Below are 129,852 nucleotides of genomic sequence, written 5' to 3'. Positions count from 1 at the left end.
AACTAGGTTACAATGTTTATGGTCATAATATCATGGCCAAGATCAGTAACCTGTTGGATTGTCCTTGAGGCTCCGAATTTATGGCCCTTAAATTACTGTGGGTTACATAACTGTTAATGATTAAAGCTAAGACATAGTGTAGTGGATAAAAACCAAACACACAGCCACTTTGCAGTTTACTCATATTCTTACTTTTCTTCATAGAAATTTCTTAACACAGTACCTTGGTCAAGACATGTTCCTTTAAAAAGCCTTTTACCATATGTTGGTTGGTTACCATTCACATATCTTTGCCTGTTCAAAAGATGACATACGCTGATGCAGCCCCCCCCCCCCCCCCCCCCTCCAAACTCAAGACAAACACAAAATCTACACACACACACACACACACACACACCGTCATAAATGAAGTGTCAATTTCTGTACTGCATAGAACTCGAGAGATCACTTTTTAGTGCAATTATTCAAAGAATAGTCTGAGCTATTGTTCTCACCCTGGCATCTAACTAATGCAGATATTGCTTTGAAACTTTACATGTTCTTCAGGGTTATAATACTAGGTGAAAGCATCAAGTCCCATAACTCTTGACATTTATTTTGGTCAAATTATGCTCCTTTTTGGACGTAAAAAATCCTGGTTAAAGTTTTGCATGCAAGTTACTATCTAAAGAACTATTTAAATGTAGAAATTGAATTGAAACTTCACAATTTCTTCTGGTTTATAAAACTAGGTCATAGCATCAAGTCCTGTAACTCTGACATGTATTTTGCAAAATTATGTCCCCTTTTAAACTTAAAAGCTTCTGGTTAGTTTTGCATGCAAGTTACTACATTTGTATCTCCAAAACTAATGCAGGTATGGGATTGAAACCTATAGGTACTTTAACATTTAGGATTATATTCTTGCTTCTGGGACAACAATTTGAATAGTTAAGCATTAGCTGTCTTATGGACAGTTCTTGTTTTAATTATTATTTGCAATAACGAAGAAATTAACATTTACAGATCTGAATGTATGCCCCTTTAATACAACAGGTACTTAGCAATGCCAGAGGTGACCAATGCCAGAGGTGACAAGTTACCTACAGCAAAGTAGGAACAGATTTTGTAAATAATGGTGTAGTAACAGTCTTTCAATACTAATGTAAATGATTTGTTATAAATATGAAATAAATCTACTATTTATCAACATATTTGATAATGCAAAATACTGAACTCTTTTTTTAGCTTACCAGAGCACAAAGTGCTCAGGGTGAGCTATTGTGAACGCTCACCGTCCGGCGTCCGTCCGTCCACACTTTCCTTTAAACAACATCTCCTCCTAAACCAACAGGCCAATTTTGATGAAACTTCACAGGGATGTTCCTTGGATGGTCTTCTTTAAAAATTATTCAAAGAATTGAATTCCATGCAGAACTCTGGTTGCCATGGCAACAGAAAGGAAAAACTTTAAAAATCTTCTTCTCAAAAACCAGAAGCACTAGAGCTTAGATATTTGGTGTGAAGCATTGCCTAGTGGACCTCTACCAATTTTGTTCAGATCATGACCCCGGGGTCAGAATTGACCCCGCCCTAGGGGTCACTTGATTTTATATAGGAAAATCTTAAAAATCTTCTTCTCAAAAACCAGAAGCCCTAGAGCTTAGATATTTGACATGTAGCATTGCCTAGAGGACCTCTACTAAAGTTGTTCAAATCATGACCCCGGGGTCAAAATTGACCCCGCCCCAGGTGTCACTTGATTTTACATAGGAAAATCTTCAAAAAATTTCTAAAAATAAACCAGAAGGCCTAGATCTTAGATATCTAACGTGTAGCATTGCCTAGTAGACTTCTACAAAATTTGTTCAAATTATGACCTCCGGGATCAATTTGACCCTGCCCAATAGGGTTACTTGATTGTACATAGAAAAATCTTCAAAGTTTTCTAAAAATAAACCAGAAGGCCTGCAGCTTAGATATTGGACATGTAGCATTGCCTAATGGACCTCTACAAAATCTGTTCAAATCATGACCCCCAGGGTCAAAATTGACCCCGTCCCAGGGGTCACTTGATTTTACATAGGAAAATCTTCAAAAATTTTCTAAAAATAAACCAAAAGGCCTAGATCTTAGATATTTGACGTGTAGCATTGCCTAGTAGACTTCTACAAAAAATTTTCAAATCATGATCCCCAGGGTCAAATTGACCCAGCCCCATGGGGTCACTTGATTTTACAAATCTTCAAATTTTTCTAAAAATAAACCAGAAGGCCTGCAGCTTAGATATTTGACATGTAGCATTGCCTAATGGACCTCTACAAAATCTGTTCAAATCATGACCCCCGGGGTCAAAATTGACCCCGGCCCAGGGGTCACTTGATTTTACATAGGAAAATCTTCAAAATTTTTCTAAAAATAAACCAGAAGGCCTACAGCTTAGATATTTCACGTGTAGCATTGCCTAGTGGACCTCTACAAAATCTGTTCAAATCATGACCCCCAGGGTCAAAATTGACCCCGTCCCAGGGGTCACTTGATTTTACATAGGAAAATCTTCAAAAATTTTCTAAAAATAAACCAAAAGGCCTAGATCTTAGATATTTGACGTGTAGCATTGCCTAGTAGACTTCTACAAAAAATTTTCAAATCATTATCCCCAGGGTCAAATTGACCCAGCCCCATGGGGTCACTTGATTTTACATAGGAAAATCTTCAAAAATTTTCTAAAAATAAACCAGAAGGCCTAGATCTTAGATATTTGACGTGTAGCATTGCCTAGTAGACTTCTACAAAAAAATCAAATCTGGACCCCCCAGGGTCAAATTTACCCAGCCCCAGGGGTTACTTGATTGTATATAGGGAAATCTTCATAAATTTGCTAAAAATAAACCAGAAGGCCTAGATCTTAGATATTTGATATGTTACATTGCCTAGTAGACTTCTACAAACTTTGTTCCATTCATGACCCCCGTGGTAAACTTGGCCCCGCCCCAGGGGTTACTTGATTGTACATCAGAAAATCTTCCAAAAAAATTCTAAAAATCATCAGTTTGACATTTGAAACATGTAGCTCATATTACTCTGGTGAGCGATCCAGGGTCATCATGACCCTCTTATTTAACTCACCCTATGTGCTTGAGCAGATATCGATAGTTCATTCATCCTGACTACAATAAGTACATTATAGGCACAATACAGACTGGTTTTTGAAACCAAACTTGTGACGAATATTCATGTATATAAGTTTGTTGTTATAGACTTTTAGATGCTATAATGTCCCTTCTTTCAAGCACTGTCACAAGATAGTGGGTATGAAATACATGCAGTTTCAATGCTGAATTTATCAAAGGAGTTGAACAAAATTAAATGTACGAGTGTAATATTCTTTTATTCAAGAAGTTCTAAAAGTACACATATTTAATATTCTATTCATAACATACTCGATAAAAACAACAGGAAAAAGATCTTACCTTTACATCAATACTGTAAACAAGAAAGACATTAAGAGTAGTGTAACAGCTTAATAAGTTCCATTATCAATGTAATGAATAATAGATAATAATTATTATTATAAATTAGTTTTCTGTTTTGCTGTCAAGTTTAAATTTTGAATAACTGATGGGCCACGACTCTGATATTATTTGAGTAATCTTGTCAGTTATCAAAATCATTCTGTTCCAGATCTTGTGGCCATATGTATTTTGAATTGTAACATAAAATGCTAAGAAAATGTGGCCTCTAATAAGGTAATGATGTCAAATTCACTAAATTCAGTAGCCATTAATCTGGTGGGTTTTTTTTTAGCAGTTAAGCCAGCTATTGTACTTGTGTAAGATCCTGTAGATGATTGTAACAGACATGTGATCTCTGATATGTTGCTTCAAGGGCAACAAGTCAGTAGGTTACTGAAAAAAATTTGCCCATTATGAAAGTGTTGTAATCTGTATGTGCTCAGTAATAGCGACATCTTATGTTTGTACAAGTTGAAAAATAACAAGTGTTGACAATTTCAAGGGCAAGGTGTTGTTTTAAAAAAAATTCCAGTTATCAAATTGTGCAGAAAGGATTATTCAAGAAATAAGGCCTCTAAGTTAATGCTGACATTTTTAGCCCACCATCATCAGATGGTGGGCTATTCAAATCACTCTGCGTCCGTGGTCCGTCGTCCTTCCGTCCGTCCTTCCGTCCGTTAACAATTTCTCGTTATCGCATCTCCTCAGAAACTACCAGGGGGATTTTGACCAAACTTTGTCAGAATGATGAATTGGTACCCTAGTTGTGTCCCCCTGAAAATCAGACTGGTTCAACAATTTTTTAGTAAGTTATGGCCCTTTGTTTATTTCTATAATTTACATAGATTTATATAGGGAAAAACTTTGAAAATCTTCTTGTCCAAAACCACAGAGCCTAGGGTTTTGATATTTGGTATGAAGCATCATCTAGTGGTCCTCTACCAAGACGATTCAAATTATTTCCCTGGGGTCTAATATGGCCCCACCCTGGGGGTCACATGGTTTATATAGACTTATATAGGGAAAAACTTTGAAAAACCTCTTGTCCAAAACCACAGGGCCTAGGGCTTTGATATTTTGTATGTGACATGATCTAGTGGTCTTCAACTAAGATTGTTCAAATTTTCCCCCTAGGGTCAAATATGGCTCCGCCCTGGGGGTCACATGGTTCATATAGACTTATATAGGAAAAAACTTCTTGTCAATAACCTACAACATTCAAATTTGGACCACATGTATGGTTTTGAGTGGCAAGATGAACCTTGACATGAGTTGACCTTGATTTTGACCTAGTGACCTACTTTCACATTTCTGTAGCTACAACCTTCAAATTTGGACCACATGCATAGTTTTGTGCACTGAAAAAAACTTTGACCTTGACATTGACCTAGTGACCTACTTTCACATTTTTGAAGGTACAGGCTTCAAATTTGGACCACATGCATAGTTTCTTGTTACGAAATGAACTTTGACCTTCATTTTGACCCAGTGACCTACTTTCTCATTTCTCAAGCTACAGCCTTCAAATTTGGACCACATGCATGGTTTTATGTACCGAAACAAACTTTGACCTTTACATTGACCTAGTGACCTACTTTCACATTTTTGAAGGTACAGGCTTCAGATTTTGATCACATGCATAGTTCTGTATTCCGTAATAAAATTTTACTTTGATTTTGACCTAGTGACCTACTTTCACATTTCTCAAGCTACAGCCTTCAAATTTGGACCACTTGCATAGTTTTGTGTACCGAAATAAACTTTGACCTTAAGATTGACCTAGTGACCTACTTTTAAATTTCTCAAACTACAGCCTTCAAACTTGATGCACATGCATAGTTTTGTGTACAAAGAACTTTGTCCTTGAAATTGATCTAGTGACCTACTTTCACATTTCTCAAGCTACAGCTTTTGAATTTGGACCACATGCACAATGTTGTGTGCAGAAATTAAATTTGACCATGAGCTAGTCAATAAGTCTTGAAATTTGGAACACTCAAAAATGGCACATTGGTGGGCGCCAAGATCACTCTGTGATCTCTTGTCAGCAATATATGCATATTTTCACCAGAGCAAAAGATACTCAAAAATGATCTAGTGTGATCATTCACTGTCCTTGTCTGCCTGTCAGTTTGTTGTCCAGTATCATGTCTGTAAGGCATGGATGTTCTTAAGGTAGTCCTCTTCTAAATTTGTTCAAATTTACATAGGAGCTGCCAGAGCTAAAAATAGAAAAAAATCCAAGCACAACTCCCAAACATCTGGTTTGAAATAATTTCACCCAAATCCTTTTTGGGTGGCCCTCTACCAAGATTGTGTAAATTATTCAGATCAGCGGGCATGGACACTGTTTTCTATGTGAAAACAATGCAAATTTTGAGTCTTTTCACCAAAAACCACTGGCCCAGTTTCAAAAGTTCCTAAGGTGACCCTCTACCAAAATTGTTCAAGTTGTCTTGATCTGTAACAAGAAGGCCATGATGGTCCAAAGTTGTTCATCTTTCCTTGCCAGTTTCACACTGAATGTATGTTAAGACACATCAAGAAAGGTAACAATTGTTTGTTTTTAGCTCACCTGAGCAAACAGTGCTTAGGGTAAGATATTTGTGATTGCTCACTCTCCGGCTGTCCACACTTATCTTCAAATGGCATCTTTTCTGAAACCATGTGGTGAAGTTGATCAAACTTGGTCTGGATACTCCTTGGGTAGTCTTCTTCCAAAATTATTCAAACTGTTTCACTTGGTTGCACATAGGGGCTGCCAGAGTTAAAAATAGAAAAATATTTAAACAACATCTCCTAAACAGCTAGTCCAATTTTGAAATCATTTCACACAATTGGTCCTTATGTAACCCTCTACCAAGATTTTTGAAATTATTTCGATTCAGTTAAAGACATGACTGCCAGGGGGCATGGTCACTTTTCCCTATATATATATGTGTGTGTGTGGGATGCGCACACTTGTTTGTACTGCTAGACGCCTTGTTGTAATTGGTCTGGTATATTGTGGTGGTGATTACTAGTAGTTCATATAAATTCTCTCTACTTATTTAATAATTTTGATGCAAACTTGTATCCTTGCAGATCTCACATACGGGAAAGTAAACTGTTCTAAATTTAATTATATCGCTTAATGCAAATTATCTCTTACTAATATATTCAGTGTATTCTCAAGATCCAGTTAACTTTCAGAAAGAGAAAATATAGCTTCTCTGGTCCCAATCAATTAGCTCAATAAGTACGCAGATTGCATTTTTGCGTTTGTTTCAACTCTCGAGTACCGCATGTTGTATTTATGCGTCAAAAGATAAAATGTCACAGCATGATAACAGAGATTTGAGTGTATGCCAGTACAAATGTGTAGTACAATTCGGGTGTGAATATAAAGCAGTATCTCCTGACTTTAAAACAATTTTACAGAAATGTTTCTTGGATTACCCTTTATGAAGAGTGTACAAATTTATTCTGTTTTTGTCAAAAAGCATGGCCTCCAGTGGGTGTGGTCACTTTTCTCTTTATATGTGAGGTAGCCATCCAGCTGGCTTACGGAAGGTCGGTGGTTCTACCCAGGTGCCCTCTCGTGATGAAATAATGCACGGAGGGGCACCTGGGGTCTTCCTCCACCATTAAAGCTGGAAAGTCGCCATATGACCTATCATGTGTCCGTGCGACGTTAAATAAAAAAAAAAAATAATAAAAAATAAAAAAAAATATTCTTGTCAGAAAAACACTTTCACTTTTTATTTGAAATAATTTCACAGACATTTTCCTTGCATAACCATCTACCAAAACTGTTCAAGCAAGTAGGGTAACTCAGGTGAGCAATCTAGGACCATCATGGCCTTATTGTAATAAATATGAAAAACATTATATAATATGATCCAAACATGTGAGTGGTTCGTTCTTGACCTTGAAGATAACCCTGTGACAAATGTGTCCAGGCGCACTGTAATAGGTAGTCTGGCTACCAACTAGATAATGTTTTTTAGCCCACCATCATCAGATGGTGGGCTATTAAAATCACTCTGCGTCCGTGGTCCGTCCGTCCGTCATTCCGTCCGTCCGTCCGTCCATTAACAATTTCTCGTTATCGCATCTCCTAAGAAACTACCAGGGGGATTTTGACCAAACTTTGTCAGAATGATGTATTGGTACCCTAGTTGTGTCCCCCTGAAAATCAGACTGGTTCAACAATTTATGAGTGAGTTATGGCTCTTTGTTTATTTCTATAATTTATATAGATTTATATAGGGAAAAACTTTGAAAACCTTCTTGTCCAAAACCACAGAGCCTAGGGCTTTGATATTTGGTATGAAGCATCATCTAGTGGACCTCTACCAAGATGATTCAAATTCTTTCTCTGGGGTCAAATATGGCCCCGCCCTGGGGGTCACATGGTTTATATAGACTTATATAGGGAAAAACTTTGAATAACCTCTTGTCCAAAACCACAGGGCCTAGGGCTTTGATATTTTGTATGTGACATCATCTAGTGGTCTTCAACTAAGTTTGTTCAAATTATACCTCTAGGGTCAAATATGGCCCCGCCCTGGGGGTCATATGGTTTACATAGACTTATATAAGGAAAAACTTTGAAAATCTTCTTGTCCAAACCACAAAGCCTAGGGCTTTGATACTTGTAATGTAGCATCATCTAGTGGTTCTCTACCAATTTTGTTCAAATTATCCTCCTAGGGTTAAATATGGCCCCGCCCCGGGGGTCACATGGTTCATATAGACTTATATAGGGAAAAGCTTTTAAAATGTTCTTGTCAGTAACTACAACATTCAAACTTGGACCACATGTATATTTTTGAGTGGCAAGATGAACCTTGACATGAGTTGACCTTGATTTTGACCTAGTGACCTACTTTCACATTTCTGTAGCTACAGCCTTAAAATTTGGACCACATGCATAATTTTATGCACTGGAAAAAACTTTGACCTTTATTTTGACCTACTTTCACATTTTTTAAGGTACAGGCATCAAATTTGGACCATATGTGTAGTTTCGTGTTTCAAAATGAAATTTGACATTGATTTTGACCTAATGACCTACTTTCACATTTCTCAAGCTACAGCCTTCAAATTTGGACTACATGCATAGTTTTGTGTACCGAAAAAAACTTTGACCTTGACATTGACCTAGTGACCTACTTTCACATTTTTGAAGGTACAGGCTTCAAATTTGGACCACATGCATAGTTTTGTATTCTGAAATAAAATTTGACCTTGATTTTGACCTAGTGACCTACTTTTACATTTCTCAAGCTACAGCCTTCAAATTTGGACCACTTGCATAGTTTTGTGTACTGAAATGACCTTTGACCTTTACATTGACCTAGTGACCTACTTTCACATTTTTAAGGTACAGGCTTCAAATTTGGACCACATGCATAGTTTTGTATTCCGAAATAAAATTTGACCTTGATTTTGACCTAGTGACCTACTTTTACATTTCTCAAGCTACAGCCTTCAAATTTGGACCACATGCATAGTTTTATGTACCGAAATAAACTTTGACCTTTACATTGACCAAGTGACCTACTTTCACATTTTTGAAGGTACAGGCTTCAAATTTGAACCACATGCATAGTTTTGTATTCTGAAGTAAAATTTGACCTGGATTTTGACCTAGTGACCTACTTTTACATTTCTCAAGCTACAGCCTTCAAATTTGGACCACTTGCATAGTTTTGTGTACCGAAATGAACTTTGACCTTAAGATTGACCTAGTGACCTACTTTCACATTTCTGTAGCTACAGGCTTCAAATTTAGGACCACATGCATAGTTTTATGTACCGAAATAAACTTTGACCTTGACATTGACCTAGTGACCTCCTTTCACATTTTTGAAGGTACAGGCTTCAAATTTGGACCACATGCATAGATTTGTGTTGTGTACGGAAATGAAATTTGACCTTGAGCTAGTCATTAAGTCTTGAAATTTGGAACACTCAAAAATGGCACATTGGTGGGCGCCAAGATCACTCTGTGATCTCTTGTTTTTAGAAAAAATAATTCTTTTATATATTTTGACTTCATCAGTCTTGGCTCTGATTATCTAGTCTGGTAAACTCTGGTCAGAGCTTGTGACGGATATCTCATGATAAACTGATATCTCATGATAAACCGTTAGCTGACCGATCACACAGTATGGCACACTGCAATAAATTTCTCCTATGGATAGAGATCTTAATCAGCATTTAGTTAACAGGTGGTGAGCACATGAGCTGAGGTTTAATTTTGTCTTTCATTTTATAATCTGGCTAGTTTTGATTATACACCAAAAAATTAAAAAGGTCAGAATTGCCCTTTGTCTTCAATCATAATTATGTAAAAACAATAATTCCTAAATGAAATCATATTAATTATTATAATAGTCTTCTTATTGGTTAGATTAAATAAATATGTATAAACTATTTATACTATTGATACCAGTAAGTCTTATCTAATAGCACAGTGCATAATAAGAAAAGAAGTCATAGGCAGAATGAATATTTCAACAATGGATTCAGCTATAGAGAAGGGATTAGAAGTTTTACAACGTAATTAATGATGTTTGTTTTTCTTGATTTTTTAAGTTGAAAAAGTATGTGCAATATACTATATATGCATTTTATGATGTGTTTTTGAATATTGTATTAAAATTTTCTAGTTAGTAAACTTCTTAACCTCCCAGATTTGGTTAGTTTTTAGGGGCAAAAAACACAGTAAAAACATGTTTTTGATTGTTATATCTGTCTTGTAGTATATATAAAAAGGTTTTATGGATAAAAAGCATTGAGTGCATGGTATAAAGGTTTATGGTACATTCAACTTCATTTGCACAAACTCAGCCTGCTATACTCTTGACCTATGGTCCTTATAAAACCTCTATCTTCGTACGGTATACAATTAATGTGATTTTTTTGAATAAGCATAAAACTGTAATTCATAGCATCTCCATACTTTCTTTAGTCAATTGCTAAGTAAGATATGTAGTACATCTCTAGAAAGCTTACCTAATTATATTTGAAATTCAGTTGGTTCGAACTACCTATAGCTCGAATAAATTTGAGGATTTCTTTGTTTTTTGAGCAGTGAGTTTTGAGTTAAAAAAGTGAATTTCGAGTGACTTTTGAGTTAGAAAAGTGAGTTTCGAGTTTAAACTCATCCCTGTGGGTTGAAAACCTTGCTTGTGGTGCAGAACTCTCGAGTTAGGAAGCCATCTAGTTGGATGGTTGTGCTTGAAACAATGCATGGAGGGGTACCTGGGATCTTCCTTTAGAACCATGTATGGAGGGGCACCTGGGGTCTTCCTTTAGTAACCATGCATGTTGGGGCACCTGGAGTCTTCCTTTAGTACCATGCATGGAGGGGAACCTGGGCTTCTTTTAATACCATGCCTGGTGAGGCACCTGGGGTCTTCCTCTGGTACCATGCATGGAGGGGCACCTGGGGTCATCCTCCAGTATCACGCCCCCCTCCCAATAATTTGACCAATTAAGTTAATTCTCTTAGCAATCTTTTGACAATGAGTCAATTTTAGCTGCGCCCTGCAGTTTTGTAGTTGTTTTTGATGTTTTAACAACCCAAAAAATTTTTTTAAAAACGTTTGACATTTCATGGAACTGGGTTTGTTATAGGTCGGCTGACTTTCAAAAATGTGTGCCGCCCTCCCGCCCCAACCCTAAAAATGCTTCCTACGTGCCTGACGGGCGTCTGGATTCTTCCTCTAGTACCAGAAAGGCTGGAAAATCATCAAATGACACATTTTCCTGTCAATGTTATGTTAAACAAAAACACACACAATATGTAACTGTCCGGCAATGAAAGCCTTAATGCATGAATATTTGATCACCACTCGAAAGAAAATGCACCTACCTTCCAATCAGAATTTAACAGTGACTTAATGTTAATGAATATTTAATGGAGACCAAATGCAAGTGGTATTAGAAAACTTATTTTCCCTTGAAAAGATCAAATACCCAAAAATTTTATGCAGCTTCTTTAAGCCACGTCCTTTAACAAGTGCACTTACTTCACATCTGCCAAATAAGTAGTGTATCTATTGTGAAATTGGCGAATTCACCTAGATTTTCCCCTTTTCAATAAAAACATATGAAAATGTACTCAGAATGTGAAACCCCTTATCCAATGCACTGTTTTATAAGAAGACTTATAATATTTTCTACATGTTCACAAGCACATACAGTAATTGTGGTTTAAACTGAAGTAAAACTCTTAAAAAGAAACTTTGAAAAATTAAACAAATTCCTTGAAAAACAGTACAAACTATTATCTGATGAATTGTTCTTCCATCGCTATAAACCATTTATCTACCTGGTACTAACAACATACCGGTAATTATTGGTTTTTAACCGATATTTGCGCTAAGTTCAGTGATTTGAAATTTACTTTCTTTTCTTAAAAACAATGCAAAAAAGCACTTACATATCTTAAAGATGATTATCTCTAAGTGAACTGAAAAAATAAGGCAATTAATTTGGATGGCAAGATATGGGAACCACAAACTGTGGTTTGAAATGAAATGGAACGGCCTGAAATACATAGTTTGATGTGATATGCGTTCTAAGTCCAGTTAGACTTCAGATTTTTCTGTTATTTCTCTTTTTATGCCCCCGAAGGGAGGCATATAGTTTTTGAACTGTCTGTCTGTCTGTCGGTCTGTCAGTCTGTCGGTCTGTCCACAATTTTCGTGTCCGGTCCATATCTTTGTCATCGATGGATGGATTTTCAAATAACTTTGCATGAATGTGTACCACAGTAAGACGACATGCAGTGCACAAGACCCAGGTCAGTAGATCAAAGGTCAAGGTCACACTTAGACGTTAAAGGATAGTGCATTGATGGGCGTGTCCGGTCCATATCTTGTCATCGATGGATGGATTTTCAAATAACTTGGCAAAAATGTGTACCACAGTAAGACGACGTGCAGTGCGCAAGACCCAGGTCCGTAGCTCAGAGGTCAAGGTCACACTTAGACGTTAAAGGATAGTGCATTGATGGGCGTGTCCGGTCCATATCTTTGTCATCGATGGATGGATTTTCAAATAACTTGGCATGAATGTGTACCACAGTAAGACGACGTGCAGTGCGCAAGACCCAGGTCCATAGCTCAAAGGTCAAAGTCACACTTAGACGTTAAAGGATAGTGCATTGATGGGCGTGTCCGGTCCATATCTTTGTCATCGATGGATGGATTTTCAAATAACTTGGCATGAATGTGTACCACAGTAAGACGACGTGTCACACGCAAGACCCAGGTCCGTAGCTCAAAGGTCAAGGTCACACTTAGACATTAAAGATCATTTTTCATGATAGTGCATTGATGGGCATGTCCGGTCCATATCTTTGTCATTCATGCATGGATTTTAAAATAACTATGCATGAATGTGTGACACAGTAAGACGATGTGTCGTGCGCAAGACCCAGCTCCGTAGGTCAAAGGTCCTAAACTCTAACATCGGCCATAACTATTCATTCAAAGTGCCATCGGGGGCATGTGTCATCCTACGGAGACAGCTCTTGTTTTTTATGTTCTGTTAGATTTGTGTATTTTTGGATATTTTGTTTGTTGGTTAGAACACGACGAATACGCCATGTTCATTTATATTACGTTTTAGCAATGATTTATAAAAGATAATAGGTAAGGGTAGATTTCTTGGAAGCACAGCACCACAAACACAGCCTCAAAGCCATGCATTTGCAAAGTAAGTCCACAACAATATATATAAAAAATAATTTTTTAAAACGAATATCATTTAGTGCTGGTTTGTGACGCATTTACACTTTTGATACAGCAGTATATACTGTCATATTTTATGCGGATGCCAAGCATGTTCAAGCTAATAGAACTGTTTTGAAGCACTAATAAGACATTGTATCATAGCTCGGTGTTTTTTCTTAACAAATTTGGTGCAGGTAATTCGTATACACCTGGAACAACTGATACAGGGACTGGAAACCGGCATTTATCTTATCTTATGCTGTCGTCCAATCGAAGCGTATGCCGTAGGTTATTCTGCTATTACTCAAACACTTACGCCTTACAGTTTAACTCTTCCTTTCAGTGAAAATCTGGGAAAGCATTTGTTGAATTTTTTGTTGAAAACAAAAGTTCTGCCATGAAATTATTGCCTGCATCTGTTTTTAAATGGAAAATATCTACATTAATGTTACTTTTCGCCCTGTGAAAATGGCTAAATCTAGACTTGTCTTACCCAGGGAGAAAGATGTCGTTTTTTACATGATATTTGCCTTGTTGATTCAGAGTATTTAGAACAAAAAAATTAGGACATATTTTAATGAAAATAGCAAGTCAAAACTGTAAACTGTTGCCTGAAAATATTTGTTTATGATATTGCTCTGTTCTTCACAATTTAAATGCGTGTTAAACCTAGATGATTTTCTGCAGTTTTATCTAAAAGTTCGGAATACTAAATGTAACTTCGTTGTCGGCATTTTTAAAAAAAATATTGTTATTTTAATTTAAATACATTGTATTTTTGACACATCAGTTTTAAGATTAAATTTATTAAACTAATTTTTGGAGTTTAAACAACAATTTCGTTTTAAACATTCCCTACGTTCAAGAAGAATGTTTGTTTCTGTATGTAGAAATCTGACATCATAAACAATAATTATAATTATGGCTCTACAAGATTAAGAAAAGTGTCGGCTTTCTGTTATTTTCCATTTTTTTTTATTCAAATCCAACAAAAATCGGCCCTTTGATAAAGGTTTGAAGTTACGTGGTAAAATATTTCTTCAGGGAAGTGAGCTCGAGTTAATTCATAATAATTAAGCATATCACCACATGCAGTCGCATGCTGTTTTTGCTTCAGAATCCCTTTAGATCAATCTCTGATCATCTAATTATCGTCACTTAACATGTGACTGGTAAACCCTTTGAACAATAAGTGTTATAGCTCCATGATTAACATTAGGTAATATGCTAATTACACGCTAATCGATAGTGGCGAAAACAAAATATCGATCGCTAAGGACTGGTCGATATTTACAGGTATGGACGACAGCATAATACAGATAAATGTATTGATTTATACGGAGTTTCTACTCCCCGTATTAGACCTTCCTGTATACACTGAGTACAGGGTGCGGTAACTAAAAGTGTGCAGGTATTTAATACCCGCACGCTAGTTTAACCGCACTGTTGGATAGGAAAGTATGCCAGCTGTCTGGAACAGTAGACAGCGAAGTGTATTTTATTGATTTTCTGCTCTACCATTGGTTTATTTTACCTGAGCTTTACACATTTGTAAAGCAAAGATTTTAAGTCCTCACTGAACTGCTGTATATGGCAATGTGGAACGCCTACTGAACTACCATATATGGATGGCTATGATACAAAACAGAAAGAACATTAAAAATCGTTTACCCTCGAGTTTCAATGCTCTTTCTATTACTTATTACATCATCTATCAAAGCAAATCTTTTAACCCTTACACTGCTAAATTTCTATAATGAACTTGTCCATCTTTCAATTAGAACAGTACCATTAACTGTTAAAAGGGATGTTTACCAAAACATAATACAGTATTATTAGTACATAATAAGTTAATGAAAACCAAGAAAGAGAAATTCAAAGCAAACTATTTACAGATCACACTTATTTATTTCAAAATAAAGAAATTTATTTTAGAATAATGAATTGAAACAGATCAGTGATAGGCAGATATATTTTTCAGTTGTTTCATAAAACACCTAAATCATTGTTTTGGTTGCCAACTGTTGTCAGTTTGTTTCTGTCCCTTGGGAGCAGTTTCACTTCTTCCCACATTATACATGATTTCTGTTTTGTAGGAAGGTGTTAGTTTTGTTCTTAAAACTCCTATTGCCGGGTATTCTTATACATTGTACATTACAATCAGCATTTCCTTATTTTAGCAATTATACATGAATTATTATATAGAAGCATTTTCATCTGTGCAACATCTTTTTTAAATAAATCATTCAGATTTAAACACAGAATACATAATCTATAAAAAGTTAAACAACAGCATTAATCCACTATATATCAATTATTCATTAGGTATTCTTTCTAGTTCAATAATTTTTACCAAAGTGCTCCCTGTAATCTACAGGTCAAGGGGTTGTTTATAAACATGTGTGAATGGCAATAAATATCCCAGAACCACCAGGTCATGTAACATGATCATTTTCAGCTGTAATAGCTTGACCTGAGATAAAGGGATCTCCAGGATTCAGGAGATGCTCAAACCAGATTTGCACAGACAGTATGTTTTGGGCATACACTTATTTGTGGAATGGAATGAGATATAATATCATTCCATTCCAGTATCTCATTCCATTCCATTCCAAACTTCCATTCATTTTGGAATGGAATGGAATGGAATGGAAACAAAGAAGAGGACACCAGGTCAGAAAACAGAGGGAGTTCTTTTTACCCTAGAGACCACAATTTAATCAAATCTGATGCCAATCTGATTGGGTCAAAAAAATTGCCTCATGTTCAGATATTTGGGAAACCATGTCTGTGCAACTTGATCATGTGGGACCAAAAACGAAGTTAGCAGATCAAATAGCAGAAAATATATCTGTCAATCTTGAAACCACATAAATATCAAATCGTTAACTAATTTGGTATATATATATAGTTGTCTTGTAAATAATAAGCATTGAGCCAGCCTTATGGCGAGGTAAAGTGTTTGCCTTGTGTATGTGGATTCAAATTCCTGTCCTGGCGTTATACGTTTCTTTGTGGATTTTTCACATCTGCTACATTGGTGCCATGGCGTATGTAAAAAAACAACATGAGTTCTTTCTAGCAAAGCAAAGGCTCTGCTATATAAAAGCTGCTGGAGATTTCTTGCCAGTGCTCAGTAAAAAAGGAAAGGCTCCTGGGCCACAAAATGTCAATCATTGCATATTCAAAGAAACAAACAAATTTCGCCTGCAAAATTTTGCTCCAATGAGATATTTTCCTGTACCTTTAATTAACATTTTTGAAATAGATTAGAACTTAGGCATAAAAATTGTTTGTTTCCGGTATCCCGACCTACCATAAATTTTTGGCCGGACTTTAAATGTTTTTATGGCCTTGGAGAATATCTTTTATGTTAGACAACTTACTGATGCTCTAAAGGCATTACCCCCTTATTTGTATTCATGTTTTGACACAAAAATAATTTCTGAAAAGTATCCCTTAATAAAAAAATATCCAAAAAGAAAAAATATGTCCGACCTACAAACCCTAATTTTTTTACCATGTTACCAGTGCCTGTTTGAAATTCAACTGTTAAGAGTACAACACAATTCACTTATGTATCTTCCATTTTTCTTCACTCAACTAATCCTAGCAGTAAATTATAAATACTTCCTCTGACCATATGTACATGTATAGTTGATCAGCAACAGGGATCAAATACTCTACTAATATCTTTTATCAGGGTCAGTCAGCTGATTCACCTGGATGGAACAAACTAACCAGTTCTTGACCTCACTCACATTCACATATTTAGGAAGCTCCTCATTCAGTTTAGGTGTGGGGCCTACACCAGACTGGCCTTTAATTTTTTCTAATTATGTATCCAGTAATTCTGGAAATTAACTTGGGTTCAAATTAAATTACCACTACTGTACTGAAATGAAACAGGTTATAAATTGACCTTGGAAATGACTGCCAATTGTTTTGAATGAAAATATCTGCTAAAATCTGGCAGCTATTAAAATGGATTAGTTTGGTGATAACTTCATGAGTTATTAGTGGCCAGGGGATACCTTGGAGACTGCTATGATCTCATTTTCGACATACATGTATATACATTTAAAACTTTGCCTTTATTTTGCTTTTGTATTTTGTTTTCTTTTAAAATAAATTTATACAAAATTTATATGTTCAGAAAATGCACCTTTATGTTGATTTCTAAAAACATTCTATAACCCGCATCCCCCCATATGCAGTGATTACGTGGAACGCAAATATAAGAGCATGGTATGACTTTACTAACTAAACCAATAACGTAGTTTCATCTTATATGACGTATTTGGAGTGTGATAGTACGAAAGTAATGCAAACATTGGCAGGATGTAGTAGGAACTTTGTAATGGCATTTTTGTTGAAAAAAGTGCAGATTTCTACACATTTTCTCTGTGTTCATCAATATTCTTAGGATGCAGTAAGCTCTTGACAGATGTGACGGGGCCTTTATTTGTTAGATCAACTTCCATACTAGATGGGTGCCTTCTCTAAAAAAAAAGCTGGATGTTATCATTTTTTCTAAATACTACTTTATTAGGTTATTTAACATTGTTCTGTACAATACGGAGATATAAAAGGTAAAGGTAAAGGTCTTGTTTATTATAGTGTCACCCCTATTGAAAGGGCCAGCCAATTTGGCTTATGAGACACCTTTATTGTGCGTACCAATTACCTCCCAACTCCTACCACTATGCCAGGCGCCAGGCGGATAGGAGTCGGTAACCATTCATTTAACTAGCTCGCGGCTCACGAACCGGCCATTTTGGAACGAGTCCCATGACAAACATCCCCCGGACGAACGATCCCCATGGGGCTCGAACCTTCGACCTCCCGATCCCGAGGTGGACGCCATGGTGGCCGGCTATATATACCCAGCTGAGAAAACCATATTGGACGAGCCGCTAGGCGAGCTCAGTATGGTTTTCTCAGGTGGGTACGAGTCCAGATATATCTCGTATTGTACAGTACAATGTTAAATAACCTTTTTATTCTATTTCTAGGTACCTGTGTGGTTCAGACCATGTTCACTTCAGACAGGAAGTTAAAGTCAGTGCCAGTGATATTTGTAACACTGCCAAGAGTTACACGCGCTGGAGCTTAACAACAATTGTCCCAATATCTCACTTTACTCAGTCCGCATTTTGGGTGTGGTATGTTGTGAAAAGTTTTGAGTTTGAAGTGTTTACACTTTTCCCCCCTATTAATAAAACATACCATTATACTGGTATAACTTTAAAAAATGTATCAAAATCTGTTATATCATTTTTATACTTCTCCTTTGAAAATGTTGACAAAGATTAGAGTATTGAATATGTACTAATGATTTCCGACCTATTTGCAGGTCTTAATCACAAGTGCCCATATCAGAATAAATAACCTGTCCATATGTTTCAAAGCAAGTCAAGACAACTAATTCATTCTGATGTCAGTGCCTACCCCCCACCCCCATCCCACCCGCTCTCTTCCACCTTAATTAAATAAAATAAGACTCTAAAGGAATCTAATTGTTATTCCTGGCAAAACAACTAAAACATAGCCATTTGAATAATTTCAAATATAGCAATAACATTTAACTGCCAGATTTTCTGCAAGTCATATCCCTGGAGACTGTCTAGCTAACAGTCTACCTGGAGTTGAACTTTGGCAATGAGGGCAACGAGGTATGACCTTAAGATGTAAACAAATCAGTAAGTTTTGGAATGGAATGGAATGGAATGAGATATTGGAATGGAATGGAATGGAATAAGTATCTCATTCCATTCCACAAATAAGTGTATGCCTATGTTTTGACAGGAAGGTCTAATACGGGGAGTAGAAACTCCGTATAAATCAATACATTTATCTGTATTATGCTGTCGTCCATACCTGTAAATATTGACCAGTCGTTAGCGATTGATATTTTGTTTTTGCCACTATCGATTAGCGTGTAATTAGCATATTACCTCATGTTAATCATGGAGCTATAACACTTATTGTTTAAAGGGTTTACCAGTCACATGTTAAGTGGCGTAATTAGATGATCAGAGATTGATCTAAAGGGATTCTGAAGCAAAAACAGCATGCGACTGCATGTTGTGATATGCTTAATTATTATGACTTAACTCGAACTCACTTCCCTGAAGAAATATTTTACCACGTAACTTCAAACCTTTATCAAAGGGCCAATTTTTGTTGGATTTGAATAAAAAAAATGGAAAATAACAGAAAGCTGACACTTTTCTTAATCTTGTAGAGCCATAATTATAATTATTGTTTATAATGTCAGATTTCTACAAACAGAAACAAACATTCTTCTTGAACGTAGGGAATGTTTCAAACAAAATTGTTGTTCAAACTCCAAAAATTAGTTTAATAAATTTAATCTTAAAACTGATGTGTGAAAAATACAATGTATTTAAATTAAAATAACCATTTTTTTTTTTTTTAAAGGCCAACAATGAAGTTACATTTAGTATTCCGAACTTTTAGATAAAACTGCAGAAAATCATCTAGGTTTAACACGCATTTAAATGGTGAAGAACAGAGCAATATCATAAACAAATATTTTCAGGCAACAGTTTACAGTTTTGACTTGCTATTTTCATTAAAATATGTCCTAATTTTTTTGTTCTAAATACTCTGAATCAACAAGGCAAATATCATGTAAAAAACGACATCTTTCTCTCTGGGTAAGACAAGTCTAGATTTAGCCATTTTCACAGGGCGAAAAGTAACATTAATGTAGATATTTTCCATTTAAAAACAGATGCAGGCAATAATTTCATGGCAGAACTTTTGTTTTCAACAAAAAATTCAACAAATGCTTTCCCAGATTTTCACTGAAAGGACGAGTTAAACTGTAAGGCGTAAGTGTTTGAGTAATAGCAGAATAACCTACGGCATAACGCTTCGATTGGACGACAGCATAAGATAAGATAAATGCCAGTTTCCAGTCCCCGTATCAGTTGTTCCAGGTTTTGAGAATAAAAGGGACATAATGATACAAAATTTGTATTGCCTCAGGAGTTATCTGCTGTGAACAAAACATAGGGTCTGAACACAGACTATGTAATAGGGTGTGAGAGCCTTACATGAAGTGGTACTATAGATGATTTTGAATATTACAAATTCTAGTGAGATTTTAGAATATAACTGTCAGTATGAAACAAATACATTATTTACAAATGTACACATAAACAGTTGTCATTAAAAGACGGTGCTCTCCTTACTCCTATGCCTATACTGTATAGGCTATTAAAAGGTTTATTTTAATTGGATTAAAATATTTAATTCAAGCACTCCCTACTTTAGCCAGGCTGGTTCTCCATTTCCTGGTTTGTAGTTGGTAACCATCATTTACCTCTTGCGTTTTCATTGGTGTTCATTTTGGTATGTTTCAGGTTATTTGATTGGGTATACTTTTCAAATTAAAATAGGAACCGCTAATTTTAGTGACACTGTAGTTCTTTGTTATTGAATGTGTCACACTGACATTTTAAATAGAAGTTTGAATATAAAACTATATCACTAGAAGCGGATATTTTATTTGGAACGTGAAGAACTCCAAACTACAAGGAGTGACTTTTAAATTAAATATTGAAATTTAGTATGCCCTTTTGGGTCTATTGAAAAAGTGACCTTTGAGTTCAAAAACAAGAGGACCATGATGGTCCTGAATCGCTCACCTCTTCCCACATGACCCAGTTTTGAGTATGACATCGTTTTTTCTATTATTTGACATAGTGACCTAGTTTTTGAGCTCATGTGACCCAGTTTTGAACCTGACCTAGATATTATCAAGATAAAAATTCTGACCAATTTTCATGAAGATCCATTGAAAAATATGGTCTCTAGAGAGGTCACAAGGTTTTTCTATTATGTGACCTACTGACCTAGTTTTCAAAGATACGTGACCCTGTTTTGAACTTTATCTAGATATCATCAAGGTGAACACTCTCACTAATTTTCATGAAGATCTCATGAAAAATATGGCCTCTAGAGAGGTCACAAGGTTTTTCTATTTTTATACCTACTGGCCTAGTTTTTGACCGCACCTGACCCAGTTTCGAAACTGACCTAGATATCATCAAGGTGAACATTCAGATCAATTTTCATGAAGATCCATTGAAAAATATGGCCTCTAGAGAGGTCAAAAGATTTTAATAATTTTAGACATACTGACCTAGTTTTTGACTGCAGTTGACCCAGTTTCAAACTTGACCTAGATATCATCAAGATGAACATTCAGACCAACTTTCAAACAGATCCCATGAAAAGTATGGCCTCTAGAGAGGTCACGAGGTTTTTTTATTATTTGACCTACTGACCTAGTTTTTTAAGGCACGTGACCCAGTTTCAAACTTGACCTAGATATCATCAAGATGAACATTCTGACCAATTTTTATGGAGATCCATTCATAAGTCTGGCCTCTAGAGAGGTCACAAGGTTTTTCTATTTTTAGACCTACTGACCTAGTTTTTGACCGCACATGACCCTGTTTCGAACTTGACCTAGATATCATCAGGATGAACATTCAGACCAATTTTCATACAGATCCCATGAAAAATATGGCCTTTAGAGAGGTCACAAAGTTTTTCTATTATTTGACCTACTGACCTAGTTTTTGAAGGCACGTGACCCACTTTCGAACTTGACCTAGATATCATCAAGATGAACATTCAGACCAACTTTCATACAGATCCCATGAAAAATATGGCCTTTAGAGAGGTCACAAGGTTTTTCTATTATTTGACCTACTGACCTAGTTTTTGAAGGCACGTGACCCACTTTCGAACTTGACCTAGATATAATCAAGGTGAACATGCTGACCAATTTTCATGAAGATCTTATGAAATATATGGCCTCTAGAGAAGTCACAAGGTTTTTCTATTTTTAGACATACTGACCTAATTTTTGACCGCACTTGACCCAGTTTTGAACTTGACCTAGATATCAACAAGATGAACATTCAGACCAACTTTCATACAGATCCCATGAAAAATATGGCCTTTAGAGAGGTCACAAGGTTTTTCTATTATTGACCTACTGACCTAGTTTTTGACGGCACGTGACCGAGTTTCGAACTTGACCTAGATATCATCAAGGTGAACGTTCTGACCAACTTTCATAAAGATCCCACGAAAAATGTGACCTCTAGAGTGGTCACAAGCAAAAGTTTACGGACGCACGCACGCACGGACGAACGGACGACGGACGCTGCGTGATCACAAAAGCTCACCTTGTCACTATGTGACAGGTGAGCTAATAATATAAAAAGCAGTAACTTTTGTGTACAACAAGAGCTGCCACAGGAGACAGTGTGCTCAACTGTTTCGATGTGGCATATATGAGGAAGCTGTCACTGTCACTGGAGTGTTTAATTATTCCAATGTGGATGGAGATATTGGACAATAGTATCTGAAGATCTTGTTAAATATACGGCCTCTAGAGAGGTCACAAGGTTTTTCTATTTTTAGACCTACTGATCTAGTTTTTGAAGGCACGTGACCCAGTTTCGAACTTGACCTAGATATCATCAAGGTGAACATTCTGACCAACTTTCATAAAGATCCCACGAAAAATGTGACCTCTAGAGTGGTCACCAGCAAAAGTTTACGGACGGACGCACGCACGGACGAACGGACGACGGACGCTGCGTGATCACAAAAGCTCACCTTGTCACTATGTGACAGGTGAGCTAATAATATAAAAAGCAGTAACTTTTGTGTACAACAAGAGCTGCCACAGGAGACAGTGTGCTCAACTGTTTCGATGTGGCATATATGAGGAAGCTGGAGCTGTCACTGGAGTGTTTAATTATTCCAATGTGGATGGAGATATTGGACAATAGCATCAAAACATTAAATAAGTATAAAAGTGACATAATTCGTGGAAAATTTCTGCAAAAGTACCGTAAATACCCATGTATAATGCGCACCCGTGTATAATGCGCACCCCCGATCTTAGTCCAAAATCCTGGGGGGAAAAAAAAAATTTGGTCAATTTTTGAGGTGGATGGAAAACGAAAGTAGAGTTTACATCGACACCGGTAATAAATTTTATCTCCGCGGCGGAGAGCAGCATCAGTCTCACGGTACTATCGATTTTTGTTTTCTCGAAAATAAAACCAGTAAATTATTGTTATATTTGTTGTTTTACCTTTTTTAATTCACTATTTTGAATAAATAAATAGCAGCTGATTCAATATTTCGGAATGGTATCTTTCAAAATGACATGAGCTTCTCAATTCAAACTGATAACAAAAGGTGTGATAGTCTTTTTGTCACGATCATAAAGCCAGTAATTACCGGCAATTAACGTGTCACCTCGTGTCAATTATGTTGTTCACAGTTTGATCTCGGTTAAAGATAATTCTCGATCTTTAATTAGTATTATAATTTCTGTGATTTATAAACATTTCTTTCGTCAAAATACTTTTAAATTTATATGAAATTAATTTTGTTTCAAAGAAAAATAAACAATTCGATCTTTTACGGAACGTAACAGCAATCTTAGATTTTAGCGGAGACAGTAAGCGCGGGGAGTAGTTTCCCTTTACCAAAATGGCGAACATCGGTAACAAACTTGTTTTGAAGTAGGAAAATTGTCTATACCTGTATATTATGCGCACCCACGATTCGGGGTGGTCCCAGGGGTAAAAAAAACTGCGCATTATACATGGGTATCTATGAGTGCATCACAACTTAAACCTGAAATTCTAGTAAAAAGGGGGCATAACTCAAGCATTTTGGTGCCAGCATCATGAACATTGTGTCATATGATGTGGGTGACCATGTGGAACAACCATTTTAAGTTGCCAGAGTTATGACCCTTGTGTCATATGATGTGGGACAGTGGGTGATGATGTTGAACAACTGTTTTAAATTTGAATCAAATCTTTTCTATAGTAACAGATATAGTGAAAATGCATCAAAATTAATCTAAAATTCAAAGTAAAAAGGGGCATAATTCGTGAAAAATTGGTGCCAGAGCTATGGACCTTATGACATATGATGTGGGTGATGATGTGGAACAACTATTTTAAATTTGAATCAAATCCATTTAGTAACAACACTGAGATAGAGTGAAACTGCACCAAAACTTTAACCTGAAATTCTAAGTAAAAAGGGTGCATAATTAATGAAATATGGGAGACAATCAAAATCCCCTTGATCAAAATCCCCTTCACTAAAAAATGACAGGCTGTTACAAAATCCCCTTCATACTTTTGCAGGGGGTATCATAATCCCCTCTGTGATTTTTACTTATTTCATCTAGTTCAAATACAACTATATACAACTTAAAAGTCTATTGCATAAAGCACGTAAATACAATGCCTTTAGCAAACATAATATAATTTGGAGCACTGATATCTATATATCTATAACGTTAATCACAGAGGGGATTATGATACCCCCTGCAAATGTGTGAAGGGGATTTTGTAACACCCAGTCATTTTTCAGTGGTGGGGATTTTGATCAAGGGGATTTTGATATACACTCTGAAATATTGGTGTCAGAGTTACTGTGAAATCATTTTTATTCGCGAAGGACGAATTTTCGCGTATTTCGCGCTAGAACCGATGCGTGAATTTAAGACCGCGCTAATATTATTTTTTCATTTATAAATTGAAAATGCGCGAATTAAAGCCCGCGCGAAACAGTCCTTTTTCACGTTAGCGCGAAATTTCATGCCAGCGAATTTAAATGATTTCACAGTATGACCCTTGTTTCATCTGATGTGGCTGATGATGTCCTATAACTTTTAATTTGAATCAAATCTGTTTGGTAATAACAGATGTAGAGTGAAAGTGCCTGAAATTTTACATAAAAAGGGGGCATAACTCATGAAACATTGGTGTCAGAGTTATGACCCTTGTGTCATATGATGTTGGTGATGATGTCAAACAATTGTTTTAAGTTTGAATCAAATTCCTTCTGTAGTAACAAAGATAAAGTGAAAATGCATCAAAATTAACCTAATATTCTAAGTAAAAAAGGAGAAATAATCTTTATGAAACTTGGTCAGAATATTTGTCTTGATGATCTCTAGGTCAAGTTTGAAAATGGGTCATTGTGGGGTCAAAAACTAGGTCAGTAGGCCAGATTAAAGGAAAATCTTGTAAACAGCTTAAGTTTGAAACTCATGAGAATTGCTCAGAATGTTTGCCTTGATGACCTCTAGGTCAAGTTCGAATCTGGGTCATGTGGGCTGAAAAACTAGGTCACCTGGTCAAATCAAAGGAAAAGCTTGTAAACACTCTAGAGGCCACAGTTGTGACCCATCTTTATAAAATTTGATCTCTAGGCCAAATTAGAAACTGGATCATGTGGGGTCAAAAACTAGGTCAGTAGGCCAGATCAAAGGAAAATCTTGTTAACACTCTAGAGTCCACAGTTTAAGTTTGAAACTCATGAGAATTGGTCAGAATGTTTGTTTTGATGACCTCTAGGTCAAGTTCAAATCTGTGCCATGTGGGGTCGAAAACTAGGTCACCCGGTCAAATCAAAGGAAAAGCTTGTTAACACGCTAGAGGCCACATTTATGACCCTATTTTCATGAAACTTGGTCAGAATGTTTATTTTGATGATCTTTAGGCTAAGTTCAAAAATGTGTCATGTGGGGTCTAAAACTAGGTCATTAGGCCAGATCAAAGGAAAATCTTTTTAACACTAGAGACCACATTTTAAGCTTGAAACTCATGAGAATTTGTCAGAATGTAGCCCAAGTTCGAATCTGGGTCATATGGGGCAATAGGGCTGCATTTTTCACTGGGTATTTGTTGAATTTGATCAGATTGTTTGTCTTGATCAAATCTAGGTCAAGTTTTAATAAAGGTCATCTGGGGTCAAAAACTAGGTCACTGTCAAATCAAAGAAAAACTGTGTTTGCAATAGGGGCTGCATTTTTCATCTGATGTGCATGAAACTTAGTCAGAATGTTTGTCTCTATAAAATCTCAGATGACTTATTATCTGGGTGATGTGGGGTCAAAAACTAGGTCACGAGGTCAAATTAAAGAAAAAGCTTGTTTACACTCTAGGGGCCACATTTTGGATTCAATGTTCATAAAGCTTGGTCAGAATATTTGTTATCACGAAATCTTGGATGATTTCGAATCTGAGTCACATGGGGTCAAAAACTAGGTCACTCTGTCAAATCAAAGGAAAAGCTTGTTTACACTCAAGAGGCCACTTTTTTACTCCAATCTTCACGAAACTTTGTCAGAATAATTCTTGGAAGAGTTCTAATCTGGGTCATGTGGGGTCAAAAACTAGATTACTATGTCAAATCAAAGAAAATGCTTGTTTACACTCAAGCGGCCACATTTTTGGTCCAATCTTAATGAAAATTGGTCAGAATATTTGTCTCCATGAAATCCCAGATGGGTTAAAAATTGGGTCAGGTTGGGTCAAAAACTAGGTCACTAGGCCAAATCGAAGAAAAACCTTATTAACACTCTAGAGGCCACATTTTTTGCTCCAGTCTTCATGAAACTTGGTCAGAATGTTTATCTCCTTAAAAACTCGGACAAGTTTGAAACTGGGTCATGTGGTGTCACAAACAAGGTCACTAGGTCAAACATGTTTACACTGTTATGGTGTGTTACTCAGGTGAGCGACCTAGGGCTATCTTGGCCCATGAGAATTATTTTAACAAATGTGGTCAAGTTCTTTGAAATTTTCAGTTTGTCTTAATATGGACACCCTCCTATTTAACTGACACCTTTAAGATAGTGTAAATTAAGTTTTTACTAGATTCTAGTAAGTTTATTGTTTAGATCTAGATCTGGCTGCATTAGTTTTTTATAAATGTCTTGCAGCTATTACTAAAGGTTGTAAACAGCAAAGTAATAAATATAAACCAGACCATACTATTAAGTAGTTTTCCTAAATGACCATTACTAAAACAAATATACTTGTTTTTTGTTTTTAGATACATAAATAAGGCACAATGTGTACACTTTATTGTCAAAACTTTTATATTACATTGATTTCGCTATAATCAACTCACACAAAGCACTATATACAACCCAGCTACATTTGTAACCACCCCAGTATATTTCATTACCTGATAATCTAAGATGGAAAGAATCAGATTTTCCTCTAACAGTATTACTGAGCTGAATGTCTATGTATTAAAGCCCTGGTACCATGAGAAAGGAGTATACATCGACTATATAGAAGAATCTAGTAGATATGTTTTGTTATTGTTCCTTCTCTTGAGAAGGAATATTGTTCCTTCTTTTCTGTTGAGAAAGAACACTTAGAATTGGTAAGTCACACTTGACTGAGCAACTGACCTCGAAAGCTGTTGTCATTACAAGCTGGCCAATCAAACTCTGTGACCTTAGAAATAACCTCTGACGTTAAAATTATTCTTTTTTAACTGAGGCGACACTCTGGCTGAACGCACTCCGTGGATTACATATTACTAAACCCGAGGATGGAAAAGTGGCTTTGTTGAAACATCCTAATAGGTAACAAGGTACAGTTACCTGCCCTTCGTTACCCAACTAAAGGAAGTGTATCCGAGAGAAAAGAGGTCCCTCATTTCATGATGGATTTGATTGTAAATAGATATTCTGAGCTTCTGAAAGAAGCCAAATTTTATAGATCTGATGTAAATGAAGAGAAAGGGGTAAAAAAAATCTGGAAAATCATGGTTTCTGTCTTCTGGCCTGTTTCGTCAGGCCCTTAAGGGTGTTTCTCTTGTTGCTCTGTCTTCTGAAAAGGCATTGAGTACATACGTTTTTGGTTCTAAAGGTTTGCTTTTTATATATTTATACACGAGCATTTTTGTGTTTTACATGCCATGCCTTTTTGTTTCCATTACGTGTGTTAGAGATTCACCTGGAGGGGATTACTTTTATTTACACTGTCCCGTGTCTTTGGAACATGAATACTGTATTGCATTTTTACAAAGTATAAAGCGGTCCAGCCTACTTTTTGTACAAATCCGCAGACAGTCATTTGCACAAGAAAAAAACAAAGACAAATATCAAACAGGGAATGCCACGTACCAAAAACGCAGCCTCCCCAAAACGAAACCCACAGCACGCAGACGTGCACACCAAAAGACACACATACACATACACATACACGTGCAAACACACAAAGCCAACACATGAGGACAAAACGAACAAACAAAGGAACACAGTGGGGCACCGCCTTGGAACGGTCAGTGGCAAAAACACCACTGGGGAGCTTAAACCAGTTTATGGTGCGCACCCAACCTCACTCTTACCCCCACCATGTTCCATCATCATCCAAAGATAAATTCCCTTGGATCAAGGTTAACCTAAAACGACTCTACAGAAGACGGGATAAAGCCTTTAGGAAATATAAGACATACAAAATTCCCAAGGAAACTTATCTTAGTCTCAAACATCAATGTAGGAAAGAAACCAAATTAGCATATGAAGAGTACCTTGAAGACATCCTTAATGTGAACGTCGAAACTGATCAAATGCAAGCACAACATAACAGACCAAACACCAAGAAATTATACAGCCTTCTCAAGCACTCAAAACAAGATTCCACTGGTATTGACACACTCAAACATGACAACAGACTTCACACACATGTAGGACCCTGACAAAGCCACAGTACTCAATAAGCAATTTCAGTCAGTTTTTACTTCAAAATCTCCTCTCTCTCTGAAATCTTTGGCTGATATGAAGGTCCAGGATATCGCAGATACAGGTAAAGAGATCCCAGGAAAAGAAACATACAGCCCACACAAACCTATGCCTGATAATGAAATTTCAACACAAGGTATCGAAAAACTTCTTAGCAACCTTAATCCCCATAAAGCTGCAGGGCCCGACCAAATAAGACCGGTCGTACTTAAGAATATTAGCCAAGTGATCTCCCCTATCCTTACAAAACTCTTCCAAAAATCCCTGCAGTCCAGTTCTCTGCCAGATATATGGAAAATGGCGAATGTCGCTCCCATCTTTAAGAAAGGCTCTAGGTCAGACCCAGCCAACTATCGCCCAATATCTCTTACCTGTATCTTGTGTAAAACCCTGGAACACATTGTATCCTCTAGCATAACAAAACACTTCACAAAGAACAATATGTTCTATGAATTGCAGCATGGTTTCCAAGAAAAGAGGTCTTGTCAAACACAGTTACTAATGTTAGTAGAAGATATCCTTCAATTCTTGAACCTGAAAAGTCAAGTTGACCTCATACTCCTTGACTTTTCAAAGGCGTTCGATATGGTCAACCATGAAAAACTACTCTACAAGCTGCATTTCTATGGTGTGAGGGGTCATACTCTTAAATGGATTAAAGCTTTCCTTGATAACAGGTCACAGTCAGTGGTAGTTAACAGGTCCACATCAGGCACCATACCAGTCTCCTCAGGTGTTCCCCAGGGTTCGGTCCTCGGGTCTTTCTTATTTCTTGGGGCCTCCGTGGCCGAGTGGTTAGAGTCGTTGACTTCAAACCATTTGCCCCTCATCGATGTGGGTTCGAAACCTCATTTGGGGCGTAGAATTCTTCACGTGAGGAAGCCATCCAGCTGGCTTACGGAAGGTCGGTGGTTCTACCCAGGTGCCCGCTCGTGATGAAATAGTGCACGGAGGGGCACCTGGGGTCTTCCTCCACCATTAAACCTGGAAAGTCGCCATATGACCTAAAATTGTGTCGGTGCGACGTTAAACCCAACAAAATAAATCAATAAATTCTTATTTCTTATCTATATCAACGATCTACCTGACTTTGTTAAACACTCTAAAGTTCAACTCTTTGCCGATGACACGGCCATATACCTTTCTCTGACTGTCTCTTCCCATTCAAGCCTACTACAACAAGACTTACAGCAACTGGAATTCTGGGAAACAAAATGGGACATGAAATTCAATCCGTCTAAATGCCAAGTATTACAGATCACTAAGCGTAAAACACCTATACCAACACAGTACCTTTTACACAAAACCATCTTACAAACAGAACCATCTGCAAAATACCTTGGCATAACTATATCCCACAACCTTACATGGAATGACCACATTGACAACATCACCAAAAAAGCAAATCAAACATTGGGTTTCCTAAGACGTAACATCAAAGTGCACTCAGAAGGGTTAAAATCACAAGCATACAAAACACTTGTACGGCCCCAGCTGGAGTACAGTTCCACTGTGTGGTCCCCCCACTCTGAAACTCTTATTGATCAGCTTGAGTCTGTGCAGCGCAGGGCTGCATGCTGGGCTAAGCGTGATTACGGACGTACATCCAGTGTAGACAACATGCTGACTTCCCTAAATTGGCGATGCCTTGCACTCCGTCGCATTGACCAGCGCCTGGTTATGTTTTATAACATCTTGCATAACCAGGTCGCCATCCCACTACACCCAACACTAGATCTCCCAGAACCAGAACCTCTCATTCCCAGGCATTCGTTCAAGTTTCACCCTCATCCAACTATCATAAATTTTCATTCTTCCCTAGAACAGTATAACATTGGAATGCCTTGCCCTCAGATGTTGTCAACTCGTCTGGGCCAGTGTTCAGTCAGGCTGTAAGCCAGATTGAGCACATCTCACCTTAAAAACACCTGCCCTATTTTAACCTGTTTTTTAACCATTCTCCTTCTTTCTTTTTACTACTACTTTTTTACTCGTTTTAACATTCTTGCTAGTTGACGCGCAAAGTCTAGGTCCCCAGCAGGGGTTTGACTATATGGAAGATAGATAGATAGATCTGTTTTCTATTTTTCCTGTCCAAATGATCAGCATTTGCATACGAAAGTTGGTGGGGTAAGGAATTCACATTACGAGTTGTTTTTAGAACAGTTTCGATTTTCAAATCTTCCAATCATTTAGTAGACTGATGTTAATGCACGTTAATCTTCATTTCAGTCCTTAATTGAGATTTTGTTTCAACAAATTTAATATGTTATGGAAGTTTAAAGTTAGAAAAAGAGCTGTACATAACACATCATGCTCGACTTTTCTGAATCAGAGCTTTGCCAGTAAAAGGGGCATAATAGTCAGAAGCTTTGAAAGTAACAGAGCTATTGGTCATTATATAAAACTTAAATAAAAATGGTCTATGTTAAAAAGGGACATAACTCTGTCTAGATTCAGACTTAACAGTGAGGTTGAGTGAGGTTGGGTGCGCACCATAAACCGGTTTAAGCTCCCCAGTGGTGTTTTTGCCACTGACCGTTCCAAGGCGGTGCCCCACTGTGTTCCTTTGTTTGTTCGTTTTGTCCTTGTGTGTTGACTTTGTGTGCGCGCGTTTGTGTATGCTTATTGTTCGTCTTGTCCTTATGTGTTGGCTTTGAGTGTGTGTGTGTGTGTTGTTCGTTTTGTCCTGATGCGTAAGCTTTGAGTGTGTGTGTGTGTGTGTGTGGTGCACGCGTTTGCGTGCTGGGAGGTTCGTTTTGAGGAGGCTGCGCTTTTGGTGCGTGGCATTCCCTGTTTGATATTTTTCTTTGTTTTTTTAAGAGTACTGTTTCTCCTGGTGTAGACTTTGACAGTAAATAACTATTCTAAGTTTCAAATCAAAAGCTTTAATAGATCTACTAACATTCATGGAGATATTTTATGTATCAAAAACTTTGCAAAGTCAGCTAAAAATGCTACATTATCATAGCAGTAAATATTCAAGTCACATAATATGTGATAAGTATGGTTTAAGGTTATGCATTGTTGTTTATTACATATTTTCTAACAGCAGTTTCAAAAGCATGCATTATTTGATTACAGTGTACTGTATGACAATGTTATTACCTTTTTTCACCAGTTCGCTTTGTTATGTGTCTGCAGGTCAGATTTTCTCAATCCCTGGGGACTTACTTTTTAATTTAAAAGGGCTATACATTCTATTTTAAGGTTTTTATTAGTCAGTCGAGAGCCAAATGAAGACAAATATATTTCTTCGCTCTTCCCTCGCTCCTGATTTTCTCAAAAACCAAAAAAAATATTTAAATTATTTTTTCGCTCGCCACCTCAATTTTTTCAGAAAAAAATCCGATGAACAACTTATCAATTTGGTGTGGCCTTACCTTCAAATGCATGGTCAATGTGTGAAAACAAATCCCATTGCGACCCTCTAATTGTGCGCAACAATTTCACGCATCGAATGGTACACTACATGTGGACATGGACTGACCGGGTCAATTGTATAGCCAGTGTTTCTTAATTGCCGTATTTACTCAACTGAAAGTGGTAACGGATTTACTTTGTTGTTGGATTTAACAACTTATGTTAGCGTAAATACTTTGGAAATAGCGGACTTGACATTTCTAGGCAGTAGAAAACAACATAGTTCTTTTTGAAAATTTTAGTTTTAAAGAAATAAATGCATCCTTGGTGCAAAATGTTACATCAAAATGTCCCTGGGGGGATACGGAATGTCAATAAGGTAGAATGGCCTTGTCTTTGTGTCCAATCCTGGGGTTCCAGACACGGTTGACCAAAATTTAAAACAGACATTGCAACCAAAATTTTACAAGATGATCATTATATATTTATATAGATGTGCCCTAGAAGGAACTTTTGCTAATTGCTTTAACTTGCTAAGCTTTCATAATGATTGTCTTAGGGTAGAATTTCAAAATATGTTACTGTGAATAAGAAGCAAACAATTTCATTAGTCAAAATCAGTTTAACAGAAAACAAATGTTTAATTAAAGAGTACATAATAAATGTATGATACTTTGATCCTGACTAAAGAATTTATTTTGAAAAGGATATGCTTACTGTAATAAGCTTAGCTTTTAAAATTAAATGCAGTTAATTGAAATGTGCGCGAAGTTTAACTGGAACGAAATATTGTCTTTGAGTGGTTTGGCACCAGATGTTTAACATGTACATTTGAACTTAAAAGAACAGATCTGATGTCCTTAAGAGAACACAATCAAGTAAGATATCTTGAACATGGCTGAGGGCAAGGTTTGTGCAGTCACAACTTAATATGTTGAAGGTTTGAACATTTAAAAAAAAAAAAAGGAATGGAAATATATATATCTATATAGATATATGTAATATCTATATAGATATATGTATATATTTATTTTTTAGGGGGTGGGGGTGCGATAGAACGGGTGAGGGGGTTTGATAGAACGGGTGAGGAAACATGTTGATTATAAATATTGATGGAACATTAAAAATGAAAAAAAATCAAAGGCCTGAAGGGCCTGAGTCGGCTAATGATTGATGTACTGACAGTATAGTCTACCAGTTTCAGTTTGTTTTTAGTTTTTTTCTTAAAATTTCATAACACAGCTCGATATTTACCCAAAATATTATATCAGGATACGATTACACTTTTCTCCAGTTTCAACAATATATTTTACAAATTGTGATGATACGAAGACATTTAGCAGCAATTGGCAGTATCTGACATTGAAGTTTACGGTTAAATTACCTCTTATTTAAATCTTTTCATAAAAAAAGTTGTTTCGTTTCGTGAAAGCAGCCAAACATTGACGATCTACTTTCGATTTCAAAAACTACAAGAAAATACAATTTAATGTTTCGCCGATTTGTTTATTTCTCGAAAAATAAAAATTAAAATCATTTTTAATATCAGTAGTAACTAAACAAACCAGTAAGAGCTTCTTCTTCCGATAATTTATCCGTTTACTGACTGCAACCCACGCAAAGTTTATAGAAATCATACGATGCGTGTTTACGTTCAATGTGGGAGAATTAAGGCTGATCGGCTATGTTACCTAACGCATCCAGACGATTCAGATTTTGTTTTTAAAAAAGCATTGTGTGCGTTTCTGTAATTTTATATTACGTTTTTATACGCTTAGAAATTATCAGACATGCGTATTTGCATTATTTCTATACGTAATTTACGCTAAAACGCATCTTATCTGGAGCCCTGTGGAACTATTTTTTGTCTTAAGCTGGATGTTACCCAAGCTTTGTAAGCCTGCGCAATTCTTAAAATGCACATTTATGCTTAATGAGTTACATTCGAGTATTGCACAATAACAAGTCATAAATATGACAGATTACATCGTATATTGGTCATAGCAAAGGGAATTGACACAACTTAACTTCATTCATGCAGTGAACTGTTTGAAGTTTGAGAAATCTAATGGAACTACATCCCTTCACGTGTTATTCGGTCAATTTAGAGAATCGCTGAACAGCAAGGACTCGTCAAAAGGCTTTCAGCCTTTAGCCGACTCAAAAATGGGGGGGTTGGGAGAAGGGGGGCAGAGGATGCATGATCAGTGGTGGGCATGACTGGGTGGAGGAGCGAGGTGGGGGAATGGTACAACTTGCATGTTGATAAATATTCATGGAAGGTTTAAAAAAAATCTAAATAAGGAATGAAAAAAAAAATATATTTTTGGGGGGGAGGGGGAGGGGGACTGGGAGGGGGAGGGGGTGTGACCAAGGCAAGTGGGTGACCAGGTGTGGGTGCGCAACTTCACATGTTTATAATTAATGTTCATAGAAAAGAATGAATGAAATTTAATGAAATTCTGCCAAATGGTAAGTTTGTTATGTACAAATATGTGGATTTTTAGACAATTAAAGGGCAATAACTCTGAGGTTACTAAAGAAATTCCTACGAAATTGTGTGTGCACAACCACATTATAGTGCTCTAAATTCTGTTTAAGTTTCATAGTTCAAGGTCAAATATATCAAAAGTTACGATGCAAAAATTGCCATATCTATAGATCTATAGTACCCTATATAGTTAACACTAGAAACTTCTAAGGGTCATAACTCTGGTGTTACTAGGGCAATCTGACTGAAACTTGATGGGCACCATAACCTCATAATGGTGAACATGTATATGAAGTTTGTTTGAAAAAAATCTAAAATAAGGAATGATTTTTTTTTTTTTTTTGGGGGGGGGGGGGGGGGGGGGGGGGGGGGGGGGGGGGTGTAATCAAGATAAGGGGGTGACCAGGTGTGGGTGCACAACTTCACATGTTTACAATAAATGTTAATGGAAAAGAATGAAAGAAATTTAACGAAATTCTACCAAATGGTAAGTTTGTTATGTACAAATATGTGGATTTTTATACAATTAAAGGGCAATAACTCTTAATTTACATATAAATGCAAATGCAATTGTGTGTACACAACCACATTATGGTTATCTAAATTCTGTTTAAGTTTCATAGTTCTAGTTCAAATATATCAAAAGTTATGATGCAGAAATTGCCATATTTATAGTACCCTATATAGCTAACACTAGAAACTTCTAAGGGCCATTACTCTGGTGTTACTAGGGCAATCTGACTGAAACTTGATGGGCCGCAATAACACATAGTGGTGAACATGTATATGAAGTTTTATATAAATATTCCCAACCATTTCCTAGATATGGCTATGGACGCAAGGACGGACGGACAACGCCAAAACTATATATCCCTCCGACTTTCGTTGGGGGATAATAAGTCAGTTAACACTGGTACAATAACGGGTTTGGATGCTTTAAAATGTTCCGCAGAGAGCCCATACTCATCCAGAGCCTTTCCATTATTCAGTTGGTCGATAGCGATGCCAACTTCAGACTCTGTCACCTGAACATCTGTTTTTGTATCACACTGATACCTAGCTATTTTCAGTCTTTCCGACGCGTACATTACACAATTCTAAAAACACATTGTCATAATTCTGGTCTTTTGGTACTGCTAGATCTTCAAAATATTGGGCAAAACATTGTCTCTGCTGATCTGTGTCAAAATATTTAACTCCATTCACCTGGATACAAGCCGACCCTGATTTAGATTTCGATCTACTTCATTTAATAAGTTGATAAAATTTCTGATTAGTTGGGTTTTCCATAAGAGAGTCATAAAACAATTTTCTTTTCACCGCTTCCAAGGTGCATTGTTGACTGCGTAATGCACGTTTGGCTAGTTTGTTTTCCAGAAATAATTGTGCATAGCGAGGTTTACCCGAAGCTTCCCATTTCTTATAAGTTTCTTTCACTACTTTCATATATGACAGCATCTCTTTAGAGGCTGGGCGTTTAGGCCCTTTCAATTTCAATGATTTTGAAGGCACTGCCTGATCCGCTGCTGCTTTCAAGCATGTAGTTATTGTTTTAACTTAGTTGTCGTCAGAATCTCTCCTTTCCGTATTGTTGAGATTTGGATAATATTGTGTGATTGCTCATATCTACTGACAATGTCATACAATACATCCAGACACTCGCGATAAGCATGTTCCGACTCCTACTTGTTCGTTGGCATATAGGTATTTATAAGACATAACTTCTGACCAAAGCCTAATTCTAGCAACATTCAATTTAGTAACTCTATCTGGTAGTTTATTAGACCACACGATTGCCACTCCAGATTGACCACGCGGTATGTTAAAATGTGAAATCTGTTCATTTGAGTCATGACATCTGATATGTACATCAAAATTTTTAAAATTCTGTGAAATCCATTCTTTTTGAAACTCCTTTATTTTTGAAACTGTCTTATAGTTCCATTGTCAAATAAATGTCTTCCAAGTACTTTATTAAGTGGCCCATGGTACTTTAACGTCCCTTAACTTTTTGCCGGACATGTTTTTTTGCCATTCCTCACCACAAACCCTTTCGGCGGGGATACCAATTCATCGAATTTGCTTGTTTAATCAAATTTTGGCGGAGAAAAAGGTGCCTGCCACTTTTAAAACCAGTATTGAAAAAGGGAAAAGATTCAAAATGTATGGAAAACTACAGGGGAATAACCGTATCATCTGTATTTGGAAAACTCTTTGAATATACAGTACTGAATAAACTGAAGTTTGAACAATCTGACTACCAGTTTGGGTTTACAAAAGGTCTGTCGCCAAATATGGCATCATTACTAGTCAGTGAAGCGAAAGCTGAAGCTCGTTATAACCATGAACCTCTGTACTTTGCTATGTTGGATAGCCAGAAAGCGTTCGATGTAGTTCATCACACAATTTTGCTCGATGAACTCACTGACAAGAGAATCCAGAAAGACATTTGGCTTATCATCAAAGATTTGTATACTAACATTTCTTCTAAAGTTAAATGGTTAGGAGACTGGCCAGTGAAGATTTTCCGATAAATCAAGGTGTTAGGCAAGGCGGAATACTCTCGACCCATTTATACAAGGTCTACATCGATCCACTACTAGAAATTCTGAAAATAAAAGGCTTGGGTTTTGTCTGGGTACAGTTATAGTATATCGGCAGCCCGACTGTCGCAGATGACATAGCATTTCTCACAAAATTAAGAGATGAACTACTGTTAATGTTCGGCGAAGCCGGTGGTTACTCGTCCTGTAATAGGTACCAAATACTGTTATACATCCGACGAAAACGGAAGTAACTTCGCTCACAGACTATAAGACAGATGAGAAAGATATGTGGACATTAGTTGGAAATGAGTTAACAGTGTCTAGTAGTTCAATGCACCTGGGGCTCTCACGACTAGGTAAAAGGGAATCTGAAATAAATGTTACTGAGAGAATTAGTCTAGCTAGACGAACAGCTTATCTTCTAATGAACACTGGTCTTCATGGAACTAATAGACTGAACCCAAAAGTATCATATTTCATAAACAAGCGTATGTTCTTCCACGAATGCTATACGGTCTTTAAGCCATTCATATGAATAAAACACAGCTTCAGCAGATGGAAAGATATCATCTGCGAACCTTGCGACAAATACAGTCATTACCTCAACGAACGGCCACCTCTGCAGTATTCCTGCTTTTGGGAGCACTTCTTATTGAAGCTGAAATTCATAAGAAGCAATTAAGCCTCATTCATTCAGTCATAAGTAGTGATAACAATTAAATGTCTACAAGAAATGGTACAGCGCCAGGTGGCTTGCAGCTTTGACAACGTATACAGTTTCTTCTACACCATTGCCCAAGTGCTTGCGAAATATAATCTGCCAACCCTATGTTCACTATTCACCTCTGATATTGGGAAATCACAGTGGAAGAGCATGTGCAAGAAAGCTATAGAGGCATACTGGACCAGGGTATATGTCAACGATGTGAAAGCCAAGAAAATGTTGAAGTACCTGTCTATTCATCGTTTGCGTATTGGATCTACACATCTGGTGTGGCAGAATTTAGAAACGGTAGCAGCGGTTAGGAAAGCAGTCATCAAGGTGCGATTTTTGACGGGCGTATACATGCTCCAATCCAGTAAGCATGTATTCAGCAATAAGACTGTAGACCCAACCTGCCATCTGTGCCAACTGGGTGTGGAAGATATTCGACATACAGTGACATGGTGTCCGGCGTTCCATAGTATCCGTGTATCTACTCTTACTCAACTCAGAGACATTATAACTAACAAGAGCTGTCACTAATGGTGACAAATGCCCCCGCAGCACCTTGACCTTTGACCTGGTGACCCCAAAGTCAGTAGGAGTGGTGTACTCAATAAGTACTATCAGCATGTGAAGTTTGAAGGTCCTGGGTGCAGTGGTTCGCGAGTAAAGTGCCTTCATGCAAAAAATTAACGTTGGCCCCTGTGACCTTGACCTTTGACCTGGTGACCCCAAAGTCAGTAGGGATGGTGTAATCAATAAGTACTATCAGCACGTGAAGATTGAAGGTCCTGGGTGCAGTGGTTCGCGAGTAAAGTGCCTTCAAGCAAAAAGATAACGTTGGCCCCTGTGACCTTGACCTTAGACCTGGTGACCCCAAAGTCAGTAGGGATAGTGTACTCAATAAGTACTATCAGCACGTGAAGTTTGAAGGTCCTGGGTGCAGTGGTTCGCGAGTAAAGTGCCTTCATGCAAAAAGTTAACGTTGGCCCCTGTGACCTTGACCTTTGACCTGGTGACCCCAAAGTCAGTAGGGATGGTGTACTCAATAAGTACTATCAGCATGTGAAGAATGAAGGTCCTGGGTGCAGTGGTTAGCGAGTAAAGTGCCTTCAGGCAAAAAGATAACATTGGCCCCTGTGACCTTGACCTTTGACCTGGTGACCCCAAAGTCAGTAGGGATAGTGTTCTCAATAAGTACTATCAGCACGTGAAGTTTGAAGGTCCTGGGTGCAGTGATTCGCGAGTAAAGTGCCTTCATGCAAAAAGTTAATGTTGGCCCCTGTGACCTTGACCTTTGACCTGGTGACCCCAAAGTCAGTAGGGGTGGTGTACTCAATAAGTACTATCAGCATGTGAAGTTTGAAGGTCCTGGGTGCAGTGGTTCGCGAGTAAAGTGCATTCATGCAAAAAGTTAATGTTGGCCCCTGTAACCTTGACCTTTGACCTGGTAACCCCAAAGTCAGTAGGGGTGGTGTACTCAATAAGTACTATCAGCATGTGAAGTTTGAAGGTCCTGGGTGCAGTAGTTCGCAAGTAAAAGGCCTTTATACAAAAAGTTAACGTTGGCCCCTGTGACCTTGGCCTTTAACCTGGTGACCCCAAAATCCAGTAGGAATGGTATACTCGATGAGTAGTATCAGCATGTGAAGTTTGAAGGTCCTGGGTGCAGTGGTTCGCGAGTAAAGTGCCTTCATGCAAAAAGTTAACGTTGTGACGAACTAACTAACGAACGAACGGACGGACAGTTGAAAACTAATATGCCTCCCCTACAGTGATATTGACGTATGGTCAATGCTCAAGAACTGGGACTGTTTTCTAAAACTCATTGTCGACACTGTGGGTGTTGCTGTAATGGTTTCTGAACTACGTGATATTAGTGCCACCAGTAGAACTCTTTAGAAACTTTTTCTTTAAAATCCACGTCAAAAGACTACACATATGTTATATAGTGAACTTTTATGTTCAAGTGCACGGAGCTTTTAAAGTCAACACATACATTTTAACTTGTATATACTTTGTAACGCATTACTGCGGTGCCTCTGACAGAAAGAGGGAAAATACGAACAACAAGACAAGACAAGACATCCTTCTATAACAACTATATTGCATCATGGTCACAATCTTTGACAGTACGCCCCGCTGTCTCCCAGCTCCCCCGCGGATACGCTCTTGTATATCAATACAGAATGATGCAAGACGTTATTGTTTCCATGTGCGCACGCCAGATGGCAAATGATATAGTTTGGACGGGTCTATCTCCCTCTCTACAGGAAGTTCAAGTTATTTAGAAAACTGAAAAATTATAAATTTAATGTTAATATGTTCACAATAAATTATTGGTATTTACAGATATTTTTATTTGGTTATAAAGAAAATGCAAACGAGTAGAAGATACTTTATGCAAACGTTTTTTTTTCAAGGGCACAACTTACCCACCCCAGTATATATATTTTGCAAAGTCCCCGGATGATTGACGTCACGAAACCGGAATCGACTGGACAGACAGACAAGGAAAAAGTTAACAGATATTTTTCCCAAATAGCAGAAATGAGTAACGAAAATTCTAATCACCCAGAAGAAAAGCGGAGCTTGAAGGACGGGTTTGATGATTCCGCTACACCTGACGACATTGATGATTCGAAAGTGAAATTTTTAAATGGCAAAAGTGGTTTGGACGATGAGTGTGTTGTGGAGGTCGGCTCGGACGTTTCTTTCACTGGTCTGGGAAAAGACGAGTTGATGAAATATGCCAACGATCCTTTTTGGGTTCGAACACGGATGATCTTGTTCGCAGCCTTCTGGATAGGATGGATTGCTATGTTGGCAGCTGCGATCGTCATCATTATTGTGGCGCCGAAGTGCCCGGAAAGACCTAGCCAGACATGGTACCAGACAGACGTAGTATACCAGATTAATGTAAAATCGTACAAGGATAGTCAGAAAGAAGGTGTGGATGGAGCAGGTGTTGGAGATCTTGGAGGTATAAGATTTTAACATATTTTGTTGATTTTCAAGGGCGGATCTAGAGGGGTATGCATGGAATGTGTCACTTTATGTACCAGACACTTTATGTACCACTTTGGACACTTTATGTACCACATATATGATATATAGTAAATGATCATTTTTGTTTTGATTTGATGAAAATGTTTTATTTTATGTTACTTGAAATGTTTTTTTACTAAATTTAAATGTTAATTGTCATAATTAATAAGGTAATTTATATGCACATAGGAATGTTAACAACATTCTATGGACTTAAGCTGATTAAATCAAAGTTGTTTTCACAGGTAATTATCACATATTGACAGTGCTACACAATTAGATACAATTACTATATAATATATAGGTGGTACACTACGTGTCAAAGTGGTACATAAAGTGTCTGGTACATAAAGTGACTGGTACATAAGGTGTCGCACCCATATGCATGCATCCTCAAAATCTAGTCCAAATAATAGGACATTTGGGGACAGCATGATAACTTAAAACTTTTGACTGTTAAAACTTTTGTTGCTGTCTCTGTCATGCCCAAACTTATTCTGCATATTTCTGTTGTGTTAAGAAATCCCCATTGTATCTATCAATTATTTGTGAATGCATGTTGATTTTTGTTTAAAATTAAATGTCTTTTCAGGTATTGCAAGTAAGATCGAGTACTTACAGTCCATAGGAGTGAATGCATTCTGGCTCAACTCTTTCTACAAATCTGGGGACAATTCATATGACAACAATGATGTTGTGGATCACAAGCAGGTTGATGAGTCTGTTGGTACAATGCAAGTATTTGACAGCCTCAGGAAAGATACCAAGAAAAAAGGTATTGAGAGTTTATAAAATTTAACAGGCTTATGACTCCTGAAATATTTTTTAACTTTAGTCATTATTCATTAAAGAAGCAGAAGAGGTATTTACTATGTAATGCAACTTTATACTTTATAGGGATATCCAGAATAACAACTTGGCAAAATGTCAATATTTCTGAAATTCACATCTTTTCATTGTCATTATTGAAAACTTGTGTAGCTAATGTTGTTGGTGTGTCTTGTGATTTTTTAAAATTGTTCAGTGTACACAATTATGTCAGATAGGTTAATTTATTTCTTTCATCCTGGTAATTATTACAGAAATAGAATGCAATTTTCCTGGGAACACAGGGACTGCGTTTTAGGCGAAGTTGAGCGATAACTTCGCTTTAAAATATTTCACTTCGCCCTTCCCGCCCAGAAAAGCGAAGTTAAAGTCGCCCTAAAATTGGATGAAAGGAAAACATAATCGGCAATAAAGTGTGCCGAGATGATACATCTCGGTTATGTAAAGTCTGTAAACACAATACGCAATACACAGGATGTCACTGGAAGGCACGCGCGGCGAAACGTGTCCAGGACAACAAAAGATGATCACTCGATTTCAGTTTGACGCCGCAGGATAAGCTGCTAATTGTTTGCATTTAATATGATTGCAGTAAACGATAATTAAAGATTGAAAGAGTAATAATTGAGTAAAAAACAGCGATAATTATCTTCCGAATTGCAAACCTAATTATTACGTATCAGCCGGCGCGTGCTAATTTACATACGACGCTCCGCCTACTGTCATACTTCCGTTTGTGGCGGCGAACAACATTGAAATAGAAATTCACCGAGATTTTGATTGACAAAGCAGAACCCGAGACGCATACCGCGGATCGAGCCGACGCACGGGACACTTTTTTTTGTGTGGGTCAAATTCGAGTTTTTTCTCGCGGGTCAGAACACGGAACCTCGGGTCAACCGAACGTACACCCTCGGTACTTTATAAGGAGATGTCTTATCCAGTAATTCATGGTTTCGGATAAAAATCGTTTCGAAATTTTTATTGCCATCACAATGTAGACTACCCGTTACTCCCGACGTTTATTTTTCAATCGGGATCTGCTTACTAATCATTTTAATCTTCATTTCTCTTTCATTAAAAACATAGGTATAAGTTAAATATAAGGCCCTTGACAAACTATTAAATTTGTTGTTTGATAAAAATAGCAGACAAGTCTTTTAGTACATTTTGAAATGTGTTAAAGGGAGGTAATATATTTAACCAATTTTTAGATTTTTTATGTCAAAATACGTAGTTTAAAAAAATATTGCCCCTAATTTTTAAGTCTTTTATCTACTGATCAATACAAATAACATTTCATTGTAAGTTTGAGAGTTTTTTAAACTCTGTAGTTTGTCAAACAGAAGGAACTAATATAAATTTTTAAACTCAAAATGCTCACAAAAGCGGAAAAGCTGCTCTAGGAAGGAAGAAATCCAAGAAATATTAAGTACTGGTTATATGTGGAAAGATTTGTTGTGTCAAGTTGTCAAACATTTTTCAGTAAAACAGTGCAAAAATGTACTGTATTGTTGAAACATTGCACCATTTTTATTTATGTCATAAAAAGATAATACTACAAATGGAACTGAATAAACATTATTATTGTTATTTAATGCATGTAAGCAATGTCCTGTCGCACGTTTGCCAAACTTCTCCCAAAATTTCAAAACTTCTCCCTATTTCCCCAGGAGGGAGAAGTCACTTCTCCCTAATTTTCCAGGCTAAGGTAGTCCCTGGAACATTGATTTAAGTTTTGTTGTTGTTCTTTTTTCCGTGTGAAAGGTATGAGAATGATTCTGGATTTTATCCCTAACCATACTGGAAAGAAACACGAATGGTTCCTGAAGAGTGAAGCAAAGGAGGCTGGCTTTGAGAACTTCTACATCTGGGCTGCTGGAACTGGTTCTGACCCAACAGTGAATCCACCTAACAACTGGGTAAATTTCTATTTTTAACTCACCTGAGCAATGCTCAGGTGAGTTTTTCTGATCACTCGATGTCTGCTGTCTGTCTGTCGTCTGTCCGTCAACATTTAGCTTGTGTATGCGATAGAGGCTGTATTTTTCAACTGATCTTCATGAAATTTGTTCAGAATGATTGCCTTGATAAAATCTAGATTGAGTTTGATTATTGGTCATCTGGGATCCAAAAAGTAGGTCACTAGGTCAAATCAAAGAAAAACCTTGTGTATGCAATAGAGGCTGTATTTTTCAATTGATCTTCATGATATTTGGTCAGAATGATTGCCTTGATGAAATCTAGGCCGAGTTCGAATATGGGTCCTCTGGGGTCAAAAAGTAGGTTACTAGGTCAAATCAAAGGAAAACCTTGTGTATGCGATAGAGGCTGTTTTTATGCCCCCGTCGGTCTGTCCGCAATTTTCGTGTCTGGTCCATATCTTTGTCATCGATGGATGGATTTTCAAATAACTTGGCATGAATGTGTACCACAGTAAGACGACGTGTCGCGCAAGACCCAGGTCCGTAGCTCAAAGGTCAAGGTCACACTTAGACATTAAAGGATAGTGCATTGATGGGCGTGTCCGGTCCATATCTTTGTCATCGATGGATGGATTTTCAAATAACTTGGCATGAATGTGTACCACAGTAAGACGACGTGTCCCGCGCAAGACCCAGGTCCGTAGCTTAAAGGTCAAGGTCACACTTAGACATTAAAGGATAGTGCATTGATGGGCGTGTCCAGTCCATATCTTTATTGATGGATGGATTTTCAAATAACTTGGCATAAATGTGTACCACAGTAAGACGACATGTCGCGCGCAAGAACCAGGTCCGTAGCTCAAAGGTCAAGGTCACACTTAGACGTTAAAAGATAGTGCATTGATGGGCGTGTCCGGCCCATATCTTTGTCATCGATGGATGGATTTTCAAATAACTTGGCATGAATGTGTACCACAGTAAGACGACGTGTCGTGCGCAAGACCCAGGTTCGTGGCTTAAAGGTCAAGGTCACACTTCAGGCCTTTTTTCCATCAATTTGGGAATGCCACCGACACCAGTGGAATTGGGAAAATGCTATCAGAAATCGTCTTAATTGGGACAATTTGCAAATTACTAAAATCTACATAAATGTTTTTTTTGTGTGAAATATTAATGAATTGCTTTTAAGTATTGTTCAGCAATATTATAATTTACCTAAATATACATACAAATTAGCAAAACTATCTTAAAACAGCAAAAACCCTAAAAGGTATAATCATTTGGGAATTTAAAATTCAACTTTGGGAAAAAATCATACTTTCTTGCATTGGGATTACCTCCTTTTACGGGAGGTAGATTTATAGGGGAAATAAGCCCTGCACTTGAACGTTAAAGGATAGTGCATTGATGGACGTGTCCGGTCCATATCTTTGTCATCGTTGGATGGATTTTCAAATAACTTGGCATGAATGTGTACCACAGTAAGACGACGTGTCACACGCAAGACCCAGGTCCGTAGCTCAAATGTCACACTTAGACGTTAAATGTCATTTTTCATGATAGTGCATTGATGGGCATGTCCGGTCCATATATTTGTCATTCATGCATGGATTTTAAAATAACTATGCATGAATGTGTGACACAGTAAGACGACGTGTCACGCGCAAGACCCAGCTCCGTAGGTCAAAGGTCCTAAACTCTTAACATCGGCCATAACTATTCATTCAAAGTGCCATCGGGGGCATGTGTCATCCTATGGAGACAGCTCTTGTTTGTCAATTGATCTTCCTGAAAGTGTCAGAATGATTGCCTTGATGAAATCTAGGTAGAATTTGAATATGGGTCATCTGTAGTCAAAAAGTAGGTCACTAGGTTAAATCAAAGAAAAACCTCGTGTATGTGATAGAGGCTTTATTTTTCAACTGATCTTCATGAAATTTTGTCAGAATGATAGCCTTGATAAAATCTAGGTCAAGTTCGAATATGGGTCATCTGGGTGCAAAAACTAGGTCATTAGGTCAAATCAAAAAAACCTTGTGTATGCCATAGAGGCTGTATTTTTCAATTGATCTTCATGAAATTTGGTCAGAATGATAGCCTTGATGGAATCTAGGTCAAGTTTGAATATGGGTCATCTGGGGTCAGAAACTAGGTCACTAGGTCAAATCAAAGAAAATACTTGTTTTTGCTCCAATTTTAATGATAATTGGTCAGAATATTCTTTTCCATGCAATCACTAGGTCAAACATGTTTACACTGTTATGGTGTATTGTGGTGTGTTTCTCAGGTGAGCGACCTAGGGCCATCTTGGCCCTCTTGTTTGTGTTTTAAATTTGTATAAGTCCATATTAATTGAAGCGAAAAATATGCTTAATTTAATAGTTAAGCATTTTTTTTTTACTGAAAACTTCACAGTTGACAAAAAATACACAAGTAAGAAGTTGGAAAAATATCAGGGGCAGTTTTTTTTTAATGGTGAATCTAACACATATTAATATCCTTATTGCTTTTGTTGTGAAAAAAAAAGAAGATAATTTGTCTAAAACAGTTTTCATTTTCCACTCAGTTGTGAAATTGCAAGGGAAGTAAACTAATAGATATGATATCCCTGCTTGTAAAGATGTGCCTAAGGCAAGAATTGTCATTCTTTGCCGCAACATTTTTAAAAATAAATAAAAACTTCACTTATTGATTCAGATATTTCCAGTATGTAAAATCATTTTTGGATATTTGAAGCTTCACTTAGAAATCAATTTCTAGACTTCATATTATGTCTTTCTATCTTTGAGTATTTTAGGGTCTATCTCTATATCCTTGTTTGTATTTCCAGGTAACAGCCTATGGCTCCCCAGCTTGGACATACAGTACAGCCAGGAAAGAATGGTACTACCATTCCTACTTGCCAGAATACCCAGACCTCAACCTTAGAGATGAGGATGTTCTTAGCAATGTTGATGTAAGCTAACAATTGAGTTTTTGAAAATATGTCTCTGTAAAAATGTGCTATATATGCTGATATTTGTGCTTAAAAATGACAGCCACTCTTTAAGATCTAACACTTTCTTGAACCAGAGTGTGTTTGGCTTGTATAAATAAATTTATTTCAAATTCGTCAACAAAGTTCATTTTAATACACTGTCTGTTTGCATCAATCAAAAGTGATTATTAAAGAGGAAGGATAACTTCTGATTGTTTCCGCTGATTTGGACATGCGGCTTCTGTCCCTAAGTGACCAGATTGAGAAAAAACACTGGAACTGAATGAGACAATAGTTTATTCCCCTTTTTAACTTAGATTTTTTTTAAAGTTTTTACTGGCAAAGCTGTAATTCAGAGTCAAGCACTGAGAAAAGTCAAGCGTGCTGTCATCAGACAGCTCTTGTATTACTGTGACTTAATGCTGAAATAATAATTCAATTGATAGGGAATACTGAAGTTCTGGCTTGACAAAGGTGTAGATGGATTTGCTGTACAAGGATTACAGAGACTGGTCGAGTCAAATGATACAAGCATGGATGAGGGAAGTGTTGGAGAACACACTGTAGACCAGCCAGAAAATCAGGAGCTGGTGAAGAGATGGCGAGGAATCATCAACTCTTACTCTGATAAACCAGGAAGAGAAAGGTGATTGTTTTTTTTATTGGCTGTTTAATTTTCACTATGTTACAACTGTTGTGATTTTAATAACATTTATTTTATGCTAACTGATGAAACTGTGTTTTATCAGTGAGATATAATCCATATCACTCACTGTAAATGCCGATCTACTTGTTACAAGTTGTACATTGTGTATAATTATTTGCTTAAAACAGGATGAAAATTGTAGTCGAACTTTGTTCTTTATAGTATATTTCTCGATTCAATTTATTATAATACTTAATGAGAAGTTCATAACGTTATGCAGCAAAAAATAAAATAAAATGGAACTTTATGTCTTGTGCGTTTTTCTAACGTCACAACACGTCTGACGTCATGTCTGTTTCCCTCGCTGAGATTAAAATTTGTTGCAAAAAGCACATCTCAACGTTATTAAAAATAAAATAAAAAGAAAATTTGCTTGTTTTTCGTGAATATGGAATATATCTCACCTCGAAGTGAGAAAATTTCACATTTTCACTTGCGCTATGTGCTCGTGAAAATATTTGAAATTTTCTCACTTCCCATTCCATATTCACGAAAAACAAACTAATATCCTCTATTTATTTGATAACTTTTATGTAGGATTCATTGATGAAAAATTAACAAGAAAACTCAGTTTAACTTTTGAATAATCTGTTTAAGATTAAAATTTCATGAATAAATAAGTAGGAAGTGTATCTTTAAAAGTTTTGAAGTTGAAATTTGAAGGATTTAAAGAAAATTTAGCTACTGGTATATTTAGTTTTAAGACCGTATTATAGATATTATAAATATACATATTTGGTTCATACTCTGCAGGACACTTATTGCTAAAATTGTTGAGAAAGGCAACAATACAGCAGAATACTACAAGGCTGGCATACACATTTTGATATCTGATGCCCTTGTCAATGTGGATCCTTTAACTTGTGATCAGCAGTGTATGAAGAACAAACTGATGAGTGCCAATGAAGATGGTCTGTGGAGAGGATGGCAGGTAGGCTGACTACTTGGTTTGCGTTTGTATATATATATTTGACCTTTTCTAGAGTAGTGACTGCACAGGAATATGCACTTGTATGTTTATGTTGGATTTATCTTTTTGAATTAAAAAAAAGCAATAACACCATTTTATGAAATTAAGGCTTGCTACCTAGAACATAAACATAACATTGCTTATATTTCTTGATTGTAGTTGGACAATGAAAACAGTTCTCGATTTGGAAGTGTTGTAAGTGAAGATCTACAGAAAGCCTGGCAGGCGTTCCATCTTCTGTTGCCAGGAACAGCATTTGTTTACTATGGTGACGAGATAGCCATGAAGAACGGAGTTGTTGGTGCTAGTGACACCAAAGATCCTCTCGCAAGGGTGTCTGGACAGGTAAATAAATTTACTTAATAATAGATTCACATTCCAGTAATATTTCAGCTTGGTTTATCAGTTTTGATATTCTTTGTGCAAGTGTACACTTAGTGTTTTATCTGCCATGATGGGATTAGTTTTAAACTACAGGTACCACAGTTGCAGTTGTACCTCCCAATTTGACACCAGTTTGAATTTTAACTGAAAATGGAGTCAATTAAGCTTTTGCTACAAGAACTTACTTATGAAGGATGTATAGAATTACGTGCTATGGTCCATTTTAAACACTCTAAAAGTACTGCTGTCATTATTTCAGACTTCAAGAGACCCATACCGAACACCAATGTTGTGGTCCACTGGTGACAATGCTGGTTTCTGTGCTAAGAATGTTACACCATGGTTACCAATCAATGCAGATTACATGAACAACAATGTAGAGGTAAAATAATTTACATTATACATTAAAAATGATCATAAGAATTGTGTATACAGCACTCATAAGCTGGACAAATGTTTTATGATTTTGTTTCATAGATGTACAATAAAGTGAGAGAAACATGATGGTAGTGGGAATTGTTAGGATGGACTTTGTTTTCAGCCCAGATTTTAGGTTGATGATTTACACCCAACTATTTAGGTATATTTGCTCCCCAGTTTGTTTTGAGCAGTATGTCAAAGAAGTCCAAGTAGCTGGTATGCTTTCTGGATAAATTGGTGCTTTCATATTTATTGTACCTGAGATATTGTTTAGAGAATCATGAATTTGGTCTCTGGCACAACACGTACATTTACTTTGATTTTATCCATCATTTATCACCATATTATATATTCATATTTTTCAGTTCAATCGTGCTCATCTGGTTGGATACACAGTTCTAAATTCATTCGAAGATCTTGTGAAACTTCGCTCAAAGGAATCATTACAGTTTGGCAAGTTTGAGATGAAAATTTTCAACGATATTCTGTATTTCACACGTAAAGCAGAAGGTTTCCCGGGATACCTGGTAGCAATTAACCGTGGAGCAAAGACAGCCGGGTTTTCAGATGTAGCTGACAAACTTACCCTATTGTATGATTCTGCTGGAACAGACAATGTAGGCACAGTATTAGACACCAAGGCTGCTCCTATAGGCTTTACTGATGGAGAAGTTTACGTGTTTGAATATTAGAGGATGAATTATGCATCTTATTCTCTTGAAGCTAAGTTCAGATAACTAATGCACCAATACTAGTTGCCATTGTATTTACATATGAAACTGTCGAGTTCACATTTAAACTTAAGTACTTCAACCTTACTATTTTATAAAATTGTAAAATTTTGATATATACCAGTCCGCATGTAGTTTAAAAAGAGAATACTTCAATTTTTACAGATGGTAAGACAGAACTGTTTACCATCATTTAAAGTATGTTTTATCATTTAGTGTCGGAACCAAATGTACAACATGACCGGGGTTATTTACATTTAAATTCTTTAAATATCTTTTACAGTTTGTTTGGCAAACTTTACTATGTTTAGATACAAATCACATAGTTCAGTATTGTTGTATTAGTTATCTTTCTATCTTTTGTAAACTGTTGGAAATGTGATAGGTTTGTATACTGCTATTTATACAGTATCCATTTACCTGATACACAGATAATATATAACTATGTAACTTTGTCAAATAACTTAAGTTATCTCGATCAGAGCCTGATGATCTTTGATAAATTCTTAATCTACTGCCAGCAAATTAAATTTTTAATTTCCAACAGTTTACAAGACAAAAGCCTTGTTTGAAGAAACCTAAATTTCTGTCTTTCTTTAACAAAAACATAAACACAAATTGTGCAACATTGGGTTCTATTTGGTTAATATTTTTAAAATTTTCTTTCTTTTGTCTCATTTTCAATTTTTTTTTGAAGAAGAAAGAACTCAATAAATTTCAGATAGGAAAATTGTTGTTTATTGTATCTTATAGATCTTTATAATACTTTACCCCCAACCCGCACCCTTTCAGAATGGTATATCATTTTTGTTTTAAGTAGCTTGTCTTTGCTCAGAAATCTATCCATGGATTTCAGTGAGACTTCACAGACGTAATTGTTGAGAGGCTTACTTGTGCATATTGTTGGCAAGTCCCACCAAAATTTTTGCCAGAGTTTAAAGTCATTCAAACTGCTATATTGTGGGATGTGAATGTTACTTAAAAGGAATGATTCATACCAAGCCTAGTTTTAATCCCCACCACTCGTGGTGGGGGGTTATAGGAATGATGTCCCTCCTTCCGTCAATTGTCAGCTCCACATAACTTTAACACCTTAAAAAAGAATTTTCATGAAACTTTGGTCAAATGATCATCTCATCAAGATGATGTGCAGAACACGTGAGTCAGCCATGTCGGCTCAAGGTCAAAGGTTTGAGCCTTTAATTTTGTGTCCGTTCTGTATCTGTTGAAAGAATTTGAATTTTTATGCCCCCACTTTGGGGGGGGGGGGGGGGGGGGGGGGGGAGCGCAAATAGATTTGCCCTTGTCCGTCCGTCCTTCCGAGAATGTGTTGCGCCCAGCTCCAAAAGTATTTGACGTAGAGTCACAAAACTTTACAGGAGTGTTGGTCAGCATGTGTAGTTGTGCACCTGGGATTTCGTGTCCAGGTTCATTCAGTCATGTAGGAGTTATGACCCCTGACTTGGTAAAAATTGTTCAATTTTGTGTTGTCGCGCCTAGCTCCAAAAGTATTTGACGTAGAGTCACAAAACTTTACAGGAATGTTTGTCAGCATGTGTAGTTGTGCACCTGGGGTTTCTTGTCTGGATTCATTCAGTCCTGTAGGAGTTATGGCCCCTGACTTAGTAAAAAATTGGTCATTTTAATGTGTCGCGCGTAGCTCCAAAAGTATTTGACCTAGAGTCACCAAAGTTTACAGGAATGTTGGTCAGCATGTGCAGTTGTGCACCTGGGGTTTCGCGCCCAGATTCATTCAGTCATGTAGGAGTTATGGCCCCTGACTTAGTTAAAATTGGTCATTTTGATGTTGTGTCGCGCGTAGCTCCAAAAGTATTTGACCTAGAGTCGCCAAAGTTTACAAGAATGTTGGTCAGCATGTGCAGTTGTGCACCTGGGGTTTCGCGTCCGGATTCATTCAGTCGTGTAGGAGTTATGGCCCCTGACTTTGTTAAAAATTGGTCATTTTAATGTTGTGCCGCTTGTAGCTCCAAAAGTATTTGACCTAGAGTCACCAAAGTTTACAGGAATGTTGGTCAGCATGTGCAGGTGTCCTTTGTCATGTAGTGGGGGCATCTATATCTCATGGACACATTTCTAGTTTATGAAACTTTGGTCAAATGATCACCTCATCAAGACGATGTGCAAAACTCGTGTCTGCTTAAGGTCAAGGTCACAACTCTAGGTCGAAGCTTATAGCCTTCCATTTTGTGTCCGCTCTGTATCTCCTAAACCCCTTGAAGGATTTTCTTGAAACTAAGGTCAATTATCACCTCATCAAGACGATGTGCAGAACTCCCGAGTCAGCCATGTTGGCTCAAGGTCAAGGTCACAACTCTGTGTCAAATGTTAGCCCTCCATTTTTAGTCCACTCTGTATCTCCTAAACCCCTTGAAGAATTTTAATATGACTGCTGTAATATTCCCCTTATTGAGACGATAGGCAGAACTCGAAAATGCTTTCACCCAATATCATCAACTCTCACTATCCATATCAGCAGCTGGGGATGTTAACCGAGTAATGGTCCTTTTATTATAAGCTCGCCTGAAAGGAAGGTTCAGTGTGAGCTAAAAGTATAGGTGGGTGGTCCGTCCTCCATTGTCAACAGTTTAAACGAATGGCTCTGAAACTACTGGTCAGAATTACATGAAACTTGGTTTATAACATCCTTGCAGTTCTAATGGTTCTGCCGCTGCAGCTAAAACTAAAAATATTTTTAAACGACTTGTGGTGGACCTCCAAATTAGTCTGTAGCATCATTAAAAATTACATTCCCATTTTTTAGCTCACCTGTCACATAGTGACAAGGTGAGCTTTTGTGATCACCCGTCGTCTGTTGTCTGTGTGTGCTTGCGTCCGTCAACAATTTCTTGTCTGCGCGATAGTGGTTTCATTTATGATTTTATTTTAACCAAACTTGCACACAACTTGTATCACCATAAGATCTTGGTTCCTTTCTTGAACTGGCCAGATCCCATTATGGGTTCCAGAGTTATGGCCCCTGAAAAAGCGCAAATTAGCTATTTTGACCTTGTCAGCACAATAGCAGCTTTATTTATGATTTGATTTTAACCAAACTTGCACACAACTTGTATCACCATAAGATCTTGGTTCCTTTTTTGAACTGGCCAGATTCCGTTATGGGTTCCAGAGTTATGGCCCCTGAAAGGGCCAGAATTAGCTATTTTGACCTTGTCTGCACTATAGCAACTTCATTTATGATTGTATTTTAACCAAACTTGCACACAACTTGTATCACCATAAGATCTTGGTTCTTTTCTTGAACTGGCGAGATTCCATTATGGGTTCCAGAGTTATGGCCCCTGATACGGCCAGAATTAGCTATTTTGACCTTGTCTGCACAATAGCAGCTTCATTTATGATTTGAATTTAATCAAACTTGCAAAAAACTTGTGTCACCATAAGATCTCAGTTCCTTACTTGAACCGGCCATATCCCTTAATGGGTTCCAGAGTTATGGCCCCTGAAAGGGCCAAAATTAGCTATTTTGACCTTGTCTGCACAATAGCAGCTTCATTTATGATTTGATTTTAACCAAACTTGCACACAACTTGTATCACCACAAGATCTTGCTTCCTTTCTTGAACTGGTGAGATTCCATCATGGGTTCCAGAGTTATGGCCCCTTAAAGGTCCAAAATTGGCTATTTTGGCTTTTGCAGCCATATAGAGACTTCTTTTATGGTTTTAATTTGATACAAACTTCCAAAATATCTTCAACAACAATAAATCTTGGATTCCAGGGCCCACGCTGTCGTTCGCCACTCGAGCCATTTGGCGAATCTGCGATGAAAGTGGCGAAGAAAAATCGCGAGTGGCGAAAATGAAAAAATGTTCGTAATTTGGACCGCCATTTTGTTTCAGACGTTCTAAATCGTAACCTCTGAGAAATTATGTTAAAAAACAGTTGACTGGTTCCGATAATATTACCTTATAAAATTAACTTATTTCGGGATAGTACTACCCAGTCTGCGTTTACTTTTACATACAACAATATGTAATAAACATCTTGACACGCGAGAAGATGCAATTTGCAATCAATTAGCAACCGATTATCGGGTTAAAATAATCTTTTTGTTTTGTTGTCATTACGGCAGATTAAATGATTGATGCCTTTAATTTCCATGGATCAAATAATTAATAAATAAATCGGCAAAATAATGAATGGTTTGATGAATTTTTTAACGTTGTCGCCACCGTCAGACAGTATCTTAGTCACAGGCACGGGTCCAGTGTATTTTTTGTTTAATATAAACATCCTTTTTTTTTCACACAAATATACTTTTTATATGTTAGTCAAATGAAAAAAAAAATGATGACAAAAAATCCGGTCACAATATCATACACAACACTGTGACCGGATTTTTGTCATCATTTTTTTTTCCATTTGACTAACATATAGAAAGCATATAAAATTTGTGTGAAAAAAGGTTGTTTTTTTATATTAATAAAAAAAAAATAAAAATACACTGGATCCGTGTCTGTGATCTTAGTAAGTAATTAGTAAAGGTGTTTGCCAAGTTTTTTGAATGTCTTTAAAAGTTAGGAATGGATTTGAAATGTAATCCTGTATCAGGGTAGATTTCTCGGAAGCACAGAGCACCAAAAACACAGCCCCCGGGCCATGCATTTACATAGTAGGCCCACAACAAAAAGAAGCTGTAATGGAAAAATATTTCAGACAGGTTGCTTCAAACATCCAACAACATTTTAAAATACAAAGCTTGCTTTAGAGGTATACCCACTTTCATTCAAAAGTCCCCCTATATAGCTAGAATATCACCATTTGCTTATGGGAAGTAACAAAAATTTTCAACGCGCCGCAGGAAGGGAAACCTCTCCAGCACCCTCCCTACCGTTCCCGAGAAAAAAGGTGGCTCCAACTTTTTTCAGCCCAGTGTGGGCCCTGGATTCCATGACAAATCAGATCCAATCGTAGGTTCCAGAGTTATTTTATATCTGATTACCTCCCCTGATTGTAATCAAAATGGATTTATATCAGGAAGTACTTATAGGACTTATTTGAAATTTCATTATTGTTATTAGTTGGACTGAGACAATCAGGGTAGATAACTATGGACTGATTTTATGTCAAATTACCTCCCTTTGTTTCAAATTAAAATGGGTATACCTCCATAACTAATGAAGATACTGATCTGAAATTTCATTTATGTCAACAGATTTATTTGGCAGATCCTTCTTTTGTTCACTTACAATATTTTTTTTTTCATTACTTCCCTTTTACGTTACTATAAATAGCTTATTTTTAGTAACTTTTTTATTATTGGCCGTAGGGAAAAACCGAGACCACTTTTCTGTGGTACAACATGGATGGTACCTCCAATTTTTAGGTGTATTTTGACATATCTATACCTTGTAAGAATTTTGTTTTCTTTTTGGTTAAATTTCTTCCCTTTGTTGCTCCTGTCCTTTCGACTTAGATATTTTTTCTGAGGACCGTCTTGTCCTCAAGTGCAATGATAACAGGTGAGCGATATAGGGCCATCATGGCCCTCTTGTTTTTCAAATAGAGACACATGCCGCTATAGCTAAAAATCAAAATACCTTTAAACATCTTTTCATGATCTTCATCAAACTTGGTCTGTAGTATGGTAGTAAGGCCGTCTCTCAAATTTGTTCAAATTGGGGCACTTGGCCCCTTTTAGTGGCTACTTGAGCTTAAAATAAAAATGCCTTTAAACATCTTTTCATGAATCGCTTAACAGATCTTATCAAACTTGGTCTTCAGCATTATTTTGAGGTCCTCGTCCACATTTGTTCAGCCCTATTACTGGGCTTTTAGAGCTGAAAATAGAAATATTTTTAAATGACTACTTTTCATGAACTGCTTGATGGATCTTCATCAAACTTGGTCTGTATCTTTATTATTTCCTCTCAACACTTTGTTCAGATTGGGCATTTGGCTCCTAGGGCCGCTTTTTTGCTCGACTATACGAAGTAAATGGAGAGCTATCCTACTCGACCCAGCGTTGGCGTCCTTCTGCGTCCCCATCTGGTTAAAGTTTTTATACACTTTCTCTTTTTTATGCCCCTCTTCGAAGAAGGAGGGGTATATTGTTTTGCAGATGTCGGTATGTCTGTCGGTCGGTCGGTATGTAGACCAATCCGTTTCCGGATGATAATTCGTGGGCCTAGGATCATGAAAGTTGATAGGGAGATTGGTCATAACCAGCAGATGACCCCTATTGATTTTGAGGTTAGAAGGTCAAAGGTCACAGTCTCCTAGAACAGTTAAATGGTGTCCGGATGATAGCTCAAGAACGCTTTGGCTTAGGATCATGAAAATTGACAGGAAGGTTGATCATGACCAGCAGATGACCCCTATTGATTTTGAGATCAATAGGTCAAAGGTCAAGGTCACAGTGACACGGAACAGGTCAACAGTTTCCAGATGATAACTCATGAATCCTTTGGCCTAGGATCATGAAAGTTGACAAGGAGATTGATCATGTCCAGCAGATGACCCCTATTGATTTTAAGGTCAGAGGTCAAGGACACAGTAACCCTGAACAGTTAAACAGTTTCTGAATGATAACTCAAGAACACTTGGGCCTAGGATCATGAAAATTGATGGGGAGGTTGATCATGACCAGCAGATGACCCCTATTGATTTTGAGGTCAGTAGGTCAAAGGTCAAGGTCACAGTGACCCAGAACAGTTATATGGTTTCCAGACAATAACTTGAGAATGCTTGGGCCTAGGATAATGAAACTTGATAGGGAAGTTGGTCATGATCAGCAGATGACTCCTATTGATGTTGAGGTCAGTAGATCTAAGATCAAGGTCACAATGACCCAGAACAGTTAAAAGGTTTCTGGATGATAACTTAAGAATGCTTGTGCCTAGGATCATGAAACTTAATAGGGAGGTTGATCATGACCAGCAAGTGACCTTTATTTATTTCAAGGTCAAGGTCACATTTACCCAGAACAGTAGAACTTTTGTATACAATGACCAAATAATTTCTGTTCCTTGTGCAATTACTGAATGCATCAAGGGGGGCATTTCGTGTTCTATGAGCTTTTGTTTCTCCTTATCTCTGTAATTACTTGATGGATTTGTTTCAAACTTACAATAGTTATTCCTCATCATCACCCACATCATAGGCACAAGGGCTATAACTCTCACACAAATATTTCATGAATTATCCCCCTTTTTTACTTAGAATTTCAGGTTAAAGTTTTGATGCACTTTCACTCTCTTAATTATTACTAAATGGATTTGATTCAAAGTGAAAGCAGTTGTTCCACATCATCTCCCTCATCATATGACACAAGGTCCATAACTCTGGTACCAATATTTAATGAATTATCCCCCACTTTTACTTAGAATTTCAGGTTAAAGTTTTGGTGCACTATCACTCTATCTCAGTTATTACTAAATGGATTTGATTCAAACTTAAAATAGTTGTTCCACCTTATCACCCACATCATAGGACACAAGGTGCATAACTCAGGCACCAATTTTTAGCTTGACTTTTCGAAGAAAATGTAGAGCTATTGCACTCGCCCCGGTGTCGGCGTCGGCATTGGTTAAAGTTTTTGATAAAGTCAAATATCTCTGTTACTATCAAAGCTATTGACTTGAAACTTAAAATAGGTATTTACTATCAAAGTCTACACCAGGAGAAACAGTCCCCATAACTCTGGTTTGAATTTTGACAGAATTGTGCCCCTTTTTAACTTAGAATTTTTGGTTAAAGTTTTTGATAAAGTCAAATATCTCTATTACTGTCAAAGCTATTGACTTGAAACTTAAAATACTTATTCACTATCAAAATCTACACCAGAAGAAACAATCCCCATAACTCTGATTGAATTTTGACAGAATAATGCCCCTTTTTAACTTAGATTTTTTTGTTAAAATTTTTGATAAAGTCAAGGTATTCAACTGAAACCTGCTGTACTTACTCATAATGACAATATAAATTAGTATCAGAATATTCGTAACTCTACTTGCAGAATTTTTAGAATTATGCCCCTTTTTAGCTCCACTATTGGGAGAATAGGGGGGCTATTCTACTCGCCCCGGCGTTGGCATCGGTGTGAACTTTCTTGGTTAAAGTTTTTCGGCAACCTTTGTTTTTCTGTCACATCTTTGTTACTATTGCTTATATCTTACTGTAACTTCACATAAACATTGTCCAGCATACAAACAAAGTATATGCAGGGGCTGGGCCCATTATACCCAAGGTCAAGGTCACCAAGGTGTTATACTTCGATTATTTTCAAGGTTAAAAGTTTTTCGGCAACCTTTGTTTTTGTGTCATATCTTTGTTCCTATTGCTTATATCTTACTGTAAGTTCACATAAACATTGTCCAGCATACAAACAAAGTATGTGCAGGGGCAGGACCCATTATACCAAAGGTCAAGGTCACCAAGGTGTTATACTTTGGTTATTTTTAAGGTTAAAGTTTTTTAGGCAACCTTTGTTTTTCTGTAATATCTTTGTTACTATTGCTTTTATCTTACTGTAACTTCACATGAACATTGTCCAGCATACAAACAAAGTATGTGCAGGGGTTGGGCCCATTATACCCAAGGTCAAGGTCATCAAGGTGTTATACTTAGGTTATTTTTAAGGTTAAAGTTTTTCGGCAACCTTTTTTTTCTGTCATATCTTTGTTACTATTGCTTATATCTTACTGTAAGTTCACATAAACATTGTCCAGCATACAAACAAAGTATGTGCAGGGGATGGGCCCATTATACCCAAGGTCAAGGTCACAAAGTTGTTATACTTGGAATTATTTTCATGTTAAATGTTTTTGAAAGCTTTGTTTATAGACATATCTTTGGTTCTTTAATAGATAATGACTTGAAATTAAAATTATTTCTTTATACCGGTAATATGTGTTACAATCCCCATAACTCTAGCTGTATTTTTGACAGAATTATGCCCCTTTCATACTTACAATTTTTGGCAATCTTTGCTTTCTTGATGTTACTTTAGTACAATATAAGATAAAGACTTGACACTTGAAATTTATCTTTATCATCATCATCTGCATGAGTGGTAACAATCCCCATAACTCTGATTTGTATTTTTGACCAAATTATGCCCCTTTTCATACATAAATTTTTTGACACTTCGTTTTCTTGACATAACTTTGATACTATATAAGGTTATAACTTGAAACTCAAAATATATATTGTGGTAACAATCCCAATAACTCTAGTTTGTGTTCTTGACAGAATTATGCCCCTTGGTGTATCTTCCTTTAAAGTAGAGGTCTCTTATTGAGACATATATTCATTTTACTGTCAAATCGCCGAATAGTGGAGCGCGCTGTCTTACGGACAGCTCTTGTTTATTTACAAATTAAAGTTTTTATAAAGTCCAAAATCTTCTTCATTACTTAAAAATTCAATTAAAACCCACTGTATGGTCATAGTGACAGTGTATGTTAGTGTAACAAATGCGTAACTCGACCTATAGTAGTATGCCTCTTTTTATCTTAGAAATTTTGATGACAGTTTTCATGAAGTCCAAAATCTTCATTACTTTAGATATTCAATGGAAACCTGCCATACTTCCTCATAGTGACAATGTAGATGCTTAACTCTGCCTTCAAGATTCCCAGAATCGTGCCTCTTTTTAACTTAGAAATTTTGGTAAAGGTTTTTATATAAAGACCAATATTTTCTTCATTACTTACGATTTCAATTGAAACTTGCTTCATTAGTGTGATAGGATGCGCAACTGTATATGCTTCTTTTTTTACCGAGTTTTTAACCAACTACCTTTTAAAACACATCTTTTAGGTAATAACTCAATGTTACGACATCAAGTCCCATAACTCTTACACAAATTTTACCAAAAGTTATCCACCAAGTTCGATCTTGGTAGAAGTTTGGCATACAAATTGATCTCTCTAAAGTCAACTCTACTTTATACAAGATATTGAGGTGGATAAAACATGTGAAAGGTGCATGTCCGATAACTCTGACTAGTATTTTGTTATGCTCCTTTTTTGTCTCCCACATTTTTTCGAAGAAAAAAATAAAAGATAGTAACTGGCTGCATCCGTTTGTCCAACAGTTCGTCTCTTTGTCCGCACGTCACACTTTGTGTCCGGTCCACAACTCTGTCATCCGTGAAGACATTATAACATGGCACAAATGTTCCCCATATTGAGACGACATCCGAGCTCCAAGGTCAAAGTCACACTTCGAGGTTGAAGGTTAACAGGGTCTATTTCGTGTCCGATCCATAACTGCCATTCATCAAGAAATTTTGAAATTACTTGGCACTAATGTGACGACGTAGCCTTAAGTCTCCAAGTCCTAGCTCAGAGGTCAAGAAAAGGGTAAGAGGGTCTATTTCATGTCCGGTCCATAATTCTTCTTTATCAGGAGATTTCAAAATCACTTGGCACAAGTGTTTCCGTTAATGAGATGATACGTCAAGTGCTAGACCCAGGCCTCTGTCTCAAAGGTCAAGGTCACACTTACAGGTCAAAGTTAAAAGGCCATTTTATTCGTCTAGTTTGCAAAGATGGCTTTTCAAGGTAATTGGCATAAACAATCACCATTGCAAATTGATTTGTCACATGTAAGACCCAGACCTCAATCGTAAGGTCAAGGTCACACTGGAGGCATCGTGACAAAAGATTTTTGGTAATTTTTTTTACCTTTTTTATACATAAATATTCACCATTGCAGAGTAGGGGAAACTTCCCATTCGGGAAATCAATTTATGTTTTTCCCGAACCTGAAACTTGTGTTTAAATATAGTAACTTGTTTCCCGTTCGGAAGCAAACTCATTTTTTCTCTTGTTTGCAAAAAAGGCTCGGTGCATAAGAGTATGCATGGTGTCATTAAATTGAATATGCCGATTTAAACCTAAATACTTTATCTGATTTTGAACTTATGTCTTAACAAAATTCTTATCTAACTTCTATATTTCTTTTATTTCTATATTTCTGTTTTCAAATCTTCCCGAACATGACGTTTGTGAACACAGACATGTATATTCACATTGAATTGCATTCAGTCATAATTATGACCCCCTTTTTCCGCTCAAAAAAATAATTTTCTTTTGTTTTCAGGAATTTGTTCAGGTCCGTATGAAAGCTTTTAAATGATGCATACTATTGCAGAAAATCATTTTGGATCAGTATATTTTTAATCAACATAACATTTAAACAAGAACTGCATAGACGAGTATAAACTGTGTATTTGTCAGAAAAAAAGGTGCTGAAGCATCTGGAAATATTTTGTTTTAACGATCATCAAGTAGGGCAATGTTAAAAAGTGTCCTACTTGTTCCCCCGCATGAAAATCATTCTGGTAATACTGGTATAATACAGCTATAGTACAAAGCTTTCTAGAGTTTACGTTTTTTATCTACTTCATCAGTATGTATTAATACTGATTTGTTCCTTTTTTATTTAATCTGTCTTTTTTCTGTATCTTGTAAACCTTTTTTTTTTAAACACAGCAAAGTAAACATCTTTATATAAGATAAATGAAATAAACATGCGTTGCAACTGTACAGGTCTACCTACGCTCACTGCGTTGGAATCATTTTTGGTCAATTATTTTATATACCTGCATTGACAATTCACCGATTACGAGGAAATGATTGTTTTTGATAGTGTCATACTTACGCTATGATGCAAACGTAATCAGGGGTCGTTTTGTACAAAAATCTACAATTTTAATCAAAATTCTACAAAATTAGCAGTCCCTTATCATACTGTACAGAACTGAATGCATTGATGGCAAGGAATTGCAATGACTGGAAGAGTACATATGTTGGCTCCTGTCACACTTGCTATTCCCAGTGAAATGTGAACAAATAGGATAAACTCATTAGAAAACTTACAGATAACAGAGAAAATACATTCTCCCAGCTATACATGTACTTATCCACCATTTCTGCGTCGAATTCTCTACCGCCGCGGCGACGGAACCAACGCTTCTGCGAAAGCTATTGCCAGTGTCCTTTTATTTTATGCTTTTCAGTGAAATACTGAACATTATCAGTGAAATACTGAACATTATCAGTGAAATAAAATGATATTTTCACTGGTTCAAACGTTCACTCATGAATACCATAATTAACGTTTTCACTCTCGAAAATAATGCATATGATGTTCACTCGGTGAAAAATATATTCCGGTCTTACACTGAAACAAACAAATATCCTCTACATACAGTAGAAATAAAGTGTGGCCTGAATTTAACTAATTACACCAAGTACTTAGCATACTGCTAAATTTAAAAAGGTATCTTTAGTGTTAACACAAGGTCAGTGATTGTATTTCTCAATTTTTATGCAACTCGTGTATAATAACCATCAAGAATACAGTATGCTATTTTGTGCTGATTGTAAGAAAGGTTGCTCCGTCACTGGCACAATGTGTCTCTGCTATATGAATATCACAAATATATATTGCAGTAAGAAAATAAAAATTCAGTTATGTTTTAACTTTCGATTTCCAAAGGGAATTATTACAAAGAATATCAGAAACACAATAAATAATGCTATAAATATTTATGTTGATGCCATTTTCTTAAAACTTGGATTGGTTTATTCTGAATGTTGTACTATGGGGTTACTCTTTAAAACTTGTTATGTATTACCTGTACCGATTACGAGGATTGTGTCTGATATAGTCATACTTACGCTATGATGCAAATGTAATCAGGATCGTTTTGTAAAATCGAAATATTATAAAATCAGCAGTCTCTCTTCAAACTGTACAGAAGTGTTTACATTAATGACAAAGAAATTGCACTGAACAAACGTGAAAAGCACGTATGTGGGCTCCTGTCTCCCTTGTTGTTTCCAGCCAAATGTGAAAAGGTAAGATATAGGCTTTCTCATTAGAAAACTTACTGATGACATGGGAAATACATTCACCCTGTCATATTTATCAACCGTTTCCACGACGAATCCTCCACCGCCACGGCGTTGGAACCACCGCTTCTACGAAAGCTATGACCAGTGTGTTTACGACACGTCTGTGCTAACAGGTGCTTCGTGCATTAGCAGTAAGTAATATACTTTTAAGTATCTACAACGTAAGTTTACCGTATATGAATGTATACCAACCACTTGACCATTTAAACACTAATCCCTGCCAGTTTAAACCCACATTAGCCTCGCGGATTTTAAATCTGTTACTTTTTAATCTCAAAAACAAGTTAACAAATAAAAGTCTTTATGACTTTCATGTTTTTAAAATAGATTAAAGTATTTAACTTACTTTATTCCATCGCATTCTCACTTAAGAACTTTTTTTTTCTCAAAAAAGCACAATTACTTTTGTAATGTTTCAGAATCGTAAACTGCAATTTTAATACTGAGGAAAAAAGCTTTAAAGCTGTTTTTTTTTTAATTTACGCTTGTTATTAACGAGTTGAAAATTATGTTAACCATACTTGAATACACTTTAAATTTTACCTACGACTTCAGTTTCAAAGATACATTTTCACATATTTATAGCAGAAAAAAGCATTAAGTTTTCATCACCCGTATACATCGTATTTATGAACTTGTTATTTAAAATATGAATGTTTTTAAAAAGCACGACAAAATACAATATTCAGCAAATAAATCTCTATGCTTCACAAATATCCGTTTCATGTTTTCAGAAACTCGCTTCCTCGGACTTAATTATTTTCTTACACAAAATATATAGTAATATGCGAACATTTTGTGCTATCCATTTTTTTTAAAGAACACAGGCAACCGGAAATGAAGAATACTTCCGAATAAAGACAATCATATAATGATAGAGCACATGTAAGTATTAGCAAAGTATTTATAGACAGGTTCGTATATTATGTTCCTGCTTATAACTGTTTCAGCACTATATGTTTTTCTTCTATTTCTTAGCACATATAAAAGTATTTCAAGATCTTTTTATAAATATATACGTACAAAAAGCACTGCCAAGTGAATCATTTTGCCAACACAGGTTCCGCCTCATTTGTAATTTTAGTGGCTCTTACTTCCATAAACGGTCCACCGTAGTGTTTTAGCATAGTGTTATTATTTTTTCTAAATGCTGCAGGTAATGCAGTGTTATTTAGCACCTTCTTTGAAATAGCACTTTGCATACTTATTCCAAAAGCAGACTTGGAATAGTGTCCAGTTTTAGCTTTTGGTAGAAACTCGATTGTCGTCTGCATCTTGTTGATTTCGTTCATCAGGCTGGGGATATGGCTGTACGTTTGTTCGAGCTCAGTGAGTACCTTCGGTTTTTCTATAGGTTTTTTCATTACTACTGACTGATATTGTTTCGTTGCCTCTGCCCTGGTCTTGATATTTAACTTAGTAGCCCTTCTCCTTGGTGGCCTTACACTGCCCTTTGCTGTTCCTACAGAACGCTGGCCAAGATGAGGTAAACTGGGACTTTCTGCTTGTTTCATATCAAGATTGATATTTTCTGGTGAAGATTTTTCAGTATGAGTATCCTGCACTTTAGGAAATGTTCTGTATAAACCTTCATTTGTAAACGACTTTTCCCTGACATTTGAATCAAGTGCACTAACCTTCTCGAACTCTTTCGTTTCAGCTTCATCAATTAACTTCTCATTTCGTTTTGTCTCATTTGTTAATGTGTTTGGTCTTGTCCTTATGTCTGTAGCATTAAGGGAACTATTGTTTCTAGTTTGCATGCCACTTACTGCTCTTATTTCACTTATATTAGTATTCTCCCTTGATGGCGGAGGAGCTCGTTTCAAAGCATCGTAACAGAAATCCTCATCAAAACAGTTATCAGACAAACCGTTACTAGGCATGGCGCTAGTTTTAGCTCGACGCATGTCTGAGATGCCCATACTTCTGGCAACGAAAGGATCAGCCGATTGCGTTTCACGCTTAACCTCTGGATACATCTGCTGACCCAGTAGTTTAACCTCCGTCATTGACCTCTGCAAACTCAATCTGTATCCATAGAAACTAGTCACCACTGGTAATTTAGTAGATGAATCTTGTGACCAGAAGAACATTTTAGGTTGACATTCAGATTCCTTTCTCATTCCCTGGCCCATCACGGACATTTCTTCCTCATGATCATTAGTATCTCTATTCGGTGGATTATTAACATCCAACATAGTTTTCGTTTGTTTTCCTAAAACAGTTCTCCTATGCTGTTCCATTGCTCCATTTTTTTCTTCAGCTCTATCCCTCCTGTCTTTGTCTTTTATCCTATACTCTTTTACTTCCCTCTTGAGTCTGAAAGCAAATCGTCTTTCTTCGCGGAGTTCACTTTCTATTCTACTAACGCTTCGGCGACACTGCCTATCTATACTTTTAAGCTGTTTACACAAAATATTACTTTCAACAATATTTTTTGCTCTTGCTTTTATAAAGCTTACATCGAAACATTCGGCCTCCTCATTGTCCATATTTATAATCTATTATCACCTTCAGAGATTATTGCACTCTCAAACAGTGTTAGCCAAGTATTTAATCCAGCTCTAACCTTTCAGGTTCGTAAATCACGTTAACTACTAAGCCATATATATTCAGGTGAAAAAAATAGTCTTAAAATCGGGATTAATGTATAAATGACATTAAGGCAATACATAAAGTTAATATAATTGTTTAAAAAAGGAATAGTAAACATTTAATAATCATGTACATGTAATAACATTTTGTGTTGTTTAAAGTTCTGAAGGACGTTTCTGGGCGGATTTCTTTTTGATTTGTCTTCATTAATATTTTGCATCATTCTGGAAATTTCAGTAGGGCCTTTAAAAAAGTGTGAAGAGTTAAAGGGACATGACGCGAATATTTTAATGTATTATTACGCAGTGTCGTTTTTAAAACAAGTGGCATGTTCATGAGTATGTTACATTCTATTAACTTCCCATAAACTATACTGTATTGCACACTCAGCAGGTGTACGCGTATTCTATATACTACAAGATTATTGTATATACTACACGAGTATTGTCTATACTACACGAGTATTGTCTGTACTACACGAGTTTTGTCTATATTACACGAGTATTGTCTGTACTACACGAGTATTGTATATACTACACGAGTATTGTATATACTACACGAGTATTGTCTATACTACACGATTATTGTCTATGCTACACGATTATTGTATATACTACACGAGTATTGTATATACTACACGATTATTGTCTATACTACACGAGTATTGTCTATACTACACGAGTATTGTCTATACTACACGATTATTGTCTATACTACACGAGTATTGTCTATACTACACGAGTATTGTATATACCACACGATTATTGTCTATACTACACGAGTATTGTCTATACTACACGAGTTTTGTATATACTACACGAGTATTGTCTATACTACATGGGTATTGTCTGTACTACACGGGTATTGTCTATATTACATGAGTATTGTCTATACTACACAATTATTGTATATATTACACGACTATTGTCTATACTACAAGAGTATTGTATATATTACACGAGTATTGTCTATACTACATGAGTGTTGTCTATATTACACGGGTATTGCCTATACTACACGGGTATTGTCTGTACTACACGGGTATTGTATATACTATGTGAGTATTGTCTATACTTCACGAGTATTGTCAATGCTTCACTGAGTATTTTCTTTAATACATGAGCATTTCATATACAACGCGAGTATTGTATATACTTCACTGAGTACTTTATATACTACACAAGCATTTCATATACAACGCGGGTATTGTATATACTACACGAGCATTTCATATACAACGCGAGTATTGTATATACTACACGAGCATTTCATATAAAACTACACGAGCATTTCATATAAAACTACACGAGCATTTCATATAAAACGCGAGTATTGTATATACTACACGAGCATTTCATATAAAACTACACGAGCATTTCATATACAACGCGAGTATTGTATATACTACACGAGCATTTCATATAAAACTACACGATCATTTCATATACAACGCGGGTATTGTATATACTACACGAGTATTTCATATACAACGCGAGTATTGTATATACTAGTACTACACGAGCATTTCATATACAACGCGAGTACTATATATACTACACGAGCATTTCATATACAACGCGATATTCTTTTAAAACATAGTTATTGTTATATTACGTTTATTTAAGACTTCTTTAATTTGAGACGTGTTTGTCGAGAAAATGTAAGTAATTCTGATATGTGTATTCTTGTATAAATGTTAAATTATAAATTAACTGTAAGATTGTGTGTATAAGTGAATGTATATCAGTTGAAGACCATACTGGAAATAAGTTGTTAAATATCTGTATTTGTACACTAAGTATGTCACCTTCAGAAATCAAAGTTATTATTTTTATTATTATTATTATTATTATTATTATTATTATTATTATTATTATAGTATTATATATACTACACGAGCATTTCATATACAACGCGAGTATTACATACATGTATACTAAACGACTTTTCATACTTCATTCCACTGAATTGCTGTTTTGATATATATCTACAATCTTCAAGAAATGAAATAGTTCGGGAAAAAAACTACAAAACTCTACAAACAAACAGCAACACCCTAAGATACTAGCCTTTTCTAGAATTTTCAAGTTTTCGGACAAGCTTCAAAAGTCTTTTATTTCAACTAAGATGTAGATAATTCTACTAAATGATGGATTCCTTATTCTTCTCACAATGATATATTCATAAAGGTAATAAATTTTGTATACCGTTTTATGAAAAAAGATACTATGTAAATCAATCTGACTAAAGTACATCTCCTATTACGCTACGCATAGGATCTGACAACGAGCTATTGATGGCCTCGTTCTGACAACCCTTCCGCTAGCCAATCAAAAGCTACCTTACAACATCCTGCAAGCTTTAAAACGCCTTGGGTTTTGATATCAACAATTTTTATGACAAAAGATGTCAGACAGCCGATTAGCTCAGTCGGTAGGGCACTAGCTTTGTAAACGAGAGGTCCCGGGTTCGAATCCTGGATTAACCGTAAATTTTTCTTACTCTTTGACATTCGAACAAGTTGTCTGATTGGTTCAAACAAAAATAGATTTGCGAAAATAAATATAGCAATATTGGAAATCCAAAATATACAGAAGACGAATGTGAATGGGTCGTTCTCAGATCTTCGTTTAGAAGATCAAGTACTTTAGTCAGATTGCTATGTAAATCTACTAGGAAATGTATTATGATATAAATATGGCATTCCTGAAAAGGGATATGAAAAATGTTCACATCCAGAAATATGAATATCGACCAAGGTGATGTTGTTGATATCACCCACTCAGGAATGCAATATTTATTTTATTATATTGGAGACACATTTAAAGTATATTTGTTCGAAAAATCAACATAACTGGGATAAGATGTATAATATTTACGTCATATATGTGGAGGTTTGTGTCTGGTAAAGACCAGTGAAAGACCATCCGCGATCCGAAATTGTGGCGAATTTCTTTTAAACCCCATTTTTATTTTATTTTTCTCTCTCTGTCATTAGGGCAAATATAAATAAGCGTTTGGTCAACTTTGATTATTGTAGTCTCAATGTGATCTAGGAGAAAAGAGTAACGGTATCACATTATGATAAACACATGCGCAAAATAAAAAAACCAGAATAAATCTTTAATGTTCTCGCGAAATAGCCATTTTTAAAACAAAACCAGGAAATTTACTGCCCAGGGAAATTAGATTATTTTACAGTACAAATGATACACGTGTTATTGGATGTTAAAAAACCGTCTTATATAATTAAAGGACATCTTTAGTAATTTGGAACAATCCTCACGGTATAATTTAAAAGTAAAGATATTAATTGTTTTAACGGCTCAGGAACGAGGTGTAGGAAGATGCTACACTAAATTGAAACTTCTAAACAGAGTTTTATCTTACAAAAATATATACCCAGCAGTGTCAAGACTGCGACATTGATAGGCATGGTGTTACCAGGATTCGAACCAGGGCTATTGTGGCCACAATGCGAAGAACTAACCATTATCCACGCTGAGCTGATGTCGTATAGCAAATAGCCGTAAGCACGTAGTTACTGACAATACACTCATGTAATATCTTATTATAAAACATAATATTCATGAGCTAAAACAAAAACTAAAGCATAATCCTATACTAACAGCGGTAATATTCTAACTGGATGACTGATTTGAAAGTAAAAATATATTTCTTGTTGTGGTCCGGGAACAAAACAGAACTTTCATTCTACATTGCGACGATCACAGCCATGCTGTGATCAGGATTGAAACCAGGGTTATCGCGGCCACACCGTGAAGTATAAACCATTATACGATCATAACTCAGTTTGGAAAGTTACTTGACAGTGCACTTATCTAACATTTTAATAAAAAAGAAGTCTTAAAACAAAAAAATAAAAGCATGATACACGTCTTACTCGCAGTATACTCCTTTACTGATTTATTAGTATCCTCACTGAATCATTTGAAAGTAAAAATAAAGCCCTTTATCTGTTTATGAACAAAACAGGACAAAATGCATGCTCAGAAGTGCCGAAACTGCGACGATCACAGGCATACCGTGACCAGGATTCGAACCTGGGTTGTCGGGGCCACAACGCGAAGTACTAACCACAATACGATCACAGTGAATATAATCCTAAACTGATTTAACAGCGGTAATGTACTCATGGAATAATTTAAAAGTAAAAAAAAGTAATTCTTTTCCTGTCCCGGGAGAAACACAGAAGAAAAGATATGCGCACAAGTGCCAAGACTGTTTCGATAACATGCATGCCGTGACCAGGATTCGAACATTGGTTATTGCGGCCACAACGCGAAGTACCGGCCGCTATACGATCACGATTAAAGCGATAAGCACATTGATTTGAATTTGTCTTTCCCGCATTTTAGAGTATAGCGAGAAAGGACCGCCGTGACTGGTAATCAACCAACGAGAACAGTAATAGGTGTTGTAGATATTTTGTCCTAGCGTGCACTTCCTTTGGCAAGTTTCTTAATATAGAAATATACATTGGTACGATTTTTAAGAACGTGAATACTTCTGCTTTTACATAATGAGGTTTGTTTTCGTGATTAAAACTGAAAAGTAAGCGTATGTTACAATTCATAGGTGTTGTAGATAATTGCTAGCTATGGTGTATATTTCAATTAGCTCAAAATAAATTAAAAGTTCAATAATATACAAAATAAAGCTTTTTATAAGGAATTGAATACTTATGTTTCTACATGAAGAAGTTTCGCGTTACAATAAAAAAATTTCATGTGTAAAGTCCACACGCACGCACGTACACCAGTGACAAAAGCACTGAATCGTCATTTCGACTCAGGTTTTCAGAGCCACAGTCTGTTCTTTTCTAGACATTGTGTTTTTCAACGACATGGAAAATTCCAATGCAGCAATCTGTTATCACGTTATCAAACATAAATCTTAGCTAAAATTCGTTTTCTGTTTGTGTACGAAACAGAGCAAAAAATATGCTTACTCGTGAAAATATTTCATGTAATCCTATAGTAACAGCGGAAATATTCTCACTGAATGATTGGAAAGTAAAAGTATAGTTCTTATTCCTGTTAGGGAACAAAACAGCTTTCATTTTACAAAAGAAAATAATTGCTCAGGAATGCCGAAACAGTGACAATCTGTAATCACGTTCTTAAATATAAATCGTAGTTAAAATTCACCGTCTGTGTACAAAACAGAACAAAAAATATGCTCAGCAGTGCCGAGACTGCGACGATCACAGGCATGCCGTGACCAGGATTCGAACCTGGGTTGTCGCGGCCACAACGCGAAGTACTAACCACTATACGATCACGGCTAAGCGCACTGAGCTGATGTCGAATGATTTTTACCACACACAAATAGTGATAAGCACTTTGTGTGTTTTGTAGTGTGGTTTATCGAACCGCACTGGTAAAGTATGTTTAATTATAGTGTATACTTCATTGCAAAGGGATTCAAAGTTCCTTGATATCATATACATATTTTCAGAGCCACATTCTCTTGTTTTCTGGACGTCATGCTTTTCAAATACATGGAAAATTCCGATATGAAATTTAAGTAAAGCACTTAGTATTGTTTTCAAGCAACGTCTGCTCTAACTTTCCGTTACAGTTTCTTTTTTTGTTGGCCTACTTTGCTATGCATGGTTCTATGGCTGTGTTTGGGAATGCTCTGTGCTTCCGGATTATCTACCCTTACATTTTATTTCTTGGAGGATTTTTTTTATATAAGAATGACATGATATGTAATTATAAAACGGTCTTAAAGAAGGTGACTACACAATAACAAACTATTTATTATGCAAAGTATTGCATTTATATTATACAAGAGCAGATTTACATTTTACTTGTTGATCATATTTGTCATGGAGTATGTCATTCATATCGTATCAGAATAAAACGGTCCCGTAGACAGCGCACAGCTACGAGGGCGAAATTTAGTTGTGTTTTGTTTTGGTTTATTTATAAGTAAAGAGAAGATTTGTACTTACTTACACTCGTCCAGTGATTTTAGCTAAATGAAACTATAGACGGTACACATCTTACTGATGAAAATATCTCATATAATCCTATAGTAACAGCGGTAATATTCTCACTGAATGATTGGAAAGTAAAAGTATTGTTCTTATTCATATTAGGGAACAAAACAGCTTTCGTTTTACAAAAAAAATAATTTCTCAGGAATGCCGAAACTGCGACAATCTGTAACCACGTTGTAAAATATAAATCGCAGTTAAAATTCGCTATCTGTTTGTGTACAAAACAGAACAAAAATGTGCTCAGCAGTGTCGAGACTGAACGATCACAGGCATGCCGTGACCAGGATTCGAACCTGGGTTGTCGCGGCCACAACGCGAAGTACTAACCACTATACGATCACGGCTAAGCGCACTGAGCTGAGGTCGAATGATTTTTACCACACACAAATAGTGATAAGCACTTTGTGTGTTTTGTATTGTGGTTTATCGAACCATACTGGTAAAGTATGTTTAATTATAGTGTATTCTTCATTGCAGAGGGATTCAAATTTCCTTGATATACTAATTTTCAGAGCCACATTCTCTTGTTTTCTGGACGTCGCACGTGTTTTTCAAATAGATGGAAAATTTCGATATGAATTTTGAGTAAAGTACCGTCTGCTATAATATTCCGTTACAGTTTCTATTTGTTGTTGGCCTACTTTGCTATGCATGGCTCTATGGCTGTGTTTGGGAATGCTCTGTGCTTCCGGATTATCTACCCTTACATTTTATTTCTTGGAGGATTTGTTTTATATAAGAATGGCATGATATGTAATTATAAAACGGTCTAAAAGAAGGTGTTTGTAATAATAAAACTACACAATAACAAACTATTTGTTATGCAAAGTATTGCATTTATATTATACAAGAGCAGATTTACATTTTACTTGTTGACCATATTTGTCATGCAGTATGTCATTCATATCGTATCAGAATAAAATGGTCCTGTAGACAGCGCACAGCTACAAGGGCGAAATTTAGTTTGTGTGTGTGTGTGTGTTTTTTTTTATAAGTAGAAAGAAGGCATGTACTTACTTACACTCGTCCAGTGATTTTAGCTAAATGAAACTATAGACGGTACACATCTTACTGATGAAAATATCTCATATAATCCTATAGTAACAGCGGAAATATTCTCACTGAATGATTGGAAAGTAAAAGTATAGTTCTTATTCCTGTTAGGGAACAAAACAGCTTTCATTTTAACGTGAAAAGAAAATAATTGCTCAGGAATTCCGAAACAGTAACAATCTGTAATCACGTTCTTAAATATAAATTATAGTTAAAATTCACTATCTGTTTGTGTACAAAACAGAACAAAAAATATGCTCAGCAGTGCCGAGACTGCGACGGTCACAGGCATGCCGTGACCAGGATTCGAACCTGGGTTGTCGCGGCCACAACGCGAAGTACTAACCACTATACGATCACGGCTAAGCGCACTGAGCTGATGTCGAATGATTTTTACCGCACACAAATAGTGATAAGCACTTTGTGTGTTTTGAAGTGTGGTTCATCGAACCGCACTGGTAAAGTATGTTTAATTATAGTGTATTCTTCATTGCAAAGGGATTCAAAGTTCCTTCTTGTTTTCTGAACGCCGTGTTTTTCAAATACATGGAAAATTCCGATATGAATTTTTAGTAAAGTATTGTTTCGGAGCAACTGTCTGCTATAATTTTCTGTTACAGTTTCTTTTTGTTGCTGACCTACTTTGCTATGCATGTCTCTATGGCTGTCTTTGGGGATGCTCTGTGCTTCCGGATAAGCTACCTTTACATTTTTTTTTCTTGGAGGGTTTTTTTTTTATATAAGAATGACATGATATGTAATTATAAAACGGTCTTAAAGAAGGTGATTGTAATAATAACACTACACAATAACAAACTATTTATTATGCAAAGTATTGCATTTGTATTATACAAGAGCAGATTTACATTTTACTTGTTGACCATATTTGTCATGCAGTATGTCATTCATATCGTATCAGAATAAAATGGTCCTGTAGACAGCGCACAGCTACAAGGGCGAAATTTAGTTTGTGTGTGTGTTTTTTTATAAGTAAAGAGAAGACATGTACTTACTTACACTCGTCCAGTGATTTTAGCTAAATGAAACTATAGCCGGTACACATCTTACTGATGAAAATATCTCATATAATCCTATAGTAACAGCGGAAATATTCTCACTGAATGATTGGAAAGTAAAAGTATAGTTCTTATTCCTATTAGGGAACAAAACAGCTTTCATTTTAACGTGAAAAGAAAATAATTGCTCAGGAATTCCGAAACAGTAACAATCTGTAATCACGTTCTTAAATATAAATCGTAATTAAAATTCACTATCTGTGTACAAAACAGAACAAAAAATGTCCTCAGCAGTGCCGAGACTGCGACGATCTCAGGCATGCCGTGACCAGGATTCGAACCTGGGTTGTCGCGGCCACAACGCGAAGTACTAACCACTATACGATCACGGCTAAGCGCATTGAACTGATGTCTAACGATTTTTACCACACACAAATAGTGATAAGCACTTTGTGTGTTTTGTAGTGTGGTTTATCGAACCGCACTGGTAAAGTATGTTTAATTATAGTGTATTCTTCATTGCAAAGGGATTCAACGTTCCTTGATATACTAATTTTCAGAGCCACATTCTCTTGTTTTCTGGACGTTGTGTTTTCAAAATACATGTACATGGAAAATTTCGATATGAATTTTCAGTAAAGTATTGTTTTGAAGCAATTGTCTGCTATAATTTTCCGTTACAGTTTCTTTTTGTTGCTGACCTACTTTGCGATGCATGGCTCTATGGCTATGTTTGGGGATGCTCTGTGCTTCCGGATAAGCTACCCTTACATTTTATTTCTTGGAGGATTTTTTTTTATAAGAATGATATGGTATGTAATTATAAAACGGTCTTAAAGAAGGTGTTTGTAATAATAAAACTACACAATAACAAACTATTTATTATGCAAAGTATTGCATTTATATGATACCAGAACAGATTTACATTTTACTTGTTGACCATATTTGTCATGCAGTATGTCATTCATATCGTATCAGAATAAAATGGTCCTGTAGACAGCGCATGTAGCTACAAGGGCGAAATTTAGTTCGTGTTTTGTTTTGGTTCATTTGTAAGTAAAGAGAAGATTTGTACTTACTTACACTCGTCCAGTGATTTTAGCTAAATGAAACTATAGACGGTACACATCTTACTCATGAAAATATCTCATATAATCCTATAGTAACAGCGGTAATATTCTCACTGAATGATTGGAAAGTAAAAGTATAGTTCTTATTCCTATTAGGGAACAAAACAGCTTTCGTTTTACAAAAAATAATTTCTCAGGAATTCCGAAACAGTGACAATCTGTAACCAAGTTGTAAAATATAAATCGTAGTTAAAATTCGCTATCTGTCCGTGTACAAAACAAAACAAAAAATGTGCTCAGCGGTGCCGAGACTGCGACGATCACAGACATGCCGTGACCAGGATTCGAACCTGGGTTGTCGCGGCCACAACGCGAAGTACTAACCACTATACGATCACGGCTAAGCGCACTGAGCTGATGTCGAATGATTTTTACCACACACAAATAGTGATAAGCACTTTGTGTGTTTTGAAGTGTGGTTCATCGAACCGCACTGGTAAAGTATGTTTAATTATAGTGTATCCTTCATTGCAAAGGGATTCAACGTTCCTTGATATACTAATTTTCAGAGCCACATTCTCTTATTTTCTGGACGTTGTGTTTTCAAAATACATGTACATGGAAAATTTCGATATGAATTTTCAGTAAAGTATTGTTTTGAAGCAATTGTCTGCTATAATTTTCCGTTACAGTTTCTTTTTGTTGCTGACCTACTTTGCGATGCATGGCTCTATGGCTATGTTTGGGGATGCTCTGTGCTTCCGGATAAGCTACCCTTACATTTTATTTCTTGGAGGATTTTTTTTATAAGAATGATATGGTATGTAATTATAAAACGGTCTTAAAGAAGGTGTTTGTAATAATAAAACTACACAATAACAAACTATTTATTATGCAAAGTATTGCATTTATATGATACCAGAACAGATTTACATTTTACTTGTTGACCATATTTGTCATGCAGTATGTCATTCATATCGTATCAGAATAAAATGGTCCTGTAGACAGCGCATGTAGCTACAAGGGCGAAATTTAGTTCGTGTTTTGTTTTGGTTCATTTGTAAGTAAAGAGAAGACTTGTACTTACTTACACTCGTCCAGTGATTTTAGCTAAATGAAACTATAGACGGTACACATCTTACTCATGAAAATATCTCATATAATCCTATAGTAACAGCGGAAATATTCTCACTGAATGATTGGAAAGTAAAAGTATAGTTCTTATTCCTATTAGGGAACAAAACAGCTTTCGTTTTACAAAAAATAATTTCTCAGGAATTCCGAAACAGTGACAATCTGTAACCAAGTTGTAAAATATAAATCGTAGTTAAAATTCGCTATCTGTCTGTGTACAAAACAAAACAAAAAATGTGCTCAGCAGTGCCGAGACTGCGACGATCACAGGCATGCCGTGACCAGGATTCGAACCTGGGTTGTCGCGGCCACAACGCGAAGTACTAACCACTATACGATCACGGCTAAGCGCACTGAGCTGATGTCGAATGATTTTTACCACACACAAATAGTGATAAGCACTTTGTGTGTTTTGAAGTGAAGTATGTTTAATTATAGTGTATTCTTCATTGCAAAGGGATTCAACGTTCCTTGATATACTAATTTTCAGAGCCACATTCTCTTATTTTCTGGACGTTGTGTTTTCAAAATACATGTACATGGAAAATTTCGATATGAATTTTCAGTAAAGTATTGTTTTGAAGCAATTGTCTGCTATAATTTTCCGTTACAGTTTCTTTTTGTTGCTGACCTACTTTGCGATGCATGGCTCTATGGCTATGTTTGGGATGCTCTGTGCTTCCGGATAAGCTACCCTTACATTTTATTTCTTGGAGGATTTTTTTTTATAAGAATGATATGGTATGTAATTATAAAACGGTCTTAAAGACTTCATTGCAAAGGGATTCAACGTTCCTTGATATACTAATTTTCAGAGCCACATTCTCTTATTTTCTGGACGTTGTGTTTTCAAAATACATGTACATGGAAAATTTCGATATGAATTTTCAGTAAAGTATTGTTTTGAAGCAATTGTCTGCTATAATTTTCCGTTACAGTTTCTTTTTGTTGCTGACCTACTTTGCGATGCATGGCTCTATGGCTATGTTTGGGGATGCTCTGTGCTTCCGGATAAGCTACCCTTACATTTTATTTCTTGGAGGATTTTTTTTTATAAGAATGATATGGTATGTAATTATAAAACGGTCTTAAAGAAGGTGTTTGTAATAATAAAACTACACAATAACAAACTATTTATTATGCAAAGTATTGCATTTATATGATACCAGAACAGATTTACATTTTACTTGTTGACCATATTTGTCATGCAGTATGTCATTCATATCGTATCAGAATAAAATGGTCCTGTAGACAGCGCATATGTAGCTACAAGGGCGAAATTTAGTTCGTGTTTTGTTTTGGTTCATTTGTAAGTAAAGAGAAGACTTGTACTTACTTACACTCGTCCAGTGATTTTAGCTAAATGAAACTATAGACGGTACACATCTTACTCATGAAAATATCTCATATAATCCTATAGTAACAGCGGAAATATTCTCACTGAATGATTGGAAAGTAAAAGTATAGTTCTTATTCCTATTAGGGAACAAAACAGCTTTCGTTTTACAAAAAATAATTTCTCAGGAATTCCGAAACAGTGACAATCTGTAACCAAGTTGTAAAATATAAATCGTAGTTAAAATTCGCTATCTGTCTGTGTACAAAACAAAACAAAAAATGTGCTCAGCAGTGCCGAGACTGCGACGATCACAGGCATGCCGTGACCAGGATTCGAACCTGGGTTGTCGCGGCCACAACGCGAAGTACTAACCACTATACGATCTGATTTCGAATGATTTTTACCACACACAAATAGTGATAAGCACTTTGTGTGTTTTGAAGTGTGGTTCATCGAACCGCACTGGTAAAGTATGTTTAATTCTAGTGTATTCTTCATTGCAAAGGGATTCAAAGTTCCTTGATATACAAATTTTCAGAGCCACATTCTCTTGTTTTCTGGACGTCGCACGTGTTTTTCAAATACATGGAAAATTTCGATATGAATTTTCAGTAAAGTATTGTTTTTAAGCAACCGTCTGCTATAATTTTCTGTTACAGTTTCTTTTTGTTGCTGGCTTATTTTGCTATGCATGGCTTTATGGCTGTGTTTGGGGATGCTCTGTGCTTCCGGATTATCTACCCTTTACATATTATTTCTTGGAGGATTTGTTTTATATAAGGATGACATGATATGTAATTATAAAACGGTCTTAAAGAAGGTGTTTGTAATAATAAAACTACACAATAACAAACTATTTATTATGCAAAGTATTGCATTTATATTATACAAGAGCAGATTTACATTTTACTTGTTGATCATATTTGTCATGCAGTATGTCATTCATATCGTATCAGAATAAAATGGTCCTGTAGACAGCGCACAGCTACAAGGGCAAAATTTAGTTTGTGTTTTGTTTTGGTTTATTTATAAGTAAAGAGAAGACATGTACTTACTTACACTCGTCCAGTGATTTTAGCTAAATGAAACTATAGACGGTACACATCTTACTCATGAAAATATCTCATATAATCCTATAATAACAGCGGTAATACACAAATGTATTCTCACTAAATGATTGGAAAGTAATAGTAGAGTTCTTATTCCTGTTAGGGAAAAAACCAGCTTTCATTTTGCAAAGGAAATAATTGCTCAGGAATGCCGAAACAGTGACAATCTGTAACCACGTTCTTAAATATAAATCGTAGTTAAAATTCACGGTCTGTTTGTGTACAAAACAGAACAAAAATGTGCTCAGCAGTGCCGATACTGCGACGATCACAGGCATGCCGTGACCAGGATTTGAACCTGGGTTGTCGCGGCCACATCGCGAAGTACTAACCACTATACGATCACGGCTAAGCGTACTGTGCTGATTTCTTCCACACACAAATAGTGATAAGCACTTTGTGTGTTTTGGAACCGCACTAGTAAAGTATGTTTAAGTATTGAGTAACGGGAATAAGCATAGGTTACAAGTAATAGTTGTTGTTGATATTTTGTCGGTTCTAGCGTGCACTTCTTTTAGTAAGTTTCTAAATATAGAAATCTACATCAGAACGGTTATAAGGACTTGAATACTTTTGCTTTTACTAAAAGTAAGCATATGTTACAGTTAATAGGTGTTCTAGATAATTGTTAGTTATTGTGTGTACTTCATTTAGTGCAAACGGGATTCAAAGTTCCTTGTCAGATCCACCTTCTTTTGTTTTCTTGACGTCGTGATTTTCAAATACATGGAAAATACCGACATGAATTTCAGTTAAGTATTGTTTAGAAGAAACTGTCTGCTTTAATTTTCCGTTACAGATTCTTTGTGTTGCTGGCCTACTTTGCGATGCATGGCTCTATGGCTGTGTTTGGAGATGCTATGTGGCTCAATGACTCGGGTCGCCTCGGTCTGAGAAGTGTTTTCATTTTGATTCTCTTGCCAGAAGATATAAGTATCTTTGTTGAAACATATCGGATAGAAGTTGTCCTCGTTCTCATTCATTTACTATATTAACAAATGTTTTGTATTTTTATTGTATATAGGTAACGCATAATAGTGGAAATGTTACAATCAGTGGACTGACAGAAAATGTTCACTGTTATACCCCAGTCACAATACTGCGTGGATAGCTACGTCTAGCAACGGATAGAAACGCAGTAATCCGTATCGATCTGTACCTGAGCCGTACGGATTGATACGGATTGGTACGGATTGATACGGATTACTACTTTAAGGTACGGTTCAGATACGGATCGATACGGATTACTACGTTTCTATCCGTTGCTAACGTAGCTTACCACGCCGTATGTGTGACTGGGGTATTACCCTATAGCTCTTGACATGGCTGCTTCAGGTAAATCAAAGAGAAGCGGTAAATGCTCACTGTTACCCTATAGCTCTAGACGTGGATGCTTCATGTAAATCAAAGAGTAGCGGTAAATGCTCATGGTTACTCTATAGTTCTTGATATGGTTGTTTCGGGTAAATCAAACTCATGATATACAAAATCCACACTCGTGCATTTAAAAAAAAGGAAGAAAAAAATCATGTTAACACTTATTGAAGTCGAGTATAAACTTTCAAACCAACATTTCTGAAATCGGTAACGACTTTTATTCTTATCAGAAAAGAACAGAACAGACTTTTATTAAGACTTATACATAAGTACATCGTCTAAACACATCTTTAAACATTTTTAACATGTCACGTGTATATACATGGTAATAGAGTAACATACAAATGAAACATTTGGTCATATGAATGAGGAAATATCAACATGTACATACTTATAATAATAATATGTAACTAGAAGTATATGATATGCTAACGGAGGATGAACATATTAAGCAGGATTGTTTAAAAAAGCATTACGAATACATAATCCTTGACATAATTGCACAGTTTTATCAATTCAAATTTATTATCAATTTTAAAGATAGAAAAATGCTAGGATAATCCTTATATAAGTTAAACAATGTATCAACTTCGATAAAATATTTGGTTTGTGCGAAACAACAATGTTTTATACTTGCAAAAAACTTTACAAGTAATGTTTATTATGATTACGTTCGTAATTTAACATAAACTGTGTTTAATATCCAAAATACAACAAATTAAATCTGTTAGCATCTTTCAATTTAGAGTAAATACCAGCAATAATAAACATTGATACGGATTAAGATACATACGATTCATTCGAATTTTTGGCGACAAACTAGGTAGGGTCGCAATTGGGTTTTTTATATATGCACATCATTTCAACGCTGTATAACGATAATATTATTAATCTGGTATTACACATTTATTATATTATCAGTATTTACATAACTCGGTTTGTAATAGAGTAACTCTACGGAAGCGTTCAGTACAGAGGAGTGCCTCATTAGGGTAAAGATAAGCTCTAAACGTCTAGATACATTTCTAATGTCACAGAAGTTTTATGGACAGTTGCAATGAAATACAGCTTCGGTAATCATACTCAGCCCAGTGTGAAGCTTAAAATAATATTCTTTGAAAGAACGGAATTCAAGTTGAAACGTTTGTGGTATTTGAACACAGTGAAAAGGTTGAAATATAATAATAACGCTTAATGTATTTTTGTCTATTTTTTTTCGTTGGAGCGTTATTTCAACTCAATATCATAAACTAATTCAGGAATTTCGCTAAGCAGTCACTGTCACTGAGCACTTCTTGTAATATCAGGTCAGCGTTTTTTTAAGGATGTACGAATGACTTTTTTTTTCAGCGGATAGCCTATCCGCCATATTGAAAAATGTTTTTTCTTTTAAATTAAATATTTCTCCCTAACAAAACTAATGCAAAAAATAAATGCTTAATCATCAAAATATGGCTAATAGGGTATTGTAATTGCTATAGAAATTATTTACAATTTATAAATGCTTTTTAACTTCAACTATAGCATGTAACCATTCATGTGCGAGATCAAATAAATTAACAAGAATTACGACTGATGGAGTTTAACAAAATAATTTAACCCTAATACATGTATTGTAAATAGTTAAATGTGCACTTACGCAATTAATCTCACAATTGCAGCAAACAATTTATGGTTGAAAAGTTATAAATCTGTCGGATCTAAAGGCGACGTGCATAATCGTGAAATATGTCGCATCTGGTAATTATAAGCATATATTGTTTTTAGTAATTAAATCCTTTTGGTACGGAACCCGATTTGTGTCGAATGGATACATATTGTTTCGTAATTTTACGAGAAAACTTTATCGTTATTACGAAAAAATATCTCGTTATCACATATAAAGCTCTCGTAATAACGAGATAATTATCTCGAAAGAACGAGGAAAGATCTTGACATAAAATGAGAACAGATCTTGTTAATATGAAAAAAAAAATCAAATATCTACGCGAAAGATGTCGTAATTATGTGAAACAGACGTCGTAATGGCGTTCCGCCACACGTCTCCCATACAAATGTCGCCTCGCCCAATGTTGCCCCGCCGAACGTCGCCCCGTCAAACGCGCCCCCGACCCCAGCCCAAAAAAAAAAATGTCACCTTTCTAAACGTCATCCCGTCGAACGTCCGCCAAACCCTCTCTGCCAAATGTGGCATTGACCTTTCAGGAAGAGATCTTGTGTTTGTTCGCAACAATCTATCTCACTAAAGCAAGCATGAAATACAGTTTGGCGGGGCAAAGTTCGGTGGGGCGACGTTTTGTCGTGTCTCTGCGACAGAACGAAATAACGAAATGGCAGAAATCAGCCACCATACTAGTACAAGGTTGTTTTATGGTCTATTTATTTTTAGATGTATATTAAGTAAGATTCGTAATAAGTAGTGACTGCTGTGTATTTTGGAAATAAAAATGGCCGATGGAAATTTGACAGCCATACTTTATAAAAAGAAAGATCTACGTTTGGTAAGAAATTTCTTCACACATCTAGAGTCATAGTCTTTTATTTAATTATTTAATCGTAAATCAGACTTGTAAATCGAAATGTTTCAATTAATTCAAGTTTGAGCTCGGCAAAAATTTATGTATAAAAATAAGTTAACTCTCAAAACAAAATAAATGAATTTTCAGTTTGTATTTTAATTATATAAATGCATATATCTTTATATCTTTAGGAAAGTCTCCACATTCCCGAACCAGGACCAGGGCGTAAGATTTTTTTGTTCATGTTTTTCCCTGATTTTATAATGATAAATTTATCATAGTTATATTTATGACTAACAGAGGGAAATGTTTCAACATCATACCTTCCCCTCTAAACTATGGAAAATATATTATTATCGTGACTAATTCTGAAAGGCTAGCGTTACATGCTGGTGGTGGAATCTGGCTCATTCTCAACAAGAATTCAGTGCCTTTCCGTCGTAAAGGCTCTAGGACAAGAAAAATAATATATAAATCTCTGATCCTGCACGGTAATAGAGGCATAATTGTGTCACGTCATGCCCAAAAGCATATTTTTTTTTTTAATTTTTAAACAGCTGTTAATGTTTACATCTTATAACATCAGTTTGAAATAAAAAGAAAAAAAACAATAAAGCATCATTTTCAACTGTTCACTTTTTCATGATTGAAAATGTTATCATTTAACAGTATCGAAAATACGCATTGAGGGTTGAAGAGAAAAGATTGCCATTACTTGTTTTTAAGTAATTCATTGAGTAACAACAGTTCGTCACATAGGCTACTCGCGTGATATGATATATGATAACCTAAATTGAATGAACCCTTTTTGTATTTCATTTAGGTAAGCTTTACATAATGTTGCATATATTCAACACGGCAACTGAAACTTGTCAGAATTTTACTGCATCGTTGAAACTTAAGCATTTTTACGGAAGAGCATTAGTGCAAGGACCGTTTTATTAATTAACTCGAAATTTCGTGGTACTAAGTCGAAATTTCGAGTTAGTAATAAGGGGCAATTTGAGTTAAGTAACTCGAAATTTCTAGTTGATAACACGAAATTTTGACTTCGTATCTTGTCCTTTTATCCGAAATATTTGAGCGTTTGTCCGTCTGTCAAAGGCCGAAAATGTAATGGACGACTTCTGACTCTTAGAAGTGGAATCATCTATCTACACATCCAAATATTTTACCCAACATGATGCGACTTAAACATAATACTCTCATATATCAATGTATGACATACTCCATAGCATCTAGAGCTACTCCAGATTTCAAACTGTATCCAGGATATTTACCTACAATTACATGTATAGTATGTTTAGGTGGTAGGGGCTCGAACTAGGTCGAAAACCTTCTAGATATGGTCAAAAGATTGAACTTGATATTCTAAGTTTGAATATTTCCCGGTCACATTCTATGACGTCTCCTCAAAATCTAGATCTATCCAGGTACTCAATCTTGGTCAGACTCATTACTACACGTTCATGTAGGGTATGTCTATATTTCCTTGCCTTATAGGCTCAAACTAGGTCGAAACCCTTCCAGACTTAATAAATATCGTTTAGACAGAAATGTTTTTATGAACAAACGTTGCCCATTCATCTTAATCATATGACCTTATAGGGCAACCCGATGGATACACCAGGTATCTTATCTTGGCCAGAACCTATACATCAACGTAAACTATTGTAGTTAGTAGCTCGAAATTTTGAGATACGTAACTCGAAATTTCGAGATATTAACTCGAAATTTTGACTTAGTTACTCAAAATTCCGAGCTAATAAATAACATACACCTAGCTTTTGTGCTTTGTCGTACATTTGACAGTACGGTTGCGAGAGAATTAAAGAACGGATGCCATCTTGGATTTTTTGACCTGCACGAAATATTTGATGTTTATGCCTAAAAGTATGTTTAACTTCAGACATGTCTAAACACTTTTGAATTAGCATGTTTTGTTACATTTTGTGGCCAGATACTTCCAAAACTGTCATTTATTGTGGCTCTGCTGCTCTACCGTTTTATTTAGCTAATCGATGTTTTATTTTTTTCACACAGAGGTTCAAGTGTGTATACAGCATGTCGGTATTTGTGGTACAGATCTCCATGTATATGAACATGGGGGTTTTGGAGACATAGACTTCAAAGAACCAGTAGGCATAGGACACGAATCAGCCGGAGTGGTCAGCAAGCTAGGAGAAGGGGTAACCTCGCTTAAAATTGGTAAGCATTATCATTTTTCTTAAAGGCCAAAGACTTCAAGGAGTCGGGGCGGGGTGGAAGGGCATGAGAAGTATTTGCACATTACCTTACCCCCGGACAGTCTCAATCATACTGCGGATGCTATTGATTCACACTTGGTTTCGTTGCCGGTGCTAAAGGCATGGTGGGTATTGCACATTGCGTTGTCTCATAAACAGACTCACTCTTGCCGAGTTCATTCCATGCTTCTAGGTGAGTTCTTATAGACTTTTTCATACCTCTAAAGTATAAATGTATTAAGACAGGAGCATCAGTAAAGACAACTACTATTTTGAAATATAGACGCCGCTTTTCCATAAAGGATAAATAATCATAATGTAAGCAAGTCTTCAAACGCATAAATGCACAAGAACATTGCATCTCTTATAAACGTGTCTGCAGTTGACGTAATTTAACGTAACGTATTAAAACTTACAGGTGATAAAGTTGCACTGGAGTCTATATTTGGCTGCATGGCATGTTCTGATTGTAAGAAAGGAAACTACAATCTATGTGAAGATGCTAGAATGTGTGGTACACCGCAGACTTGGGGGTGTTTGACACGATACTACGTTCACAATGCTGCTGATTGTTATAAGTAAAGTTTTGTATTCTTGTTATTTCTAAAACGGGTATGCAGTCTAAATATAAACAAACAGAAAGTTATTCTAATAAATAGGGGAATATTGCTTTTTTTATGGGAAATTTAACACATTTCATTATTTTCACGACCTAATCTCACTTGACCTACTCGTCTTGTCAGTATGACTTTATCTTAAAGGTCGCTTACTTCGAATTGCTTGTTGCCGCTGTGAGTTCAAATTGAATTCAGAATGCCCCCTTGCTATAAAACCATGGTTGTTGGTCCTATGTAGATACCAACCCTCGCATCCATCCCCAGTAATGTCCAGATGATTACCGTTGGTCTTCTTCCACTATTGAAGCTGTTAACCTTTAGCCTTTTGGTGGCAAGTGATTCTGCCTTTGCGACCAGTGCAGACCAAGATCAGCCTGCACATCCTTGCAGTCTGATCATGGTCTGCACTGTTCGTTATTCAGCCAGTAAATTTTCAGTGAACACTCCTTCGGATAATAAATGGTACTGCCCAAATTGAATGATGGACAAATCCATTATAGAAATTTCGAAGGGTAAGGGTTAAATAGCAATATTACTTAAAATCTGGTATTACAAATAAAGACATATGCATTGAGTTTGGTACCACCGCATTCACATTTCTGTGAGTCAATAAACTGACCAAGGGTATGATGCAAACTGAACCTTCCGTTGTGATGACTGTTTTAGGCTACCAGATCACGTGAGTACCGAGGAAGGAGCTTTGATGGAACCTCTGAGCATTGCTATCCATTCCTGTCGCCGAGCTGGTGTGTGTCTAGGCAGTAAAGTCCTTGTTCTTGGTGACGGTAAGAAAACATCTTTCAAAGTGTTTTTATAAAAGAAAGGTTGAACTGAATTTCATTTTAACGAACTTAATTAATTCAGAGTGTCGATTTTGCTTGTATACACAATTGAGAAAATAAGCCTTGTATTGTTTAGGATAGTATGCAAATACTTTTCGACATATTTTGATAATAAAGTGAGTGAATGTAAAATACATGTTCTTATCTTTGATTCACTTAAGCTAATTTCGTTTCGACCTGTATGTGATGAAAATGCCACCTTTAGTTTAAATCACTCTCGAACCAGGCCCTATTTTCAGAAACCATTGATTTCTGTGTCAGCTGAGTTTGAGATTGAAATTTTGATAGGAAGTTTTACGAGAACTTAAAAATTAAATTCTAGTTGAAACTGACCATCAGTACTGAATAGCCTCTTGAAAATAATCATTAACTTAACATTTAATTTTACACGCGTAGTCAAATAAGTTTCATTTTCAGCTGAGGCTGAAAAGATTTCGTGAGCACAATGCCAGGTTTCATAGGTGTGCGTCTGAGCGTGCGTGTGCGTGTGTGTGGTGGTGGTGTGTGTGTGGGGTGTGGGGAAGGAAGTGAGAGCAGTTCTGGTGTCTTACGAGGAGGTGCGACGGTTACTTAAGCGAGCTTTGAAGCCACTGCTTTAATATTCATAAAAATATATATTGTTCATCTGTTTACAAAGAGAATATCTGATGGAATTCTAAACAGGTATAACGGAGCACGACTTTGAATAATTATATGAGTTTTTTACGTTAGGACCTCTTGGTGTCTTGACCGTTCTGACGGCAAAAGCGAGTGGCGCTACACAAGTCGGAATTACAGGTAATATGTTCTATCTACACGTTATGAATATCAGGGGTGTGGACGTATTTTGTATTTTGCTGTTTTTAGGTGAGAAAAATGCTGGTTGCAGTTCAAAATGGCGTAATTTGTTTACTTTTTGACCTAACAGAGGACACATTTTGCAGTGGTAAATGTGTTTATTATATACGAATTTTCAAACGATAACGCCCAGTTGGTGGCCATATAATTTATCTTCACTCGACTTTTGGTCTTACATGTTTATATTTGTTTGTTAAAAAGTTATTGAAGGTACAGTGCCAGTTTATAGTGACAACAAAATCGTAGCCGCGCATGAAAATGTAATTCCTGTACAAAACGAACTCTTTACGTGATGTTTATTGATTTGGCATATACATAAATTTATAGTATAATTTAAGATTTTTATCTGCTACTTCTAAAACCTCCCATTGCAAAAATATTTTGGTACAAGCAACATTTTGTTGTTTTATGTTGTATACACGACATTTTTGTTGTTTGAGTGTTCTACCGAGATGTCTTCTTGAAGATTTTCAATCCAATATAAAGATTGGCATTTAGTAATATTTAAAAGTGATATATAATACTTAATGTAATGTGGTTCTCACCGATACTAGTGAAAGCAACAAAATGACTAATCGATAAATATACAATAAAAAGGGTCATCAAAACGGTACCATGATCTTCAAAGATACATTCAGCTCTCGTGGATTTGAACCAGCGCCTCGTGTAATCCAGGACTTGCAGATCAAGTTTATGTTACAATAAATCTATAATACAACATATTCGAAATATGTTAACAGTGATTGTTTTGCACAGAGATGCAGGCCTATTATAAATTTTAACATAACTTTTTGCTAAACTAAGTAGCATAAACAATGTTTACATTTAGTTATAAACGGTATAAACAGTTTGTATAAGTTCTTTGTTACTTAGCAAAATTTAAAAGATATGTATAGATTCCTAGCTTTATATGATTTGTTTTCGACATTTAGCAAATGCTTTCATTTTTATACGCATGTGAAACCGAACGTATTATATCAACTGCGGTCAGCGGGCAGTGGACAGGCAGCTCCAACTTGGGTAGTCCTTAACCAATGTTCACAATACTTTGTCACAGTCTATTTGGGCATAATATCTCGGCCGAGTTCGATAACCAACCAGATTGTTCAAGATGATTCCTTCAAACTTATAGCTATAATTTCTCGATCAAGTTCGATAACCAACTGAATTGTCCTAAAGACTCTGGAGTTACGATCCGTGAATTACTAGAAATTGCAAAAATTGACAGTGTCCGCTCTCTAACATGAATATTTCGTATCCAGTGTGTTAACCATTTTTGGTCACAATGTTTATATAATATAATTCTCAGTTCGATTACCAGCCAGACATTCCCAGTAACGTTTAGTTATGGCCTTGGAATTATTTGAAATTGCAAAAATTCAGTGTTCACTAATAATTTTAGTAGTTTTTATCCATCATTCGCCGAACTTAGTTTGAATGTTTGCATATCATCTTGGTCAAGTTCAACAAGCAAATAGATAGTCTTTGTTATTCTGGGAGTATGGTTCTCGAATACGTCGAAATTGAAAACGTTGACAACTACTAGAAATCTGCTCAATCAGTAAAACACTAATTGTTAAAAGTCAAGAGTAATACATGTATATTATAAAGTGCATATATTGTGACAGTTTGTCATTCTTCTTAATAATGGTATATACAAATGTATCCACATAAAGAACACTTTAAAAGCAAAAGTAGTCTGCAAAAATAATGAAAACATCCCAGGTTTAAAAAGTGCAGTTATATAGCTATGGTAAAGGTAAAGGTAAATTTATTTTTTCTTTACCGTCGCTTAGTGAAACAAAACAAGCTCTATAGAACTTTTAAGCGACCCTATTTTAAGAACAGTTTAAAATCAATTTAACCTTACTCCAAGCTGTTTGCTGGTACCCATTTACAGCTAGGTCGACTGAGGTAATCGCGAAAACTTGAGTGCCTTCCCCAAGGACACAACGCAATGGAAGTAAACAGGAATCAAATTTGGGGACTTTACTCCCGCTTAAAGCGTCTGAGCCCACTCGACCAGTGCGTCCTAAGGGCTTTACTGTGGCTCTATAAATGCTGCAGCATTTAAGGTCACTTGTTCATAAACATTTAAGACACATAAAAGATACAGCTTGTTTTAGTTCTGCCAATGCCTTTCACCCCCGTATTCATAATATATCTCACCCCCGTATTCATAATATATCTGTAGGAACCACTGTCGTATTATAATGCTACAGATAAATTGCCTGACCGACAGTTTTGTTTGTGCGTGCATGCGTGCGTACGTGTGTTTATGTGTGTTCAGACACAGAAGGTAATACTGACAGGACTTGTTTTGACAGGTAAACATGAATTTCGTCTGAACATCGCTGAAACAGTTGGGGCAGATTTCGTGCTGAATGTTACATCAAAGGATCCAAAAGAAGTGGCTAAGATAGTTATTGATGCATTCGGTGGAAAACCTGAAATATCTATAGACAGCACTGGAGTGCAGAGCAGCATACAAACGGCTATATTTGTAAGTCACTGAGTAGATACTTCAAACAAGTAAACGTGAAACTGAAAGTAAATACATGTCGGATATCAACAAAGGTGAAGTTAAATGAAAGTCCAAAAGTTACTTAAATTACAACTAAATGCAGCGTAAAACAGACAATTTGTTGTATCTTTGGCCTTATATGTCACTAATACTCAGAATAGTTTTGTTGACATATCTAGGAATACTGATAATGAACGATGCCATTATCGAATTAAATCCGAACAACTAGACACTTCGGGATATTTTCGGATTAAATAATACAAGTTCCCGTTTGGGATCATTACTAGTGTTGATTGTTTACATTCAAGTTTATACGTCACTGAAAACACAATAATCGAAATCATTTATAAATACTTGCACATATTAAAATAAGTTACAAGCCGGATGCACCCTTATGTTTTGAATGGTAAAATATGATTTGGATTTTAGGCAACACGTAATGGAGGAAATGTGACAATAAGTGGGTTGAGGGAAAATGTCGTTTCGCTACCAATAGTAAATGCGGGCTTCAGGGAAGTTGACATTCGTGGAGTAGCGGTGAATGCTCACTGCTATCCTATAGCACGTGCTATGGTTGCTTCAGGTAAGGTAGCGTAATGGTTGCCATGTGTGGTCTGATATACACAGACTTAGTTGTCAGAAAACAAACTTTGTGCTGATTTTAGAATTGAAGCAAACAATTCATCATAATTATATTTTTGCGAGATGACCTCTCTGACAACTGACAGTTAAATGTAAAACTCTTCAATATGTGTGTCCTTCAGATATAGATCTATACACCTCTTTATTTTTTAGGGTGGAGGGGGGAGGGAGGGGTATAAGAGGAAAAATCACTCCAGCACAGTCTATGTCATATGGTGATTTTCCCTTTTTAATGGTGGAGGAAGACGCTCCGGACATTTTTCAGGCACGAGCGAGCTCCTTGGTAAATCCGCATACACCTCTCTCCCGCGCCACATGCCGGATAGTATCCTCATGTATCGACTCTAACTACACACTTCCTGTTTAGTTTAATATGCTGCTGTATTAGACAATACTCTTAGGGTATTCTATCATACGTTCGGACGATTGTCCTTGCAACTATAATTTCTGAATGTTGAATTCAAAGCAAATGTGTGGGTCATTTTAGGTTTAGGAGTTTATTATAAAAACACAGAAAAATATGGTAAGCAAACAACATTTTTAACAACAGTCTACCTGCCCATTTCATGTCCTACCGTACCGAATGACTTAATACTAGAAATATTCTCAAAAAGTTGTCCCCCTTTAAAATGAATTGTCATTTGTAAAGGTTGGCATATAGTACACTCAATACGTGCATACATCAATCACGGTGAGGATGCGTACACCGGATATTGCCATTTAGTGATAAGGTATTTTCCGAAAACGTGTTTATTTTTCGTCAACAAGGTAAGTAAAACACCTATTTACTATTGTATTATACTATTATAGAAGAAAAGAGCATTACATTTAATAACTAGATACTATGTATATGCTCTCACAAGCGTAAAATGAGTCAATCTTATGAAGGAACGCTAAAATTTGTGATAAAATGGCAACTTTATCATCTGATAAATGCAGGTCGGGGACACATTTCTCTCGATAGCGTCACTTATTGTCTTGTAATAAAAATTCTGAATCGTACGATTTATTTAGTTACATACAAAGAAAACATGTGGAAAATTTCAGCTTTGTAAATGTTCAAATGACGGAGAAATCGATAATAAATGAGCGTCGATGGTGTACTGTGTATTGTAAATATATGTACTGTGTATTGACCTGTATCACATTTTACTGTACTGTGTATTGTTTAAATTATCGCTGAGTTTTAAAGAATAAATCGTACAAAATGTACATTATCATTTCCTTTTCAAAGTACAAAACAGTAATTTGTTTAGCCCTGAAGATACGTGATGTTTTACGTTGATATTTATAGCGTTTACTCTGTCGTAATTCATGTAATAAGCTCTAAATGTAACCCACAGTCAAAATAGTGCAACAGTGGGCAATAGTTTTTGTTATGCTTACCAGTTGTAAATGTATATATATATTCTATTCTTCCATTGAGCATTGTTTAAGTTGATATTACACGAATTATCTAAAAAACAGTTAAAGGTATCTTTTAAAATTTTGCATTGGGATGCCACTAAGACTTATTCCCAATATCTTGCAGAAAGCCCGGCCCTACTAATAAATAGTATATTGTGATTTTTTTCGTTGCAGATTCAACTTGTTTATGTGTGTTTATGGCTGGCTCGACGAACGAATTTAAGGCCATTGTATGTCATTTTGTTGAACACCACCCAAATGACGTGAAGATTACACAGTACGCTAACGACCAAAACCACAAAAAAAGTAAATTACAAGATAGCACCAGACATTTGCGAGAAAAAGCAGAAAAAAATACTGTTGATTCAGAAAATATTAACATACATGTTTCAAAAAGGAACCTGCTTACAAAAGGAACCAGTTTGCAACAGAAAGAAACCTTTGATTTGGGCAAATGGTGAGGAGCCTGTACACTGACGGCAGTGGAAATGTATGCTACCTACCACGCCATCTAGCAGAACTCAACATTTACACAATGCTACCAGTACAAAAATATAATCTAGAGACCCATACACGACGTTATACATGGAACTTTCAATGTTACACAGAGTGCAATTCCATGGACAGACAAGGTTTTCGGAGAGTATTGTTATACAGTCTATGAAAAAATGTGACAAAATAGATGGATGAATAAATAGCCTTTAATCAGTTCGTTTGCCAAGAAAGTTTTCTTTAACTGATTTTATAGTTTCCTATATTTCTTGACGTCGCAAAATGTTTTCATCGACAGCTTGGTTAATATGAGGTATAGTGAAGACCTCAAGTTGTTTTGAAGAGCAGGCTTATAACTCTTCCAATGATTTTACAATTATACAACTGCCTGCATAACAGAGACCGCATTTCTGACGCTAAATTAAGAGGAAAGAGAAAAGCAAGACAGACGAATACTTATTGACATTAAAAGAAGCAGCTAGTAACTTCATAAATGTGATGAGTGTATATTACTTCCACATAAGACTAGGGATTGATACTGAAATAGGTTCTGTTGTGACAGATTTATTTTACCAAACATTATTTGACAAGCAATATTCTAAAAGCCATGTTTTACTTTGATAAAGAACAAATAGTCATGTACATTGAAATATTTATTAAACAAACACAAATTCATAAGATAGCAAAGATCATAATAAGATAGCAGAAGAACTCTATAAGATTTGTCTTTCGTTCCAATCCTTCCAACTGTACTTGTAATGTTAGTATAAAAATATAGTTATGTATATTGTTGGGAATAAATATGTTCAAACCAAAGATCATAAACATTTTTACATTCAACAGTTTGAATACATTTAAAAAAAATTGGAATGATCTTCAAGTCAGTTCCCGATCGTTTGTTAGAGTTCGAAGTTGACCTTGACAATAAATATACTATTTTGGTCAACAGGGAAGTTGATCACATAAAAGTGATAACGAACTGTTTGCATAGAAATGACATTTATCTTGCAAATTAAGTGTGCAAAATATATTTCAAGAAGAACACATGGCACTGTTTCCTCCTACCTTTAAAACAAAATTGCTCAGTGCATATGACACCCATTTTGTTTCGTATGAAGCAAGTGGTGAGCTAATTACCTCTCAGAACAATGCATTTAAAGCAATAAAAATAGCTTTGACTACATTATTTTAAGAAAATTTCATGTGAAACTAGTTCGAAGGTTCTTCGTCAAATGAGTCTAAGGTTATTGAGGAGAAACCACTTTAAAAGTTCAAAGCCCCTACGACCTTGACCTTTGAACTATCGACACCATAATCGATAAAGGTCGTCTACTGACCAAGGTTTATGTCTCTTTGTAGTATGAAGGCAAAAGGGTAACATATTTTCATGTTTGCTCTTCTTATAAGGTGAGACCTTTTCCACACTTATCGTCAATTGGGCCAATGGAATTACATGCCTTTTCTATCATATGACCATAAATGCTGAGAATATGCACGGTTTTCAATATCAATACTCAGTACACCAAACTGCAATACACAGTACAAATATTACTATGAAAAGTCAATACACAGTACACCACCGACGCTCATTTATCACCGATTTCTCCGTGATTTGAACATTTACAAAGCTAAAATTTTGCACATTTTTTCTTTGTATGTAACTAAATAAATCGTACGATTCAGATTTTCCCTACAATGCATACAGGTTATGGTATCGGGACATGTGTTTACGGCATGCATTTATCAAATGATAAACTTGTCATTTTATCACAAATTTTAGCATTTCTACTTAAGATTGACTCATTTTACGCTTGTGAGAGCATATACACAGTATCTAGTTATTAAATCTAATGCTCTTTTCTTCTGTAGTTGTATAATACAATAGTAAATCGGGGTTTTACTTACCTTGTTGACGAAAAATAATAACGTTTTCGTAAAATACCTTATCACTTAATGGCAATATCCGGTGTACGCATCCTCACCGTGTCAATAGAGGCGATTTAATGTTGACGCATTTGTAAAGCAACAGAAATAAACAATTGCTGAAATCTACGTTCTACCTAGTTATGTGGAACTTCAGCACTGGAACTTTATTGCAAATGCATCAAACAGAAGATATGTAACAGTTCTTTGAAAATAGTAAGTTTTTAAAGGCATTGAACTGTCCAAAAGTGTGAACCCTTTATGCAGTCCTTAAAATGACAATTGATTTGTAGAGTAGGCCTAATATACATGTTTTATATACTGTTCAATTTTCAGCTAAACAAGCTTTTCTTTTTGTGATATGAAATTTTCTGATTTTTTTCTGAGAATATATACCTGATATCATGTACACTAATTCTTTTAGAAAATTTGCCGTCTTTCAAGGAGCGCCCCTGTTCTGATACCATTGCTGTAATTCATTATTTATTAGTCCCCTACCGGTAGAACACCGAAGGTGACTATAAGAATGCCCTCCGTCCAAATCTGGATCCTGCGATAACTCAGTATAGTATTCAACCTAGCTTCATGAAACTTGGTATATGAATAGAAGGCAATATGTAGATTATGCACGTACATGACATATGCTTGTAGGCCAAATGTCAAGGTCATATCTAACGTCAAGTAAAATTGTTTCTGCTCCATAAGTTTTATTTGCATAGATTATCTTAGTGCTACACACAAACTGTTCCCCATGACGAGACAAGTGTCAGCGCATAATCTATGCTTTTCGGTTAAAGGTCAAGGTCATGTAAAAATTTGTTTCTACTCCATTACTTTTAATTGCATTGAAGATTTTTTTACTACACAGAAATGTTCTCCATGATTAGACTGTGTGTCGCGCACATGGCCCATGGTTGTCGGTCAAGGTCATTATTGAAGGTCAAGTAAAATTATTGTTTAACCGGTAGGGGACTTCTGTATTGCCACTTGTTGTTTTTATAGTTCACTTCTATTTCTCTATATATCTGTTTCAATTTCAGGTCAGGTTAACTTAAAGCCTTTGGTTACTCACGTGTTTGCCCTAGATCAGGTTAATGAGGCCTTTAAAAAAGCAGAGACTAAAGAATGCATGAAAGTGATGATCAAGTGTAGCAAGGATTAAGCCATGTTTGCGTGGCGAACAGAATTCTTCTTCGCATGAAGCTGAACCATGGCAAATGAATGAAAATATGTACCCGCATGGACCTGATGTATGACGAATGAATGAAAAACATTCTTATTTACAAAAATCCGAATCAAGAATATTTTATATGAAATCTATATAGGTACATTGTAATTTAGTATACAGGAAGGTTGTGCTTTAATTTCGTGTTCTTTTTTTCTATATGTTATCAGTTTTACACGTGTATATCAGTAACCTGTAAAACTATCCTGTAACATTATTTGAAAATATATCAGGGTTATTATCTGTCCAATTAAATAGCGCCGCAGTTACCCGTGCTTCCAACATAATTATATAATTACTACTGGAGCATGTTGCTGTGTCAATCACAAACTTATACTTGGCTGTTGTTAATAGATATATAACACACAAGAAAATAGCAATATCTATATGGTTTTAACCAAAGTTGTATTGAAGAAATCGTTGATACATTTATAAAATATATGTTTACATAATCAGATTGATATGGTGGAGGGATTGTACTGCTTTAAAACAGGTTCGGATATATATATTCAGTCATACCTTCGGCTGTTCAAGACAAGATGAACATGTATTCGACATTTGATAATATATATTGAATATAATAATTTTCTTAATTTATGCTGTTACAACTACCATTTTACATGCACATGTGCTAGAACTATTCCCCAACACGACCATTCCGTAACCATATACGGCTTTGAGAACTACACAGAAGCTTTTGTGTTTCCGTCCGCAGCACTGACAGCTACACGGAAATTTTTGTTTCCAACCACAGATCTGATAGCTACACAGAAACTTCTGTGTTTCCGTCCGCAGCCCTGACAGCTACACGGAAATTTGTTTCCAACCGCAGCTCTGATAGCTACACATAAACTTCTGTGTTTCCGTTAGCAGCCCTGACAACTACACGGAAATTTGTTTCCAACCGCAGCTCTGATAGCTACACAGAAACTTCTGTGATTCCGTTAGCAGCCCTGACAACTACACGGAAATTTATGTTTCCAACCGCAGCTCTGATAGCTACACAGAAACTTCTGTGTTTCCGTCCGCAGCCCTGACAACTACACGGAAAGTTGTTTCCAACCGCAGATCTGATAGCTACAGAGAAACTTCTGTGATTCCGAAAGCAGAATTGACAGCTACACGGAAATTTGTTTCCAATTACAGATCTGATAGCTACACAGAAACTTCTGTGATTCCGTTAGCAGCCCTGGCAACTACACGGAAAATTTGTGTTTCCAACCGCAGCTCTGATAGCTACACAGAAACTTCTGTGTTTCCGTCCGCATCCCTGACAACTACACGGAAACTTCTGTGTTTCCGTCCGCAGCCCTGACAACTACACGGAAATTTGTTTCCAACCGCAGTTCTGATAGCTACACATAAACTTCTGTGTTTCCGTCCGCAGCCCTGACAACTTCATGGAAATTTGTGTTCCCAACCGCAGCACTGATAGGTACACAGAAACTACTGTGTTTCGGCCCACAGCTCTGTTTGTAGTCTGGCTACCGACTAGATAAGGCTTTTAAAATTTTGTTTTCATTTCCCTTATATATTATGGCCGATCTCTCTTAGCCCTTTTACCGACCCAGGGTTTTGAGAAGAAAAGGGACATAATTATACAAAATATGAATAGCCTCAGGAGTTATCTTCTGTGAACAAAACACTGGGTCTGAACAAAGACTGTTCTGTCAGCTACACAGAAACTTCTGTGTTTCCGTCCGCAGCTCTGATAACTACACAGAAACCACTGTGGTTCGGTCCACAGCTCTGATAGCTACACAGAAACTACTGTGTTTCGGTCCGCAGCTCAGAAAGCTACACAGAAACCACTGTGTTTCGGTTCGCATCTCTGATAGCTACACAGAAACCACTGTGTTTCGGTCCGCAGCTCTGATAACTTCACAGAACTTTTTTGTGTTATCAACCCCAGCTCTGATGGATTCATAGAAACTACTGTGGTTCGGTCCGCAGCTCTGATAACTAAACAGAAACTACTGTGGTTCGGTCCGCAGCTCTGATAACTAAACAGAAACTACTGTGTTTCGGTCCGCAGCTCTGATAGCTACACAGAAACCACTGTGGTTCGGTCCGCAGCTCCGATAACTTCACAGAACATTTTGTGTTATCAACCCCAGCTCTGATGGATACATAGACACTACTTCGTCCGCTGTAACGCTGATATAATTAATCCCACCTAAGAAGAAGCTGATCAACCGCAGTCTTTGCTCAGGTAATAAGTAAAACTGCTTTAGTTCTGCTGATTCTGCACGACCAACCAGACAATCCTTTCTCTAATGCAAAGATTTTACCACATCTCGACTACTTACCACATCCCGACTACTGGAAACTTAAAACTTCATTGGAGAATAAACTGTTAAGATTCTACGAGAGAATGCAATACTTGTTCTAGACAAAGAACTTGATGCATCACTTGCTTATATATTTTCTAAGATTACTGATTAACATTTCCATGTGCTTTTTAAAAAAGTTATTATCATGTACAAAATAATGAATGATTAGAACCCTACATATCTGAAGGAAATTCTATCATATTTTAAACAGTTGTACGATTAAGGCCATCAAATACAAGTGTGCTATTTTAGAGACTTAAAATTTATTGCAGTATTTTAAAAATAATCATGGAGATAAGGAGTCAGGTTCGTAATAATGTAATAATGAATGTCCCACCTCGTCTATTTACATTCTTACTTACTTTCTGTCAAATGTCGTATTCCTACATATTTTTCTTCGGACGTCGTATTTCGAACATTGATTTATCTTGTTTTGTTCTTCTTCTAGGCCCCATGCAAGATGGAATTGCTGTTAAAATTATTTTCGACTATGATGCGTCATGACTACGGCGATGACAACCACGACTACTACGACTACGACTTCTACTACGACGCCGACTACTACGACTACGACTGCTTTTACGACTCCGACTACGAAACATCTTTTAGATTTTATCAAATGTTTGACGTCGTGGGAGTGAAATAAAGTCATTACATAATTTTTGTATAAAAATAGTGTAATAAAGCTTTGATTTTACCTCATTCGAAGGAACGTTAGTCGAATCAATTTGTTCTAAAATAAGTAAACAAAGAAGGAATTTTTTATATTTCAGCAGGGAAAACTAACATTTGATAAAAAGAATATTTTTTGTGTCTTTCCTCATTGAATTTATCAAACTCGTTGAATAAAATTGATAAAATGCTTTGCAGAGCCTCGCAGCGACTCGTTGAATATATTAAATATGAAGACACTCGTGCAATATCCATTATTTATTATCTGTCACAACAACCTTTTTTATGACTTGTGACAGGCATAAAATTATTTCCGTGTTTGGATTCAGTGTTGAATTTTCTTGCCCTTAAGTGTTATGGAGTCTTTTAAATATGTGTGTAATAAAATTCAGCTTAAGTCTGGTGGAGGTGGGGTTGGTGTGAAGGGTGTTGCACTTTCCATTACCTGTCATGAACAGATTCATTTAAACCGAGTCCGCTATTATTTTACACTGCTAAATCCAGTATGTTCATGCATATATCTAAAAGTTCAGCTCGTATAGAGACTAACCTAAAACACTCATCTACATGTTAGCAAGATATATATCTAATTACAGCAAATTTGGGACGTGATGAAATTGAAAGCGATAATCACATCATGAGTTGGACTAGGCAAAGTGGTACTATGTATAGTGTGTGTTTGTGTTTGTGTGTGCGTGTGCGCTCGCGCGCGCGCGCGTGTGTGTTCGTTTTCAGTAGCGTCTTTTTCAACAATTGTTCGGTCATATAAACGACGGAGTCTACTTGTCTACTTGTAGCAGTGAGCACAGTGACGTCAAGCGTTAGAATATCACGCCGTAGACACGTGACATGATACACCACCCAGTCACACGCTGACAAGTCCTTGACCTATCCTCTTGATGCTGAGTGCCTAGCGAGGAAGCTACTAGCATTTTTATGACAAGGCCAAAGAGCGAACCAATGACCTTGGCGTTCTATCTTTAGGCTACCGAGACGGTATTCATGGTACTATGCATGTGTAACAACTCGTAGTTTATCTTCCATGTCGCACCATTCGTAATGCACGGGCTGTAAACACTGGCTCCCACTCTTTATGGAGGTGAGTTGAAAAAAGAGCCAGTGATACTTCCAAGGCGGCGCTAATGACCGAAACTACACGAGAAATGTTAACAAAGACAGAGGGTGGGTTCTTATTTAAAAAAAAGCGGGGGAGGGGGGGGGGGGGGGCAATGTTATTCCACACATAACTGATTAAACTTCTTATGTATGCAGGTCGATCTGCAGAGCGAAGGCATTTCTTGACGTGAGAACTTTTGAAAATTGTGGAATAGGACAGAATTAAACCGAAAGTAGACATATGTCTATGTCTTTCGCCCTACTTTACATAAGACAGAGATTTCAAAGTCATCGTTCGGATGTTGTTGAAAAGAATGTCTTATTATTGTATAATTTACGTGATTTGTTGGCGGATTACTTCCTCTTGTCTATTGTTATATGTGTGATGGCCCTCGAACGTAGGGTAATTAGTTGTATATGATATTTCCAGTGTAAAGGGAATTTCCCATTCGACAACAATTTTCATGGCTAATGACTTTTGAAATTGAACTCAGTAGTGTATGATATGTCGCAATGGTTGAAATAATCCTTTTTAGCAAAACTTTTCGAAAAAAAAGTAGAGTTATTATACTCGCCCCGGCGTCGGCGTCGCCATTGGTTAAAATTTTTGATAAAGTCAAATATCTCTGTTACTATCAAAGCTATTGACTTGAAGCTTAAAATAATTATTCACTATTGTTATCAAATGTACACTGCCAAAGACCAACCTGTCACAAATACGGGGTTATCAATAAATTATTTCTGTTTACAGTAATGAAGACCAAACTTAAACTAATTTCAGTTTCATTCACTATCTGAAAACTAATGAGAGTCCTTATAATAAGGAATAAGGTCAGTAATTCGGTCGAAAATGTGCTTCCGTGGTGTAGTCGAAAGAAGTCCATAATAAATAGATCCTAATTTTCCCATTTTCTGCGCAAATTCGTGTAGAACGAGTGCTTTAATCACACTTTTTCGCTACTAGAATACATTCTGCATGAAATGAGACGGTTTTCATGTTCATACAACCCACATGGCAAGTTTTGCAGATCGAAACCGGAAGTAGGTGTTTATTGCGCGGAGGAGAGCAAATATGCGCCATTTTTAGGGTAGCAGACCACAACTGACTGGCATTTCACTAGGAACTATTCAACCCCCTATTTTCTTTTCATTTTTTCGTTAATTTGTGATAGAACTTTCATGAAAAATTGGTGTAGGAAAAAGTGATGTTCTCTAAAGATACGTAAAGACGACATGAAGTTGTCGTTTTTTATATGAAACAAAGAAGGATTTGAATTACTGACCTTTAACCTATATAAACAGCTGGAGATGATATTTATATCCTATGGGGAAGTTTACCCTGTCGCGGAAACCGATGACAAACGATTTTACTGTCTCACTAAAATCGTATGAGCTGCTCTCATGCAAGCTACGTATAAATCAAAGAACAAACTAATGGTTTTTCTATTAAACTTTACGTAAAACTGTCTGCCAGTTACCTGAGGAGCTCGAATTCAACCTGAAGTGCAGCCGAAACGCGGATCTTGTTTCCGTAAGTGACAACAATTGATTTACCCAAAGTCAATTTTAAGTAACACAAGTATTTTGGGATACCATTATCCGAGCAAAGAACCGAAATGTATCTTTTCTTATGGTAAAGTACATGCAACTAAACAGTTCCCTAGTTTAAATCGGCTAACGGATCTACGTTTTGTACGGAACTGGAATATCAGAGTCCTGAGACAAACGGAACATTTTCATTGGTCGGGAAAACCCGTAAGTCACGCTCATTGGAGAGACTCAGAAAGACTGTTTGCAATTTACGGAAATTAATGCTGAAAAGGTTATAAATACAGCGTTCGTCTTCACACGAGCGTTTTTGTGTTTTGCATGCCATGCCTTTTTGTTTCCATTGCGTGTGTTGGAGATTCACCTGGAGGGGATTGCTTTTATTTGCACTGTCCCGTGTCTTTGGGGCGTGGTGGGGGGGGGGGGTGGGGTTGGGTGCGCGCCATGGGCCGGTTTGAGCTCCCCAGTGGTGTTTTTGCCACTGGCCGTTCCGGGGCGGTGCCCCACTGTGTTCCTTTGTTTGTTCGTTTTATCCTTGTGTGTTGACTTTGTGTGCGCGTGTGTGTATGCTTGTTGTTCGTCTTGTCCTTGTGTGTTGGCTTTGAGTGTGTGTGTATGTTGTTCGTTTTGTCCTGGTGTGTAGGCTTTGTGTGTGTGTGTGTGTGTGTGTGTGGTGCGCACGTTTTCGTGCTGGGGGTTCGTTTTGGGGGGGGGGGGCCTGCGCTTTTGGTGCGTGGCATTCCCTGTTTGATATTTTTCTTTGTTTTTCAGTTGACGGCTTTCCATCCGTGAGTACGGACATATGGTTAAAATTTACGTTAGATCCGCAAGGTTACATTTTCCGTCAGTCACGGAATCCGTAAGTGAATAAAATCCGTCAGTTATTAACAGTATATATAAAATCTATACAAGAAACAGTAAAAGTGCAGATTATATACGATTTCCGTAAGTTACGGAATCCGTAAGTTAATAAAACCGTCAGACAGTAGAGTCTACATCCGATCATAGATACAAGTAACAATTCACAAGACCAGCACCGGAGAAGCATACTACCAATGAACGTTAACAACTTTCACCCCTCCAAAGAACTATTACAAAAGCAACGCATTTACAAATTATTTTGGTTGTTTTGGTTCAACATCATTTATAAATATAACATACCATTTCAGTATCAATTAAAACATATAAAATGTTAAAGGGCTTTTATTGCTATTTTCTACTTGTGGTATTTTACCGTTTCGGCCATTTCGGTAATTAATACAGGAATTTAGTCGAAGCCATCCCGTACCTTGTACCGTAAAATACACGCCTATGTATAGCTTACATTTGGTGTCAGAAGTGCAGATACTAGTTCTATCTAATATCTAGAACCGCGTATACACATTTGGACAGTATTTCTAATTAAATCACTCGTGTAAATAAGAATGAATCCTTAGATATACTTTCTATTTACATATGACATCGGATTCGGATTTGGCAGCAGACGGATTAGGACATTGACAATTTCGGACAGAAAAGCGATAGGAATCTGACCTTGCGGATAAAAAAATATGTATTTGACGTTTTATAAGTGAAAGTTATTTCTCCCTACCAAAAAGGTAATAGGTTAAGGCCATGGAAAGCCCCCTGCGAGGCAGGTATAGTTAGGCCAAAATTTTGCATTTTGTATCTAGTGTAAATTTGCTCATAGAAAAAATGGATAATTCTGATCCTGAGGTCGAATTTAATATGGGTCAAGGTGACCATGGAGACGAAGAAGGATCTCCAAGACGTCGCAGCAGAGTTTCAGAGGACGGACATGGTGACAGGAATTCTATACATGACAGACATGTTCATTGTTGCTGTAGACCAGCAAGACTCTCTTTAGTAATAAAACCCGATCAGTATTCAGGAGAGGAGGACTGGGAACAATACATTTCCCACTTTGAGGATTGCGCAGAACTTGGTCAATGGACCGAGAAGGAAATGCTACTGACCCTAGCAGCAAGTCTTAAGGGTCAAGCACGCATATTTTATTCAAGGCTCTCTGCAGAAGCAAAATGCAATTACGATCGCCTTGCACTGTCATTCGAGCAGAATTTCGGCAGTGCACATCAACACACAAGATGGTTGTCTAAATTTCAAGCTAGATCCAAGTTGCATGGAGAATCTATAGCCGCTTTTGGCGACGACCTCCGCTTGTTAGTCAGAAAGACCTATCGTAACTTAGAACCAGAAGCCCAAGAAATGCTTGCTCTCCAGCAGTTCTACAAGGCCGTGTCCATTGAAATGAAATGTAGGTTAATGGACCGTGACTGTAAGACCATCCTAGAAGCAGTTGAAGTGGTAGAAAGATATGAAGAACTGTTAGGCGAAACATCTGAATCTTCCGCATATAAAGGTACTGTGAGGCAAGCTAGAATTGGAAATAATTATGGACAATATCGAAATAATAGAGAGGAAAATGCAGAAAACAGTGAAGCACAGTTAATTAGAACACTTAGATCAATTCAGTACAGGCTTGATAGGATTGAAATGGGTATGAAAAGAAGAGCACAAGATGGACCGAGAAGATGTTACATCTGTCAAGCACCTGACCATCTTTGCAGGAACTGTCCTCACAAACAGGATTTGGAAGAAGACACTGACCTAAATGCTCCAGAAGGCAATCTATCGGGAAATGGGACAGCGTCCACTCGTAGGTCGAGGGTGGGCGTCAAGAAAAGTAACAAGGCCTAGTAATCAAAATCATCACAGTTCAGAGGGTGAACATAGAAATGGCGACAACCAACACGCAGAAACTTTACCTGATGAAACGGACGCCAGTATTATTGGTCAAGTTGGAGACAATGGGTTTTATGTTAAAGTGGAAATAGATGGCAAACATGTCGATTTCTTATTAGACACTGGTAGCGCAGTGACATTTATTTCAAAAGAGGCATCTGAGAATGCAAGTAAAACACCAATATTACAAGAAAACATAAATATCCAAGGTGTATGTGGTTCTAATTTGAAAATATTTGGTCAAAATAATATGGTGTTAAAACTAAATCAAAGGGAATTTGAACATCCAGTCATTGTATGTGATATAACTGTCGATGGTATTATTGGTCTAGATTTTATTTTAGATCATATAAGCCACTTCGATATGGGCAAAAGTCAAGTGAAATTAAGGTCTGGGGAATGTATCCAGTGCTATTCACGCAATGAACTTCAAAAAGTATGTAATGTTGTCAGATAAGTAACAAAATCTGCAAGAAAACACAAGAATAAGCCGAATGGTAAAAAGGAAACAACCAGAGACAGAAATGACAAACAAGAAAATAAACAATGTATAAATGATGATGCAAGGAAAGGTAATGAAGGAAATGACAAGAGTAGACACAAAGTAACGGATAGTAGATACTCTGAAGCGGAGAAACATAACAACAGAAGTAAAACGCAAATACAGAGTGCAGCTTTTGTTGAAGACAGCATTGTGAAGATAAGAAATGTAAAATCAGATCAGATTAGGGAGAAGAGACAAATCAATGTAGTAAAAGATAATAAGTGTAAACGATCCAACGTAAAAAGAAAAGTCTTTCTAAAAGAAGATGAAAAGAATGCTCACACGTATGATAGATTTGAACAGAAACATACAGAAATCAAACATACTGAAAACAAATACAGGAAAGAAGAATACACCTACTTGTACAATCAGAGGACAGATAGTAACAACCGCGAGACAAAACAACATAGAGAAGAAAACATATCCGTTAGAAAGCAACGCCATGGACGGGCTAGGGCTTTGCTTATTGCTAATGCAACATCTTCATTGCATTCAGACAAGCGGGAATTTGTTGCCACAGAAAGCTACAAGAGCGTATTTGATGCGACTGAATATGTGTGGCAGCACCAGTACCTGCATTCAACTATGCAACACAGAAATACGTCGAGATACAAAAATCGTTCTCAACGATGTCTAAGTGAAGTTGCGAGTGAGAAATTTAGCAGTTTTTGATTATGTGAAAATCCTTCCATAATTATCTAGGAGCATACATCTTCAAAATTATATGCTCATGAAATGTGAAAAATATGGTAATCGTACAAGTCAAATAACAAAACGTGTTTTTAAGTAATCGGTATCATATATCAGGCTTTCGAGTGTATAGCAACCTGAATAACTTTGCTCTTTATTTAGATGTATAAAGGACGTCAGTGTAAATTATATAAAATGTGCTAATTATAATTAAATGAAGATTTGTTCATGAGGAAAATCAGCAATGTTAACATGTAAAAGAAAAAGTCCAAATTTGATAAGGAAGATTTCAGAAAGCATAGAGGGTTATAAAATTATGGTGTAAGGAAGTGCTTATCAAACGTTTTCAAGAATTTGGTGTTCTTGAAAAGATGTTGTGTTAAAAGTAAAATGTGCTTATGTGAGGATGTACAGAATCATTCAAGATTTTGTAACTGGTAGCAGAAACGAGCACATGTATTTCAAAGTACTTGGTGCTTATGTTAAAAGGTCGGTGTGAATTGTGAAATTTGTGAAGATTCGAAATTCAAGACAGAATGTTCGAATGAATTAACTAATGTTAAAAATATTTCTGAATGCATATTTGAATGCATGTACAAAGAAGCAGAAAGTCAAATGTAGCCTGTCATGCCAATTGTACATATGTCTGTGTACATATTCACGAGAATCGTCCAGGGAAGTTAATAAACATCATTTTTAATGTTCAGTTTTGTTTTGCAGTTGATTGTTGATGTTAAATGATGTTCGTATTATCCTTAAAATAATGACGTTGACGTTTATAATGGAAAAATATCATTCAATGACATTGTAGACTGTGATGATACAGAATCAATTTTATACATCAGAAACAAACAGTCATATTTATTTGGTAATGGAATGTCTGACAATATTACTGATGTTATTTGTGCTGTTAGTATTTGAAGTTTAATATTTTTCATTCGGATGAAAACATGTGTTATATTTTATGTGTTAAGCACAGTAAAATCGCTTACACATTTAGAACTTTATTAAATACAAATAACTAATATTAATCCAGGAGGATTATTTGAGGCAGAGGAGGGGGAAGTGTTATCAAATGTACACTGACAAAGACCAACCTGTCACAAATACGGGGTTATCAATAAAGTATTTCTGTTTACAGTAATGAAGACCAAACTTAAACCAATTTCAGTTTCATTCACTTTCTGAAAACTAATGAGAGTCCTTATATAAACAGCCGGAGAAGATATTTATATCCTATGGGGAAGTTTACCCTGTCGTGGAAACCGATGACAAACGATTTTACTGTCTCACTAAAATCGTATGAGCTGCTCAAATGCAAACTACGTATAAATCAAAGAACAAACTAATGGTTTTTCTATTACACTTTACGTAAAACTGTCTGCCAGTTACCTGAGGAGCTCGAATTCAACCTGAAGTGCAGCCGAAACGCGGATCTTGTTTCCGTAAGTCACAACAAACAATTGATTTACCCAAAGTCATTCTTAAGTAACACAAGTATTTTGGGATACCATTATCCGAGCAAAGAACCGATCGGATATGTGGGATAATAACTTCTAGCTGTTAAAATTTAGTGATGTTGTTTCATATTTTTTTTATTAAAACAAGGCTTTTACAAGTCCATCAGTAAAACCTTTAAGTTTAAAAGCGTGACTAAAAGCACAGCAAAGCAAAGTGTAATTCCCAGAATAAACAAAATTTGTAATCATATCGATTGCCAAAAAGTTTTCACTACTCAATTCTAAAGTTCGTTGGTTATGAAGACTGTTGTCGTATGGAAAAGTCCCCTTACAGCAAATGTCAAATGTATACAACTAATGACAGCTATGTTCGAGTTCCATTACACATGTAACAATAGAGACAAGAAGAAGATATATATCTAAATGCAGTTTAAGATAAGCAGATCGTTTGCTAATAATTTAAAAGCGTTGACACTCTGATATTAAATGTGCCTTGGCTCCCACTCTGGTTCTAAGCGCCTCCCAGTCTGTGTCGCTGGCTCCTCCACTTTGCCAAAAATACAAATAGGCGGTAGCAATTCGCCAACAAATCACGTAGATTATACAATAATAAAACATTCTTTTCAACAACATCCGAACGATGACTTTGAAATCTCTGACTTGTGTAAATTTGGGCGATAGACATTATGTCCACTTTCGGTTTAATTCAGTCCTATTTCACAACTTTCAAAAGTTCTCACGTTAAGAAATGTCTTCGCTCTGCAAATAGATCTGCATACATTAGAAGTTTAACCAATTCTGAGTGGAATAACATTGCCCGTTTTTTTTTTTTCTTTTTTTTTTTTTTTTTTTTTTTTAATAAGGACTTAAGTTTGTTACAGAAAGGAAAAAAATAAACTCTCCCTCTGTCTTTGATTACATTTCTCGTGTAATTCCGGTCATTAGCGCGGCCTCGGAAGTATCAGCGGCTCTTTTTTCTACTCACCCACATAAAGAGTGTGTCTATGTCCTTATCGTAGAGACACTCCGCGTATTTTATGTTTTCGTTTACGTTTACGTTTTTAGAATGACTTGGCAGTGGGGTAAAACTGGGCCATTTTGCACGCACCATTACCCGTACATCAATTAACACAGATTTACGCACATATAAACGCTTGGGCGAACTTGTCCAACAGTAGTTCAAGGCCAATGTTTAACCCTGTATAAATAACATATTTGTTGACAAAGTATAGATTTTTTTTTTGCACGTACGCTTAACTGAATAGCTCATTTAGGACTGAAAGGAAGAAAAGGGCATATATATATATATATTGTTTTGTTAACGTGTGATTGCTAACAAAGATGACAGACAAAAATTTGTCAGCCGTTCTTCATGGAAAGGAAGATCTTCAGTTGGTAAGAGAAAATGCATTGTTATTACATCTTCATTTAGTACTAGTCTTGATCATTATCAGCAATAATAAGTTAATATCATTTTAGTTCCTTAAAAATTGTTCTAAATTTAAACTACAGAATGTACATTCTGATAGACTTTTGGGGACGTATGTTGGAGGAAGTCCGCATGTGCCCTCCAGGCATTATTTCAGGCATGAGCTAGCACCTAGGTAAATCAGTGTACCTTCCAGAAGTCAGCTGGATGGCTTCCATATATAAAAGAATTCTACTCCCCTCCACAGCAGTGAGGTTGTCACAACAGCGGCGAGGGTGTTACCACATTTGTGCTTGTATAAAAAAAATAACTATTGTATTCAGTATGAAGTGTGCAGTTGACAAACTTGTATGTTTATGCATGGAGGTCCAACCAGGAAGTCATTAACTTTAACTGCATTTCAACACTTTTGTACTGTGTGCTCTGTCAAATTTATACATGCTAGACGTTTAATCTTTTCAAAATATTGTCCTATCATTCTTCAAAAGACACAGAGGAAAACTGCTTTGCTTTTTAGGAAGACATGAATATTCCAGAGCCTGGACCAGGGGGTAAGTACACATATAACGATTTTAGTTGTTAGTTATAAGCTTTCTTTCCTACAGCACTTTACATTTGAAAAAAAAAATCCAGTAGATACTTTTTACATGTACTTGTCCTATTGCATTTGTTCTCCGAATATAGGATAAGAAATCATTTGACATTTTCATATGTGAGAACAAAAATATAAAATGAAAATTTTACGTTAGAATAGAGGCAATCGTAGCCGAGTGTCTGTGGTCTCTGATTTCAAATATCTTTTTCCTCGGCGCTGCTGTGGTCGATTTATTTCATGTCAGTGATTGTGCCAAAATGAAACACCTATGCCAGAGAGGCACTTAGGGGTTTTTAGTCCAAAATTACACGTGAGAAGTTGCATATAACCTCTTAGTTTATAAGGCCAAGTTTAGTGGCTACATGACCGATGCTTAAATGATATAAATTAATAAATACATTATAACTGTAAAAAGAATATTGTACAAATAATTATTTGACCCTGCAGCTAGCGCTGAATGATCTTATATGAAAACCAAATCTTACATAGCTTACAATATGTTAGAAACAATCAATATAAAGAGAAGCGGCAAACTTTAATGTTCAGTTTTTTAGGAGAGTTGGATAACAATACATTTATCTGGATGGTTTCTATTCCGATTTTGTCATTGACAATGAAAACATGTTCAATAATATAATAGAAAAAAAGCTTGTATATATCACATAGCCACATTCCTGCTAACGAAGTCCATTTTCATCAGTTGTCTACTTACAGAGGTTCAGGTGAGAATGCAGCATGTAGGGATATGTGGCACAGATTTACATTTATACCAGACAGGGATGTTAGGAAGCAAAAGTGTTAAAGAACCCATGCCTATCGGTCATGAATCAGCCGGTGTCATCAGCAAGCTGGGGGAAGGTGTTAGTTCTGTTAAAGTTGGTAAGCATATTCTGTATGTACAATCCTGTTGAGGGTACATAGCACATAGTATGTCTGCGGAGGGTTTGTCATCGTTTTAATTTGATTCATACGAGACTATGAAAAACGTTTGTCTTGTAAAGTAAATGATGTTGCCGCCTTTAAAGTTGGTAAAATAGTCCTTGACTGAAATGTTTAAATATGACTTGTTATTCGAGATATGTCAACCATTTTTTTTTAAATTCAGATCTTTAAATGTTTGTAATTGTAGGTGATAGGGTAGCTCTGGAACCTGTATTTGGGTGTATGGCGTGTCAAGTCTGTAAGAAAGGGGACTACAATCTCTGCAAAGATGTGAAAGTATGTGGTGTACCACCGAAATGGGGAAGCATGACAAGATATTTTATACACAGAGCTGCTGATTGCTATAAGTATGTGGCAGGTTTTGATCAAATATTTTTATTCATTGTGACTATTTTTGTTTATAACCTTATTTTAGATTTCAATCTTTCAGGAGATAAAGCACCGACTCTGTGTTGGATATTATGTATATCTCAAAAGATATTTCTAGGATGTTGTAAATCAATAATGGTTTATACTCGAGTAAATTTTAAAATGCGATCATTGGTTATATTATATCCCTACTGACCGACAAGTCAAAAAGTGTTCAAGAAACCAGAAATAGATTTCATTTAGTTAATTGTAGTCCCGTACCGATGGAACACCGGAGGGGACTATAAGAATGCTGTTCGTCCGTCTGTCCGTCCGTAAATCTGGATCCTGCAATTACTCAAAAAGTATTCAAGTTAGGTCCATAAAACTTGGTTTGTGAATAGAGGGTTATATGTATATTATGCATGTACATAACTATGCTTGTAGGTCATAGGTCAAGGTCACTATTGAAGGTCAAGTAAAATTGTTTCCGTTCCATAACTTTTATATGCATTGATGAATTATCTTAGTGCTAGACACAAACGTTCCCCATGATGAGACAATGTGTTAACACATGATCTTTGCTTGTCGGTTAAAGGTCAAGGTCACTGTTTAACGTGAATTCTAACACGATTCGATTCGTTTTCCTGTTAAACAAAGAATGCTGAAAACTGTGAATTATTATGTATAGCCTACAACAATTCATTTTTCTGACGTCACAATTATTACGTCATAGCGTCAAATGGTATAGCGGACGCGCTGGAAAAGATGGTAAAGCGGACGCGCTGGAAATGAAACCAATTGAAAACGGGCAAATATTTAATGAACGTTGTCGACAAGGATGTACTTTAAAATCCTTGGTAACGTGTTAGAATCGAAATACAAATGTAATAGATCTCTATATCTCATTTAGTGATTTGCTCGTGATATGATTCCTTCGCATCTGAACGCTAAACAATGAATTGTCCTGCGACAAATCACTAGATTCTAAATGAGATATCTAGATCTATATTATTTCTTAAGTAAAAGTTTGTTTCCACTCCCATAACTTTTATGTGCATTAAAGGATTTTCTTACACTACAAGCAAATGTTCCTCGTGACCAGACAATGTGTCGCATACATGATCCATGCTTGATGGTCAAAGGTTAAGGTCACTATTGAAATTAAAGTAAAAATAGCTTTTAGTCCATTAGCTTCTAAATGCCTTCAAGCAGTTTTGGAAGGTGATTTATCTTCTCTATGTAACCGCGCAGAATTCAATCAGGAATAGACCGTCTCACAACTATTTCGTATCTATCCGCTGTACAGTGTAGTTCAATGCGGAATAATTTACCACCCATGACGTCATTATCGTTACAGACCGGAAAATTGGCCTACTCTGCCACCACTTTTGAGGCAGCCGTGGACTCGATCACAAACTTTCAAGTACCCATGCCCAGTTCAACATACTTTGAATATATTCCAATGGCGTAGTAATTTACTACGAATAAATGCATGCTCCCACATAGGGGGTTTGATATCACCAAAGTGCTGTATCATATTGATGATATGGTTAGCCGAATCAAATTCTACATGTAATTTGGGTTTCTAACTATCAAAGCGCTGTAAGCGCTTGTGCCATTTTTGGAATGGATTCTTTTCTGCACGTACTAACATAAATCACCCTCCATCAGTACTGTGCTATCAGTGTTTTGATTATATATACAAACACACCTGTTCCCCATAACCAGATTATGTGTTGCTTGTGTTTGCTTATAAGAGGTCAAAGTTACCATTGAAAGTCAAGTATTAAGTCTACTCAATAACTTATAACTGCATCGAAGGTTTTTTTTATCACTACACAGAAATGTTCCCCATGATTATATTATTTACCTTGATCTATGACCCATGGTTGTCGGTCAAAGGTCAAGGTCACTATTGAAGATCAGATAAAATTGTTTCCGCTCCATAACTTTATAAATGTGCATTGATGGATTATCTTAGTACAGCACACAAATGTTCCGCATGATGAGATAATGACGCGACACATGATCTATGCTTGTAGGTCAATGTCAGTATTGAAATTGAAATTCAAGTAAAAAAGTTCTTGTTTTTAGCTCCTAAATGCCTTGAAGCATTTTAGTCCTAGCGCTGTTGCCAACAACCACAAGGGACGAACACTAACAAGGGTTTTCCTTCGGTAGAGGACTTCTATATTGCCACTGCAATACTCGACCACTTGTTTTTCAAGTTTTGGCATTATCCCAACAAAACATGTTGAAGTTAAGGCCGGTCGTATAGGATAATCTATGGACCAACACTTTATAGAAAGGTCATGTAAGAATAGATATTAATTCCAGGCTACCAGATCACGTGACTACTGAAGAAGGTGCCTTGATGGAACCACTTACTATTGCTATCCATTCCTGTCGCCGTGCTGGCGTGTGTCTTGGTAGCAAAGTCCTTGTTCTTGGTGACGGTAAGTGTATAAAGGTATTGCATATCAGCAATACATGAAATTATTGATTTCAAATTTTCTTTCAGTTGAAATGTGCTGATAAAGAAGCATATATATTCTTGTAATATTTTAAGAAATTAAATGATTAAGAGACCAAACTGCATGAAATTTTGTGTTTAATATCCACTGATAGGCGTGAATGACCTTGTATTTTGCAGGACCAATAAGTATAATGGTTGTACTGGCAGCCAAAGCAAGTGGTGCCACAAAGATCTGTGTTACAGGTAAACACTAAATATGAGATATGCATTTATTATTAAACTAAATATAGTTATATCATTGACGGATGATGTTCAAATATAACAGCAGTGCAAAATATACATACTTACAAGTAGAAATTATAACTTATCATTTGATTGGTTTATGTATTAACAATAATACATTAAAATACAAACTGTTTTTGACATATTACTTCGTCTGCTAGATTTATATCGAGGATGTTACATGTACTTGAACTGAATTCATATTACATTTACTCTAAAGGTAAGCATGATAACCGCCTAAATGTAGCTAAACAAGTTGGAGCACATTTCTGTGTTAATGTTGCATCAAAGGAACCGAAGGAGGCGGCAGACATGGTGACCAACGCTTTGGGAGAGATGTATGACTGTTCTATAGATTGTATTGGTGCAGAAATTAGTATTCATACCGCTTTTCTAGTAAGTATTTTTGAAAAGGGATAAAATTGCTCCAACTAATTCTATAAGTATCAGTAAGTAAAACCACAAAGCTTATTAGTTTATTAAAATTTAAAGGTGTGTGTAAAGTTTACACTTAATTATAATTGATCGTGATGAAATGGCGATTGAAAAACGGCAAGGAAATGTTCTGTCTGGTATTATTGCTAACGGTAAATTGTTAACGCTTCATATATTTAATTTATTAAACAAAACTGAATGTATTGTATTCTCGCATTTTAAGGCAACACGTAGTGGGGGAAATGTGGTCCTTGCCGGACTTAGACAAAACACCATTACCATTCCCATCCTTGCCGCTGTCGGAAGAGAAGTTGACATCCGTGGAGTAATGGTTAATGCACACTGTTACCCTATCGCACTTGATATGGTTGCTTCAGGTTTCTCATTTTTTTCTCATTTGTGCTTACAATGTTGGTTTAAAGTAATGAACTCGTAATGACAATCCGTCATTTCCGCGCGATTATGTATCCTCCGTATACGATTTCGGCATCCTTCGGCCATAATAGAAACATTATTCATGGCTACCGGAGAATGCCGAAATACCGTTTACGGGGAATACGAAAACGGACGGAAGATACGGTGTTTACGGTTCCTCTAATGGCATATTGGTTATCAACGTTACCTAACTGTTCTTTCAATGGATTAGTTCAGGTAAATCATGACGTAGCGGTTCTCATTTTTTCCCATTCATGCTTGCAGTGTAGCCTTCAGGTAAGCCGCAGGGCGTCTGTAAAGTTTGCTTACTATCTAGTCGTACAATGTGGGCAGAGCTCAATTCATTGTCATTTAAACGGAACCGTGCTTACAGTAGTAGCTCAGGTAAGAAGGCCTTCGTGGCCGAGTGGTTAAGGTCGTTGACTTCAAACCACTTGCCCCGCACCGATGTGGGTTCGAACATCGCAAGGGGCGTTAAATTTTTCATGTGAGGAAGCAATCCATCTATCTTACGGAAGGTTGGTGGTTCTACCCAGATGCCTGCCTGTGATGAAATAACGCACGGAGTGGTACTTAGGATCTTCCTCCACCATCAGAAGCTGGAAAATCGCCATATGATCTGTAATTGTGGCGATATGACGTCAAACTCAGCAAAAAAAAAAAAAACAAAACAAGAGAAGCTTCAGGTAAGTCATGGGATAGAGAATACACATTGCGACATAATCACGCATACATTTTAAGTAAGGATAAGACAATTAAGAATAGAGATGGTCTTGACCGTTCGACGTAAAGGGGAATACTAAATTGCCTTAGTAAACTGCTTAATTGCCTTTACAGTCTAATTTCTTTTTTCATTATTATACCATATGAAGTATTTTGTCATGTGCATACATGTTTAAAAGTTCAAAATGAGAGATCGTGTTTGCAACCTGTAAAACCATGAAGTTTTCAAATACAAAATGAAAATCTGGAAGAAAAATATTGAAATTATTTCTCGTTGACCACATCTTCCTTGTGACAAGTTTAATGCATGAAATGCAAATATGCAAGTTACTAATTCATTTGATAACGAGATTATTTCACCGAACCGTGTGAAATTTCTCCGACTGAATGATTTTCCAAATAGTTTGCATTGAAAACATGCGGCTTACAGTTAAGCACATTCATTCTATGAATTATAAATGTAATAATATCAACTATCTTTCGGCACATATCACTCAATTATTTCAGATATAGTATAAATAAATACTATACATAGATATACTTGCCATTAGAATGAACTGTGCACAGACGCATTTTCATCCATTTTAAAACTCACAGGAGCTCATTTATGTCACACTTTTATGTTTGTTTCCCGTATCATTTAAGTCAAATAAGATTGTTTCAATAAATAATATTTTGTACATCAGTTTGATGATGGAATTTACTATAGCAACATAAGGAATGTAAATACCTGCACGCCATGTTTTGATATTGACCATTTCTTTGCATTTGAGGCTGGCTGTTTTGACATATCTATGTACAGAGTAGCAAAGACTTTTGCAATAGCTACATACTAAGGCAGTTTGTGTATGACGTGCATAGGTTAAAGTGTGTTTCAGTCTTCACGTTTACTTTGAACAGACCCGAATAGAAAGTTACTCAACCGTGATGTATATCTTATACATGTATTTACAATTTTGATTTCTCTATTCTAATTAATCCAGTGTCACATACTTCTAAAGTTACTTATAAAATGACAAAATCATCAACTAAATGCGGCTTTTGGTTGGTTGGGTGGATGGATTTGTAACTTCCGACGCCTCCTTTTTAGTGAAGGATGTCTTCGTTTCCTTTGTAATTAGAAAGAAATTCTTCTGGACCTTTTCTTGTGGTCAAAATTCTGTAGGCTCATTTTTAAAAATTTAAGGAGGACAAATGTTTGCTAAAGCTATTTAGCATAATTACACTTGTATTTTACGATGTTAAGTTCTTTACTTAGATCTATTCTAATTTTCAGGTCAAGTAAACATAAAACCACTGGTATCGCATGTATTCCCTTTAGAAAAGGTTAATGAGGCATTCGAAAAGGCAGCGACAAAAGATTGCATGAAAGTGATGATCAAGTGTTCCAAGAACTAATCATCATTCATATTCATGACTAAATGATAGATCGATATAGATATATATTACAAAGTTGCTTAACTTCAAGTTTTAAATCGCCACTATGTAGATTACTATAACTTTGGGCAAGATCAGTTAAACTAGAATGTATTTATCATATCACAAATTGTTCTTTTGACAAGTTTCTATCGTCAGCATATACGGAGGAAAAGATGACACTGCGGTACTGGCATGATTACGTCGTAACTTTCTATTGACATAGAAAAATGAAAAAAAATCACCGAGTGAACAACATAATATTATGCAATATGAAAATGTAATTTATGGTGTTCATGGGTGAAATATATTTCGAACTTACATGTAAAACAAACAAATGTGATTTTAACGGTTTGAACAATATTATACCAAATTCACCTGCGAAACGTCACGTGCATTGTGTCATGACGATATATTGTCAAAGAGTTCTATGAAGTTTTCAGATTTCTTGTACAATTTATATTTGTGGTGCGTATATCTTTATGTTCCTGTAGTATTTATATGCATATCCGTATATTTACTTAAATATAGCTTGCAAAGAAGTTTCCACAACTCATATTCTTTCACATTCAAGTGTAGTTCCTTACCAGTGAAAAATAAAAATGATATTTTCACTGTTTTGAAACAGTGGAAATATCAATTTTATTTCACTGATATATTCCACATAAAATAAAATCTTTTAACCCTGTATGAACTCATAACCTTACTTAAAAAACGTGTTGTTTCTAAAACATATGCACAATGTGCATACTGCTTTCATGTGAGTGTAAATGATTATTTAAAAACTAAGACAACGTCCGTGATATAGGCACTGCCACGTCACAAGTTCTCTTAATACAAAACCCAACAGCAGCGTTTGTAAAGATGCGTTCACACAAAAATGGTAAAACATCAAACGAGGACAAAGCAAACAAATGGGAAACACCGCTTGGAAAAAGTGATCGACAGACCACTGGTGGCAGGTGAAACAGGTTAAATGCGCCAGTAACAACACATTTTCACAGGAGAGCGTAAAGGCCAAATTTTCATGTAAATATTATATTTAAAAGAAAACAGCATAATGAACCATACACTCAATGATTTTGCCGAAAACATAGCAACAAAGGGTACACCATTAAGGATTAGAGGAAACTGTACAGACGACAGATATAACAGATGTTACTGGTAAAAAAATGAGAATTGTGATAAAACTAAAGTGGACAAGTGTAGCGTCCATCTGTAAAGTCATGCGGTGTGTCTTAAAACAGCATTTTAGTAAAACGTTTTATAGTTCTACAAAATAATTTGGAAAGTTGAAATGACCAGACTTTTACGGGGTAAACAACGTGTTGAAATGTACCTGATAGCAGAAGCGGTGTAAGGTCACTAAATATTTTTGAAAAATCTTAAGTATGACGAAGTGTTTGCATAAGGATTCCCCGCTAGCTTTGTCGCGTTCACTGACGTTCGCAACATTACCTTTTCGACAGGGGGACCCGAGGGCTGGCAAGGGATCACCAGTGCATTCATGACAAAGCCTTGTCCAGGGGTCAAATGGGCCATAGGCCCCCTCAAGCCACTGTGTTTTAGCAATCATTGAGTTATTATGATGCATTTCTAATGACCCATTGTGTTCGTTTTAAAACTGCAATATAGGCTTATTTTAGGAAATGAGAAATTGATTGTAGAATTAACAGATAAACAACTTTGAAAATGACATGTAGGCTGTCCCTAATTCCGGTACAATCGGGGAGCCTTTCATCCCTACGGATATATGCACAGTTTCAATAGGAAGAAACTATTTTCTCGAATTCACACAGTATAGTTGTTTCAAGCAGGGATAAAACCCGCCCTTTATACCTGGATTCTTGCCGAATAATATACAATGGATGTATGGGTAAAACTTTTATTAATCTTTACATTTAGTCAAAAGAACCAAAATATGCGATGCGTTCCATACTACTACCAACAAACATTTTTGCAACATATCGTAAATTGAGTTTGTCAGTGTCTTCTTTGTGACAGCTCAAGAGAATTAGATTGTTAAGTCTCTGTTGCGTCATGGTTGAACGCAAAATATGTTTTCAATCAACGCAGCGCTGAAAAAGATCTTTCTTCAGTTGCAGTTGTCACAGGAACAGTTAAATACAATTTCAAAAGCTGGACAACACATGACATAAACGAATTTCCACCTGAAACCATTAGCAGAACGTCGCATATAGTTCTGATACTTGTTATGCACTTGACATCAGAGGAACCTTTGAAAACGAAGTTGAGCTTCAAGCTTTTGCATGTCAATGTCAATTCCGTAATTTGTCTTAACAGACTCCAGAATACCTGTAAATGTCCCGTTTGCTGCATTTATTAACAACTGCTCAACATCCTGCATTGTATTCAGTTCGTTACTTTGCAAGCGCTTCTGGACCTGGCCTTTTACAGTTTCAACTGATTCAATATACTGTTGCCTGTAATAATCCCTAGTGTTATCAAAACGCACGCTTTCAATTCCTTGGTCTAATCGTTTAGGAACACGTTTGTATCTCGGCAGTTTCGGGGGCTCTATTAAGGACGCAGACTCTGACACAACCTGGTCATAAAACGTATCAAAGGCGACGTCAGTGCGGTGTCGATCGCAAAATGAGACAACAACTTGAAGTCTAGCATCAACATCGCTGACACAACAGTCTTTGTACTGCAAAGATGTTGATATACCACTTGCTGCTATTTTCGCGTTACATGTGGTCTCGCGGTATTTGATTTTTGCGAGAACAACAATGTGCAGCGCTCTCTACAGTAAACACATTTGACCTACTTTACAAGCTGATTACGTTTCACACCCTATTTTTTGTAAACGTAGGTCAATTATTTTTAAATGCCCTCGTCGATCATTTGACTAAGTAAAATCGGTAATGAATTGTGTGTTGTCCATATACTAGACGGAATTACACTTCCACTGTGTTAATTTTACATTGCAATAATTTTTAATGTCTTACTCACGAAATTTATTTTGAAAATTTAGGGGTCCTATACATTTTACACTTTCACAGGAAGCGCCATTCTGTACATAGAGCGTGATGTCACACATTCCGTCTAAGTGCGACAGTATGAAAGCGCTACCGTAGTGTACACAATGCAGGAAGCGCTTTTCAAGTCGGATGCCGTACCGCGAAATTAGAATTAACTCCCTTGGCGAAAGTGAAAGCCACATGCACCGGACACCTGATGGGTTTAAAAGTAAACAAGGACTAGAAAAATGATTTTCTACTTAAGTAACAGTGGAAAAGAAAAGGTTTACAAAGTAAATAGGAAATAATAGCAACATAATATTGTTTTTCTTTCCTTTATTCATTTATTCCCTTAGTACCTCGAAAATAGCTGCAAACAGGGTAACTATTCTGTAGCTAAAAATAGCATATGAGCCACTTTCAAACCGAAGTAAGATGAAAACTTTTGCATCAGACAGCTTACACCACCTGCACGTCTCTATAACTTCACTATAGTTCTGAACCGAAATAGCAGACGTTTTTACTGTCCACCTCGTTGGGCATAATGGTTTTATTGAGTTTGATGTGTTTCGTGAATCCAATTTGATTTCTTCAAATAACACTTGTCTCTTCGGTAAGAATTTTATCAATGATGCCACTTCCTTTACCAGGTCAAGTGCGTGTTTCACACATCTCAGGTCACGACATGAGTCTTGTAAACTAAGATTCAAACAATGCGCAAACCAGTGTACAGGAATTGTCTTCGGAAATTCATTTTGAATTTTTCTGGCGACTCCATTAATTTCCATGAAGTTACGTGCTCCATCATATGCTTGACCACGACAGTTTTCTAATAACAACGAGAGACGTATAAGAACATCCTTGATGGACAAATAGATTGTCTGTGCTGAGGTATCAGTTAATTCAACTAAACCAATGAAATCTTCGAAAACTACAAAATCATCATCAACCCAACGAATAGATATTGATAATTGTTCCCTATTTGCGATATCACGAGTTTCGTCTGCTAAGATGCTAAACCATTTAGCACCGTATATTTGTTTTAATTTTTCTCTAAGCAACGCATTGCCTAACAGTTTTATTTGTTCGTTCAGTATTGTTGGAGACTGGTAGTCTCTTGATTTAAACCACTGTTGATATTGGGGACACGTTTCACCTAAAAGATACTGCAAATGTTCCCATCTTTCGGCGATATATGACCATTTTGTGTCGATTCGCCGTGGTTTGGGACAAACATAGTTCCTGTATTGGAGTCCATGTTACCGTCCCGAGTCCACATTATCACGAGAGGAACATTATTTCTAGTGTCATCTGAGGACGGATTTCGCATTCTAATATGTCCATAGACGAATGTTGAATGATGTCTCGGAATAAGCTGAATAAAAAGGTCTATTTGTCACATTGGGCAAAGTCAGTACTTGAAGCAAAGACGACCATTTCCTGTTTTCGCACATCATTTTAGCCTCTCTCTTGACACATGTAGAAAAATCTTCATTGGCACTTTCATCAGAAGGGTTCGAATATTTGTTATTACAATATATGACATAAATAAAGTACATATTTTTATTCTGTTGCATGAATGTTCATAAATTGCAATCTATGAACAATATTGGCCTACTAGTAAATTAGGGCAGACTTTTTCAATACATGTTTATATGCAAACTGATGTAAAAGTGCCTGTATGAATAAAAAATTAAGACGTACGATGCAATATGCACTGCAGGTAAAACTATCAAGGTACGGAGAAATAACAACATTATTCATGCGCAACTTTTATGAACAGAACTATGGTGGCATAAAACTGCCACCACTTAACTATTAGTTTTCATGACAACTTTCGCGAAAATAAAGGTTTTCATGAAAACTAAAAAATATCGTGAAAACAGATAATTTTTTCATAAATGCAAGATAAATATCTTTACATGAAAATTTGCTAATTATAGCGCTTCAAACTGCCACAACATACCAGATAAAATTTCAACTTTTCATGAATGTAAACTTTTCATGATATTTTTTAATTCTGAGAAAAGCTGTTGTTTATTTCGTGGAAACAAAACTAGTCTACTTAACTAAAAATAGAAACAAACAATTCGGAAAGCTTCTTCTGCCTTGTACTTCTGGGAGCCCATTTTTAGCTCATTTGAACCAAAGGTTCAGGGTGAGCTATTAGTATAGGAGAATGGTCTGTCGTCCACAATTTACATAAACATCTTGTCTGAAACTACTTGTCAGAATTACACCAAACTTGGTTTGTAGCATCCTGGCAAGGTCCTCTCTCATGTTTGTTCAAATGGTTCCGCTTGACTGATTTTAGAGGCTAAAAATAGAAAAAAAACTTTAAACGACTTCTCAGGAAAGACACATCACCAAATTTGGTCTCTAGGCCTAACTAAACTAAAGGAACCAGCGTGGGAGCCATCTGGTCTAGTCGCGTAATGGCTGCCAGGTATTTGAACACTAATTTTTCACTTGGCATGGCAACAGAGGTCTAAATTGAGGCTAGTTTCTGTTTAAATTTCATTGTGGATGTATTGTTGACATTTTGGTAGGGCAAATGGAAGAGCAGGTTGTATTTGGTGAAGTCAAGCTCAATTTTAGTATGAGTAGTACTTCCAGGTCACAGCAGTGTGATTTTGATGTCAGTTTACAGTAAGTAAATGTGACCAGAGAAATCTCTCTTAGAAGATACATGACCCCTACTTTTCTCTTCATTTTATATCAGTTTTATCATAACTCTTTAAAATGAGGTAAGGATTTGTTCTCTGAAATGGGTCTAGCTATGTTTGGCAGCTCTTTGAAAAAGGTCAGTTTTATATAGAATATATAGGGAAAACTATTTAGGCTATTGTGACCTCTAGCATCCTAGTAAGGTTCTCGCTCAAATCTGTTCAAATGGTTCTGCTTGACTGATTTTAGTGACAACCAGATCAAAAAATTATATTGGTTTTGCTTGACTGAGATGCTAGAACTTAAAATACATTAGCATTGATTTGTTTAGAAACATTCTTGTGTGAACTACTCTAAAGTTAGTTCAAATGGGCCTCAATAAAAAAAAATTCTAAAGTTGCTTTATTTCTTACATGAATTCTTATATATTGATTCAGAGTGTAAAAGACGTGTGTGTAAGGTTAAAAGCAATATTCGCCGAATAAGAGATATCTGTTTTTAGATAACTGGCATCATGAAAAGTTTTCATGAAAATTTGCATGAAAACTTTTGTTAAGAAGTGGCAATTTTATGCCAAATATGATTATGCTTTAATGGAAATTTATCTGGTCTCATGAAAACCATTATAGACTAGGATTTTGTGGTATCATTTTGTCATGTTCATAGTTAAGAACATTTGCCACATGAAATAAAACAAATCATTGGTACCCAACCTTGGTCATGAATTGTCTGCCCTTGAAAGTCGGAAAATACTGAAAAAATCTATTTTCAAGGGCAGATAATTCAAGATCAAGTCCGAGTACCTATGATTTTCAATACACACTTGATTCTCAGTCAATACACAAAGTTTAAAGAAATTCTGTCCGTAGGAAAATTTTTGCCTATATACTTATAGAAAACTGTCCAATTTGTCTTTAAGTGGACTAACTAGCATAATTTCGTGTTATGATATTTAACTAGTCTTCATGATATGTTTCTGTTTTCATGAAATCCTCCATTATTAACGTGAAAACTTCCTTCTTTTTCACGAAAGTTTTCATGAAAATGAATACAAGGGGGGTATTCGATCTACTCCTTACCACCGAAACAAAATGGCGGCCAAAACTGAAAATGTGAGTTTTTCTTACTTTTTATCTTCTTCAAAGATTTCTAGACAATGACATATGGCTACCAACCTGCTCCACTGTTTTTTCTATCTATCGGTACCTTTAACTTTGGAAACAGTGCTGTAATTTGTCTGGAATGCTGGTCATGGGATTTGAATCGATGGAAAATCCTCCGGTAAACACGGGATAAGGAATAGTGCGATTAGTAAAAATGGTCTTTTTTCCTAATTATTCAAATAGTTGTGAGCTATTTTTCTGATTAGAAGTAAAATTTCAATATATATTTCCATCATGGTTAGTCTGGAGCCGATTAAAAGTCGTAATTTTAAATTACACAGTTTTTTGTCTGATGGTAAGGAACAGTGAACGAAAATAAGAGGATAAGGTGCAGTTCACTTCTTCAAGCAACTTTTTTCTTCGCTCTTTTCAGAGACAAGTAAAATTCTGTTACAATAATATTTTGGTGATCGTTTATAACTATCTCTTGCTCAATGTAGTAATTTTTAAAAGGTGTCCGCCTGTCTATCAGACACGTGATGAACTGAAAGCCAAAAGTTTAGCAAGTATTTAATATAGTATCCCTCGCGAACATTTAACTATCTATAAATTTCTATTTGGTATTGGAGGGTTTACACTATGTGCTTTTACATTTGTGTTTTGACAAGTGGTGCTTATGCTTCTAATGTTTTTAGAATTCCCACTATTGTTAAAGCATACATGTTAATTTCAGGGGTGGAAGCAGTATCATAAAATACGTTTATCAACACATCTAGTCCATAAGCTTTATAAATAAACGAATCTAAATCTTAATATTATGATTTGAAAACCCTACTCCTAACATCTTTTTATAATAAGGACTACATCTTATTTTCCACAAGCCATTCTCCTAAAGGTATATACTAATTCAAACATTTTAAAAGCTTTTTTGGGGAAGATATACACCCAAAATCACTAATGAGGCGCATATAGGTCGTAAAATATCTAAAAAAAAAAAAAAGATATACAAGTGAGGTGCTTTCATTTCCAAAATAAAACATACCTAGATTAAACACAAAAAAATCAACCATGAAAATGTTCTCTGAAGAAAGTTATGATACGTTAAGGTTTAGGAGTATATCAGCAAAATTCAGAAATATTTTAGAAACGAACAACATCGTTACCAATATTTTACCTGACCATTACATGTTCTGCCATACTGTCCCGTACTGAAAATATTCTGAAAAAGTTGTCCCCCTTTGAAAATGAATGCCATTTGTAAATAAATAAAAAAAAACAATTGCTGAAAACTGTGTTCTTTCTAGTTATGTGAAATTTCAACACTCGCATGCTGTTGCAAATGCATCAAAACCAAGATGTGTAACAGTTCCTTGAAAATGGTGAGTTTTTAAAGGCGATTGACTGTCTGGAACAGGTTCCGCAACTAAATAAAGACTGACTACTCAGCTAGCGATTGGTTCATATAACCATGTGACATAAAGGAATGGATCTCATTGGCTCCTTTTTACGATACGATTAACATAAACCCCTTCGTTGATCCATGAGTCATGGTTAAAACATATATGCAGAACAGAATAAGAAACAAGTACATAAAACATTTTATACATATATAAAATATATTTATGTCCTATTGTTTCCCCAAAGGTTACTGAAGTATCACTCTGTATAGAAAACTCAACAACAGATATTGAATTGAATAAAGGGTATTCCGCAAATATAACAAAACTTGCTGGCTCCACCAGACAAGAATACTGTCACAGGCCATGCTGGCTCCACCAGACATGACAATCGGTACCTCTAAAACTGGCAAAATGTGTCCGAGGTATTTATTTTAAATAAAGCTATTTCTATTTTTAACTAGTACCATGAATTTGGTAAACCAAAGAGGGGAGATATATCCCTCTACCAAACCCCCATACTCCTATGTTAATGAATTTGAAGGCCGAATATATTTCTGATAAGCATTTGACTTCCATCTGCCTAATAACCTGATCCTAGAATCAGACAGATTACAGTCATACGCATGCGTTGCGCCCCCTATACGAAATGAATGAGGTGTATATAATGCTGAATCTAACCTACATTTCTGAATACATTCACGTAAAATAGATCTAAAAAAATTGTCAGTGACTGGACGGCCACATGGAAACTTAAATAACGTTCCTGTGGTGTGATTGCAACTGTTGATGTATTTATGCAATAATCGCACCGGACATGTGTTCTTATTTTTGTGACGTCTAACTGATACTGTAGGTGACACCCCTTGGGAATGTTTGAAGCTGACCAAGACTAAAGACGCCTTCATAGGTTTGTGATTGATATACTGGAAACTGACATTCTTCAACAATATTGTATTGCGGCCCCCCGATTGTGTGACAGTAATTTCCCCTATACGTAACAAAGCAAAGAAAGCTACTACGAACATAGTCTGGCACAGCAAACGTAATTCGGGGTTGACCATAACCTGGGGCAAAACTTGAACCATCTGCCGTAAGATGTCATAAGAAATTGGTAACCTTTTATCTGTATTTTGAATTTTACGCAGACCAAATAAGATTTTTTTAACCACGAATGCTTTTGTAGGATCTTTCCTATCACAAATATTGTGAACATAGGCTAATGCTGAGACCATGGATGTGATAGACGAACCCTTGAATTGCCTGTCATGACAATAAGCAATAAATTGACATATTCGGGTTGTTGATATTGGCAACAACCTGTCTGTCGGATAATACGTGTTTTGAAAGCGGTTATAGTGCCGTAAAGCATTCTTATAACTATTAGCTGTTGCAGGTGCTATAGAGGCATCCAGCAGCTTGTGGACAGAACGGTTCAAATTTCTAACAGATGCTCCGGGACTACTGATGGCATGTCGTCCATTGCTGTGGATAAAGCCCGGAACTTGTCTATCTGTAAACGGGAAAGTAAGTCAGGTAAAGTATTGGCCTTACCCGGAATGTGAGCGGCTCTCACAAGAATATTGTTTTTCATGCATGCTAAAACCAGGCGTCTGACTAGAACCATAATGTATTTATCCTTACTAGATTGCTTGTTAATTATGTATACCACAGCTTCATTGTCTGAATGAAGAATAATGCATTTATTCATCAGTTGCGGACCCCAGATTTCCAAAGAAAGAACAATTGGAAACAACTCCTTAAATATGATCTGGTGATGTACCAGATGGGAAGGCCAGCTTCCAAAAAACCAGTGTGAGCTATAAATAGCCCCATAACCTAAAGCCCCTGCTGCATCTGTAAACAGGTGTAATGTTTTGTCTGTCACCCACTTGAAATCCAACAAAAGTTTTTTACCATTGAAATGTGAAATGAAGAGAAGCCAGGCCTGAATGTCCCGTCTACTCTCTGCTGTCAGTGAGATGCGATGATGCGGTTTTTTAACATTTTTAGTAAGATCGGACAATCTGCGCATAAAAGACCGCCCTGGCAAGACAACACTACAACAAAAATTAAGTAAACCAAGTAGGGATTGCAATTCCACTAGTTTGACCTTCCTACGCTTTGTATACTGTTGTAGGAGTGTGCGTAGTTTGTACAATTTATCATTAGGTAATCTGTCTTCCATCTCAACCGAATCTAGCTCTAAACCCATGAAAGTCATGACCTGGGCAGGATACTCCGTTTTCTCGGCTTTAATTGGAATACCCACCTAATCGCAAAATTGTAAGAAAGTTGAAAGAGCCTTTTGACAATCGTCATATGACTTAGCTAAGAGCAGAAAATCATCCAAGATATGAACCATGTGTGGAATCTGCAGTTTAACCTGTGCGATCCATTGAATCGCTGAACTAAAAGTTTCAAAAATGGCACATGAAGATGAGCTACCCATAACCAGGCATACATTGTAATAAAATGCATCCCCGAACTGGAAACCTAACAATTCATGGTCCTCTGGACGAATAGGAATGATTCTGAAAGCATTTGCAATATCGGTTTTGGCCATGTAACAACCTTGGCCCAGTTGACGGACCCGTAATGCTGCATCATCGAATGACATGTACTTGACCGTAGCTAATTCTGGACGAATGAAGTCATTGAAGGAGTTACCTTTTGGGTGACTTAGGTTTTGAATAAATCGATATTGACCAAGAGTTTTCTTTTTGACCAAACCTATTGGACTTAACTGCAAATTGGTAAAAGGTTTTACTTTGAAAGGACCTTGGATGCGCGACAATGCTAACTCCGATTCAATATGTTGTTGTATAACTGAAGGGAAATCATTGCAAGATTTTAGATTTCTGCATTCCACAGGACGTCTAGGACCCATGTAACCAATATCAAATCCCTGTGAAAAACCTTTAACCAAATACTCATAATGCTGGTGACCAAGCAAGTGAAACTGTAATTTCTCGATTTTAACTGGTGTAACCACTTTATTTTTTGTTTGGCCTAAAAGGGGAAGGGGCTGACTTTGAATTGACCGTTGGTCCTGCTGCTGCGGCCTGCTCTTTACTACTGAAAGAACATGCGTCGGCATGGTGTTGACCCCTGCAGTACCCACAGATGTGAGGATGCCGGCATCCTGCGAAATTGCAGTTGCCCCCTCTACTATTGAACACCCAGCATGTTTTTTCGAGAAATTTGTTGGGGAAAACCCGTTGCCTAAATTTATTTCTGTGTTGTGAGTTGCGGGGTCCCCCCTGTTGGTAATTCCGAAAGGAACGAAAAGGCTGAGAACCTTGGCAAGAGGCCATTAACCAGAATTCTGTATGTAACCTATCCCAAGGAAACCCCTCCTGTTCCCTCAACAATCGGAACTGCATGTCATACTGCTGCCATGCCAAGCCCGAATGCCTGCGTGCGAGATCCCTAACAATCTCTGCATATTTCATCAAAGCAGGAGTCTCCTCGGGATACCTAACTGAATATATTGCGCAAAACCGCAAAAAGACTGTGGTCCACATTTCTATCGAAGTGATTTTTCTAGATTTTTGCTGTGGAACAAAACTAAAATGATTAAAATGATCAACCTGAAGGGTAAATTTGTTGTTTTGACTGAAATATGAATCTTGTAATGGTAATAAGACTGCCAGATCTATGTACTTATTTGCCCAAATACTTTTCTGAATTTTACGCGGAATCTGAGACTGAATAGTTGTTGAAATCGATTCAACCAATAGAGGCCTAATACCTCCAGAAACAATGTCCCTGACATGGTGGTTAATGGCTTTTCCTACAGACTGCCCAACTTCCTCCTCTGACCCGTCGGAATATTCTGAATCCTCAGTTCCCTCATCACTGTATGGAGGTACATATGGATCAAAGTCATTTTGTTGAGCCTCCACTAGGTTTATCTGTTGATGCGGAACATTCCGATGCTCTGGCATACCTAAATGTATCGGACCAGAGTCATTTGACTTGTGAGTCTTCTGATTATTTGTGGTACTAGCACTGTTTTTCTTAGTCTTTTTGATCTGTTTGTTTTTTCTTGACTGATCTATTGTAACCTGAGGAACAATTGAATCATGTTGCGTTTCCTTATGCCTATTATATTGAGCTTGAGCATTTTTGTGTCCACTGCGTGTGTTAACTGTATGTGTGGTAACACCGTTAGTAACATTGGAGTTGGTGGTTTTTGTTTCCAACCCTGTTTGCTGTCTAGATTGTTTGGCTTTTGGTGGACAGCATGGACACGATGATGTGGTGGCTACTGCTTTCCGTTTAGCCCTCATCTGAAACAATGAATTTCCTTATTTATAATTGTGTGAAAATTCGAATCAATTATAAAATATTCAGCACCTGTGGCTTAAAGTATATGTACTTCACCAATAAACTTACACCAGCGGATTCATGTAATAAGACTGTAATAAGTATCGTAAACTGCACGTTGCCATAAGCCTATATCTTAAGGTAACCCATTAAATGTAACATAATAACGATCTGTTCTGTCGAATAGAAACTGTCCCCACAGACAGCCGAAAGTGGAACGTTTCTCTCAGACATATTCAGTATGAGCTCAACTGCTACCTTAATATCTATATACCCGGACAGGCAGCACCATCAGAAATACTATCGAATAGTTTTGGAAAAACTTCAAAACTCTCAAACAGTAAATTGTGAAATTACGTGAACAATTGCACTACCGAGTATGAAAAGCCAACAGGCAATGCCGAATAGTGTGGTAACACTCTCAAGCATGAAATTTGTGTGAACAATTGCACTAGAACCCTATGAGAAAAGCTAACAGACATAAACCTTTATATAGCGTATATGCATGCCGAATAGTGTAACTACACTCTCAAGCACTTATACTCATGGGTTTATAAGTATAATGATTTATAAATAAGACAAATCCACCGCCAACACCATAAATGGAAACTGCCGAATAGTAAATACTCTCAAGCAGTGCACCCTAAATATAGCCATATAGATAGCCATGAAAGTTAATTGGTATTATCTGTGAAAGTTACACTAATAATTCATGGTATGTATGCCACTATATGTAGGTACGATTAAATGTGTAATCTCTACTGTACATTGTAAAAGGATAAATATAGGTGCCATGAATGAGGAAAATATACGTATCTTAACAGCCTAGTTGGCTAGCCTTCAACTCCGCAACCACCGCAGCTCGGATGTTGTTGTATAGCTTTTGTTGACCTCTGTACGAAAGATGGACCCCGTCGCTACTTAAAACCTCTGCTAAAGCCTCGTCCGACCAGAAACCTTTGGGGACCCAGTAACGCACTCGCTGGTGGACACAATCCTTAATCTTTGATTCAAGAAGCGCATTTGTTTCGTAAACTCTATCGTTGAACCAAGGAATGTCCACCGCATGACGATTATGTTGACTGTTCAGCTTTCTGAATAATATGGGGAAAACGATGACAGACCGTACCTGCTCAATAAACAACAAAGTGTCCACTAAATCCATAATTGCCGTACTAACCGAATTTGGGGACTTGTCTATTGATGAAAGATCATTTGTGCCGATGATGAGAATGACCAAATCTGGCTTGAAATCTCGAACCACGTCCAAATTTTGTTTCAATGTATGTACGTGTCCCCCTCCGAAACCAGAATACTGCACTAAAGGATTCGAACGTAATTTCAAATTTGAAGGAAAATCTTCTTGATTAATAACAAAATCCTTTAAACGTTTCACAAAAGAATGTCCAAACAATTGAATTTTTAATGTACGGTCCGCCATTTTGACACCTCTGGCTAAACACGTGATCACTCCAGTAGATCTAAATATAGCCGCCGGAATGTTGTTGATTGACCTACATTTCGCTCTCCCTGATCCCTTGCCACTTGTGATCCGATGAGCGTACACAAAGAAAGTTATCCAAGCTCCGGTGGTCGCGACTTAAAACAGGCGTAAATTGTATTTAAAAGTTAAGTCAATACATGAAAGCTTCATCACTATTAAATTATCTGCATAAAACTGCCTTTAACCCAATTTAAAAACACTTTTTCTAAACGAAAATGAATCACCTCTAACAGGTTCCGCAACTTAATAAAGACTGACTACTCAGCTAGCGATTGGTTCATATAACCATGTGACATAAAGGAATGGATCTCATTGGCTCCTTTTTACGATACGATTAACATAAACCCCTTCGTTGATCCATGAGTCATGGTTAAAACATATATGCAGAACAGAATAAGAAACAAGTACATAAAACATTTTATACATATATAAAATATATTTAAATGCACTTCAATGAAACTGTGTTTATCCCAGAAAAGTTGCATGTCGTACAAGACTTCAAAAATAGTTCCGCTATAGAAAATGCCTGGTTATTACTAGCTTGGGGTAAGGTAGTTCTGGTCAACATCTTTTCAGATTTGCAAATTTTCACGATAAGTAGTATATAGCAAATTTATTTGGAGACCTAGCTTCGGATAGTGTTTGTGGCGCTAGAGTCAATGGCAATATCACTATCGCTAAAAAAAAACATTTTTAAAAAATGTGTGTCTCTCAATGAATTTATATTAGAGTGAAACCTTGCCCACAGGTAGCTTCAAGAAAAACCAAGGCTCGAATTGTGTTTGC

At 36.4% G+C, this 129,852-nt stretch overlaps 3 protein-coding genes and 6 non-coding genes across 10 annotated transcripts; 3 read left to right on the top strand and 6 right to left on the bottom strand.

The window, feature by feature from the left end:
* Positions 1–40,450: 40,450 nt before the first annotated feature.
* LOC123531198 (probable maltase) lies at positions 40,451–50,687 on the top strand. Its single transcript, XM_045311992.2, has 9 exons — positions 40,451–40,951; positions 41,609–41,791; positions 43,612–43,766; positions 46,600–46,725; positions 47,193–47,392; positions 48,206–48,383; positions 48,582–48,767; positions 49,066–49,188; positions 49,592–50,687. Exons 1-9 carry the CDS (start codon positions 40,519–40,521, stop codon positions 49,916–49,918), a joined length of 1,911 nt encoding a protein of 636 aa, XP_045167927.2. The 5' UTR covers positions 40,451–40,518; the 3' UTR covers positions 49,919–50,687.
* Positions 50,688–70,702: 20,015 nt separating this feature from the next.
* Positions 70,703–70,774, bottom strand: Trnah-gug (transfer RNA histidin (anticodon GUG)). Its single transcript has one exon. It is a non-coding gene; the product is annotated as a tRNA-His (tRNA).
* Positions 70,775–71,769: 995 nt separating this feature from the next.
* On the bottom strand, positions 71,770–71,841 carry Trnah-gug (transfer RNA histidin (anticodon GUG)). The gene has a single exon. It is a non-coding gene; the product is annotated as a tRNA-His (tRNA).
* Positions 71,842–72,841: 1,000 nt separating this feature from the next.
* Trnah-gug (transfer RNA histidin (anticodon GUG)) lies at positions 72,842–72,913 on the bottom strand. The gene has a single exon. It is a non-coding gene; the product is annotated as a tRNA-His (tRNA).
* Positions 72,914–73,886: 973 nt separating this feature from the next.
* Positions 73,887–73,958, bottom strand: Trnah-gug (transfer RNA histidin (anticodon GUG)). The gene has a single exon. It is a non-coding gene; the product is annotated as a tRNA-His (tRNA).
* Positions 73,959–74,965: 1,007 nt separating this feature from the next.
* Positions 74,966–75,037, bottom strand: Trnah-gug (transfer RNA histidin (anticodon GUG)). Its single transcript has one exon. It is a non-coding gene; the product is annotated as a tRNA-His (tRNA).
* Positions 75,038–76,043: 1,006 nt separating this feature from the next.
* Trnah-gug (transfer RNA histidin (anticodon GUG)) lies at positions 76,044–76,115 on the bottom strand. Its single transcript has one exon. It is a non-coding gene; the product is annotated as a tRNA-His (tRNA).
* Positions 76,116–79,018: 2,903 nt separating this feature from the next.
* Positions 79,019–95,008, top strand: LOC123531206 (sorbitol dehydrogenase-like). 2 transcript variants are annotated; one of them, XM_045312002.2, is made up of 9 exons: positions 79,019–79,106; positions 82,306–82,339; positions 84,158–84,322; positions 84,779–84,938; positions 85,644–85,762; positions 86,531–86,596; positions 88,984–89,159; positions 89,610–89,763; positions 94,685–95,008. In XM_045312002.2, exons 1-9 carry the CDS (start codon positions 79,050–79,052, stop codon positions 94,804–94,806), a joined length of 1,053 nt encoding a protein of 350 aa, XP_045167937.2. In that variant the 5' UTR covers positions 79,019–79,049; the 3' UTR covers positions 94,807–95,008. The 2 variants fall into 2 exon arrangements, with proteins under 2 accessions (XP_045167937.2, XP_045167944.2); XM_045312009.2 differs by lacking the exon at positions 79,019–79,106 and adding an exon at positions 81,909–82,096.
* Positions 95,009–107,205: 12,197 nt separating this feature from the next.
* Positions 107,206–115,624, top strand: LOC128546285 (sorbitol dehydrogenase-like). Its single transcript, XM_053516677.1, has 9 exons — positions 107,206–107,390; positions 107,942–107,975; positions 108,734–108,898; positions 109,149–109,308; positions 111,650–111,768; positions 111,966–112,031; positions 112,291–112,466; positions 112,729–112,882; positions 114,940–115,624. The coding sequence occupies exons 1-9, from the start codon at positions 107,337–107,339 to the stop codon at positions 115,059–115,061; spliced, it is 1,050 nt and encodes a 349-aa protein (XP_053372652.1). The 5' UTR covers positions 107,206–107,336; the 3' UTR covers positions 115,062–115,624.
* The last annotated feature ends 14,228 nt before the right edge of the window (positions 115,625–129,852 follow it).

Source organism: Mercenaria mercenaria, chromosome 1, assembly GCF_021730395.1.
Source record: "Mercenaria mercenaria strain notata chromosome 1, MADL_Memer_1, whole genome shotgun sequence".
NCBI lineage: Eukaryota > Metazoa > Mollusca > Bivalvia > Venerida > Veneridae > Mercenaria > Mercenaria mercenaria.
This window is presented reverse-complemented; position numbering and strand designations above follow the sequence as displayed.

Excerpts from the sequence above, each read along its gene's own strand:
- LOC128546285 (XM_053516677.1), top strand. The coding sequence starts at position 107,337 with ATGACAGACAAAAATTTGTCAGCCGTTCTTCATGGAAAGGAAGATCTT. Across the intron at positions 108,899-109,148 it reads TGTTAGTTCTGTTAAAGTTG|GTGATAGGGTAGCTCTGGAA; the intron begins GTAAGCATATTC and ends TTGTAATTGTAG. Across the intron at positions 112,883-114,939 it reads ACTTGATATGGTTGCTTCAG|GTCAAGTAAACATAAAACCA; the intron begins GTTTCTCATTTT and ends TCTAATTTTCAG.
- LOC123531206 (XM_045312002.2), top strand. The coding sequence starts at position 79,050 with ATGGCTCTATGGCTGTGTTTGGAGATGCTATGTGGCTCAATGACTCGG. Across the intron at positions 82,340-84,157 it reads TCCCGAACCAGGACCAGGGC|AGGTTCAAGTGTGTATACAG; the intron begins GTAAGATTTTTT and ends TTTTTCACACAG. Across the intron at positions 89,160-89,609 it reads GCATACAAACGGCTATATTT|GCAACACGTAATGGAGGAAA; the intron begins GTAAGTCACTGA and ends TTTGGATTTTAG.
- LOC123531198 (XM_045311992.2), top strand. The coding sequence starts at position 40,519 with ATGAGTAACGAAAATTCTAATCACCCAGAAGAAAAGCGGAGCTTGAAG. Across the intron at positions 47,393-48,205 it reads GATAAACCAGGAAGAGAAAG|GACACTTATTGCTAAAATTG; the intron begins GTGATTGTTTTT and ends CATACTCTGCAG. Across the intron at positions 48,384-48,581 it reads GTCTGTGGAGAGGATGGCAG|TTGGACAATGAAAACAGTTC; the intron begins GTAGGCTGACTA and ends TCTTGATTGTAG.